Raw genomic sequence first — 133,937 nt, 5'->3', positions numbered from 1 at the left:
ATAATACCTAAACTATCACCATCTACTTCCTCGTTCTGTAACTCTTCCAACTCCTTCCTATACTCAAAAATCCTCTCAACATGCTCATATACCTTCTCCGCAGTATCTCTGGACAATGCTAAGGCGTTCAAATCCTGTAACCCTTGTGGGAAATCTACATCATTTAGTCTATTCCACATTATACTTAAATGAGTCCCTAATCCTTCGATAAAAACATTTTTCTCAGGAATATCTTTTAAATTTTTGAGTGTGGAAAAACATCAGCTTGTTCACCCTTCTCCATACAATCTTTAGCCCAAGCAGTCAATTCACTCCTCTTGTCTGGCGACACAGTATTACGAGTCACAACCCTTGGTCTTGCTCCCTGGTCTACTACAAGCGATGCAGGATCACTTGGAAGAGGAAGAGTAGGCACATTCTGAATAACAACAGGTGAAGGCAAGGGGGCAGGCAAAGGGGCGACGGCTGAAAAAACAACAGGGAGGACCGGAGGAACTATAGGAGGAGGATCTACAACAGGAAGAGGCAAAGCGCCAGGAGGAGGGACATAGGGAGGGGCGCGGAGGCATCGGGCCTTCGTTCATGCAAAAGTTTATTAATCAATTCATCTGACGTATGAAAATCTTTTGAAGGGTAGATTTTCTGAATGCCTAATTGAAATGCCCTGTCCGTGTTCCTAACTGACTCCAATTGTTTATTTTGATCATATAACCGTGCCTTTTAGACACTCGTCATATGTCGACGCATATGTTTCTCTCTACTCTTTTGTTGCTGCAAAGCTTCTGTTTTCCTTGTGTGCAACGCGTCAATTGCTGCAGGCCTGGCCTTTTTCTTTACTAATACAGACTCTAAATATTCTATACAAGGGATTTCAAAACTACCATTGGTTGGCCACTGAAGATTAGAATTATGTCTGGTTTGTCTGTGCCAAATGTCATTAAATGCTATACTACCAAAGCCTTTCTTACAGTACATAGTACATGCCGGCGACCCCTCCTGTGGTGCGGGGCAGCTATCTTCCAAAGATTGTCTGTCACTTTCCCAGGCATATCAAAGTTCTGGTGTTACCTGGTTAAATAATTGTGCTCGCGAGTACAATGCTCCAAATTCAAATTTGTCAGGGTTAGATTAAGAATCAGGACACGATTCACCTGACCAAAGGACTGGGAGGCCCGATCGGGTTACAAAGGCCAATGCAAAGGACCTATGTGTCTGGTGATTTTCGGCAAACTTACCCACCTCAAATATATGGACCCTCGTCAAAACGTCGTCTCGGGCTACAGCTCACCGTCCAGGGATCGGATTGTGCAGTTTCGTCGAGGAATTCACTTCTTGTCTTAGAGTGGCCGGTTCTGTTGGCACCGTCCGATCCCGGTCTGATAGCCCAGCCAACCTTCAACGAGACGAAGTCAATCTTGAGGGTCCCTATTCGGGCGCCATCTGTGGAATCAGAAAAAATACAATATTACGGCTGTTACACCGAGCAAAGGAAAAATACACCGACACAGGCTTATAAAGATTCCCAGAATCTTTATTACAAAAACTGAACAGTATTCAACAAAGTACGCAAATAGCTATTTGGCCGTCAATACATCACAGAGACCACGAGCAGGGTTCAATGTGAGCAGTGAGAGAATTTCCTAGCTGGACATCGACGCATTTATGCAATTTGTAAAATGATGTCCAGCCCTCTTACAGGTTAATCATCCACTGGGCTAGGGTCGCGCCAGGTTCACTTTCCTAATTTACATATCTCGTGCATGCGGTTTACTTTTCAATACTTTTACTAACACACTCCATTATTCTTTAATTTTACATTTACATTCTTTACATATTGCTTTAATACAGACCAAACAATGTTTCGCATATTATATTCGGATAGCATTACTGTTCTTGTATACTTTTAGTTTAACATTGCTAATTCAAGTAATCCCCTGCTCCCGAGGTCAACAAAGGACAAGGTCTACATGACCCTAACATGCAGCCTGAGGGCAGGTGGGACATTAACTCCCCTACAGAGGTTGAGAGGTTAAGGCAAGAACAAGGACACATGAGACGGCCATTTTAGATAATAGGGTGACTTTGTATAAAACCCCAAAATGGCGGTTTCTAACCTAAAATGGAGGCTTTATTCAAGATGGCGGCTTACATCAATTTCTAAGGTCAAGACCTTGCCGCAGAGAGTTATTCGCGTACAATTTTAAGCAACTTGGCATAGGCCAATATACATACAAATCGTTTGTAATAAGAGGCATAATTTAATATCCGGTTTGACACCATGAGTGCCAAGTTTTATTCATTTAATACTCTTAAATATGAGAGAAGGAGCTAAAGCACTGTCTTCTGTCACATAGGTAGATGGAAATAGAAATTGGGCACGGAGCACCGAGGCTTGAAGATAAGAACGTGCTAACACGCCCTTCTATTCTCAGGAGCAGTGATACTATGCAAGGCCAAGTTCAAAGACAATTCAAATGGCAGAAGGCATGAGTGACAATGGATGTAAAGCTAATTGGGTGGGAGACATGGTCAAGTCCACCCACTGACACCTGCGGTTCCAGCTTGCTTGCTGCTAGCGAGTCGAATATTCCAGGAGGGTACAAGCGTGCCAACCAATTATAGAGTGCCATGTAGTAACGAGCTCTATCGTTTGAGAGCCAATGAGACGTAGTGTATTTGATGACTGTGAGGATGACTTGCGCTAGGGGTGGGCATAGTTGTCCACCTGATTTTAGAGATCCGATCACAATCCAATCCCCTACAGAAAGTATACCTAGATGTTGCCCCTAGACCTATCACAATCCCAAGTAGGTGTTTGTAGTTTGCCGCGTAGTATGACTTCACAGATGACGACTTTTTGTTTAAAAGTGTATTTTTTAATGAAATATGGAGAGATTATGCTGTGAGAAGTCCATTGATGTCCATTGTACTCCCTGTTTTAGACAAATGAGAATAAAACAGATTACGTTTGCTAACGGTCCTATTATTTGGTGTTAGAGTTATTCTGCATCCCCATCCATCTAATAAAGCGCCACCTCATTTAAAAGGGCCATAACGGTTCACATCCATCCACCCTACCACCACTCACTCTACCCCACCCACCTATCCTACCCCCACTCTCTCTACCCCCACCCTCTCTACCCCCACCCACCCAATTCTCTCTACAACCCACCCCCACTCAATACCTTCTCAGCCTTCCTCTCGCACTAGCTTTATTTCTTACCCTCTCACTCTCAATCTTTCTCACTCATATTTCCTCTTGCTCCTTGTCAATGGCTCCTCTCTCAATAGTTTCCTCCCTTCATCTATTCTCCTTCCCTCTCATTCTCCTCCACACCTGTGCCCCTTATCCCATCCTCCTTTGAAACGTTGCACTCTCTTCTTTACACCCTGGTGCCAACAAATGCAAAATGCAAAGAACAGCAGTAAATGCCAACACTATTGTTTTTGCCAATGCTTGTTTGTTAAGTGTCCCAGACATTCTTGTTTTACCTGCTGGTTCTGTAGAACCCATTCCATTCATCTGCTTCTCATCCTGGTTACAGTGGAAGATCTTTACAGAGATCCTCCAGTGCCATGTACACCTGCAAATTAGTGTTGAATGGTCAGGCTGGAAAACCCACAGAGAGTCCACCAGGGAATGTCCAACCTAACCTCTTGACATTTGTATTGAACACCACCTCTAGATCTCAGGATATGGGCTGTGTTTTGCAAATGCCCGACGTCTTCTAACTCCTCAATGATTCCCAAACATCTTACTCTTAAAGGGGGCTAACTTTCTCTTCTTTGGTCTGCTTCTCCACATAACTGTCTTTCCTCCTGTACCTGCCAGGCTTTACCTCAATAGCTGGGTCTCAATTTTCTTTCATTCACTTCTGTTGTGCCTCTGGGTCCTAGTTCTCTCTTTAAAATTATTCTCTGGTCTTCCTCCTTAATTATTTACAAGTCTTTTTCCTAGGCTGCCTCCCTTTCTCCTCCTTGCACCTCCTCTCCTCTCTTTTGTCACTACAACTCTACATCACAGTTTCTCCCTTCAATGACTAGAGGAATATTCCACCTACACCTCTTCCTCCTTGCAACTCTGGGCATTCTCTTCTACAACATTGTCTTTACCACCAATACCTGGTAACTTCACACAACTTCCTCTTTACAATTTCTGCTCACCTCCTCTCCAATGCTTGCTTAACTACTCTCCTGGCATCCTCTCCCAACCTCCTCTTCAGAAACCCAGTCGTCCTCCTCTTCACTTACCTATTCATCACCTTATTCGTATCTACTTCCCACTTTCTTCTCACAACTCCTTCCATTTTTTTGTTGTTCCCCCAACTTCATCATGGTGTTCTCTCCCACCCCTCCTTCTACCTACCTCCAACCCTCTTTCTTCCTTCACAGTCCTCCCACCTCCTTCCTTGTCTCTAACAAGGCCTCCTTTGCACCACAATCTATGTGCTTCACTTCCTGACTCCTACACCCACATTGAACTCGCAGGCTTCTTGGACATGCTGACAATGAGTTCTTGGATGAGTCAGAACTTCATGGCTCTGAACGCGGATAAAACTGAGATCTTTATAGCAGCCTCCACTCAGAAGCTAAAGAATCTTCCAGAGGACTATTCATCATTCTTGATCGCCAATGTGTCCATCCAAGTCGCTCAAAGCGTAAAGATGCTCAGGGTTACAAATGACGCCAAACTGTCTATGCGCTCCCATGTGACTAAAACTTGCATCACATGTGGTTGGATTAATAAGCAATTCTGCTCACTTCGCCCTTTCTTATCTGTTAACAATATGTCTCTCCTTGCCTCCGCTCTTATAAACTCAAGACTCGACTATTGTAACAGTCTTCTTGCAGGTAAAGCCGCTGCCAATATCGCTGCCCTTCAAATCATCCAAAATGGCGTGGTTAGAGCTGTGATCGGCTTGTCTAGGAAGCACTCCATCACCGAAGCTCGGAAGAAATTGCATTGGCTTCCTATCAGGCATAGGGTCTCTTTCAAGATTCACGAATGTTTAAATATCTTAATGCCACTGCACCCAGCTATCTTGCATAACTTATTCAACAATACACCCCAGGGTGATTGCAACGTCAATCGAACAAGCCAAGCTATGTCAGCCCCGCTTTTGTCTGGCCAAATTTGGCAAAACCAATTTCAATGTCATCGCTCCAGCAGGGACGTCATTTGGGGGTTGCCAGAGGTCGCAACTGCGACCTTTGAGGTCTTCCTTGCGACCTCTGTGGACTCCCTTGCGACCTCTAAAAAAAAGTAGAAAAAAAAACGTTTTTATTTTTTCATGCAAGCTCCTGGGCTGTGGCCAGCACCATGTGGCTCTTTACTTCTGGAGTGGCTGACCTTCTTGTTCTGGCCCCTTAAAAAAAAGAAGAAACCTGGCATACCAAATAATGTGCCTTTCTGGAATTGTATACAATAATTGCTAGACTCATTAAAGGTTTATTTCTGGCACACTTCAGGGGGTGTGTCACTGATTTAGTCCGTTCTTAAACACCTCAACTCAGCCTTCATCCTTATGAGGTCGATAAATGAGTAACAACACAGGTTAGGTGATATTGGGTGTATATTTTTTCTATATAAAGCGCTTAAGCGTTAGTGCTATATAATAACACATCGTTATCATTTGGTCATGGATGCCTGCTTGCATTCGCAGTAATTTGGTAATATGGGCCTATACACACTGATCTTAATGATACATATGGCGATCCATTCTTGTATGAAATGTACATCACATTATAGTGATATCGTAACCATATTTTCCGTAGTGTAGAATGCTATGTGATGCCACTTTCTGTTTTGTCAACGGGTGAAAGGTCATGTTCCATCTCTTCACGCGATATCACTTCGGGGTGGGGTCAAATGACATCACTTCATGTGAGGTCATGGGGGGGGTCAAGGGTCGTGTGATGTCACTTCCGCTACACCTGGCATTTTGGTGAAGTGACGTCCCTGCGCTCCAGCCTTATGGAATCCTCTTCCTCTGTACTTTAAATCCTCCACCTCCCTGGCTGACTTTAAAAAGAATCTGAAGACATACTACTTCACTGCTCCATAGGTCCTGCTTTGCTCTCCTCTGATCCCGACTTCTTTACTTATCTCTAATTGTTTTGTTTTGTGCTGTCTTTTTTGTGTGCTGTGAGGCCTGCGGGCGATTTGGCGCTCTATCAAGAATTAAAACAAATAAAATAAACAAATAAAATAAATGAGTAAGAACACCTGCAGGAAGTAATGATTTTGCGACTATGGTTTATTTGACTTGTTTCCTTTATCACATCTTACTTTAATGCAGCACCACGGGCCTGCACAGGGTTGAAGCCCGACCTCTTACAGAGCTTGCCTGCCATTTGTATTTAACATGTGCAGTCATGCAGTTAGCTGGAGGCCAGCCCTCGTTTAGCAATTCAACTTGCTGCGGCTGGGGCATCTGTGCCAGGCTTAACATCACAAAGCCAGGCACCTCAAGCCTTTCAGCTACAGTAAATGTCATGCCTCGACATCCCAGGGCCTCATTCGAAGATGTAACACTAGCACAGGGGGCATTAGGACAAGAAGGTATATTGGGGAAATCCCACAAATGAACCAGCACAGCACATGCATGTCCTCCATTGCAGTGTTTTGCCACAGAGTTGGGGCATGGTGGGAGGGTCCAGGGGTTTGATCATATACCAGCACCAGGCCCAGCCTTAAATTGTGTGTGTTAGCATCCAGCAGATGAGACAACCCCATCCAGAATGCCCAGGGACAGGCAGACTAGATTATCACAGTGCCACATTGGTAGATGTATTTATGTATTGTTCACTGGTTAGGTGCTTATACAGCAAATAAATTCTGTTTCAAAGCGCCCACCGGGCGTCAGGAAGTGGACAAGGGGATGAGAAACATTCAAAAACATAAAACATATCAAATACAGTGGGGGGGGGACAAACATACTATGCCTTGTGAGTGTTCGGAACTCTCTCTAACCCCCTCCCACCATTCCTCCACTCCCTCTAATCCCACTCACTCTACCCCACCCACTAACCCTACCCCCACTCCCTCTAATCACACCTACCTACCCTACTCCCACACTCTCTCTAGCCCTATCCACACAACCCTCATTCTCTCTACCTCCAATCACCCACCCTACCTGATTCACTCTGCCCACACCCACCCACCCTACCTCCACTCTCTCTACCACCACCCATCCACCAAACTCCTACTCTCTACTTCCACCCACCCTATCCCCTTCTCTCTTCCCCAACCACCCAAACCCCATCCACCCACCCTACCCTCACTCTCTCTATCCAACCAACCCTACCCCCACTCCCTCTATCCAACCCGTCCTACCCCACTCTCTCCACCCCCCAACCGTACCCCACCCACCCTAGGCCCACTCTCTTTCCCAACAACCCACCCTACCTCTGCCTAATGTACCCACACTCGCTCTACCCTTGATCACCCACCCTACCCCCTCTCTCTCTACCCCAATCTCCAACCCTACCACCAATCTTTCTAACACAACCAACCCCATCCCCACTCTCTCTATCCCATCTATCCACCCTACCATCACTCTCTCTACCCCCACTCACCTACCCTACCCCCAATCTCATACATAATAAGCAAAGAGGACAAGAGCATTTCATTTTTACAATGATGTAGCAGGCCCTTCAGCTATCCTATTGGAACTTGAAAGACCCAGAGGCTTGGAATGGAGGGAAAGCCTGTGGAAAGGAATAAGGAAACGAATCAGGCTGTCTGTTGAGTTGGATGGTTCGGACGCTCCGATTTCCTTTGGACAAACTCCTTGCAATAGTTACACTGGTGTGTATATGGAACAGACAACTGCTGGTTTTAGGTGCCACCAGGACCTGGGTTGACAAACGTAACTGTTTCCTAGGCCGCCCCCGTCCCCTACCTGCCGGTCCTACTTTGTTCCCCTTTCTCTCTTGATGTGGGGGTTGCAGGTGTTTGTTCTGTAATGCCATTAATGAAGTCTCAATGGCTTACTTTTGTTGTTATGCTTCTTTCATTAACGTGTCGAGCTCGCAGCAGAACCTCAATTAGATTATTTCCTTCCCAACCTATGAGTACTCCTTCATGCCAGCAGAGACTTTGGGTGGCAGCCCCATTATGCATGTGGATAAGACCTCTTGCTGTGCTGTTTCAGCCGCACAAGTATTGCAGAATACTGGTGAAAGCAACATGTTCACTTATCTAGGTAATCCACTGGATCTCACCCTTGTTTGGCTTAGAGGCAGTGATCTTAGTTCAATCAGTTTCTTGGGGTAGATTTCTAAAATGGTGCAGAGAAGTCTATTACTGAAATATTTCCGGGGATATCTTGGGGGTTACTTTAGGGGCTGCTTACATTTCTGTTGGAGATGAGTAAAGGTTTCCAGAGGCATAGGGCTCCGAACAACTGGTTTAAATCAGATCAGGTTAAGCTTAACAGATGTATTATCACATGGAGTTCTTTTCGGAACTTAACTGGTTTATCTCATATGTTCTGGACATGTTGAACAATGTTAACTGGCTCATGGACAGCCCCTGGTGTATGCACAGTATTGTGCAGTTCTCATAACTGGAATGCAGTTCTACTAACAGGAATGCAGAAGAGCGAGCTTGATCAGCGTTTGCACAGTATTGTGCAGTTCCCATAACAGGAATGCAGAAGCGCGAGCTTGATTAGCGGGTGCACAGTATTGTGCAGTTCCCATAACATGAATGCAGAAGAGCGAGCTTGATATTGATTGTTTGGGAAACTTTTGAAAGTGGAAAACGCTCCTGCAGCGGGAGGGATACCAAAAAAGTTCAAAATTTGACATGTCCTTGCAATGAATCAAAGTCTGACAGTTAATGTGCGGCTGGGCGTTCTCCCAATTGTAATTTGTTAGATTGGCTGTAGGATGCAGGCTCGCTGACGGTAGCATCTGGACTGTGCAATTTAACCCATTCATCAGGTTGAACTGGGGGTGCAATTGATCACTGCAGTTGTGCCTGATCCAGCAGTGGGTCCAACATCGCTTAATTATAATTGTCAACTATATCTTCAAGCTGGAGGTTTCACTTGAAACACTGGAGAGAGCTGTAGCCTTTCCTATGTCTTGGGGCAGACCAATGTTCTCTACAGTTTTTTAGTACTTTGTGCTGGACCTGTCATTTCCTTTGGGCAATTTAAAGGGTTCTAGTATTAGATGTGGAGCATCTTTTAGTAACTTCACTATAGAAATAAAAAAGGTCAACCCAATGTTCTGCTGTTATTTGCAGCACTGGACTCGAAAGATCCCTGCTGGTGCGTGATTTTGTCTAGGCCAAATGTGTCTACCTCAAGTAAACTAGTGCCATTGATCCAGAAATGTACACGTCTTGGCGCATGTACTTTATGTATATAAAATGTGCAATGCTTCCTTTAAGAGGGAGTGGCACTTGCGTTGACTATTTGCCTTTTTCACAGAGGGGTAAAACAAGGAATGTTTCATAAAGGAGATTGTGACACTCCTCCACAATGGCCCACGGTCCTTGCACCAAGACAGTGTTTTAGACCCATCAACAGTTTATGGCTCAACAAATGAAGAGACATGAAGACTTCCTCAATTTAAATGAAGAGGCGCCAGAATAATGTAGTGCTTTATTTATTTATGTTTCTCACCAGTTACCATGAAAGAGATTCACCTCCGGGATGTACATAAGTGTCCATTGGAAAAAATAAGGGGGCAGCCTAAAATACCAGGGGAAGATAAGGACAGGGTACACCATTTTACAAGGGTGATAAATTAGTCACGGGCAAGAAAATGGTACTTCCCCAATACTAGCAGAGAATGAGCTTGTTTCCTTTTGCGCTACTTTCAGAAATTCTCAGGTCACGTTGGTGACCTGAGCATTTCTGGATGGGCTGGACACTGGCGCAAAGATGCCCTGTCCAGCTCCCTTGCACACATTAGTGTCGGGAGTGTCCTGTCACTATTGTATGACAGGCTCCTGCATTTCACTGAGAAGGACCAGAAATGACTGATTAAAATGCAGTTCCATCCCCGTTTGGGGGCTGGAAATGCTATTGTGACAGCTGTCACACTTCAAAAAGAAATCATGACAGTGTCAAAAATGACAATTGCCATGATTTGTTCTTCCCCCTGCAGCTGTTTCAAAAGAAGTAGGGGGGGGATTTTTCCTTCTGGGCATTTTAAAAGCGCATCCCATTTGTAAATTCGCGATCTGCTTTTAAATTCCCAGAAAAGCCCCCTTCTTTGCTTAAATGCACAAAGGGGTGAACAGGGCATCCGAATGAGCGCATCTGAGGTGCTCTCATACAGGTAACCCTAGGGAATTGGGCTGCTCTTTTTTTGGCACAAGTGAGTAGATGCGCCCGAGTATTTTCACGCTTGCGCCCCAAAGAGATGTGCGAATCCGGCCCGCGTGAGCACTTCATGCCCTCTTGCACTTGATGTGCTGTCGCAATCAGGATATGCAGCGCAATCAGGTCCCCAAATCAAGTGCGAGAAGGCATCCAATCCTGGATTTGTCTTTGTAGTCTGGGTTATGTGCCCATGCAGGCCTGAGGGGATATGCAAACCTGCATGCATCGGAATGCACAGAAACACCAGTGGTAGAAGTGTACTGAAAGAAGTAGTGGAACTGTGGTCCCGGGAAGGGGGAGGGCAGGCAGAAGCACAGTGCAACATGTGACAAGGCGTTGCAGCCGCCGCATTGCAATAGCCTAAGTGACTAGTAACCAAGGTTCCTATTACAACTTTACACTTGCACAGGGACATGAACGGACAGATCCTATAAATAGAATGGTGAATATGGTTGTAAAAAGTAGAGGAAGTAAATAGATAAAAATAAAAGTAGTGGAACACTGCGCCCGACCGTTCCGCTCACTTCGATCTCAGAGAAAAATACAAAGCTGTATGAACCGCTCAAGCACAGAGTGTGTCACCTGGTGGGCTGCAGAGCTATTTTGACAGATGGCTACCATGTTCTGCCCTGAGTAATTATACTTTTGAAAGGTACATTGAAAGATCAGTCGGCATTAACATCATTAACATACTGCTAGTGTTGTCTTATCTACCCTAAATTTGAGGTGATTAACTTCATATCTCGGGATAGATGAGTGTCTCATCTGTGTATTCCACAAGAATTTGAGAGCTCTCTGGTTGTCCTATTTCTGGCTTGACTAACACCGCCACAGTCCAAACGGTCTTTTTCTTGTGGTTTGGTTTTTCCAGTATGACTCGTGCACTACAAGTTCCAGAATACAAAGGAAAGAGAAATGGAGTAGCAGCGCACAATGAACACGGAAGAAATTGCGACCTCTCTAATGTAGATTTCAGACTTTTAACGCTCAGCTGCTACAGCGCAATTGTGCATACTGGCAGCATTAACAGAATGCACTTTTGATTGATTAGGCCATCGTATTATTATTAGCTGTTTCAGTCTCGAGCCATGGCATAGGGTTGTAATACACCTTGATCGTGTAATGATTGCAAATAGCACAAAGGAAAATTGCACGTTTTATTGTCAAACGTATGTTTTTTTGCTATTGAAGACACATTGGTGCACTTTGTTATTAAACACTGGAAACAGGAGAAAATAAAGCTGACAAACTATCAAAAAGAGCACTATTTTTTCGTTTTTCTGTTTTTCTTTTTAAATAAAAAATGGCCGAACGTGGAACTTTTTTTTAAAAAAAAACCTGTCCTAGATCCCTTTGTAAATTGTGCTATTGGAAGCGAACTCATGGAGGAAAGTTTGATTTGGGACAGGAAGCTATCAAGCCATGTGCTGCATTTTATGAACAATGATGGGTGTGATGATAGAGAGAGGAGAGAGAGAGAGAGAGTGAGAAAGAGCGATAGAGGAGAGAGAGAGGAGAGAGAGAAAGAGAGAGAGAGACCCCCTAACCTATCTTTGTTCATGACTGTATGCTGCGTGGCCATAAGGCTGATGGAAGAAGAACCTCTGCCCTAGCTGACGTGACATCCGCCTTCCTCAGGTACTGGGGCAACATTTGATGCTTTTCGCGCAATTCAGCACCTTCCCCCTCCCCCCCCCGGTGCTGGTCACCGACCTCTGTCTGCCACCCACTATTTTCTTGGCCATGAACTGGTAAAGGCTATCTTGGTGTATCAATCTATGAAGCCACATTGATGATTTGGGACCCTTCCTTCTTGGTAATGGGGCAAGATTTGCTGTGCGGCATGCCATTCTTACCACTACAGTATGCTAACAGGTGTTAGTAGAGCAATGGAACTCGAGGAGGGGGGGCATTACTAATCATGTAATGTCCCCCCTTTTGAGATTTCTGTTGCTAATAGTACCCTGGCATGTTGTACCGGGGTACTAATAGATTTTGACTTGAGTTGAGAAATGGCGTGACAACCTTCTCTCTTTCCATGGCGGCCATTAAAACGAAAGTAAAAAGAAGAAAAAAGAAAATGGTTGCCATGCAATTGGGTGAAGGGACTACACAGTGTCCCTTCTCCCTTTCCATGGTGGCCAGACAAAGAATGGATGCAGCGCTGGGTAACACTCTGGTGAGGGCCAATCATATCTATTGATGCAATCTGGTTGTGCCTTGCTGGGTAATAAAACAGAGTTAATCAATAGTGGTCTTTTTAACAACCTGCACTGAGGACATCTGCAGTTTGTGGGTTGAACTGACTTTGGCAGCTTTATTTGAGAAGCACAAACCACCAGCTAATAAGTATAACATATTGCTAACACCTGTTTTTTTTTTTAAATAATAGCAGTCACCAGTTTTACCGACATGTTTTATTAAAAGAGATTGAGGGCATGTATGAGAAGAAAAATAATATGCTTGGCTACTAAAAGGAAAAGTCCATATAAGCAAAAGAAGACATCTCTTCTCCAAGAATATTCCGTAGTGGAGACTGGAATGTACAAAGACATCACTTACGATAGTTCTATATTTAGCAACGGGTGCAGGAGTCTTAAGACAATTTACAATCGAGGTCAATCCAGGCTTTTCTTCATCCATATCCGGATAGCTGAGCTTGATCAGGCCTTGGATGTGGGATTAACTATTCAGGTTGAAAAGCAGTAGACTCCAGTCTGGAAAGCTCTTCATGCAATGACACAGCCTCCTTTCTCCTTGAAGGGGTTCTTGTCCTCAGGAATGCCCTTCACAAGAGGATCTTCTCCGGATTCACCTTCAATGTACGTCTTTATCTCTTCACACATTTTGGACACCTTAAAAATGTTAAAATGCAAATATATTTTTATACACCATCAAACTTATATTATGCCATTTAACATGCTAACATTATTGCACTAGTCCCCTTGACGTAGTTTAATATAGTGGGATTGAGACTGGTGTGCAAGCAATGATTCTTCATAAACTCAGACCATCTGATTCACTAAGCAGTATCTTCCAAAGTGACATATAGGGCCTCATTATGAGTGTGCCGGTGTGGTAATAACGTTTCGGTATTACTGAACACCAGCACGTTAACTCACTGGCACACTTCAAGTTTTCCGGTAGGGTGGTGGTTTTACCTCCAGATCTGAGCTGGAAGTATATCCGCCACCCTACCAGCAAAAACTGCCAGTATTACTGGCCTGGTAATACTAGTGCCAGTAATACGGCAAATCCCCACATGGAGATCTACTGGACTCCATGACATGGGGATTTACTGGCGTTTCCGCCGCTTGGAATCAGCAGGTAATACTGGCAGACCAAGCGGCAGAAATGGTATTATATTTTGCCGGTATCCTGATGATATTACCGGCAGGATACTGGCAAGCATGTAATGAGGCCCAGAGTATATATATATATATCTTCTTTTGAATGACAACATCCTTTTTGCAGACAAAGCTAGGGTGGACAGAATTGTCTCCAATGACAGCTTGATAACCAAAAACAATGATATGATAAGTACTGAATCTCCCTTCATCCACTCTGTGACCCCCTCCAGCTAATCCAGAATAGGGCAGCAAGACTTATCCTTGGCATCAAGCCCAGGGACCCCATCTCTCCTGCCCTACAAAGTCTGCACTGGCTCCCAGTTGCTTCACGGATTCAATTATAATTCCTCTGTATCATCCACAAGGATGTCTGGGGCCAGGGGCCGCACTATGTGGAACTCTTACTTATTAAATATTCCCCCTCTAGACCTCTGCGCTCCTCTGGCATCAATTCATTGTGTGTAAAGCCGTTTGCTAAGCAGAGGGCAGGTGGTCGATCGCTTTCCTCAGCTGGCTCCCTTCTTTGCAACAGCCTCCCCCTCCCTCTTCGTCTTGAGCAGAATCTTCTTAAATTCCAGAAGAGCCTCAAGACTTTCCTATTTACCTCTCCCTTCTCTCCCCCTCTCCCCTGCTAATTGCACAATAGCTTGATTGGTGTGCAGGGCCATAATGCATCCTCCAGGCCCTGACCTCCCACATTGTATCATCCCAGCTGTTGTTTATCCTCAGCACCTGCCTCGGCTCACCCTCCACACTTGGAGGCTTGCACTTACCTTTCATTGCACTTCACCTGCTGCTCACTCACAAGCCCCACAGCACCTATCCCATTCCATCCCCCTTCTGCACTTGCATGTTCTCAACACTCAGTGGGCATAGTAGGTTTGTCTTCCCCTCCCCATTGTTTTTTCTTATATTTATTATTTTTATGTATTGTAATTTTAATTGTCTACCATCCCCCGTCCCCTCCCTGTTGCCCTGTGGGCGCTTTGAAACAGTATTTGCTTCCTGTATTTGCGCCTATGAAGCTATTAAGCGCACAATAAATACATAAATAAATAAATATACATGAAGTGGGACAAAATAGATATTGTCAAGAGCAGTAGAAAAGATACATCACTTGTGGTAATTTACAAGCTACATAACCTGCTGAAACTCATAAATGAACATATCACTTGACCCTTTAATAAGGCGGACCTCTTTTAACCATCAGATAGTGAAACTGACAGGTTTTTAGACTAACCACAACAAGCACATATTGGAAAATGTTAAATAAAATAAACGTCAGTGGAGACAGTGGAATATGTGTATATGTTGCACCATTCAATGTCGCCTCTAAAATAGAATCAAAGTCATTAAATGTCGATACAAAATCTGGTAAGTCCCTTTGGTCAAACTGAGGTTTCATCTGAGGCAGTTTTCATTGTACGCTGAGCTGTCTGAGGGAAATATCCTAGTTGCTTGGTGAAACTGCTTCAGCAAGATGATCCTAACACAGCCCTAAGATTAGTAAAAGAAATATCTTCTGATAAATGTCCTACCTCAAAGGGACCACAGCCTTAGCTGTCCACGGGCCATTACTGTGCAGCACAGTGCCCACCTTTCTTCCAATCTAAGAGCAGTGCTTTAAAGGGGCTGGTCCTAGCCGGCACTCAGTACCTGCACTTCTTATTTCTGAGCATTTGAGTACCTGCACTTCTCAATGTCTGAATGAGAGTACCAGTACTCAACTATGTTATGAGGTGCAAATGAAAGCTTTTCATTTCAATTTATCGTAACTTATTTTACTTATTATTATTTATGTTTGCATTTAAAAATAATAATTTAGCATTTATATAGCGCTATGAACCCTCAGGTATCTGAGCGCTGCTTATTACACACGGTGTGTGGTTCTCATTTATCGACCTCGGAAGGATGAAAAGCTGAGTTTGGCTTGCCGGGATTTGAACCTGCATCATCTGTTCAGATGTCAAAGTGAGCATTATAGTAGCGCACAAAACCCTCAGGCATCTAGGCGCTAGTTACAGTAAGTGCAAGTGAACAGTCTACATAAGTGCAATACCACACATAGGGTTACAAAATGCGGGTGGAATCTTGAATACATACTCTGGCAAAGCCACGCCCCATGGTATGGGAGCACCTCAGGAGTACAGGTAAGCATTGCAGACATACTTAGTGAGAGTGCACAGTCTGGCAAAGCCACACCTCATAGTAGGGGGGCATTATCAGGAGTACTGGCATATATAACAGACAAAATTGGTGTGAGTGCAGAGTCTGGCAAAGCCACGCCTCCTGGCATGGGGGCCTACATCAGGTGTACAGGTAAGCATAATAGACAAAATTAGTGAGAGTGCACAGTCTGGCAAAACCATGTCTCATGGTACAGAGGGCTACATCAGGAGTACAGGTAAGAAAATCATGCAAAATTGGTGTGAGTGCACAGTCTGGCAAAGCCATGCCTCATGTTACAGTGGGCTACATCAGTAGTACAGGTAAGCAAAACAGGCACAATTGGTGTGGGTGTACAGTCTGGCAGAGCCATGCCTCGTGGTATGGGGTACTGTATTTGTACAGATACACACAAGAAAACAAATTACAGTAGGTAAATAGTCTGGCAACACTCCGACTCATCCAGTTACTTTGCTTGCTTGAGAGGTAACAAAGGTAGAAGTATAGAAGGTAAACAGGCATGTAATAGAGCGATGTAGAAATAACAATTTGGTTACAAGCTAAAGGCTACATAAGAAGGATAGCAAGCGGGTATAGCAAAGTAGCGCAGGCACATATAGGTGGGGAGCAGTAAGGTGGGAGCGGGCAAAGGCAAGGCAAATAGATCCTGCTGTGGTCGTCATCGTTGGAGCAGCCATTTTTAAATAGCTGGGGAATATGATGTTGGCAGTCCAGGTAGGGTTTTCTTTACACGCAGGTGTAAGCTGGTGTGTAAAGACACAGTGTTCATGGATGGCGTCGGCAGCCGTGAGCAATTGAACGACAGTTGTGCAGATGTAGGAGATTTAATAGGTGTTCATGGCGCAGTAGCTCTATTGTAGTGGAGGAGGTAGGGAGTTCACTATGGAAGGTATAAGGCATACATGGGACAGGTGGTGGGGGGAGAAGGAGTACTAATTTTAACTGAAGACATTAGCGACAATGAGCAATTGTCGGGCAGGTATGGGAATGCAAGAATTAAAGGTAAGTAATCACGGAACGGTAGCGTAGAGGACTTGGAGTTTAGCATGAAACAGTTCATTAGGGGGAACCGCTAGAAGATAGTTTGCTAAAACAAGGCAGTGAACGGGAAGAGGCAGGTCGGTGACTGCACTGATGTATGAATGGACCTGGTGGTCGGGGAGCCACAGGGAGAGCAGGGGTTTTGTATGCCTCTAAGGTGTGCATAGCAAACAGGAGCACAGCGCACTCAGTAACGGCCATCTGGGCTGGAGTACAGACCTCATAGACGGTTAACCATGGTTATGGAGGTGGGTTACTAGTGGGGATATGAGCGAAAGCCTTACCTAGTGCAGCAAAGTTAGAGGGGCTTGGCACCAGTTAAAGGTGGACATCATTAGTTAGGCAGCCTCGTGGGAAGTCTCATTGCAGCGAAATTAACGTGGTGCAGAAAGACAAAATCCTGTCATGGCCGGACAGGGCCAGGCAGGAGGGTGAGGCCTTTGAGGTAGGCCTTTGTGGGGGCTGGCTTTGCCTGCTGGCTCCCCTTGGCTGTGGAGTATTGGTGCAGCAAAGCAGCCAATCGATGCATAGCAGAGGCGGGCACAAGGTGGAACTCTTCTCGTGCTTACACCCCTCTGACACTGCAGCCGCCATTTTTGAAGATGGTAGCACCTTTATACTAGGCAATTCAAGCCCAGCAGGGCAAACCTTTGTCGGGGGCTTCTGCTGCATCACAGGTGTAGGATGAGGGGCACACTGGTCCTTCCGAGGTCGGCAGTTGTTCTGGCCAGACAGGAGGAGGAGGACTACATGAGCTATCTTCCAACAACCACACAATAAGCAACAAAAGCTTTCAGCATCTCTAGCCAATTGGCAGCACCCTGCGAAGTACAAAACAAACATTTCTTACAGGACTAAGCTTCTGCAGCCTTTGCTGGCGAAAGCAGCACCCCCTCTCCCTCTCTCCACCACCCGCAGTGGCTTCACATGTTACCATTGGTGTCCTTTGATGGAGCAGGTATTGATTTGGAAAGCCTGGGGTATTACTTTTTCAAGATGCTTTTTTGTTACTAGCAATGCCTAGTCTAATATGTAAATGTTTAAGTAATTGGAGTTGTGTTGTAAAGTTTTCGACTGAAAACTCGCAAACAGCTCCAGTTAACTACCGAATGTCCTGTTAGGCAATGAAAGCGAGCAATAATAAAACTCCTCTTCTAAAGCTTAGTTTACAGCTATGATAGCTGCTTGTTTGATACGCAAACAAGAAAGTCTCATTTAATATAGTCAAACTTTCTTAACACTATGCATGACAACAAACTGTGTGAAAGGATCTCAGATACACTGCTTTACCCAAGTGTGTGCACCTTGGCACATAATTTAATCTCACTGGGCATTGCCAGCAAAAAACAGGGTGTGCCTAAAAGGGACCTGTGCACAAGGTGCTGCGCCGAAGCGACAACAGCCGTAAGCTCTGCACCGGAATGTCTGGCTTCTTTTTTCCATTTAAAGCACTATCTGAGAGAATCGCTATGCTTTTCACTGCACCACAAAGATTGAACTCTTTCATAAAGCTGCTTCCAGGGCTTTAAGTGGGTCCTTGCTCACTGGTGCTGAGCCCCGGCAGCCTCCATAAATTGTTCTTGACCCGGGGCTGTGCCAGGGCTCCTCGTAGTTGCCATCTACTGATATGCACTTAAAATCATGCTTTACATACTCTTAATTTGCCACCAAGTTCACTTTGTTAAATCCCACTTTTGAAGTAAGGGTTTGAGTCTGGATATTGGTGAGCAGGATCCAATCAGAAGCTCAGCCTGGCGAGGTGGGAAGGGGAGGGGCGTCACATCACAATTAGGAGGTGGGATTACTGGTCTAGCTGCATCCATGGACTCCCATATTTGCTCTGGCCACAGCCAGTGGTGATTATTTGCCTCATGTATTCACAAAGAAGAGTCAATGGGCCTCATTACGAGTTGGGCGGTAGGGGATACTGGGCACCGGTAAGGAGACCGGTGCCGGTAATCCCCTACCACCCTATTCCGAGGTCCCTTGGCGGGGACCGTGAGGAAGGTGTGGTCGGACCACACGTCCCTTACGGGTCCGGCTAAGGGACCAGAGCGCAAATAACGGGCTTGCCATTCACGAGCCCGTTATTTGCGTCCGCCCCTTTCCCATTGAGCCCTATGGGGGTGCTAATGGGAATGGGGAATGGTTGGTGCAATGGGGATTTACCGGTCCCACTAGGTTCGGACTAGACCGGTAAGTCCCCATTGCACCAAACCGGACACGGTCACGGTATGGGAGGCAGCCATGGAGCTAATTGCTCCATGGCTACCACCACACTCGGAATGAGGGCCAATATGTTGCTTGGGGACCATTAGCAGTGTGTGGCCATCAATGGGGATTTCATCCCACCCAAGGAGCCTGCACTGTCTTCTGCGGGCGTCAATTAATCCTGCTTTCAATTTAAGAAAATAGTTGTACTTTGTACGTTTCTTTTTTTTTAAAGCTGGAATACATGTTATCAGTACAAACAGTGCAGCTGAGTTAGTAGTGTCTCTCAATATCCGAAATTACTTTCTGCATTGAAAATACATAATATGTGCGGTTCGTCATGATAACAAGGTGTTCTTAACTTTTGTAAAACAATACACTAAATAGAGCATTATGAAATCAAGCAATTCTCGTCAATTGCAACCCTCCAATTGGTTTCTGTTTCTTGCTGTCATTTTCTTTTTTGTGGAAATGACACCTGCATTCAATATCACGTAGTCCACCTTCCACAATGCTGTATTGTTTGAGCAGACAGCCCTTGCCTATGCCGCCTGCCTTCACTTTTGGCTATTTCCAGCACTTGTGCCACGCCCCCTTATGAGAGCTTTTCCCCTCGATTTTTCATCCCACTTAAAGCACTGGTTACTTCCAAAACACTCAAGTGGCAAGACCCTTGATGGCTGAATCCACTTGCCGCCTCCCTTCTTACACTCCCCAGGCCCCTCTCAGATTGTTTGCTATCTGCAATCATTGTCTGCCTCTGACCTACTCGCCAGAAAATCAAAGCGCCCTGAAACTGCCATTAGCATTTGTAGTGCTTTGCAAGAATACCCATAACGTATCTGCAAGGCTTAAGCCCTTAAATGCTGAGCTCTATGCAAGTCTATGCAAATAGGATGAGCACACTAGTCCTCAGCACTCGATGGTCTTAATCCACGTGCATAAAGCACAACATCACTCCCTTTGTGAAAGCTGCTTATCTTTCATGTTCTGAACACATTCTTCACTGCATCCATGGGGTGATATAATATATCCTGTTGTTTATGTTCTTAAATGAGCGAGCTTCCTTGATGCTGTAGTATTTTAAAAGTCCCTTGCTATTGGCTGCATTTGTTATTCTGGGCTTTCAATGGCATTGTTTGAATACATTTATTTTTACTTTACTTTTTATTGAATTGCTTGAAGCACGGACCTCGCTCAAGCACTGTACAGAGTGTGGGTAGCCAGCATTATTTATTTATTTATTTAGCATTTGTAGAGCGTGCCTAACCCGTGGGTATCTTGGCGCTGGAGATCAGGTAATACAATTTACAGGTGTTACCACAGGCAACAATGGTAGACATAGGCTTGACATGTAGCCAGATTAAGTATATTTATAGTCAATAGGTAGTTACAGCTACAGTGAGCCCATAGGTATTTACAGATACAGTATTATTGTATAGTGGTAATACTGAAGAGATAGAATACTCTCGCTGAAGGGGCACTACAGGTTGGATGTGACGAGGCAGGTATTAAGTTTTCTGCAGAATGAGGCGTGGGAGGGGTCAGCTCTAATGGCTAGAGGTAGAGCCTTCACACCTTTGGCTGCCCCACTGGGAATCTGCGTCCACCGGCCTTTGGGCTGCCATCTTTTAACAGTAGCGCAGTACTGTGAGTTGGGGTCTGTGCGTCAGTAGGTCTGTCCATTAGAGGTAGCCCTTGGTCAGGTGTGGTGGGAAAGGCCATGTTTTGCGAGATTTGCAAAATTGCAGAATCGGGGTGGCCATTCAGAGCCACCACCGGGATGGAGTTCCAAAGGGTGGGTGTGTGGCAGGAAAAGAAATGCTTGTGGTCCTCTCCTTGCGGGTGAGTGTGATTCAAACATTCACTCATGTGATACCACCACAGCTACGGTGGTGACCTGATCACTCTAAGTTACAGCAGCACCACTTTTCTATTCATGGGGGTCCATTTAATAAGCTATTTTATTTTACCAGGTGCAGTCTTGGTTAACTTCAAATTAACAAATTAGGCTTTACGCTTTGATACACATTCTTTTTTTAAAGAAAAGCCCAGGACTGGAAAATTGGTATCTCGTAACATAGTGTCACCTGATCACCACGGCAACAGCACATGCAGAAATAGGTGTGCCATGTCTTAAATAGAATAAACATCTTTAAATGAAGTGCCATTTTGTTTGAGTTTATTATACATGTGCATGCACGATTTATCAGCTGCACGGAATGTACTTAACGGTACATATTTCTGAAATGAATTGGTTAAAGATTAGCAAATTTACTGTATGAAGGCGTTACTGACCATGGAGGAGTGGATGAATGGAGTTCCAAGATTGTGAACATATCTATTGGTGCTCACGTGTGACAAAATATGTCAGCATGTTTAGAAACAATACTTTTCAGCTTAAAATGGTGCACCTGAAAGATGATCAATGACATGATGTCTTCCAAAAAATGACGGTCTCGGGACCAAGGGACTGTGGCACTTAGAAGAGATAGAAACGAGGCACGAGGCACTATATAAAATCTAATACTGTTATTATTATCATCATCATTCTTTGTATTTTTTAGCTGGAACATGGGCACTCAGGCAATTCCCTTTGAAGGTGTTCTCTCAACTAGTCAGAATAGAAGGAAGCAGCCAAAAACAAAAGCTACCTTTTTGAGTTTTGGCTTATACGTTTCGCTTTAGCGGAACCAATAAGCGACAACTATTGCGTTAGAGTACACCAAAGGGGAAATGCATAGGAGAGTGGACACACAGCTTGCAGGTGTTGTTTGGTTATTTACCCACCCATTGACTGCCCATGGCCAGGATCATCCCTATGCAGGCCAGGGTTGCTCAGTGAAGCTCTCACTGAGCTTGCAGACGAAAACTACTTTGAAATTCAAACATCAATAATTGATCATTTTTATCCTTTTATTGAACCTTATAAGGTTTCAATAATCTTCAATTTGTCCAAATTTACAAGTAATCAGATTAGCTTTATTCAAGGTTCATCGGCAGAAGCCCAGGCCGATCCATTTCGGATGCTAGGTCCTTCTTCAGGGCAAGCTCTGTAGATAATCATCGTAACTTGAATGTTGTGAAATCCACTTTCCTTAAAGCAATCTTAGCACTGCTTAATCAGAAATCCTTGGATGCGGACTTCATACTTGATCTTTATCCAGACATCATGTCAAGTGCTTAGATATGGGAGATCCAGGCAAGTTCAAAGTATGGCTGAGGAAATAATTGCCTTAACTCTGCCGCATGCCTTGTGTAAGCATGTGTCTGTGTCGGGTTAGGAGTTCATGGCAGCCATGGTGTGGTTGTAGAGGAAATCATCTTTCACCTGTAATCTTGCTTCATTCTGCATGTCAAAGTAATAGAGAACGGAGGTCGGGCGGCTTCTCTGCGTCAGCAGCAACGTGTGTTGCCAAGGACAAGCACAAGGCTGTGTGCATGTTTATTGGTGCTCACATGTGACAAAATACGTCCACATGTTTAGAAACAAGACTTTTCAGCTTAAAATGGTGCGCTGAAAAGATGATCAATGACATCATGTCTCCAAAAAATTATGATCTCATGACCGAGGGACTGTGGTGCTTCGAAGCGATCGAAATGAGGCACGGGGCACTATATACAATCTAATACTGTTATTATTATCATTATCATTCTTTGTATTTTGTACCTGGAACATGGGCACTCAGGCGATTCCCATTGAAGGTCTTCTCTCAACTATTCAGAATAGAAGGAAGCAGCCAAACACAAAATCTACCTTTCTGAGTTTTGGCTTATAGGTTTCGCTTTAGTGAACCTATAAGCCACAACTATTGCGTTAGAGTACACCAAAGGGGAAATGGCATAGGAGAGTGGACACACAGCTTGCAGGTGTTGTTTTGGTTATTTACCCACCCATTGACTGCCCATGGCCATGCTCATCCCTATGGCCATTCCCACCCACTCCATGCCCTTCCCCACTCTAAACACAAGTCTTACCATCAAATTTTGTGCTAGAAATGCCTGCCAGTGTTTTTTGCAAAGCAGTCTTCTGGGAATTCATAACTTAATTGGAGACGTAATGCGCTCCTAGTGTAATGCAACATGAACCAGGACTGTCTTCAGCCACTCAATATGTGTGCCCTTCACTGAAGTCCTGTTAAAAACAAGCATTGGCAAAACCAACCGTTTTTGCTTGTGTAAGCATGACGCATTTGCCAGGCATATTAAATGTCCAGGTACTTTGCACTATTTTGCAGCTGCGACCACCGATGGCCAGTTTATACCACAATGGCAGGGTCTGCCAAATGATTTTCCCCAATTCTGCACTAAAATGATCTTGTGTATAGCATTGCACAAGCCTGGTATTGCCAGGCACTGCTATTATAGGCCCAGATACTTGCACCATTTTGCAGCTGCTGCCACCGATGGCCACTCAACACCAGTATGTAAGTGCCTGTCAAATGCCTTTCCCATGCCTACACACAAGCCACAACTGTTGGCATTGCCAATGTTTTTTGAATTACGTTTCTATCTTTTCATTAGCACAAAGTTATTTTTGTCACCGCGGGACTCAACAAATATATACAAATTAATGTATTGTGATCAACCAAGATTAGTTCTGACACAAATCCGTGACAAAGATCTATTAAAACGCGTGGGGAATTATTCCATATAGATATATATATATATATATATATATATATATATATATATATATATATATATATATATATATATATTACAAGTTATCCTTTTCCTAACAACCCAACAAATAATGTCTGCTGCTTTCACCAGCTGTTGGCAGGGACTGCTTTGGGTAGCTTTTCGCTTATCCGGGTTATTGAATTACTTACAACGACGTGGAGACAAGGATGGGTGGTTCCGTAATCTGTTTCACTCAATAGCATCTGGGAAATGACGGCGCATTTCAGGTGTGTTGTAGATGGATTGACTGCTGTTATCGCTATTAGTCCTACGTGGCAAATGCAGTTGTCTTGGGTTTTGGTGGCCGCGTGGGAGTATTTGTTCTAGCAACGCTGAAGAAATGACTGGGTGTGCCGATTTATCTCCTGTTATTCCGATATGAAAATCATTCGGAGCTCTGCATAGCCTTCTCACTCCTGTGTCCAAGTAAATGTCCCTGTGAAAAGGGGGTGGGGGAGTTGAAAGGCCTAGACTTGATGTCACTCACCACTCATATATGCCTGCAGTACATATTTGGAATCAGAGGTCAGAGTGAGCCAGAACGAATGGCGTCCCTGATATCAGTCATCGTTCGTTCCCTTACGTTATTCGACCTGGCAGTGAAGGACACCTTTATTTATTCAACTTCTCCCCTCGACCTGGCAGTGAAGGACACCTTTATTTATTTAACTTTCTCCCCTACTGGGGATTTGAATCCGGGCCGTGCTGGTAGCACACCAGACAGTGTCACGCCATGCTACAATATATTGCAGGTGCTGGGTGGTTCTTCTTCATTTCGACTGCCTGGGACATACCTCTCATTGCAGCAGTCATCTGTCTTCTGTAATTAATCATGGATTGCTGCAGGCACAGTGTATGTACAGATAATGTTGGGTGGGCGTGGCCATAGCCCTAGCAGTGTCCCTTAAGAGGTGCGACTAGTGGGTGGTTGGAAGGGGGCTGCTTAAAGCTGCATTTTATTTTGTAGCGTTTTGTCGGTTTTGATAGGACTGATGTAAACACAGCAGAGTGGGTTGTGAGTGGAGAAAAGGTGTTTGAATTGTGTGGGTGGGGTTGAGAAGGGGGTCAGTGGCGAGCACGTGGTGGGGTGAGGCGGTTTGGGGTGGTGGTGAGGGAGTAGAAGGGGTCGGGGGCAGGGGGAAAATAGCTCCACGTCTTTTTTCCCCCACTTCGACCACTGGTCAAAATAGTGCTCCAATATAAGCAATATTTCTATGTTGGCTTGTGGAACAGGGAGATAATCCTATTTTTTACAACCATCTTCTATTTTCATATTGTTTTTCCCCTTAAATTCCCTATACATGGGACATGTAAATCTGAGGTGCAGGAGTGACCGTTTTGGAGCGCAGCTCATTTTCCCGCTTTTTTTCCTCCTGCCGGCCACTTACCAGCGCTCTCTCCAGTTTCACCTCTTTCTTCAGCTGCTCCACTTCCATTTTGAGTTTGTCCTTGTCCGTGAGCTCATCCACGTTGATCACCGGCATTCTCTGGTGGGGGAAAAAAGGGACACCATATGCCGATGAAGCTTTACGCATAGTGCTCACGCCTTATCACTGACAGCAGGAGTCCCTCCATGAAGGCCCTCGAGGAGGTGAACTTACTGTGGGTTCAGGGCTCCAGAGGCCCGAGTCCCTGAAGGGTTGACGTCCTCACGAGCGGCGGCCCCGGCTACCTGCCCGAAGTCCCTCTAACAATAGCTGCTCGCTCGTTTTAAAGTAAACCCCCCTCCCTAATCTGGCCTAATCCGATCAGATCCACCACTCACCCAGTTCATGTAACAGCAACTATTTCTTTTGGAGAATGAACAAACTAGCCCAAAAGGTGAACTCTGTGCCTTAAGTATACATGTTTGATCCTCCGATTTTATATATTTCACGGTTAGGGAATGGAGATTCTGTCAATTCATACAAACGCTATTGGGGTCACGCTGGTTTTAAAGGTTAATCTCATTAAAGGCAGACGTCGTTGATATGGGATTAGTGTGGAACGGATGCAAGTGAGCATTGCCCTTGGGAGTCTGAGCCTTTATGTCCCATCCACCATCAGGTGAATAAAGCTGCCAGTTTGCCCACTGCTTAACAGAGGAAGGGACTGCTAGAAAACTCCAGGGAGAGCCAGCATTTGCTGTCAAGATAACATTGCTGCCAACACCCTTGCCAAATCTTGCCATTGAGGTGCTCCTATGTTGCAGAAATAACCCAACTGAACTAAGGTCTTCAAACTTATCCTATAAAGGATTTTTTTTCGCATTCTCATTTTTACACAGTATTTGCAGGGATTCTGGGTAATTTTTTTAAACAAAGAGAAGTTGCAACACACATAAATTATGGTGACATGCTACAAGTAACAAAGTTTAGGAAATTATCGAATACCAGCCGAAACGGCAGAAAGATGATGTCTACGCTTGCAATGTTAGAAGCAGAGTCGGTCGCTTGTTGCTTTGAAATGTTTATAAATGTTTGCTTTGTATAGAATTGTACAGTACTATTTGACTGCTTATTTGGGTCAGCGATTGAGTAACCCTGTAGCCAGATGCGTAGACAGGGTAGGGCCTGAGCGGGCAAGGCCCACATACAATCTGTTTACAAATATTGGTGTACCCCAGCCTGAAACTCGAACAGAATCGAACTACAAGACTATCCAACATTTCTTTAAGGATATCTCATGTGATGCCCCATTGTCCAGACTCCTTATTTGTGCTAGTCTATGGGCAATTTGGCTGATGGAGGAAAACTCACTAAAAAAACTCACTATACTTGTACATGTACAACCTTAAAAAAGTACAAAATCAAATGCCCAATAAGGAATCATATAATCTTTAATCTACATGTGCTTCAAACGAAGTGTGTTTTGAAAAATAAGAAATACTAAGAGACACTGTTTCATCTGAATACAATCTCAAAAATAATAAGACAAAACAAATCATCAAAAATATAAAATGCACAACATAACACAATTGAATGTCTAATTTCTAACATCGATGAACATTCTTGGGTCAGCGATTGAGTAACCCTGTAGCCAGATGCGCAGACAGGGTAGGGCCTGAGCGGGCAAGGCCCACGCATAACCTGTACATGCCCACCCAGCAGTGGTGGGCCCAAGTACACAAGCTTCAGCCCCCACTTGTTTGACAATCCTGGCTATGCCTCTGCGGCTGTAGCACCATTGTCTAGCTTTAGATCCACCTAGTTAATACCCCTGTCGAGTGTTACTACAGGCGCGATTGATAACCCATGCTGTCCAATGCGTATGCAGGCATTAGCACGGGTATGGCCAGTTAAGTAACAATTTCAAAGTTCCATTATGCCAAAATAGCATAGAGGTACCATATTCCATTATTCCCAATCAGGACATCAGTGCCTGGCAGTATCATTTCCACTTTGCGCAGTAAGGCCAGATTATAATGCACCACATTGATGCGGAGGTGTCACATTCAATGTTCACAGTAACCACAGCAGTACAGCATTCCATTAAGCCCAGTTAGCAAATGAATGCCAATTCTCATAGGTTCGACGAGCACAGCAATGGCAAATCCCAAATTGGTCTAGTCCCAAAAGGGCTTTTGCAAATTTGGGGATACTCCATCCAGTACCTTTTTTTAAAAAAATGGGCAATATGTAGCACTCACTTCCTGCTTTGGCGATCGCGGATGGCCCTGTGCCAATTCGGATGATGCGTAATGTTCGCGGACATCGCACACAGCCACTGATTGGTCAATCGAGAAACGTGAGGTGTGCCAAAACATTTCAAACGGATGCCATGTTCGATCTGGGAACTTTCAATGCGAACTTAGTATACTGTCCACGGACCAAGCAGTATCAAGAACACATTTGTGTTGTGTTGAGGATCAAAGAGTGCCTGCAGAGGGTGATGGAGAGAAGAAACGTATGTGTTATTGGCTGTAAAAATTGTTGCATGTTTTTCGCTGTGTTCGCAGTCCATTTTCCTGTTTGCTTTTATCACAGATGATTTTTTATTTATTAATTCATTTTTATTTGTTCAGACCACGCAACGCACAAACCCGCAGGCATCAGGGCACTTTTACAGATAACATGGGGCCCAAGGTCGGGTTTAGGCATAGGTACATATACATACTTACAGCTGTAGAAGCACAGGTTCAAGTGTTGCAATAATAAACTTATAGGCATGGCGCATACGTGGGTATGAAGTTTTGAATAAGTCAACAGCCAGGTTTTGCGGGCTTTGCAGAAGACCCAGTAGGATTCTTCCGCACTAAGGGCAGGTGGGAGAGAGTTCCAGTACTTGACAGCAAGAACTGGGAAGCTGGACCCTCCTGCTTTCGCTCGTTTGAACTAAGGTTGGACCACCCTGTTGAAGTATGGGGCTCTGGTGGGCCTACTAGAACTTTATTGATGATTTGAACCAAGTAGGATGGGGCTGCTTTGGAGATGGAATTATGGATTATTGATAAAGTCTTGATTAGGATTCTTTCGTTAATGGGTAGCCAGTGAGCAGCCCTGCAGGAGTCCGAGATGTGCTTTGATCGTGGGATATTGAATGCAGTGCGTAAGACATTATTTTGGATGGTTTGTAGTTTTTTTAGGTTCCGTGTTGATGTACGATCGAATAGGACATTGCAATAGTCCAGCCTGGAGCCCACCACTGCCGGGGCGATTGTTAGATGGTTGTCTCTAGATAGGAAGGCCCTTGCGGTATTGAGCAGTTAGGCTGCTGCAGAGGAGATGGCACTTACTTGGCGTGTTAGGGAGAGAGTGCCATTGAGATAGACTCCTAGGGCCTCATTACGACTTTGGCGGTAGCCATGCCGCTATTGGCGGCATGGCTGCCACCGAATTCGGGTCTGGGTTCCCAGAATGGGGAAGTACCGGGCCATTCCGAGTTTGGGGGGCCCGGTAATTCCTCTCTCCAGGAACCCGGGCCCGGACCTTCCCCGTTCCCATCTGAGCCCCCATAGGGCTCAATGGGAATGGGAGAGGGTGCAAACAACGGGCCGATTACGAGCGGCCCATTGTTTGCTCCCTCTTCCCCTCGCGGGACCAGGTAAAGACACCTGGTTTGACCAGGCGTTACTTACCGTGTCCCGCGAGGAGAGCTTGTAATGAGGCGGAACGGGTTTAACGGGTCGGCCTCCTTTAGCAGAGCCGTTAACCCATTCTGCCTCACTCGTAATGAGGCCCCTAGTGTTTTTACAGAGGAGCAGACAAGGATGACAGATCCATCAATGTTGAAGGTGGAATATTGAAAGTTGAGGGTTTTTAATGCTGCTACCGGACCAATGATGAGAAGTTCAGTTTTCTCATCATTGAGGCAGAGGCCGTGGGGCTCCATCCATGATTGGATAGTGGTGTAAGTGAAACTGAGGGTGGTGAAATCTTTGTGGTAGGACCCTGAGAGCGGGAGGAGAAGCTTTGTGTCATCGGCATAGCTGTGTAAGCTATGCCGAGCGAGTCCAGGTGGTCAAAGAGGGGCTTTGTTAAAATGTTATGGAGCTTGGGTTAGATGCAAGATCCTTGGGAAACCCCACAACTACTGGGGCAGGGGGAGGCTCAGGCATTATCGGCAAAGACTTTCATCACTCTCCCTTCGAAGAAGGAGGCTATCCAGGTTTCCTGGGAGAAAGCAGCAGAGGATTTTGCGGTCCAGGAGATCAGATTTGGTACCGTGGCCAGGGCGGAAACCTGATTGGCGGATTCCTAGGATTTGGTTGGTTTGTAAATGGCGTTGAATTTGTTGGTAGGCAGCTCTGTCGAGAATTTTAAGGAGGAACTCTATGGTGGTAATAGGCCGATAGTTATTTGCAATAGCGGGGTTGAGTGTGGGTTTCTTTAATAAGTAAAGGACCCAGGCTTCCTTGAGGCATGAGGGGTACTACACCTGTATTGAAGGAGTTGTTAATAAAGGCAGAGATTAAAAATGTGTTTTTTCGAAGCCACAGTCTTTGATCAGTGGTGCTGGGCAAATATCCCCTTTGCATCTGGATGGCTGTAAGCTTTGTATGATGCGAGACGTTTCTTTTGTAGTGGCCTAATTGAAACTATATGATGGGGCATCAGCAATATTAGCACTGGGCATGTACGTGGGCAGAGGTTGTTGCATAATTCAAGCTTTTATACCCAGATTTTCTCTTTTAGTGTGTCAATTTTGATCAGAAGGGCGTTCTGAATGGAGTTACACCAGGCAGAGTCCTTAAGGATCGTAGAGACTTATATTAACTTATATTTAACTTACATTGCCCTTAAACAAGGTTGCAATTTAGCGGCAATTCTTTTTAATCTCTATCTTTGTGATTTGGGACAGGTGTGGAAAGAGTTGGGGATGTATCCAGTATGAATTGGCTCTATTAAATTGCATTGGCTAGTATTTGCAGATGATTTGCTTATAATGGACTCTACTCCAGCTGGTATTCAGGCTAAATTAATTACATTTGAAAAATATTCCTATAATTTAAACCTTATTCCTAATGTTAGCAAAACAAGCATACTTGTTTTCAATGCTGGCAGAAAAATAAAATCATATCGATGGAGAATTGGCGATCTTGTAGTTCAACTTCAATGCTTGTCCGTTAGGAAGCCAAATGAATTTAATTTTCATCAAATACTGCCAATTCTTAATAATCCCCAATGTGATTTTCTCACTATGAAAGTGCAAGCTGCCATTATTTACATCTTGGATATATGCCCCTTTGATTTAAGCTCCTACCTCGATTCTTTGCAAGGTCGTTTACTCAAAGGAGCGTTACGAATGGCATTGTCTATCCCTAACTGCGTGATAAGACACAAGTTAAGTCTGATATCGTTGTTATGCAGAGTGTCATGGCGCTTGCTGTCCATTTATGCAAAAATGTTGAATCCGCCTGAAAATTGTTTATTTAAAGATCTGCAAGTATTGATGTAAGAACAATCAGTAGGCTCTATTAATAAGTTTACGGTCTGCATACAAGTGATTTTAGATCGACTTGGGGTATCACATGATGATCTATGCTTTCAACCTGGTTTTGTTAAAAAGAAAATCTTTGAAAAAGATTGGATATGCACTTTAGATCAACTGAAACTTTATTCTTCATATTGTGAATATGCCAAATTCTTACGAAAACATGTACAAGGTATTCCCTATGTTGACATATTTCCTTGTCCTATTATAATAAGTTTATTCATGCGTTTTGGTATGAATCAATTTCACACTAAAGAACGTTGTCACTGATGGACTGCTCTGTCAATTCCTATGCAATCTATGGAATGTAGGTTTCCCAGTTGTATGGAACACTATGAAACCCTTAAACATCTGGTGCTCGAGTGTCCACATTTTAAAAATTCGTGCTCACTTTTTTTGATGAAATCTGTTACCGTTGAATTTGTTGATTGCACTGAATTTTTATGGGACAGACTTATGAATGGAACATATTATCCTCTAATTCTAGCATTAGGCAATTTTTTAAAGATTGTGGAAGAAGAGCTTGCTCGATTTGAAAGTTAAGATGGCAGTGATATATCTTTATAATGTCATTGAAAATAATGGGTGTTTTAAAACTAGAACTGCCAAAGGGTCTTGTATTAATGGGTTTATTTGTTTTATGTTTATTTTTAAAAGCTCTTGTGAATATATGGGGCTAATGCATAGCCCGTTAAGAATGCAAAGATGCTTAAGAATATTTTAAAGTTTTTTGTTGTATGAAATTAATTTGATGTTAAGTAAAGTTGTAATTTTGTAAAGGTTTATTATAACCAAACACAAATAAAAACAAAAAAAAGAGGGACTGGTGTTTCCAGTTCTCTGAGGATAGTAAACAATTCCTTTGAGTCAGAGTTGGCATTGGCAATACTTGATTCAATGATTCAGATGGACACTTTTTCCAACTTGACTCAGCAGGTCTCTTCTCAGCTCTAAGGGTTGAAAGCTCTTAGGTGTACCATGCATTAGTGTGGATAGCTGGTTTGGCTTTTTTTGGCAACTAGAGAGGCAATGGTGTCAATGACATTGGTAATGGTGGTGGAGTAGTGTTGCACTAGGAGCTCTGAGTCTATAATGGCGTGAGGTTTACCTCAGTGAGTTTGCGTGAACTGTGAGCAAAAGTGGATGAGGTTGAGCTAGTGGAGGGTTTGGCGGGCGGGCCTGCTGGGAGTGACAAGGTGATGACATGATGGTCTCACCATGGGCAAGGTGAATTGTTTTTGATGGAGATGCGACAATTTATGCCAGCCAGCCAGCCAGTCTGGCACACATCCTTTTATATAAGTGGTCTCATAAATGCGTTGGTCGATGCCAAGTGAAGTAAGGGCAGTGGCTAGTGAGGTGGCCTGAAAGTCAAGGGAGTCATTGAGGCCCAAGTTGATATCCCCTAGAAGGAGCACTTATGATGTGGGCTTGAGATTGTAACTTAGTAGGAGGAGTAAGTCCTCTTCAAATGTGAGGGTGGGACCTGGTGGGCGATACATGAGATGACTATTGATCATGTTGGTGGGGGAGGTGGTCCATTTGAGAGAGAGGATGTCTCAGTTGTTATTAAGTTATTAAGTTGTTATTTGATGTCTGTGGATATCTATTGACATTTGTGTTGTGTCATATGCTACAATAATGATTACTTTGGGTTTAATACTTACATAATGGGAGTGCTAAGTGTGGATTTAGCCATGGCCACAGTATGCTTACTTTGAATTTAATGATTATTAATACAAACAATCTGACCCCTGGCAATGGCTAAACCACAATGGGACTTTTGGAGTGTGAGTATGGTAGAAGTCACAGTAGGTGAGGCTACGCAGCCATGCCCCAAACAATGTGGTCACTGGCCATGGACGCAGACATGATTACTTTGGGTTTAATAATTATGTGTGTGTGGGTTTAGTAGTAGTAGTCAGATAGTGGGGTGAAAAGAGCCCTGGATGTCATAAAGAAAAGACCAGAGTCAGTGGGGGACATGCCCCTAAGTAAAAGGCCTGGACTGGAACACTGTAGAAAATGAGGCTATGAAATCAAAGCAAGAAGGAGTGAAATTGAGCCTCAAAGAATCACGTCGCTGCTCCGTCACTACCTGGGCCTTCCTCAAAAAACCTATTGATGTCTGGCTTGGCCCTCAGGAGCCTAATAACCTATATGGTTGCCTATGTATGTTATTCTACTGGCTCTTCCATGTCAGGTGGCTGGCCTGGTACATCCCCAAGTCACTATCTATAACAATGTTACAGTATGAGGGTCTTACCATTGGTTCTTGCCCGTTGCTACCCACCCCTACGATACCAAACTGTGATTAGCCATGATTTTGAGCTGTGCAGCTCCGAATTATGAGAAATTACTTGTATTTACTGCTGGTGCTTTTGTCGTTCTGGGAATGGAATGTCATCTGTATCTTGTGGCCTTAGCAGCAAGTCCTGTCCCACAGGTTTTTCTCTTGTCTTCCAGCCTGAATTCAGCTCAGCAACGCTCTTGCTGAGAGGCCTATGGCCTGCTGCAGTTTTCTTAAACCGTTATAATGCAGCTTCTACAGTGTTTGTGCTATTCTATATTCTCCAATGGTTAGTCACACTTGGTTCTGTCAGGTGCCATAGGTGCTCCTGCAGTTCCAAAAGGTTATTCGCATGTAAGCCTCTGCAAGCTCTACTCAAGATCTCTTGCTTCTTGGATTTTCTGTGTTGCTGCGTTTAGCTAATGACGAAAATAATAAAAGCAATGACAGCATGTATAGGTATCTGTCCTCTATCTATAGAACTGTACACTCATGCTCTTCATGTATTTGAGTGTGTGTTTGTGTCCCGAAGTGCGGAGGGCATGCATGCTTCATGTCTAGCGCTGCTAAGTCGTGGTGTCTCTACTGATTCCAGCAACAAGGCTTCTTGGCGCTTTAATCGATACTATCAATTGAGGTGTCTTTAGTTGCAGCCTGGGGCTCCTCATCCACTCTGGGGTAGATTTGTACCACACCTGGCCTGTAGGGCTGGCTGAGTGCGTACCTCTCAAAGTACTTGTCATCCATAGGTCTGTTGGGGATTATTCCATAGTAGAATTGGTGATTGCAGTGTTTCCTGGTCTTCTTCCGTGTCATGTATTTTATAGGAGGGGGAGGAGAGGGTAAGCTTCCCCATCACTCTTCACATAAAAAAAATAATTCATAACACACAGAGCAATCCACGGCCAAGGAGCAGAATTCTTACAAAACAAAATCAGCATTTACCAGCCAATCAGAACACGGACATCCGCCTGGAACCTAAACCATACACAAGGAAAAAACTTGCTGGATCAGCATTCTCTTGCCTAGCTGCTAAAATGTGGAACTCTCTCCAGAGAGAAATAGGAAACATAAAGGGCCATCTAAAGTTTAGAAAACTCTTAAAAACCTGGATATTCAACTCAGAACCAGACGAAAATGAATGAGCAACACCCACACCCCTCGGAATGAACACTTACATGGCAAGACAGAGAACTATACCCCACGACAAAGTGGAGGGAGGTGGAGAGACGTCAAGTGGGAGGAAGACCCGGGTGCACCCGTTCGCATGGAGGGCCTTCCTAAGGCTAGGGAGAGACATGGGAGCATCCTAGGTTAACCACAGACGGAGGGCATTAGAGCTGAAGGGGATAGAATGGAGATGGAACAGATAAACCACAGTGCCCAGGGAGCTCATGGGCACAAAGGAGAGGTCCTCCACCCTGCAAGGGACCCAAGGAGGCGATGCGGGCTGCACACCAGGCTATCCCAGGGGCCAAAGCAGTGTAGACATCCAGCAGTCTGAACACAAGGGTGTGGGGAGGAGGAGGCATCACTACTAAACAGCCCTGCTGGCAACCCACAAATCTGCACAACCCACAAATCTGCGCAGAATATAGGAGGGAGACCCCCCTAGCACAGCACAATGCACGACATGGGCAGGGACACATGAAACAGGTGGCCAAAGCGGAGGGTGTATGATGGAGAGCCAACACTAACCAACCCACTAAAAAACTCATCCCTCTGCTTACACCTCTCAAACTCTAAACACAGCCATACCTATACAGCACAACAAACCACACACACTTCACTGCACTGCAACAACAAAACAAACCACACATAGCGCCGCACAACAGCACATGACAACTACCAACTGAAAAATCCCACCTATGCACAGCAAACGGTGGAAACCGAATTGAAGCTGCCATCAGCACATAACAGCTCTTTTGCACTTTTTCGCTACTCAGTCCTATTAACCTACCCTACCCTCTTGCTTCTCAGATCCGCCAAAGCACCAGCGGACACTCCGGTGGTGATAGTGTGTGATATAAATATCCTTTAACATAACATAGATCTTGTCCTTGTGATGCTCTTGCGTGACATATGACACTATTTGAGACTTCACATCGGACCATATTCACAGATTTTAAAAAAGAAGTGACTTTACTCTAAGTTATGGTTGCAAGCAGATTAGAAATAATGACATGAGATGAAGCATGAGGGGAAGCAAATGCGAATCAGCAAATAGAGACAATGGAGCATGATCAGTGTTAGAGACACTCACTACGTCAGTAGCCTTAATGTTGCCCTTATCACCCGAATGATCTCACAGGCGCTATTGACAGATGCACAAAATCCAACGGGCAATAAATCAGACAACAAACTGCTCTCACGTTATTTTCTAAGACTGAGACCATCTTCATCTCATAGTAACACCTCGCCCACCCATCTGAAGAACCTTCTGCTCATCCAGGCGCACGCTGCTACTCTTACTTCTTAAACTATAGGCCATGGTGCCCAACTAATGATCAGTAGAAGTCAATCAATCCAAATCCTCTCGACTCACAAACCTGACTGTGCATACAACAGAAAGCACAGATGAAAGGGTCCAGAGCCACCTTGCTTCAGTCGTGCAGTCTTACTTTCATCATGGAAATGTGGAGAGGAACCCGCCCGCTCTTCACCGCTCCTTTCCATAACTTTGTTAAGCAGTAGACACTGCTGCTGTTTAATTATATCGCCACCCTTACAGCACTGTGCCGCGTCATCCCGGGCGGCCTGGGTAATGTAGAAGTGGAGTGGAATGAATATAGGGCAGTGGAAGCTGCCTTAAGCAACCCAAACTGCCAAAAGCGCCTGCAGCCATGCACTGACGCACTGTCCAGATGTTTCACATGCGCATGCTCCTGTGCAATCATAACAATGTAGATAGAATCCACAATCTGCAGTAGCAGCAGCCAAAGCTGCCTGCGCCTAGTGCCGCAGTAGACCATTATATGACCTTGACAATTTAAATAATATCTCTCCAGCCTTATCCTCTCTGCAATGGCTCCCTATTGAGAAGCACAAGTGGCCACACTCGGTTATCCCTGTCACACGTGTTAATGGAAAATGACCCTAAAGTACTTGTCAAAGCGCTTCAACCAGTACATTACATACAAATCCTTGAGTTCATCCTCTGCCAGAAACGTATCTCTATCGCAATAGGGAAAAGGAGTCTTGACCACACATCCTCAATTAGCCGGGGTCTAGAGATATAGGACACATTCAAGCCATAACTCAAACCATGTCTCAAAAAGATCTACTTTCAGAAGTAAAGCTAAGTTCGTGTTCAACCTTCCCCATGACGTACCAGCATGCACCTCACTGTGTATAGCATTTGTAACACCCCGGGGCCTATAGTTTCCATATGGACTGCTGAGATCCTGCAATGTTTCTCCCTTCTGTTTAGTCATGCTTATGTTTCCGATGTACTACATCCATCTTTGTAAATTGTTGCGTGTTAATACTGTGTCTATACATTGGGCCTCATTATCACTCTGGCGGTAGCCGTGCCAGTAAATACTGGCACGGCTGCCGCTGGAGTAATTTTTTTCCAGCACCCGCCAATGGGGACTTACAGCACCGGCGGTCCCGGTAATTCACTATTGCCGGGTGCCGGAACATATTACTCCCCATTCCCATTTTAGTCCCATTGGAGTCAATGGGAATGGGGAGGACGGATGCACCGGCACCATTCATGAATGGTGCCGGTGCATCCTTTGAGGTCTGCGAGTGGGTGCTGTTCCTCCTGCCAGGTCAGACCTGATGGGCTGAAAGGCACCCGCTCGCAGAGCTCGTAGTTTGCCGGTCCGGAAACAACGGTACTGGCAAGCTTACCGGTATCATTGTTTCTGGACCAGCAAACTTTTAATGACCCTGTGATAAAAATGGAGCAGATTTGGTAACAAAGACACCGGCTGGCTCAGGCTCTGTTAATACTAGGCAGAAAGACCATATGAAGGGTTAATTGATGATATCTAATGGAAGGGAGTAATTGACAGGTCACTGGGCCAATCACAGAGAAGATTGGAGGGAGATGAAGTTTGATGACAACAATTGTCCCTTCTTTGTTTTTGTTTTGGTTGCCTGGAGACCGAGGAGGAGCTTTTGAAGGAGGACGGTTGGAACTGGGCGTATTGAGACAGCTGAACAGAAGAGGGAAGTTGTGCCGTTGCACCGAGTTAATCAGAAGTTAAAGAAACTAATAATATATGCGATAGTTAGAAATCGCTATTGAGTTTGTCCCATGTGAGGCCGAGAGAAAAATCGGAAAAGGGGAGAGTCAGCGTACGAGAGAACAGCTGATCTGCCGAAGGGAGTAGCTGCGGCGGAGCTCGTAACAACGGAGACCGCGCCGAGCCGAGCAGCTGATGACTCGCTGAGCCTCCCGAGGATAGAAGTTTTTGGTCAGCGGGGAACGCCAAGACGAACAGCTGATCGTGTGTCACGGCTAAGAAGAGGACGCGACCGTGATTGATTCCCCGAAGTTGCCTGGAGGTGAGAGAGAGAAAGTCGTTACAGGCTGACAGAGTGGACAGAAGGCGACCCTCGGAAATGGTGTAAACCAACGTGGATGAATGCGAGGGAGCAAGCAGGGGAGTGATCCCGCAGGATCGATCGGAAGACCCATTGACGTGACCCAGCTGATTAGCGGTAAGCTATTACTATGAAAGAAAGAGCACCGCTCTGATACGAATTGAACGGCTGCCGGACCAAACATATGTAGACGATTTCTGATGTTGAAAGTGGGCACCGTTGCGCTACGTATTATTCAACGCTGACATGTTACGAGTTATTTAGGAAATGCTATTACGATATTAACTGGGTGCAAAGCGCCGAGACGCATGTTGAGAAATACGGAATTCAGACTATTAGAAGAGTGAAGAGAATAAAGAGGGAGACAAGTCCTAAAGCAAAGGAGAAAAGACCCAAACAATATTGTAGACGTCAAAGAAAGGAAGACACGAAGTCGAACAAAGACTTACCTGAAATATTCTGTCCCGCTTGGCCAAAAAGAACTCTGTCCTCTCCAGAAGATATCGGGAGACCACCTGTATCCTTTTATTTGGTTATCTGAAAGAAAACATAAAAAAAATATTAGAAGAGTTATATGTTGATAATAAAAGTTACCTTGGGAATAAGAATATACATTCTCCGTTTAACTGTGTTTATTTACCAATATTGTGTACAAACCTCACAGACCCCCATTGTGTGTTTTAGTGGTTTGAAATGACTACCTTTTCATGTGGCACATATCCAAATAACACCAAATAAATGAATACATTATTGGGGTACCGTACATTGTAGCACGTCGGTGTGCAAGTGTAGAATTGGTACAAACAGTTCTTTTGGGGCTGCCTGAGAAGCCCAATTATGTACTTTTGCATATATTTGGACATGGTCCAGCTATGTATATGTGTTGTTGATTGTGGTATACAGAATACAAACATTGGAGCTATATACTGTGTGGCAGTAGGTTTTCAGTACAGGCAGCTGTTATTTTTTTTATTTTTATTTAATTGCGTTGCAATTTTTACAAAAATAAATTTATAAAATCCTCCACACAGAAGAAATAAAAGTTCCTTTTCCTTTTAACCCTGTTCCAAATTAGATAGAGTTGTGTCAAAGTGGGTTTGTTCTAATTTTCACTTTTCATATTTTCTGAGTTATTACAGATCCAAAGACTTCAAAAATAGAGTCACTCTGACCACATCCCGTCTGTTATTACCACAGCAGTGCCCATAAATTGTCTAAAATGAGAGTTCCATAGTTTTTTAGCGGATCCGCAAGAAACCTACGTCTTTCTGTTACAAGACCTTCACAATCTAGCAGTAGATGCCTTGTGGTTTCCACGTGAGGGTTTTCTTTGCAGAAGCGGCATTTGTTCGATTTCACTTGATTTCGAATGGCTAAGATTTCGTTAGTTTTCAGCTGATTTAATTGAAGTCTTAAGAATGTTCGGCTTAGCCTTTTATCAGGAAATTGTTTTAGGTACCCTCTTACTTCTTTGAGCTTCATTGGAGTCAACGGCAAATTTGCCATCAAGGAATACTGGTTGGCCACTTCAAGAGTATTAATCCAATCAGCCTCGAAGAGTTTTTTTGAGACTTTGTCTGGGTTTTGCACCAACGTTTCTACAGTTAGATCTAGTTCTTTCAATATATCCAAGTTGAGCTGTTCCCAATTATGTAACATTTTATTTGTCCCACCTTCTGTCTCTCTTCTGATAAGGTCCAGCGCCTTAGATTCTGGGGCGTTTATTACTTTTCGATAAAGCATTAAAATTGCTCTCAATTTAATTGCCAACAAGTATGACAGGCACAGTTCTCTTCTAATGAGCGCCATTGGTGTCGGTTTAGACAGCCCCAAAACGCCTCTCCAAAAAAACCTTTTGAATTTCACCCAAATCGATTTCGGGGCTAACGGCATAGCGTCCATGCCATATGTAAGGGCGGGGGCTACCTTCATCTTGAAGATTTCTAAGATGGGAATAAGGGAGAATCTGCCGTGCTTCCTGTCTACGGCCTTCGCTTGTGCCGTTAGATTTTTTAATTTGATCCACAGAAAATCTCGCATGGCCGCTTCCTTCTTATCGTTGCTAATCATTATTCCCAAGTATTTGAAGGTGATTACTTTTTCTAAGAGGAGACATTCACAGTACCATGAGAGTCTGAGATTCCTTTTTAGGGTTCTACCCATTATCAGAATTTTGGTTTTCTCTTTATTCAATTGTAGGTTGTTCTTTATCAAATAAGTCACCAGGTTGTCGAGTTGCCGTTGCAGGCCAATCGGGGTAGGGTCCATCAATATTATGTCATCGGCATAGAGGAGTCTCAATATCTTAGATCCTCCTAACGATGGTGGAAAATGCCTGACTTCACAAGATGAATCTTCGTAGTCAGCTATATAGGAGTTGTATAGAGTAGGTGCAAGGGGACATCCCTGCTTTACTCCTCTAGCTGTCTGTAGTTCCTCTGACAGACGGCCTTCTGCACTAAGACGTACCCGTACAGATGTAACTTGGTGAAGGACTTGAATAGGTTCCAAAATTGAGGGTGGGCAGTTCTTTGTTTCCAGTTTTGTCCACAAGCGTTGCCTGTTGACCTGGTCAAACGCTTGGACCAGGTCAATGAAGGCAAATAAACTGGAGGACCTCCCTGCAAGACTTTAGCTTTCATGGCACTTAGCAAAAGGATATTTGTGGTAGTTCCTGAGTTTTTTACAAAACCATTCTGAAAGGGGTCTGCAAAATCAACGCAGCCAAGTTAGAAAGGCATCTAGGGCCAACGAGGCGAACACCTTCCCCATCACATCCAGGAGAGCAATTGGTCTGTATTGTTTAGGATCATCCGTTGCTCCTCTCTTGAAAATGGGGACAATGATTGCTTTTCTCCATGATGATGGAATGTCCTGGATGATGTTACAATTAGTGAAGATCTTACTCATTATGTTGGCCCACAACTCTGGATGTTTTTTTAGTTCCAAGTTGCAGATCCCATCCGGACCAGGAGCCCTTGAGTTGTTTAATTTGGAGATTTTATTTAAGATTGTTTATTTATCGGAATGACTTTATATTCCAAATGACTTTATCCCTTATTTTCACACCGTAGGAGTACTTATTCTGTGTCGTATTACCCAATATCGGGACGTAGAGGGAGGCAAAATGCGTTATCCAATGGTCCTCTCCCACATTGTTTTGTATATTATCATTCGTCTTATTCAACGTCCCCTTGATCGTATTCCAAAATTCCTTCGGTTTGTTACCACAAATTGCACAGAGCATTTGCTCGGCATCCAGCTGGTATAATTTGTGCCGGTAGTGCATTAGCCAACTCCTGTAGTTGCAAAGGGGCATTACCCACCTCGCCTTGTTTTCTGGTGACGGGACTTTCTGATAGATTTTCTTGAGTCTCCTGTGTAGTTGTCTTTTTTCAACTAAATCTGGATTGTAATGATGATGGTGACTTGCTGTTGCTTTAGTTGTTCTCTTAGCGTTCATTGCAAAAATCGTCAGTGGCGGCGTGTAATCCAAGTCAGCCATACTTATTTCTGTAGACTTTGACCCAATCAACAGACTTACACTTGTACTGAGTGTCTATTTGGAGGAGAGCTTTTTCTGAGATTTTAACATGGTTTCCTCTAGAGGCCACAACAATAGCTGGCAGGTTAGAAAAGAGTTGGACCCTAGGTGCAAGGCATTCTGTGATGAGTAGGTTATGATCACTAAACGTCGCAGTCTCGAACCTGAAGTTAGTAATCTCCAAGAGCAGGTCCTTGGAAAAATATACGTGATCAATTTTCCCGAATTGAACTCCTCTCTGCCATGGTGGAATATTTACGTTTATTTTAGATTGCAGCCAATGAAGATTGTGCATGTCCGGGGGCTGTCATAAGCTGTTCCAGCAGTTTTCCACATTTTCTCACTGGGAGGTTTCGGTTTTGATGTTTGGCCTGCTGTCCTATACCTTCACATGCCGCGTTAAAATCGCTGTTGATTATTGTGAAATGTTCTAGATTTTTAGAATCCACCACCTCCCAAATTTTCCCCATCTCATTAGTAAATTCCTCATTCGATGTTATTTCCGGGTTCCAATACACGTTAATTAGAAAAATGTTCTACGTTTTCTGGGTCTGAGAGTCACCAGTTATGTTTTTCCAATTTAATAAAATTGCCTGGATCCAATATGGCGAAGAGAGCACTTCAAAGACGTTGATACCTGATTCTGCTCTTATTGTAGTTATTATACCAGCTGTTGTCCGACCAATTGCCCCTTTCTTTGCTGTGGTGAATATTAGTTCAAAGCCATCTAGTTGAGGTTTATCAGTCAGCCATGTCTCTTGTAGACACAATATATCAAAATGGCCAAGATTGACATCAGTTGTCTTTGTGAGGTGCTCAAAGCCTCGCGTGTTCCAACAGCCAAACTTGATATTATTTCTTAATGCTGTTTTTCCGCTTTTCCACTCAGTCTCCTTTAAGGCTGGTTGCCTTCCTCCCTTAGCCAATGATGGCTAATTATTAAGTTGGAGTTCACTAGACGTCTTAGACCATGACCACGATTCTAATTTTTTATCAGCAGCTCCTTTAGGTCTCAGTGTTGACAAACCTTTTTTAGTTGGATTCTGCGATCTGGGTGCCAGGGCCTTATGACCGTTGGAGCTATCTTCCTTATGTATATGCCCAATCTGGATTTTTGGATCTCGTTGGTAAGATTTGACTCCTCTTATCCTTCCTGATCGTTGTTCTTTACGAGAAGTGCAGAGATGTTCCATCTTACTTATACAGTGTGTACGTGTGCGATCTGAGGTTCTCGGCATTATTTTTGACCCACCTATGTCGATGTCTTCTCGTCTCTTGATTTCAAAAGGGTCATTTATTGGGCAAAGGACTTCTGTTGGATCATATCCCAAAATCGATAGGCTTTCTATCTCTTTCATCAGTTGGAATTTGATGATTTCGGAATTCAGATGTAGATATGAGGAATCTCTTCTCCCTGATTGACATGGTTCCATTGTCCACAGATCCATATTCTGGATATGTCTTAGACTTGGTATTTCTGTAAGTACTTTTAAGATGGTGCTTCTGTTCAGAGTCAAACCGTCTCCTGGATGGTGTATGCATTTCATTTTCAGGATGCAGGTGCTTTCAATTCGCTTCTGCAAACTTTTCTGCTCTCTATCATCATCTCGCCTTACAGAATTTCTGTGTGTATTGCTTCTTATAATCTTCGGTGGTGAACGCCTGTTCCCATTTTCAATAGCACTTACATCAGTTGTTTTTTTTTTTTTAAGCTCACCTTTCAGATCGTTTCTCATATGGCGGCTATTTTCAGGGGATGAGTCGTACATATTCCTGATCTTTTCCTGGGAGTTAGTCACTACTTTATTCCTTATCCATTCCCTCGTTTTTACCACACTACTTATGCTCTTCTTTTTCTTGTTTTGTGGTGTATTAGTCATCGGTGAGGATGGATCATGTATTTGTAGTTTCCTCGGTGGTTCCAGGTTTAAGCTTCTGTCAACCATCGTTTCAGCTTTCCTTTTAGGGATTCTTATCATACTTGTTTCAGAACCCGAATCCTCAGTCGTACGTGTGCTCCAATTCAATTGTTCATCCAGGATCAAAACCGGATGGTTCAGTGCTTCTTTACCTGGAGTCTTTGTTGACTTTTCATGTTTTTCCAACCATTGAGTGTCATCTATTGGACACTCAGCTATTGCAGCTGTTGGTTGGCACGTATATTTGGAGAGTATCTTAAGGGTTTTTGAACTCCTAATCGGAGCTGCTTTATTGTGATTTCATTTAGAGGACATGGGTACGAGTGAATTCTGATGGTTAAATATGCCATAGGTAAATACATTTGTCTTTTGGCCAGGTGCAATGATTTTGTCTCTGTTACTCTCTGGGACCTTTGTAAACGAAAAGGGATTCAAAGATTGAACTTGTACTTCAGTGATTGAATCACTGTACAAATCGGCCTGATTTTTCTCCTCTTCTTCGTCAATTATAGCAATTATTTCTACCAAAGGGTCGATTGGTTGCCCCAGATCCATGGATAAATTTCTCTGGTTATGTTGATCTGTCCTCTTAAATGGTTCTTTGCTTTCAACATTAGTAACAACACAGTTCGTTTGTGTGTACTTCGCCACCATCTGAATGCATTCTCCTGAAACCTCCTTAGTGGCATTCGATTTACTTGAAGATCTTGCTTGATCCTGCCTGAGTGACTGTTCTATCCTGGATGCCAGAGTTCCCTCATTCCCTACCATGAAACCTTCCAGATAGTTCAGCTTTGTTTGCATCAGGGCTATGAGGGATGTCTGGTCATGCAAGGTGTCATTGATACTCTCATGAAGCTTGCTAAAATGCGCAAGCGCGATCGTAACCGTAGACTTGATATTCAGCAAGTCAGTTTTTTTGTGGTGAGTCTTGAGGAGGAGGCTGTTGGAGTTCGCTCAGTCTTCTCATTGGAATTGGGTATGCATCATTTCTATAGGATTGTTACATCCACTTTCATTAGCACAAAACGAATTTCTCGATGTCAGCCCATTTATTTTTTCATTCACCTCGACCTGCGTTTCTACTGAGATCGTTGGTTTTTCTTGTGTCCCATACGTCCTCATTTCGAGGGATCCATCTTTCCTAGGACCAATACCCACCAATGATCTTTTTGGAGACTTCAAGAGGGGACTCCAGCAAGGTATTCGGTTGCTCCTTTTTAACACCCTGACCTCGTCTTCAAGTTCAGACTTTTCCATGGGGCTAATCCTAGATGCCATGCTATCACCCTAAGAACACTCGGCTTGAGTGTCATCTGTCATTTTCTTTCCACAGTGTCATCTAAGCACCGGAGTGCTCCCGGTCCTCTTCAAGGGCTGTATCTTTTCTGATTCTTTTGTTGGCAGATTATTATTAAGGGCGTTGTTGGTTATTTGGGATGGCTAAATGAGAGTTTCTTGTTGGATGATACTGTCCAAGATTTCCCTGTCAGATATTTCTTCCAATGGGTTCACCAGCAGCTCATTTCTTTTCTTGAAGAATTCATTTAAGGACTCCAGATTTAAAACCTTATTCGGTTCTTTTCTAGGGCCAATTTGTTTGGTGCCTTAGATCTCACCATCAGTCTTCCTGTTATTTTGCTTATATTAAAGCGATGGGTTTTGAGATGCTGACTCAATCCCACACTGCGGTTGCCCGCCGTTGTGACTCCTCGTTTCAGTTCTTGCAGCTGCTCATTTTGGTCGTCATACCTCTCATCCTCTGGCTCACTAATGAGGGTTGACGATGCGACTTCGGGCGAATCCCGCCCTTTAGAACTTCCTGTTTCCTCCAAGCCCTTTGTCACAAGGCAATTCTCAGAAGGAATATTCTCAATTAGAGATGTCCTAGATGTTGTGAAGTGTACCATGTGATGTTCAAAGTTCGTTTCACTATTCTCATAGTCACTTTGAATTAGAGACGGAGGAGGAGCATCATCCTTTGGGCTCCTTAAATCCTGCCGTGCTGGTGTCATATGTATGTCAATTGCACAGACTGTTTTAACATTAGCGTTAGCTGTTTTGCCTCTTAGACCAATGTTTGTAACCAATCCCTCATCTAGATTTGCATGCTGTGGTTCATCTTGCTGTTGTCTGGTAATATCTGGATCAAGGGCAACAATATTGTACAGCAAGATGTTGCTCAAGCCCCCCTTGTTGATCTTATCCTCTTTATTGGGATCATCACTCTTGCCTGATGGAGCGGGCGTCCTTTCTACCACTGGGGGTAGAAGCGACATCTGGGTATCTGCCAGTGTGACACCCGCTTGAGCCAAGGAGACCGCACCAGGTTTCTATATCGCAGTCCACAAGGTCCTTTCCTCACATGCGAGAGGACACGGGGAGCGCAGTAAGCTGGCGAAAACTTCGGCGGGCGATGTTGTTCTCTGGGCCCGCTTACAAACAGCGAGCTTCTCCCCCCGCTTCTTCACATTTGCCCTAAAAATCACAGTTTCCTTTGGCGGGTGAAGAACACGTCTGTGGGACTCCGTCAGGTACTGCGAGGAGGGGCTGCCAGCAGGTAAGGCAGAGAGGTGGGTAGCTGGGGAGGGAAAGATCAGAAAAGAGTGGACAGGGGAGGAGGGTTGAGAGGACCGGTAGGGGATTGAAGAGGAAAGGATTTGTGGGATAAAGGTAGGAGCCATACCTGCACTGGCAATAGCCTCACCCTCCGGCTCCGGCTCCGACGTGTGGTCTAAAGAGCCCTCCATAGTTGCCCAGCGGATTTCTGTTACCAAACTTTTTTGGCAGCTGGCGAATACTGGCCGGAGAACACAGAAGAAAACACTGAAGAAAACACTGAGGCACAGTCACTGCCTCCACGGCCAAAGTCTGCTCACTCCGCTGCTCACTCCGCGGCCGCTCCGCGGCAGGGGCCAGCAGTTATAGGTGTGTCCAAAGAAGAAATTAATGAAAGCAGTAGAAAGACTCTGTGCTGCCACTGCCAAAGTCTGCTCACTCAGCTGCTCACTGCATGGCCGCTCAGCAGCAGAGGCCAGTAGTTATAGGTGTGTCCAAGAATAAATGAATGAAAGCAGTAGAAAGACTCTGGGCTGCCACTGCCAAAGTCTGCTCACTCAGCTGCTCACTCCGTGCTGTTATTTGGATTTGTTGGGGAAGACAGTGAACTGACACATACCTATGAGACGCCAGATATGTATTGCATAGTGGCTAGATTTGAATGGGGAGCTGTGGCTTCAATTGTGGCATTTAATGGGAGGAGGAACCCGCATAGGCAGTTCAACAACATTAGAGAAGCTTAGAGATGTGTGGTCCCTTCGCATTGCAGTATATCACCATGAACCTTGCAAATTATATTTCGTAATGTTGGCTGGCTGATGACATGGGCCAGTGTCTGGAAATAGCCTATGGTGCAAAAAGTTAGCACTGTCATGAACAACAGCCGTGGAGGAATATTGGTAGGTACTGGCCATTTGGGCTTCATGTCATCTAGCAAGACCCTGTGGTGGCCTGGGTGGTTGTCATGTTGAACCAGTATGAGATCAGCACCTGTGGGTCGGGCAATTCAGTGGAGAGCAGCCTGACCTTGGAGACCTTTAGGACCATCCTGCTCTGTTGGGCTTGTCTCCGTGGTTGCCTGTTCTACCTCTTCTGCAGCGTTGCCTGATCTATCTCTTCTGCCACCAGAATGTGTGCTGTGATGAGAACCGACAGTTGCCTGACAACAATGAAGTAGTCGCTGGCTAGAGAGATGGCAAAGTGTGGCTTGGGTTGGCATGCAATGGGTTATCTGTTTTAGCAGCTGTTTTTTTACCTGAATTAGGTGGTCTACTTATTTTAGTGCTTCTACGTGGTTTTAAGGTTTGCCTTGTGGCCAGAAATGGCACATTTCACTTTGCTGCGTGCCCTTGGTGAATAATATTGTACAGCAGACGTACTGTGATACTACTTACCAATGCCACGCATACACTCGTATGGACCACGTTCAATGGGAATAAAAAGAGCTGAAAAATCCCCAGGAAAGGCTGCTTACCCTCAAAGAGTTTTGTTTCCGCATCCTCTAGAACGGTGGTATTCAAACTTCTTTATGCTGAGCAACCTCCTGTTGTAACAACAGTGCTTTAAGTGGGCTGGAGCTAGCCGGGGCCGAGCGCCAGCAGTCTCCAGAAAAGGCTCCTGAGCTGGAGCCCTGTGGGTGCCAACCCCCCGACTACCCCAGCCATGCTAACTCCTGAGGCAGCCCGTGTAGCTGTGGCATGGTTACACGAGCTGCCTGCAGGTGTAAGCACTACGGTTTAGAAGAAAAGAAAAGCCATCATGTTTTCTTTTTTCTCAACCGAAGCGCGGACACCTGCAAGCAGCCGGTGTAACAGGTGCAGTGTGGGCTGCCTGATGGCTCTGTACTCTGAAACAAGAGGAGGGCTGGACTGGCCAGCTCTCCTTTTGTTTCTGAGTAAATAGCCATTGCCTAGTATGAAGCCCCCGAGTTCCTAACGCTGGCTGATGGCTATTTACTCGGAAACAAAAGGAGATCTGGGCAGTCCAGCCCTCCTCCTGTTTCAGAGTACAGAGCCATCAACAGCAGGCAGCACTTTCATTGGAGGAGCCTGTGGTAAAGCATTGCACTACGTGGTTCCTTGAATGAAAAGGCTGCCTGCTGGGTGTGAGCTGGGGCTGGGGTACACCTTTGCAACCCCCATCCCTTAGGCGAGCAGAGGCTCTCGATAGGGGAGGCGTGGCGTACGCACACCTGTACTTAGGCCACACACCCTAACGAAAGCCCCCCCCCCCCCTCAATGTCTAATCCCACTTAAAGCACTGAGTAACAATATTGTTGTCAAACCTTCTTGAGTGAAAATAGAGTTGCGGCCCCCTGAGATGTCAAATGTACTTATATTTTCCACTGAAGGCAGTCACCATGCTCCATTTTTTAAGAGACATGCACCCACCTGGCCATCCTTCAGGTCCCACAGTGTGATGATCACTGCTCTAAAAATGGGCAATTATGGTAGCACTGTTGAAGGTGCAGTAGAAAAGGACATGGCACTTGGCATCCATCCACCAGCTCTGACAGAGCCTCGTGCAGATAGCAGGGGTAGGAAAGAGGTAAGTAAGACACTCTTATTGAACTGGGGCTGAGGGCAATAAATGGAAGATTCCAATCCGACATCCCAGGCAAGCATACCTTCGTATACACAAGATACTGTTCAACTATCACCTGCTTCATAGTGGGTGTCACAACTTGGCCCTGGATTAAGTATTGGGAGGTGGTTTGTTGGGTCAAAAGTGACAATAACCCCCTCAACTTGACGGTATGGTCTGGGCTTGACTCACCCCCCATTGGGGAATAATGAGGTCGAAGTGGGCGCGTATAAATTGCTGTGCTGGGGGAACCTGGACTCAGACTGGTTGGTCATTAGGGTAACGTATTCAATCTTAGATAACTTGGAGACATGGCTACACCCTGGTGTCACTGACCAGGCCTAATGGCTGGTCTGGACTGACATAACAACAATCATCAGTCAGGCATTCAGGAAAATCCTGTCTGCATCAAAAATGGCATTAAGCAGTGCACAGTGGCTTAACGCAAATTGTAGGTTGGCAGGCAAAACAAACCCTCATATCTGCACTTAGGCAACAAATTAGAGACCAAGAGGAAATAGCCGAAGCCAGGGAATTTTATAAGAAGACCCTGAATTTTATAAGAAGACCCTGAAAAATAGGAAACAGGAACTGGTGGACCAAGCCTGGATAGAACTAGAGAGGGTTGCAACATCAGGTAACCTAAGGGAGTACTCGAGAACCATCTCTGAAGGATTGTGTTCTAATGAAAAGCCCCCGAACAGTCATACAAATCTGGTGGAGGAGGTCAAATGGATCCATTTTTTTTTTAACTTTTAATTGCTTGGCATTACAACAGAGAACAAGCCAAACATAAGCAATCAGTCGTTACAAGAGGATAAGCAGGCTGATACTATGGCCACGCATGGCGACGATGACGGAGCATATGAGTTTTACAGCAAGTGTGGTAAGAAAACAGGGAACCGACAAGTCAGTTAGAATCAGGTGCAGGGGGCGGGGGGTTATCGGCATCTTCTTCATCATCACTAAAGGAGGAGAGCAAGTATGAGCGGAAGGGAGTCCAAATATTTCTGGGTCTACATACCACCGGCTGTAGACAAGCCCATCACTGCTCGGTATCGGAAGCCCAGATGACAGCCTGGAGCTACTGGTTGAGAGTGGGGGCACCAGCATGCAGCCAGCGAAGCCGAATGCAGCGGGTCGCAAGTAGAATACACAATCCGGATAGTTTCTTGGAATCACGACTCATATGGGGAAACTAATGGAATAGGCAGGTCAGTGGAGATGGGGACATAGTGCATTTGTGTATCTGGGATAGGGTTGCACACTCCTCACTCCAGAAAGTGGAGGGACTCGGGCAAGACCAGAGCATGTGTATGTAATCTGCATTATTTGCTTTGCACCTGTGACATCCAGAAGAGTGATCCACTGACATGCGGTGTAACCTAGCTGGAGGGTAATGGTATCTGTGGAGTATTTTAAACTGGATTAGTTTAAATCTGGAGTTGAAGGATACTTCCCGGGTGCGGGCACATATATACTCCCAACGTTGATCTGTTATTTTAATGCTTAGATCTCTACTCCACACCTCCCTGAGTACCTCCCACGAGTGGAGCTTCCTGTCCTGAAGAAGGCTGTATAATGTGGATAACCTCCCCCGGGTGGAGCTGCCCATCATAATCTCCGCTAAGAAGGGATCATCATGGGGGAATCGAGGGGAATTCGGGCCATCTGCTCTTTTGGGCCCAGTGGAGACCCGCATAGTGGAGCCAACGGGAGGGCAATCCTTGTAGGGAATTGGGTAGGTCTGGCCAGTCTGTGGTGAACCATTGCGGTGTCCACATGAGGGGAGCCAGTGAAATAGTTCCACAGGGGAAAGTCGCCATGAAACTGGCGTGGGATGCCTGTCCTTTCCAGAGTTTATTCCATGCGACTATCGTGGATCCTTTGGCCTCGATGGGGTCTAGTTTGAGGTTCAGGGAGGGGAGAACCAAGGGGCGGACATCCAGCTTGCCAGCCGCCAGGCGTTCAAGTTTAACGTGGAGTGGGAGAAATCCATCGGAGTCAAACCAGAACGCTGTGAAGTGAGCTTGCGCAGCGATGCAGTATCCCTCAAAGTTGGGGGCCCCAAACCCACCCAGCCCAATTGGGGTAGCTAATGTTTTGCATTTCAGGCGGACAGCACCGGAGTGCCACAGAAAAGCGTTAACAGTCCGGGTCAGTGACTTCAAAAACTCATGACCTGGCCAAAGCGGTATGTTCTGAAATCTGTATAGGAGTTGTGGTAAGAGGATCATTTTGAGAATGGATACCCTCCTGGCTAGTGCAATCGGTAGTTTGGTCCAGTCGGCTGCCTTATGGGAAAGAGAAGTGAGATAATTGCCAAAATTGTGGTTGTATAAAGGAATCCGGTGACCTGTGACCGTTTCCCCAAGGTAAGTGATTTCTGACTGGGACCATGTAAACCCATGAAGGTCTACAGGGGCAGCAGTGGAATCGGTCAGCGGGAACAGCACCGATTTGGTACAGTTAACCATTAAACCGGACAGTTCACTCAAGAGAATAACGTCGTCCAATGTAAGGGCCAAGTTATCCTCAGGCGAGCGGATGTATAGTAAAGCGTCATCCGCGTAGAAGGAAATAATCTCGGGAATCCCAGAAAGTCTTATACCTCTGTGAGCGTGCAACTGACGGATCCGGTCTGCCAGGGGTTCAATAGCCAATGCAAATATTAAAGATCAGAAGGGGCAACCCTGTCTGATACCTCATGTATTCTAGAACTGGATGGAACATCGGTGTCATGATGCCTACCCTCGGGCATCCGGATCATGCCCATCAGCCCCGGGAGCAGGCATCCAGACATTTACAGAAACCCCAGCAGCCCCAGCTAGGGGCTGTCTGGGTTCAGTCCTGGCGCCGTAGGCACCAGGCTCATAATAAAAATCAGTCCTGGCGCCATAGGCGCCAGGCTCATAGACATTACTTACCTCATGCAGACCATGCTGCAAATAAATCCAAGCCAACGTGAGGCCTGGATGGGACTATTTTACTACAGGGACTATTTTTTACTCGGGTGTGGTCCTGGGGAACTTCTTTCCTGGGACTACTTTGGAGGCTATTTAAACCATGCCCGAACAGCAGCACATGCTTCGTGTTATTCTGCATCCAGCAGCGTGACTCTCACCGTGCCTGCAGCCAGCATCCAGTCTTCTGCCACGCCCGCGTGCCTGCAGCCAGCATCCAGTCTTCTGCCACGCCCGCTTCGAATCCGGAGCTCCTAGAATAAAGAGGAAGAAAAGGACAAGGTTAGAAAACAAACTTATTTCAATTCCTCACCTGATTCTGGATCCATTTCATCTCCCGACCTGGAAAGTACATCAGTCCTGCAAGCGTCGCTTCGCCAGCTCCAGCACGGCGCCATACTCACCAGTTCTCACAGCATCTTTCGATCCGGCACTGTCTCCATCATTTCTTCGCCATACTCCGGCACCTAGGGGCACAAGAATAACAAGGTGAGCCAAGGGAATCAACAAATACCTCTTACCACCATAGACTTACCTGATTTACCACTGGCGGTATTATTCTCCATATCTTCATATGCTGCATCTGTAAAGAGGGAGAAAAACAACACGTTAACGCATGCAATAGTTACCGGACAGCGTTGGGTAACACAGACTCTTACCTGAACGCCAGCAGCAGCTACGAGACCTTCTTCTCACGAACTCAGTTGCAACTTAAGGAAGGAAGGGGACAAGAGTGAACATCGGGCACATTGAACTCTTTGAACTTGATACTTACCAATCCCGCCCGGGATTTCAGAGTCAATGCTTACCAGAACTCTCCCAACGCCTTCAAACAAGTGAAGTAACTGGTATCTACGCGCCCCTGCAAGACACGCAGGATGGAGAGCTCATCTTTTACAAACATAAGGAAAATACTTCTTCGGGTCCAGCAGACAAGACTAGGCTGGCCAGTCCAGACAGTCATCTCTGCACTACGCATCACGTTGATGGAGACCGCAGCTGTCCGGGTCCGATCGACACCCCTGTGGGGTCCAGGTGAGCGTAACAGAACACAAAGCCTTTCTAAAAATACCCACCCGGGTGTTATGGAAACCTCGGAAACCGACCAACTGGCCGAATTATTGGGGGAATTTAGGGCGGAAGTACTTGCCGCTCGCCAAGAGACTAATGCCCTCAGGAGAGAACTGATTGTCTCAAAGGAGCGCACTGATGATCTGGCTAGGCAACTACTGCAAAACCAAGCTGGGAAAACGCCCCTACCTGGATATGGGGGAAACCCAACCCCCGTTTCATCAAGCAATCCTGTGCAAGTGGTTTTACCAGGAAATATTCCGTTAGCTCCACCCGAACGCTTTGCTGGGGACCCCAAAAGGTTTGCCGTGTTTATGAACCAATGACGCTTGCACTTTTTATGCAGACCGGGAGCCTTTCCAAATGACCAAGCCAAAGTAGCCTTTGTATTGTCATATCTTAGTGGCAGCACAGCGGATTGGTCCATTCCGTTAGTCAACCAGGATGATCCTCTTCTCCGGGATTTTCAGGGTTTTCAATGGAGCATGGAAAAACTATTCGCCAGACACTCACAGGGTCAAGCCCTGGACAACAAACTTTTATCCTTACGACAGGGTAACCAGGATCTGCTAACCTATATTGCAACCTTCAATAGGTTGGTGGTGGAAACCGGGTGGCCGGAGGTCTTCGGGGAGGACTTCGGGGAGAACTCAAAGACGTCTTGGCTCAAGTTATGAACCCACCTCAGGATTGCACAGAATTTATAGACTTAGTGGTCCAGCTAGACCACCGACTTCAGAACCGAAAGACTGATCAAGCTAAGTTCGAGAATTGGGTATTGGTTAAACCGAACGTTGCCCCCAAAGGAACAGATGCATCTGAACCTATGCAGATCGGGGGGGTTAAAGGACCCTTAACTCAAAAGGAAAGAGAAAGAAGACGACAGATGCAGTTGTGTCTGTACTGTGGAACCTCAGGACATTTTCTATGGGATTGCCCTACAAAACCACCCAAGAAGGTGGTAGGAGTTGCTGATAAAAGCCACATAGAGCCTGATTCGGGAAACGACCACGCCCGACAAGCGTAGAGGTCCGCTTGCCGAGCTTAAAGAAGGACACTCATACCTCGATCTGATCATCCCAATGGTCCTACTTGATCCCAGGCGGCCATCACGTATGCACGCAGTAAGGGTATACATAGATAGTGGGGCCGTAGGAAACTATATGGACCACGAATTGGTGTCAAGGATGAATCTACCTCTTTGCAAAAAGACCACTTCGGATGTCATCACCACAGTTGATGGAACTGAGATTGCCTTGGGGCCTGTAACTCATTCCACTACAGAGATGACACTGTTTAGTCAAGATGGGCATCGAGAGACTATTGTGTTTGATCTAATCAAGGCCCCACAGTTCCAGATAATACTGTGGATGCCATGGTTGGAAACACATAATCCTTGTATAGAATGGTGAGAGAAGAGAATAACCTTCCCGGATTGTGCACACACCTGTTACCCGGAGAAAACTTTGAACAAAGGCCTGGCTACAGTCGTTAACCCAATCGTGCAGTTACCTCAGAAATACCAAGAATTTCAGGATGTTTTTCAAAAAGAACAGGCCAATACATTACCTCCTCACAAATCATACGATTGTCAAATCGACCTCCTACCCGGTGCACAACCCCCATGCAGTAGAATCTACGCCCTCACAAAACCTGAAAATCTTCACCTACGGCAATACTTGGACCAATACCTTGCTAATGGCTTTCTTCGTCCTTCCAAGTCTCCTGCATCCTCAGCTTTATTCTTCATGCCAAAAAAGGAAGGTGACCTTAGAACATGCATAGATGACCGCGCATTAAATCAGATTACGGTAAAAAACCGATACCCATTGCCTCTGATCCCCGAATTACTAGCCCAAGTAAAGGATGCTTGTATCTACACTAAGTTAGATCTCCGAGGGGCATATCATCTGGTACGTGTCAAGAAAGGCGACAAATGGAAGACTGCCTTTCGCACCAAGTACGGATTATTCGAATATCAGGTGATGCCCTTCGGGTTGTGCAATGCACCAGCAGCCTTCCAGTATTTTATGAACGATGTCCTTCGTGAACTTATTGACGTCTGTGTCGTCGTATATATAGATGATATTGTAGTGTACTCCTCCTCAGAATCAGACCATGTTAAGCATGTGCGTGCAGTCCTTGAGAAACTACGCCAGCACAAGTTATATGCAAAATTGGAAAAATGTGTTTTTCGTGCTACGGAAGTTGAATTTCTTGGATTTATCCTGACTCTAAAGGGAGTCCGAATGGACTCTCGAAAGGTGGACGCAATTCTCAAGTGGCCATCACCCAGTTCAGTCAAAGGGGTACAAAGCATGCTCGGATTTGCTAATTTCTACTGCAGATTCATTCCGGACTTCTCCCATGTTGTACACCCCATCACAGCACTTTTGCGAAAAAACAAACGCTTCTTGTGGACCGAAGAGGCTGAAAAGGCCTTCCAAGAGCTGAAAGCGAAATTCACGTCAGCACCTGTCTTAAAGCATCCACGCCCTGAGCTTCCATACATAGTAGAAACTGATGCATCCATTTTAGCCATGGGAGCTGTCCTGTCCCAGAAGGATCCTGAAACCGGTCAACTTCATCCAATAGCGTTTTGGTCCAGAAAGTTCTCAGCACCTGAGTTAAACTATGCAATTACCAATAAAGAGCTATTAGCTATCAAAACCGCCTTTAAGGCTTGGCGGCACTACCTTCTTGGTGCCAGGCATACCATTACCGTAATCACTGATCACCGGAACCTGCAGTATTTAAAAACAGCCAAAGCCCAATTATTGCGACAACTTCGATGGGCATTGTTCTTTGCCGAATTCGATTTCGTGATCACTTATCGACCAGGCCGCAAAAATGGCAAAGCAGATGCCTTATCCCGAGTAGGGATGGGAGAAGCATATGCAAACCCGGAACCGGTGCCAATAACTCCCGAGCAAAGAATCCTTGGCATAACTACTCTACAGAAACTAGAACATATTCATTCAAAAATCCAACAATTCTTTGATCCAGCAACCCTGCAGGACTGGGTAAAGAAAGGCCCGGACTGCTCAGTCGTCAATGACCTACCTTACTATCAAGGACGACTATTTCTACCACACAAGGAAATACAGGAACTAGTCATCTCCAATTACCATAACACTCTGATGGAAGGGCACCCAGGCATCGCAAAAACTGAAGCGAAAATGAAGAGACAGTTCTGGTGGCCCACTTGGCGAAAAGACGTAAAGTCATTTGTGATGTCTTGTCGCATTTGCGCCCAAAACAAAAGCCAGAAGAAAAAACCTGCTGGCCTTTTACAACCTTTGGATATTCCACCTACACCATGGCACACCTTGTCTTTAGACTTTATTACAGATCTACCTCCATCTAATGGATTTAACACCATCCTAGTTATTGTGGATCTTTTTTCCAAGATGGCCCACTTTATTCCTTTAAAAGGATTACCTTCCGCTTTTTGGCCAAGGAGTTCCTCGAAAACATTGTTCGAATACACGGATTTCCTTCCGTATTGGTCTCTGACCGAGGCAGTCAATTCATTTCACAATTTTGGAAGAAATGTTGTCAATTGGCGCAAATCGACGTGAGGTTATCAACCAGTCACCATCCCCAGACCAATGGTCAGACGGAGAGGACCAACCAGACCCTTGAACAGTAGCTACGTTGCATGCTGCACCAGACCGAAAGCAATTGGAATGATATTTTATGGATTTCCGAATATGCATACAATAACTCAGTACATTCTGGAACCGGACAAAGCCCCTTCTATACCATATACGGACATCACCCTCGAACCTCAGAACTCGATTCGTCTCAGCACTTAGAAATGCCTGCAGTTAGTCATTTACACTCTACTATTACACAAGCCTTTAAGGAGGCAACAGAACATTTGAAACAAGAGAAAGAGAAATATGCGAAAAATGCTGATCAACATAGAAGCGATGCTCCACGATATCAGATTGGGGATCTAGTTTGGCTGGCTACAAAACACATACCTCTAAAAGGAACTCAGACTTTTAATCCTAGGTATTTGGGACCTTACACTGTTAAGGCCATTATCAACCCGGTGGCCGTCAAGTTGGAATTACCCTCCAATATGCGGATCCATCCTGTCTTTCATGTTTCACTTCTGAAACCAGTTCAACCCGGGACAAGACTTGCCAAACCACCTGACCCCATCCTAATAGATGGAGAACCTGAATTCGAGGTAAAGAATATCCTGGACTCTAAGTTGGTTAAATCAAGACTTTTTATTTAATCGCCTGGAAAGGTTACGGACCACAGGAAAGGTCATGGGAGCCTAGTGACCACGTTCATGCACCTCGGTTGGTGAAGAAATTCCATCGGAACTTCCCAGACAAACCAGGGCCAAGGGGAAGAACAACTTTAGGAGGGGCCTTGGGGGGGAGTGCTGTCATGATGCCTACCCCCGGGCATCCGGATCAAGCCCATCAGCCCCGGGAGCAGGCATGCAGACATTTACAAAAAACCCAGCAGCCCCAGCTACGGGCTGTCTGGGTTCAGTCCTGGCACAAGTAGGCACCAGGCTCATAATAAAAATCAGTCCTGGCGCCATAGGCGCCAGGCTCATAGACATTACTTACCTCATGCAGACCATGCTGCAAATAAATCCAAGCCAACGTGAGGCCTGGATGGGACTATTTTACTACAGGGACTATTTTTTACTCGGGTGTGGTCCTGGGGAACTTCTTTCCTGGGACTACTTTGGAGGCTATTTAAACCACGCCCGAACAGCAGCACATGCTTCGTGTTATTCTGCATCCAGCAGCATGACTCTCACCGTGCCTGCAGCCAGCATCCAGTCTTCTGCCACGTCCGCGTGCCTGAAGCCAGCATCCAGTCTTCTGCCACGCCCGCCTTGAATCCGGAGGTCCTAGAATAAAGAGGAAGAAAGGGACAAGGTTAGAAAAGGAACTTATTTCAATTCCTCACCTGATTCCGGATCCATTTCATCTCCCGACCTGGAAAGTACATCAGTCCTGCACGTGTCGCTTCGCCAGCTCCAGCACGGCGCCATACTCCCCAGTTCTCACAGCATCTTTCGATCCGGCACTGTCTCCATCATTTCTTTATCGTACTCCGGCACCTAGGGGCAAAGAATAACAAGGTGAGCCAAGGGAATCAACAAATACCTCTTACCAGCATAGACTTACCTGATTTACCACCGGCGGTATTATTCTCCATATCTTCATATGCCGCATCTGTAAAGAGGGAGAAAAACAACACGTTAACTCATGCAATTGTTACAGGACAGCGTTGGGTAACACAGACTCTTACCTGAACGCCAGCAGCAGCTACAAGACCTTCTTCTCACGAACTCAGTTGCAACTTAAGGAAGGAAGGGGACAAGAGTGAACATCGGGCACATTGAACTCTTTGAACTTGATACTTACCAATCCCGCCTGGGACTTCAGAGTCAATGCTTACCGGAACTCTCCCAACGCCTTCAAACAAGTGAAGTAACTGGTATCTACGCGCCCCTGCAAGACACGCAGGATGGAGAGCTCATCTTTTACAAACATAAGGAAAATACTTCTTCGGGTCCAGCAGACAAGACTAGGCAGGCCAGTCCAGACAGTCATCTCTGCACTACGCATCACGTTGATGGAGACCGCAGTTGTCCGGGTCCGATCGACACCCCTGTGGGGTCCAGGTGAGCTTAACAATCGGTCTTCGGTACGGACCCTGGCTGTAGAGGATTTATATAGTAGTTTCACCCAGGAGATGAAATGGGGGCCGAATATGCATTTCTCCAGGACCAACCACAGGAACCTCCAAGAGACCTATTTGAATGTCTTTTGCATATCCAAGGTAGCTGCCATGACCTGCGTATCCGCGTCGATTCGGGCAAGAATACTGAACAGACAGCATAGGTTAAGGGAGGTGGAGCACCTGGGTATGAAACCAGACTGATCTGGATGGACTATGAATGACATGCATGTGGCCAGCCGGACGTCCAGCACTTTAGTAAATATTTTTATGTCACAATTGATGAGGGAGAGGGGTCAGTAGGAACCACATTGTGTAGACGGCTTGCCAGGTTTAAGTAAAACAGAGATGATCACCTCTCTAAGAGAGGGGGGGAAGTTTGCCAACCTCACTGGCCTCCTGCTAGACATCAAGTAATCGGGGGACTATGCGGGCCTCATAGCATTTGTAAAATTCAGTGGTCAGCTCGTCCGTACCGAGCGCCTTACCGGACGATAAAGAGTGTCTTGCCTTAGACATCTCCTCCACCGTCACCGCGCAGGCCAGGGTATCTCTGGTCGTTGCAGATAGCAACAAGAGCGGCAGACTATCCAAGAAAGTTTCGATGTCCACCGTGGGGGCAGTATCATCATTGGTGTAAAGTGTTTCATAGAATGAACGAAACTCATAGTTGAGATGAAAGTGCCAGGGTGCCATCCGTTCTTTCGATGATGGGGATATGAGGGGCTCCCCTTTCTTGGCAGATTAATCTGGCTATGAGGCTGCCGGGGGGTTCCCCTTCCCCATAGTTCCGAGCGACCAGTCGTCAAGGAACTTTTGTTTGTGTTCGGCCTGTTCCCGGAAGGTATCCAGTGCTGCGCCTATCTCGCCTAGTGTGGCGGCAGAGGGGAACTCTGAGTAATAGCCCAGCGAGGAGCACCTCGCTCGCTTTGATGGTCCTACAGATCGTTTTAAGAATGCCCACCTCCTTAGATAGTTCAATACCTCTAATGTAGACTGATTGATTCCCAGAGGGTGGCCTGGGTCTTTACGGTCCCTGTGTTCAGTGTGAAGAAGTCATCGATGCTGGACACGAGTTCAGATTTGAATACTGTATCTAACAGGGCATGTGGTTTCAGTCGCCATGTATGCATCCCTCCAGTGCCCTCGCCCCATTGTAGTGAGACTGTGACCGGGGAGTGATCTGAGAAGGTTCTAAGAAGGATGGTAATCTGGACAATAGTTCTCATAAGGACATTAGAGACAAACCATCTGTCAATCCGTGAGTGTGAGTAATGAACAGAGGAGGAAAAGGAAAATGCACGAGAGCCGGGGTGCGCCAGCCTCCATGCGTCTACCAATCCCAGCTGTGACTGCACCTTGATGATGGCTTTCACTGCCCTGGTGAGCTGGCAAGGCCTAGTGCCAGACCGATGTAGGTCAACATCTACAATGGTATTAAAGTCTCCACCCTACAGAATGGAAATGAGGGGGAACCCCAGCAACAGGGAGGAAAGATGTGAAAAGAATTCTGAAACATCGACATTGGGAGCATAGACGTTAAGGAATACCACTTCTCTTCCCAGGAGCAAACCGAATACCAAACCGAAGCGTCCTAAGGGGTCAGCATGCGTTTCCCTATGTAAAAGAATTTGAGGGACTTATGGATAAGGATCATGACCCCTCGGTTTTGGGTGGATTTCTGGGATCTTCGCGGCACCAAGGACTCCAATCACCTGCGCAGCCTGATGGCAGGTGACTCTGTGTGAGGAGTTGGGTCGGATGGCGGCGGCACACATGCAGTGATGAGGGCCCCAGGCAAACAGACTGAATGTGTGATGAGTGGAGAGGTTGTTTGCAGAGCAGCGAGGTCTGGGCCACCGGCTCCACAGGAGATCTGCCGATATGCCGAATGGGTCACTGTGGAAGGTATTCTCGTCCTTTCAAGTTTGGGGACACAGCTACCCCGGCGCGCAATCTGTGCAGTATGTGGGCACTGCGTCTGGTGTCAGTATTCCACAGCAGAGGAACAGTGGAGGCTCCTCCCATGACAAGGCCACAGCCGCAGCGCCTCTCAGGTCGGTAAGAGCCCACTTGGCCTGGATGTTTGAAGTGGGTCGGGGTCTCAGTCCAAGTCAGCGAACAAGCTGAGGGAGTTATCTGCGCTTCATGTCCAACACGGAGAACGGCGTTTGATAAGCTGTCGCATGGTGCTGTTAGGCACCAATTCCAACGGTCTGTGGAAAAAATCATAGTACCAGCAAGGATGTTCAAAGCTTTAGGATGTTCCTCAAACAAGAGCAGCAAACTCAGGCAGCCATTTCTTGCTTGCACAACAGCACCCCCGCCGGATAAACATTTCTTGACACTATATGATAACTGACGTGATGAGAGTGCTGACTGAGACATTGTTTCTTGTAATACCTGCCAGACTTCAGGTCGAAGCCTGGTGGTGTTGATAAATGAAGCCGCCAAAGCCCTTGTCGGGATGGCTATAGGTAAATCAGCTGTACCGGATTCAATCCCAATCGAGTTTTTCAAAGATGAAATGGTGGTGTGTGTCCCAGTAGCTACTCTGATCTTTAATGTGATATTCCATCTGACGGCCATAATGGACTCTTGGAGGAAGGCGATCATACTACTGACCTTCAAGAAGGGTGACAGAAGTGACCGAGCATAGTGTGGTCCGATCTCCCTAATCGACACCTCAGCAAAATGGTTTGGATGGGTGGAGCATAGAAGAACCATGGACTGGGTCACAGAAAATCGAATCCTCTCAGAGTAACAGTACGGCTTTCATGAGTGAATCGGCACAGTCGATCAGATACTGAACTTGAGCCTGGTCATGGACAAGTATGTCTCTGGCTATAAAGGCACAATATATCTGGGCTTCACGTACCTTTCAACTGCATTTGATTGCATTAACCACGACAAGCTTTGGGAAGTACTGCATGCACTAGGCATGCCAGTGGACATCTTGCAAGTCTTAGCTCAAATGCACTTACATTTATCAGCAAGAGTGAGAGTGGGCAGCCAGGGTAAAACAAACCAGGCATACCGAGTAACTAGAGGAGTGAGGCAGGGGTGTGTAATAGCCCTGATCCCAAAACAGTCCTTCCACTGACTAATTATTACATAAATATACAGAAATATAATTAAAGAACACCCAAAAAAAAATTCCATTATAGCTGCGGCTAAAGAATTCATTGACTTTTTAAACCTGCGGTTACAGGAATTCGGTTTTAAAAAGTATGTTTTATAGAATTGCTTACATAGGTACATATTTATGTAATAGATATTCCTCAAAAGCACTGATTATATGGGACAGAAAGACTTGAAAATAAATGTGGGGAAATGAAAGGTCATGTATGTGGGTAATGCAAACCCCAGGGAAACAGACTATCCATAGAAGGTAAGAAACTGGAATGGGTCACTACATTTTGTTATTTAGGCATTACCGTTTCCTGTGAACTGAGATGGTCCCCACTCATCAAGGAATACATGCTGAAGGCCTCGCAAATCAATGATTCAATTTGGCACCATTGTTGACCTATGGTGCAGCTGTGTAGGGTCACCACCTGGCGAAGGCAGCCCGGGTCAATGAGAATCATTTGTAGATAAATGCTCCGCACTGTGTCTGGAGATTAATATGACATCTGGATCTGCTCATCCACCCGAAGTTCACTAAATATGCCAAAATGGGGCTGCTCCTCAAGAACACCTTGCTGTCGAAGTTCAAGAATATGACTACCTAAGTATTAGGTTTAATGACCAAGGGAATTGGCCCTCCAAGTGGGCAAATCAAGCCTGCAGCTAGAAAAATATGGAGGGGGTATAGTGAGATTGTTCTACTCCCATGGGCAGGGCTTGATAACGCCCGCAATCAAAATGTTTTCAACACATGCTAAATCTGCTGCCATCTCTGGGGCGGAGATTTGGGGCCATGCGGATTACAACAGAGGCTGTCAGAATGAGCCATCCTTAAGAAACTGTTGGGACTTCCAAAATCCTCCCCAACCATCCCAATATATTTGGAACTAGGACTTAGACCAATACAGAGCGAGGCCTGTTTGAGGCTGGCATCCTACTGGTTGAGGCTCTGGTCAGTCCCAGAGTTGCAAAGGTACCAAGAAGCTCTATTACACATCCTTGAGGTAGAAGGCAGTAGATCCCTGCCAGAGGTCCAGCCAGTTAAGAAATCACTGGGGCAGCTAGGACTGTCAGACCTACGGCAGAATCCTCCGGGAATTACCCAGGGAGATAGATCAAAAGCAAAGAATATGGGACGATCCCTTATGGAGGCTGAGCTGGTGAATGAGTGCAGGTACCTGGCAGGGGGCTCATCCTACCTGGCCAGTAACACACGTCTGGGGTTTGAAACCTACATAGATATGGTCAGGCCTCCAGCCTTTCACTATCTCTAGATTGGGTTTACCGTTTCCCACCTGGATCTGGCCTGTGTCATAAAGAAGTGGGATCTAAACGGCAATGGTCTTTGCTCAGTGTGCGACCTTGCAGAGGAGACGCTGTCACATGTTCTCTTCTTCTGCAGTGGCTATCATGCTGCAAGACACAAGCTTGTAATACCACTTTTGAAAAGAAATGCTATTACCAACTTAGATATAGCGCTCCAGTTTCTTAAAAAATGCAATGATATTAAAGTGGTAAACTGTGTGGCAACCTATATTGTTCAAGCCTGGCGCACCAGAGCAAAAATGATAAAAGAGGGTTTAATGGGACCCTGTTTAATTAAAGGGCCCAATAATGAACATTGAGGAGGCGCCCTTTTATTGTGTTATGAGGTATTTGATTTTTCTTGTATGATTTATAATGAACTCTAGCCACGGCCACTCTTATTATTAATATGAATTGTTTGTTGACTGCTGTGTGCATATGATATTTTATGGTATTTCTGTTTTACATGTAATTGTGGCAAGATGATACTCTGTTGAATAAAAGCCTATTGAATAAAAAGAATCAAATCAAATCCTGAGGATAATGATGGCCGTGCCTCAAGGTTTCCCGGGTAGCTGCGACGTGAAGAATTAGACCTGGTTCACGTTTATGGGGAAACTCTCACTGACTAACTAGAACCTTGGTGAGAGATGAAATGACCTTGAACGTCAGTGGCTCCTCTTCCTGGCTAAATCACATTGAGTCATCTCTCTGCAAGCTTAGCTGCATGCGCTTTTTGAGTGAGGAAACATCGGTTGGCAATGTTGGAGAAAGGGAGTCTGTGGACAGCTTTATTTCTTATCAAGCAAATGCCAGGAGGAGAACTGAATCGCAAAAGCAAAGTGTGCAATTTTATCATAAGAACATCACTTCCATTGCATCACGCCCAGTGGTTTAAAACCCTGAGGAAAAGGGCAATTATTATTCGCCTCAGAACAAACCTTCTCTTCACAAAAGGAACAGCACCGTTTCCACAGAATAATAACACTACTGGGGGCTGAAAAGTCGATGTTTCTTGGCACAATGCAAACGACTTGCAACACTTATTTCTCTGCCCTAACTTTGCGAATCATACGAAGAGATTCCTGCTCCCAATATTGAGGGCGTGGGGAGGGAGAGATGTTTAATCAGCCCTTAGGCTTCTTTTATCAATCTCAGACTTGTTTACTGCACAGTGCATTTACTCTTACATTGAAAGCGCTCTCTTGTTGGTTAGCCAATTACTGTGGGTGGAGTTTTTCATGTGCTGCTGATTTTAATGCATTATATCTGTATGCTGTTGTTACTCTATTTTATTTATTTTGTATAGTACTGTGGTGGCTGTATTATGTACCATATTGTATATTCTTTGATGGAAATGACTATTTTCCGAATGAAGAAAGATTAAAGCAAGGATCAATTCTCTGGTATACTGGCATCAGCAGGGTCTATGAGCAGGCAGGACAATGGACCTACTTCCTGCTCTAGGCCCATATCTGCAGACAGTGCCCTGTCTGTTCATATAATACAATCATAAACAGAAGACTGCTGCGGAGATTAAGACGAGTCCATAAACCGGAGGTAGATTGACGATTAAGAGAACGCATTGTGATTCTCGGGAGGATAGCTCAGGGCCAACGTGCTAGCCTTGGAAGCAAGATGACACAGGGTAACACAGGTTCGATCCCCGGGTCCGCGCTTCGAAATCTCTGGGTATTAAGCGCCTTAATAACCTATCACATCATTCAATATTCTTTAGTAAAGGGGCTGTACGTACTTTTGAAAGTTCGAATCTAGTTATGTTTTGGTTTTACATACAGTATTGAGTGTGTGGCCGCTCAAAAAAAAATTCTATGGACACGAATGTGTGAGCACCCAAACGCCTTGTGCACAGGCTGCATCTTGGGCGGAGACGATCCCACACTCAAGGGGACATGCTGATTCAGCAAACAATCGCGTTTTGGATTTTCCAGCAAGTTTCGAGGAGGTTTTTCCATCCCACCTCTGTGCAGGATCCCCGTGCCAGGCCGTCCCAGCACCAATTCCCCACCGGGTACTTCCCGGGTTGGCAAGGCTGTGTCAGAGCCCTGGCAATCGAGCGTCATGGGACGTCCACTGCCCTCCACGGTGGGTTTCAGCCCCAGCCAGTGCAGGCCATCTGTGTCGAAATTCCTCGGACTTGGAGGGAGCCTTCGGTGCCCAGAAGTGAGAGTGAGTCACGGACGTCCCTCCCACACATTGCGCACACTAAGAGGGGCGCGGCCGGGGCTCTCTGCGTCCCTTTCCCCCAGGATAAAAGAGGCGTGCTGCGGTTGGGGAGCGGCAGCGAGCGGAGCGTGTGCACCCCTGGAAGTCTGCGTTCAGCGCCCTCTGTGAACTCCCGCAGTCAGACGACAAGAAGACATGTGCTCAGCCTGGGCGCCCCTCCACGCAAGCCTCCTGCTGCTCTGGGCCGCCGTCTCCGGGACCCCCATTAAAGGTGAGCACGAGGACGGTTCTTATGAGCGTCTCCCTCACAGGCGCTTGGGCAGGGCGGGCGAGAGCTTCGGCTCGGAAGGCACTTTTCTGAAAAGCAACCAACGCTCTAACGCTTTTGACCTACCTTTAGAAGGTCAGATTCCCAGGTATTCATGTGCAATAGCGGTTGACAGCCGTGCCCCCGCCTGGCGACTGATATGCACCCTGCTCTAATACACATCGCCCTCACCTCTCCCCAGCTTAGGGCAGGTGGAAGGGCCGTCCGGGGAATGCTCCCTTGGGCGCCTTTACGCGCCACTTAAATTCAACCGGGTTCAGGGCGGGGCCATGTCCCTATCACAGCTCCCCAAAACTAACTCGGGTGCAAATCAAGTGCCTAAACACGCATCTGCGCACTTGAAAAAGAGGTAGCTCTTTCTCAGTGCTAAATAGCAGCCCGTCTCTAAGAACTGAGGGGGGATTTGGGGAAATTGGGTGAGGCGCGGAAAGCCCACAGTAAACTTCACACCACTACTGAAATCTGAACCTTCTTTCAAGAAACCTCAATGGAGTCATACAATACCCCCTCGCCCTATTTAACCTAATTCATGTCGACGCGGTCTGAATGGGCGCATCGGCTTTTTACGAGCTTTACAGTTTCCGTACATTGTGCTTAAGTGCACGAGCTTTACAGTTTCCGTACATTGTGCTTAAGTGCACGAGCTTTACATTTTTCGTACATTGTGCTTAAGTGATCGAGCTTTACAGTTTCCGTACATTGTGTTTAAGTGCACGCCTCACTTTTCAGGCTTGGAAGTAAATTGCAGAACGAGTGGGCCTTTGTTACCTTGCATTCAATTAATTTTATACTTTCTTCAGAATGGACGATTTCAATCTGCAATCATTCTTTTTTAAAGTTATATCTATGAGGATGTATATATTTATTAAGTTGGTTTATTATATATTTTTTTACCAACTGAAGTTGGGGAACATATCTGGACAGTCAAGGGCCTAACTTGTAGACCGGGCTCAAGTCCCAGCTTGTCCAGTTAAGTGAAGTGTGTGACCCTGTGCACATCGTTTTCTCTTTATTGTACCGTGTCTGTCAGAAGTGTGAGTCCATGGAAGTGACTAAGTTTACAGTATTCACTGCTCAGCCCTAGTTTAGCAGAATACAAGTGCTGGACATGTGTGTAACCGTTATATTAGCGAGCATACTGTACACATCACCATAGCTATCTCTTTCAATTACTTTCTTGTAATGGGAATCCGGTGATGAAGAAGCGACTCTGAGAATGGTGGGCCTTCTGGTGATGTCATTTCTGTTTGCGGCAATGTCAATACATATGCAAATAAAGGGTCCGCCGTCACGCGGACACATGGCTCCATCCCCACACTCCTTTCCAGCACTGCTGCACGCCCTCCGCTTCACTAGCAGTAATCCTTAAATATGTCCTGGTACCACAGTAATAACTGTAGAAAGCCACACCCCACGTAACTATCCAGTGTGTGTCTGTAACCCCTACCTTTGTACATCACTCTATTCAGTGCTTTAAGTGGGCCGGGGGCTGCCGGGGCTGGGCCCCGCCAATCTCCAAAAAGTGGGGCTGAGCCGGGGCCCTGCCGGGGCCCCCGGTCCCACCACGCCATGGCAGGACGCATTATCCCGCCACGGCCGCAGTCGCGACGGGAGATGCGCCCGCCAGTGTAGCCTTGCTGAGGCTGGCTGGCACTTCTATCAGTCACTGTAACTTCCCTGATGACCCCCCATCTGAGGGGTCATCAGGGAAGTTACAGTTCCTTTGTTTACCCTCGCCAGGTCACTGACCCTCAGCGAACCTGCGGGCTCCATGATCTAATATGTAGATTATATCACGGAGCCCGCGGGTTCCCAGAGGGTGAAAGACGCCTTGGGCTCTGTGATCTCTGCTCAGAGCAGCGATCACTGAGCCCGAGGTGCCTGTCTCCTTTGGCAAATCTTTATAAAAGATGCCTTGAAATGTGTACGTTTCAAGCCATCTTTTATAAACGTAGAAATATTTCTACGTTTATAACAGACGGCTTGAAACGTACTCAATTCAAGGCATCTTTTATAAAGCTTTGTCGACGGACAAAACCCACCTTGGGTTTTGTCCCTCCTCAACGCTTTATAAAAGCGGCTTGTACGTTTCAAGCCATCTTTTATGAACATAGAAATATGTAACATTGCTATGTTTATAAAAGAAGGCTTGAAAAATACACAAACCGTACTAGTACGCATACAAATAGCATACAAATATATAAATGCTCTACTACATTTATATATTTGTTTGCGCACCCTACTATGATTTGTGCACTTTTAGGCCACGCCCACAGCGGATGCCACGCCCCCAAACGAAGCCCCCCCCTCAATTTCTTACCCCACTTAAAGCACTGACTCTATTGCTTCCCAAAGATTGACTGAGGCACAATAAATACACTCTGCAAAATGCATAATGCCATTAAGTTTTCATTTGGAAGTCGGTGCGCTTTAAACTCTAAACTTTCGAGGACTTTATTTCACTCTAGAGATGCCTTTAGTCGCAGTTCTTGTTGAGTTAACCTTTCACTAGCCCTATACCGACTGTGCGCAGTTTTCAATATTGTAATTGGTTATTTATAACGTGCTCAATACCCAGAGGTTTCTAAGCGCGGACCCGGGAACGTGTGTTGCTCCGGGAACGTGTGTTGCTCCGCGTCATCTTGCTTCCAAGGCGAGCGCGTTGCACCTGAGCTATCCTCCCGTCCCCTCCACCCCGCGCTGTGAGTAACCCAAGGCACTGGCATATCATTCATCGTCGCCAATATTGGAGTAACGTGCTTTATATGGGCTGGGGGATATCCAGTGACAGATTTAAGGCAAAGGGCCCCGTGGGCAGCACCTGACACAGAGTCCTAGGTGGGTGGGTCATGGAGGCAGAGCTTTTGGTGGGCGGAGTTAATTGTGGTAACAAGTGCCCAATGGCAAACTTTAGGGACAAAAGCTATTTTTTATGAAGTTGTCTTTATTACAGTTACCTAGGGGTCAGTTACGCTCCAGTCGAGCTCTACCTTTCAGAACTTTGAATCTCTCTCGGACCCCTCATGAAACTCAAATTAATGACTTTCAACTTTGACCACAGACAGTAACATTTGAAAAAAGACAAAAACAGATTTCTCTTTAGTTTATCAGTGTCCCGATTATGCTTCATTGTGGGGGTGAGGGGTTGACAAGCAGCAACCCACGGTAGCAACTGCTGCACCATGCGCATGATGCCCTTGTACACCCATTGAATCTCAACAGCAAATTAGGGTGGCGAGTCACGTGTTTGATCCCTAAATAGTCACGTTTCACAGAGGCCCATCTATCCCCACAAGTCCACCCTTTCAGACAGGGGTGTTGCTAGATTTGGAAAAGATCTGGGCTATGCTAATATCGGGACTTTCTGGACTCGAGGCTAGCTAGCCTTTTGGTTGTAGCCTCTGAGCTTCTAGCTCTTTGCAACAGATATATACGTCAGATGTGTTCTAGTTATATCAGGCGTGGCATTGCTTGTCTTGTGCCAATCATTTCAAACCAGATTGGTGCAAGATCCATGGGGGAAGAAAGGGGAGGGGGCTGTGGAGTGAGGAGTGAAAGAGAGCAAGCTAGGTGGAAAGAAAAAGAAAAACAAAGGGGGACAAAGAGTGCTTTTGAGGCGGATGGGAGGGGGGACGAGGGGAATATGATGAAAGGTGAGAGAGGTAATGATGGGTGCTAGAGAAGGGCGATGAGAAAGAGGAACAAGAGGGGCAAGTGAGAAGTGGGATGGAGGGATGAGAACGAAGCAGAAAGGAATAAGGAAAAACAGGGAGTCTAGGAGAGGGAGTGAGAAAGATTATATAAAGTGAGTTAAGAGAAAGAAAGACAGAACATAGGATGGAAGAGGAGGTCGTGGGTAAAGGGGAAGGGCGATGGGGTGAGATAAGAATGCAGGTGAGAGGATTGTAGAGAAACAGATGAACGAGATGGAGGGGAAGGGAGAAGAAGGCGGACAGGACGAGAAAGAAAGACAAACGCAGATACAGAGACACAGAGGCAACGAGGTGGGCCCCTGGTGGCATCGCACTACTGCGGTCCATGAACTCCCCCTCTGAGCTGGGCCCAGAGCCTCTGACTCACTGAATCAGGGCCGCAATAACCATAAGACAACTCTATAGAGTACTCTTCCCCAGCCAAGGCCTGGCTACGCAGCATATCAAACGGGCAGCCGTCACTACATCCAGCCCAGGGCACGCATTACAAATTAGACAACGAATCACAAAACTGACTGCAGAGGCCTTCCAGAGTTCACCACACCAGGGGAGAGTCACTGAGAGGCCAAGCAGCAAATTGGTGGGAGGCCCTATGGCCGAGCACTGAGTGAGCAGAGAAGCTAGACTTCTCCCAGCGCCCCCAGAGAAGAAAGAACAATCACTGGATGGGCACTGACTGCAATGCTTTTAACACCTGGGCAAGCCCCATAGCTAAGCATCACCCACCAAAATCCGCTAATTCCGAAATTCCCCCACACAAAGAGGCCAAGTACGGAATGTGCGTGGTGGTTGCAGCTGCACACTTCCGTCAATAAAGAGGCCAACCACCTACGTGTCCCATTTGATCCCCACAGCAGTAGCTATGTCGATGCCCAGCAAAGACAAACAGTCAAGGAGGCGGGCAGTTCAGGACACATCAGCCTAAACTCTACAATGAATTTAAAATGAAACGAAAACACACAGTTACACACCCTTAGTTTCGGAAGAACTGGCGACATAAAAAATAGTAAATCTGCCATATCTCTCCTCCCTCTCAACCTGTATCCCCTTCCACTCCTCACCCCTCCCTCCAGCGCCATGAAGCGGCTTACAGTAGCATAGCACGGATTACACAACCCCTTTAAATAAATACATCCATTTCCACGCAAAGGCCTGCAGACAAATGCTTAGAAACACTGGAAACAAAAAAACACTGGAAATAAAAAAACACCATCCAGCCCCCAACCCCACAATAGCCAAGCTTACCTGTTTTAGTAAGCAGCAGCAGCAGACCGCAAAGACTGCTGGACGACAGCCTCCCTCGACTCGAGCAGCAGCACCTTCTCTTCTACAGCTAGGCCCGGGCAATGGCGATTGGCGACTCCTTTCTCATGGCACCACCACACCGGCACATAACACTGAGTCACCTAGCAGAGGTGGATCTAACGGTCTCCTTTCTTTCTCCCTTCCAATCCTGGGACAGTGTAGGGACGTCATGAGACGTGTCTACGTCACGGTCGTCTCTCAGGTACCACTACCTACACTGGCCCAGGATTGGAAGGGAGAAAGAAAGGAGACTGGACTCTGGAGTGACGTCCAAGACTTCCAACAGAAAGGGCCCTGTTCTGCAAAGGGCCCTGTGCTGCGTGAAAGGGGCGGGGCCTGGCACAGGGGCCCGGTCGCAATTGGTCTGTCTGGCGACCGTTAGATCCGCCTCTGGGGATATCCCAGGCGCAATGCTCTCGCTGGGGGAAACAAGCCACTGCTGTGCAACACGGGTTCTTTGCACCGTCTAGCGCTTAGAAGGCGGTAGCATGCTTTTGAAGGGCGCCACTGTGTGCCCTGCGCACATGTTCACGCCCCAGCAACGTTTACCCCACATTGCCAACATTCCATATGTTTTTAGGTTGTCTTCGATCACTTGTATCCATTTTGTAGAAATGCTATATAGTGCCGCCACCAGGGAACCCGGCCTCCATTCAGGGAGACTTGTTGAGCTTCTGGATGGCTCACTTCTTTATGAATGTGCAGTTTTGGGGGCCTGATTATTCTCGTCTTTTGCAGACAGCAGAGCCACCTGCCTCCTGCCGCCCGTCGAGGGTCCATGCAGGGCCCTGCTGTCTCGATACTACTACGACAGACACACGCAGAGCTGCGAAGAGTTCTCCTACGGAGGCTGCGATGGCAACGACAACAACTTCGACACGCCGGAGGACTGCGAGAAGGCCTGCTGGATGATCAAAAGTAAGTCCTGGATTGTAACGGGCAGCGTAGCCAGGATTGTCTAACAAGTGGTGCCGGAAGCGAATGTAATTGGGCCCACCCCAGTGACATTGACATCTGTAAATGCCCACACAGCGCTGCTGAGTGAGAATGTACAGATTGTGAGTGGGCCTTGCCCGCTCAGGCCCTACCCTGTCTACGCATCTTTCAAAACGCAGAGACTGAGACAAGTCTGCCAGGGGGCACTGGCCTACAGGGCACTCTGGAGCGTTCCTGGTTGGACTCTGCACATGGGCCTCTTGTGCAGGTGCCCTGGTTTTCTGCTTCTCTTACCCATTCACCCCAACCCCTTCTTCCTTTCCTATGCCCTTATCCCGTATCCAGGGCTTTAAGTGGGCCGTGGCCAGCTGGGCCCTGGGCCCTGGCAGTCCCCGGAAATCACTCCCGAGCCGGGGCCTTGTCAGGGCCCACCAGTGACTAATAACAGTCATCCGACACCTCAGGCAGCCCGCGTAGAGGTTACACGGTTATACGAGCTGCCTGCAGGTGTCAGTACTTCGGTTTACAAAAAAGAAAAGGCGCCTTTTCTTTTTTCTAAACTGAAGCAGGTGTCAGCACTTCGGTTTACAAACAAGAAAAGGCACCAACTTTTCTTTTTTCTAAACTGAAGTGCTAACACCTGCAAGCAGCAGGCATAACAGTGCAGTGCTGGCTGCCTGATGTTTATTTACTCGAAACAGGAGGAGGGCTGGACTACCCAGCTCTTCTTTGTTTCAAGTAACTAACTAGTCATCACCCAGCATGATGTTGGGTGATGACTAGTTACTCGAAAACAAAAGGAGACTCTGGGCCCTCCTGTTTCAAGTACAGACCTTTCATTCATGGAGTGCTTGGTTAAAGCGGGTTCCTTGAATGAAAGGGTTGCCTGCTGTGCGCAGCTTGGGCACACTGGTGTCACACCTTTTGGTGCACCAGCCCCTTCTTTTGTTTAAAAGGAGGGGCTGGGCACATTAAAGGTAATAATGTCAGTGTGCTCCAACTTTTACCAGCCGCCCCCCTTAATTGAGGGGGGACTCTTGCTAAGGGGCGTGTCCTTATGCCACACCCTCTAATTAGGGCCCCCCTCGATTTCCAATCCCACTTAAAGCACTGCTTGTATCCCTTTGAGGTGAACAATTTGTTATAAAGCTTCCAGTATGTTCTCCATCATGATTAACACATGTTAAATATCAGTAGTCACTATAGAGGGGCAAATGTGCTTTAAAATTCACTATGTGGTCCAATTGTTTCCACATTTTCTTGTGCGTAAGGGGCACCGACATATGGTTTTCCCTCGAGGTGACTGTGGCCCCCCACTCCCGAAAAGTCCCATTGAAAGTACATGGACACCTACACAAATGGTAGTGGTCGAAGTATGTGAAAAGAAGTAGTGGAACTATGTTCCGTACCAGCCTGCTCTGCCCCCACAAACCCCATCGCCACGCCGCCTACCACGTGCAACCCAAACCCACAAACACATGCGCCTGATGTTTGGTGGAACGTTGAAGTGCAAGTTTCAACTTCTTCCTATGCTTTTATTTTAAAACAAAACCATTCCGTAACGATTTCCTTCTAAAATAAAAGTATAGGAATTGTAAAACTTCATTAAAAAAAGTAGAGGAGCAATGCTCCCAACCGCCCCCCCCCCACTTCGACCACTGCGCAGATGGTCTTTGACGTGCTCAGGTGGCGTTTCCCAGGGAGGGGGGTAGGGCTCCAGAGCACCCACGTACTCGGCGACTCTGCTGTCAGGGGCGTTGCTAGGGGGGGGGCTAAAGGGGCTATAGCCCCTGATCTTTTGGTTGTAGCCCCGGATAGAATCTCAGGAGCTACAGCCAAAAGGCCAGCTAGCCCCCAGTCCCAACAGCTCCAACATCAGCTTAGCCCTGGGTCTTTTCCAGACCTACCAACTCCCCTGTCTGCTGTTCATAAGATTTGGGCTTGCTCGTATGGTGTAATCAGTGGTGGAAATGGAAAATAATTGGTGGGGGATCCTACAAGGGCCGGGGTGGGGGCAGAGTTTGGGGGGGCGCTGCCTGAGGAGACAGGGTGTAGGGGGGGGCCTGGCAGTTGACCTCCGATCAAAGGAAATGTCCAAAATTATAGTTTAAAACGGCGCTATTTCTTTCATGCTGCTTCTTTTCCAAACCATATATCAATTCCACTTTAAACCACTTCCATGGCACTGGTGATGAGTTACTTCACTATGCAGATCATAGTTTTGACCAGTGTTGCTGAGTAAATATTCTTTAAAATGCAGAATTTGCATCCCATTTTATTTTTAAAAAAACTCCCCCTTGGGTACTAATCAAGCACAGTGATTTCTGTTCGCCATAAGCAACTTTTTCTTTTACTTGAACTACACCCGGCACAGCTTCTGCAGCTCCCCTCTGAATGCAGTTCGGTGGCTGCATCATGTGTGATAGTTTCAATGCTAATAAGGGTATTTATTTATTCATGCAATATTTGACGGACACATGTGTATTTATTTATTTATGCAATGTTTGTCGGATACAGGTATCCGACAAACATTGCATGAATAAATAAATTAATTATCCGGGTCCATGTGTCCGACAAACTTTGCATAAATAAATAAACCGGGTCGTGGCTGAGGATTGTAACTTCCTCTGGTGACCCCTACAATGGGGTCACCAGAGGAAGTTAAGGGTTGCTCGCAGGCGCATTTTTTTCCTTGCTTTTTTTTCCAGCTGGCTCTGGCCAGATCCCAATATTCGGCTACACATCTGGTGCCAGATCTCGGATCCAGCGAGAGCCGGCCTATTCGCCAGCGCTGGGTGTTATGCTGGACCACTTTGAAAAACATTTCCAGGGCCGCTATTGGTTCCCAGTCGGCCGCTGAACGCTGCAGCAAGTGCCCTTGCAGAGGTCGCATTCTAGAAACTGTGCCATGATGGGTGGTCACAGATCTCCACCCAAACTGGGAAGACATCTGTTTAAGGAAGGCTAGCCCTCCATACATCTCAGAAGTGACTATGCCGACAATGGGTGCACTCCGTGGGATCCATTTGGCGCATCATGAATTTAAATTCATGATAACGCTTGCAGTTGCACCTCCATGGGATTGGCAGACAAGAGTGTTGAAACCCTAGTTTAAGATGCTCGGCAAACTCTCTGACAAAAAATGATTATCTGCACTTTAAAACCTGCATTTTCATGTAAAGCGTAAGGCACACCAAGGAGGAATCTAGGGCAGAAATACCATTACACATCATTACATTCAAAGACATTTTCACACATATTTGTGGCTCTGATATCATAGACCCTCAGACTCAGGGCAAAGTGGTATGACTTTCCAGATATAATACTCCAAAAGGGTATCAAAGAACAGTAGCTTGGGCCTCTCATCAAAGTTGGCACTGCCTTATTTGTCAATGCTCGGCTGCCTTCATTTTGCCTGTTGAGCAAAACTGTCCTAAGTAACTGTAAAATTCCTGAAAAAAAGGCATTTACATGCCACACCTTCCTCAAGGATTCCCTGTGTGACTGCTCAGGCATTCATGTATCCACCTGTAAGTCGTATATGAGATATTATTGGGCTATTTGAGGATGGTAATGGTATATGATGGCAGCAGCGACACGTAGGGTGATATCTTACAGGTGACAATGGCAGCCGTGTAATGGTATTACTGGGGCACTCGAGGCTGATGTAATAGAATGTATTGACTTTTCCACTACTGGTTATTTGCTACTTCAAAACCACGCTAAATGGCATGGATATGTTGTCAGACATGTGCCCAAGCTTGGTGTATATAGCATCCCATCTATGTCACCGATGATGGCCAACCATTTAAAACATTTATGGGGTTGTATGAGTTCCTGGGCCGGATCCACGTTACTTAGCAGAACCACCCAGTTTGTGTTGTGACCAAGGCTCCTTTGCCGTCCTTTGCATATCTCTATTCCCCACGGGCAGTTGGTTAGGTGCACTGACAACAATGCAATGGTTTGCTGCCAATGGGGGGTTTCAGTGAAATTGATTGATCTAAAGAAGCATACAAACCAGGGGCGTTGCTGGGGCGGGGGGCGGATTAGGGGGCTATAGCTCCGGGTCTTTTGGTGTAGCCCTGAATAGAAGCTCAGGGGATACAACAAAAAGGCTAGCTAGTCCTGAGTCCTGACACTCCCGACATTAGAGCAACCACAGATCTTTTCCAGACCTAGCAACACCCCTGGTACAAATCACCTCCCTTCTTAGTTTCTACAGCATCAGAGCAATGCTATACATGTGTTTTTACAGGCACTAAGTGCTGCTTCAAATGGGCAGATTCTTGACAGTTGTGCGTACATGTTTTTTTTGTTGTTTGAATGACATTGCAACGGCACTTCTCAGCAGGAAGTACTCTATACTCTGGGATAGTGGGAGTAACCACACGTCTGTGTTTCCATTTCAAATATTGAGCTCCCGGGCGCGAGCACTTTCACACGCACACATCCCCCGTGTTCAAAGAATGCTGAATTGACCCGTGCGCGTAGATTGACCCTAGTGCAGCACGGTACGTCGCGCAGCTACCTTGGCAGAGTGCTGCGCAATTACTCTGTGTCAAAGATGAGCCACTGCGATTCATCACCGAAAGTTCGCCAGAAAAGCTTGGGCTGGTTGTTTTTCTAGGGAGCCACCCAGCTGCTGCATTTAGCGAGCCTGCTTCTTTTCCGTTTCCCAAAAGGTTGTTGAGTAGGAATCTGGTTTTGTGCCTATATTTGTGCAGGAGAAAATACACAGAACCAAGAATGCCAGAGAGGCAAATGCTGTTGGAAACAGGAAGCAGGCTCTGCTGGGATTCAGTCTTTTCTGCTGTGTATTGGCGGGAACGTTGGCTGCTTCCCGCGAAGGATTAGTGAATGCAGTCCGAAGCCAGATTTTCTATAAAGGCGAAAAGCCAATAACTATTAAACTCTGCAAAGGAGATTTACTGAAAGTCTCTAAAGAAGCAAACAAAGTCCTGTTTCAAGGGGCTATATTTACTGCACTGATGTACCATGTACTGTAATGTCGTGAAATCCTGCTTCTTCACCTCTAGCCAAAAAGGCAGAAACATCCCAAAAGTGGAACCTCAGCATTAGGGTGCATTGTAGAGGATTTTCAAATACGTTACTTCGATGAAAGCACAGCTCTAACTCTACAGCACCCCGATGAACATCCGTACAGTGCCAGTACTCTTGCAGTTCAGGAATGAACGCAAGACCTTACTCTGCAGTCAATACCTACGTGTCGCCGATTCTCCTTGTGTTCCAACATCCCATCTAGGGCCGGCCTAATTGCAGGGCCGACCAGACGATCGCCCGAGATGGCCTGCCATTAGCCCCCTCCCACGCCAGCTCGGAGTAGTATTTTAAGGGCTTCCCCATGCTGGCGTGGTGGATGAAGGCAGAGCAGGCACTCTATTGAATTGAAATGTGCCCGCTCTCAGGAGTGGAACGCATTTAGGGCCCGATTCATGGAATTATTTGCTTGTAAAATTCCCTTTCAGGGGCCGATTTAGGGACCGATTCATGCAATCAACTGCGCAGGCCTTTTCCTGGACTTGCGTGACTTTTGTGCCTGCCTGGCACATCTCTGAGAGTGGTGGAGTGTCTTGCGTGAGGCACCACGCGGGGCGTGAGGGTGTCTTGCACAGAGGTCTGGGAAGGGGGTGAAGCTCAGGAAATGGGAAATAACTTGTGAAAATGTGGGAGTTACGAGGGAAGGCGTGGCAGGCAGTCCATTGTATGCCCAGATTTGCCCGGAATGACGCGTATTCATGGACCCAACCGCACAACCTCTCAGCAGGGAAAAGGCCACACAAAGCCATCATGATATCCGCCACTCGAACGCAGGCATACAGGCACTTGCGCATGGGATTCGCCTTGCAAGTTGGTAAGACTGAAAGTTGGATTTTGGGGTGCATGCATGCAATTGGGGTTCTGATTGGACTTAGGGGTGCGCGTAAGCAGCGTATCGGTGTGCAGGAGTGTTTTGGGGGTTCACATGCATATTTACCAGCCTATGTCGACTTTTACGTTGAGGGCTGCGCATGTTGATGGGGCGCTCCATGTGGTTCTGGGTTACACCACGTGAGCCCCGCCGGGGTGCTGGCTTGGTTGTGGGGGTTCACAGGCAGTCTTTTCGGGGTGCATTTATTTCACACCGGAAGTGTGCCCAAAGGCCCCTCTCCACGGCTGCTATGGCTTTGCGTGCGGGCGTGTTGTGGGCGGTCCTTTTGCAGTTTGCGCATAGTTGTGCACACATATTTCCATGAATACGCAGACCACGCAGATTTTTTTCTGCGTGATGGGCCACGCGTAGTCATTTTCGGTGTGCTGCATTTGCGGGAGCAAAGCATCCTTTTCCATGAATCGGGCCCATAATAACAATAGGGCGCTGCAGCACCTATGTGGCAACCACGCATCACTGCATGACCCTGGGGCGTGCAGGGAGAGGGTGCCACATTTTTGTTTTGCTACAGCTTCTAAGGCCGGCCCTGATCCCATCCCATGCCCGTGGCCAGAACATCCCATCCCACATATTGCAATCCCCACTTGCTTCAAAGGTTATCCTCAACAACATGCACAGTGCTCCATTGCTATCCATTCCATATTCATGCTATTTAAAGCACCACTGACAAAATCACCTTTTAAGTTGATCTTAATAAATGTTAATGACTACCAACGTAGAATTCTAGATTTTTCAAGATATGCAACTTAATTCCATACCATAATATTCAAAGATGTCAATTGTCGTTAAATCCTAAAGAAATTTGTAAATTTAAAAATCTTCCAAATATCTGCATGCTGGAGACATTCTTAATCCCTGTTTAGAAATCTCTCGTCTGTGATCTTGTACATTTTGTTTAATTATCAGTATTGCTTTTAAAGAATCTCGTTATTTCACAATTGAAATTCGGTAAAATATGATGGCAAATAAGATGACTAAATCATGCTTTACCAGGGAAAGCTTTAGACACTTAACAGCGCTGAAGAGGACGTGGAGGGACAGGTTGGGCGGAAGCATCACCCATGAACATGCATGTTTAGCATTTCTGGTTGTGAAGTGGGGAGGCACAGGAGTTGGGAGCTGAGGTAGAAGATGGCGAAGTTTCCTCGCATAAATGGAGTTTTTTTTTAACTTTCCTTCATAATTCTTAAGTGTCTTTTATTTCAATAAAAAGAAAACGGGAACCAGACACTATTTTTTAATATTGTATCTGTGTTATTAATGTTAAATATGGGCATTATGGATTTGCCGGATCTTTGAAAGAAGTCTATATTAGGCCAATCTATATACATATACATGTGGCCTCCATAGTAACAGTTAGAACTGGTTAAAAGAGAAGTGTTTTCTCATATAATCCAAATGTGTGCACTCTTCTCACCATAGAAGTTCCAAAAATCTGTAGGATGGAAGCTGACGAAGGACCCTGCCGAGGTTATTTCAAGCGATATTTCTACAATTTGCATTCACTGAAATGTGAGGAATTCGTATATGGGGGATGCTACGGAAATGACAACAAATTCGATGACGAGGCCTCCTGCATGCAGTACTGCGCGCCTAAAAGAAGTAAGCATTTCAATTAAATAATGTCTCCATTTTGTTTTACATACAAACTATTTGCATATAACGATTACAATACATCGTCCTTGCTAAGATAGTCTGTCGGTTCCATGGTGATTTAACTAGTTGCACTACAGCCGAGCTTCACAACCAAATATTTGCACATTAGTAAATGGGGGCGCGTTCTCTGGGTTCCGCTGAATGAACCACAGCAGGAAATGAGCACCCTAATGTCACAGTGCATCTTGTTGACGCCTAGAAAAGGGGAAGGAAGACTAGTGGCAAAGCCCCTTTCCTATTTGCGCGTGGTTGAAGTAAATACACACGAAGAGCATTCAAATACCACAGTCATAACCTCAAAAGGCTTCAACATGCACTAATGACTGTATGGTGCACTGTTGCTGCTTTTCTGGTTTCACTCCTACTTCAGCTAGAATTAACACATCGAATGTTTCCTTTGATATAATATTTAAGCAATATGCCCCGAGCGGCGGGGGCATTACCGACTCAGGTAATGCCCCGGGGCCCATAGTTACCAGTGTCGGTAATGCCCCCGCCGCGAGGGACACATAGCTATTAGTACCCCAGCCTGCAAAAACTGCGTGACCGGGGCACTAAAATCTCTTTTTTGTCCCAAAACGCTGCAGAGAAAGAAAATAGCCAAAGGGAAAGGGAAAACCGAGTCTGTTTTCCCATTCCATGACGGCCATCAGGAGCGGACGTGCTGGAAACAGAAGCGTTTCCAGCGCATCTGCTCCCGAAAAAAAAGGAAGGTAAGTGCGGTTGGGAGGAAAGGGAGAGGAAGGGGAAAAAAAACGAAAAAAAACATACCTGGGTCCCTGGCGGGGGATGATGGAAGCCTCCATCCATGTGGAGGCTCAGAGAGGGGATGGCCCCGCTCTGAGTCTCCACACGGCAGGAGGCTGTCATCGTCCTCCAGCGGGGACAAAGGGATAGAAGGTAAGTGGGGTGGGGAGGGCAGGAAGGTGGGAGGAGGGAGGAAAGGGGAGGAAAAAAAAAAGCCTTACCTCAGTCCCTGGCAGGGGGCGAAGGTAGCCTCTCAGCGGTGGGGACGCTTGGAGCGGGGATGTCCTTGCTTCGAGCATCCTCATTGGCTGAGGGGCTGCCCCGCCCCTTGCCGGGGACAAAGGCCGTGGAATCCCGACAGAGGGATTCCCGGCCTGGAATTACTCGGCGAAGGCCAATAATAATGGCTCTTTCATTCTGATTATGCCCTAGCCGGGTACTCATTTTTTAAAAAAATGAACTGTTAAAACATCTGTTTTTATTGTATCAGAAAGGATCACTCGGAAAGCCAACATCACCAAAAGTGTTAGTAGGATGCTGTCTTTATAAAAGGTCTTAACTATTTTACACTGACTGAGTTAAAAGCTATTGGGAACCAATCTAACATCTATCTATCTATCTATCTATCTATCTATCTATCTATCTATCTATCTATCTATCTATCTATCTATCTATCTATCTATCTATCTATCTATCTATCCTTTCCATTGCACTAAAACCATGTTAAATTTCACATAGTATTTCCTGCTTTTTGTTGCGTGGATAGGAGATGATAAAATATGAAGAATGTACTCTTTAGTGAGTCATCTTAAGTAATTGACTTGCTCTAGACAGGAGTGATAAGACCCACTCTCTGATTGCAGTGTAGCAATTCATAAACATGCTAGTGCACAGTGATCACACTGTGTGCCGCAAACATAACATTGACACCGTGAATGCTAAACGGTCAGCACAGAGTTGGTAAATACATGTCACTGTATAGAGATGTTCGAAACGGGATGCAGTAGAGCATAAATGGAGGACAAAGCGGATACATGCAACATGTGTTCAACATGTAACTGTATCTGTGTATCCCTGGTGATTTGGGGTTACCAGCAGTCACAGCATCAACCTGCTGCTGTCCTGATCATCTGGTGCAAACGATGTAAGACTGTAGACACTTGATTTACTCGCTGGGTTTCCGCATTAAGGCCAGCCCTGTTGCCCACTGCCCCATGAGAGATGAAAAGTAGGGCCCTGTTCCGTAATGGTGCACAGATAGTGTGTAGCAGCTTTGGGATGGAGAAGTTGATGGACACCCATCCAGTGGTGCACTCTGTGAGGGGTCCAACTGGAGCCCAACATGGGCAAGCTAACCTCCATTTCAGCTGACATTGCTGTCTTAAGATATCATAAAGGTGTTCAGCAAGTGAGTAGCTTGATTTGATTGGATATATTTATTTCAACGTGAGTGGAGTTAGAACAGATACATTTCAACCTTTATTATGAAATGCAAGTAGTCTTTGCTGTTGCAATATTGTGGCCCAGCAATGAAATAATTGGTGGAGTATTTCTTACCAAAATCTAGAGATTGGTTACCACCTCAGTAAATTCAAATAGCCCACATGAAGCACTTCCTCAAAATGGAAGATCCTTTACCATGCGTCAAAATCGACAAAGCCCCGAAAATCTATCAAAAAAAGTTGTTGTATTTTCTGGTAGGGTTCTCCTCAGCCCCGTTCTCACCAAAATATTGGTTTATGTTACTACAACAAACTCGTTTGGACCATCTGTTGTAACATTGTACATAATTTTAATTGACATACTCACAGCAAACTTAAAAAAGACAATATACCACCATAAGTTTTACCTGGTTTACTGATAGCCTGTATGGGGATTTCCAGGAAAGGCTATGAGGATCCATTTCTGGCAAATTGATTTGCATAGTCATGTTATATGCACATTGGATACAGATATTGGGAGCATATACACATGTGGTGGAGCAAAGGGAGACATGGATATTCAAGTTTTACATTTGGTTGGTTAGAAAAGATTGAATACATTTGGGCAGCTGGTCAGATATGACAGTGATTGCTTTTTGATGGTCCAGTAGCATAAAGAAGTTACTCTCAGGTAGACCTGTACTGGAATAGGCAGGACATTCTCAGACAGGATCATACCGGAATAGAAAGGGGATTCACAGGCATGATGATACTAAAGTAGACAGGGTCGTCTTAGGTAGGATTGTATTGAAAGAGAGAAGACAGTCTCAGTCAGGATCATGCTGAAGTAGGAAGGACAGCCTCTGGTGGGGTCATACTAAAATAGACAGGTCAGTCTCTGGGAAAATTAGACTCAATTAGAAAGCAATGTCACAGACAGGATTGTACTGAAGTAGGCAGGGCAGTCTCAGGCGGGATCACATTGAAGTGGGCAGGATAGGCTCAGATAGGATTGTACTGCAGGTGGGAAAGTCTCAGGCAGGCTCATACTGAAGTCGGCAGAAAAACCTCAGGTAGTATTGTACTAAGGTAGTCTGGCCAGTCTCAGGTAGGAGTGTACTGAATTAGGCAGGACAGTCATAGGTAGGATTGCCCTGATACAGGCAGTACAGTCAAAGGTAGGACTGTTCCAAAGTTTGGGTCTGAATAGGTATTCGGCAGAAGTTTAGATAATATGATATCTGGATTTAGACAAATACGTGTATAGTCGCCCATGTGCAGCCAAATACTTTACTTGATTTTTTTTTTAAACCAGTTGTTATGCTTTGTATCAAATTAAGGGAAGGAAAAAATGTATAGGACCACACATTTATGAGAGTTTGTTGTATTGCTCCCAGGAAGTATGTCTATTAAATATCTACCGTCAATTAAAAAAACAATTGCTTGAGTGCTTTTGAGGCTTTATTAAATAATTGGCCATGCACTTGATGTCCAACACAACGTCAACATTTCGTATTTTGGAATATGTGCACACAAAGAATTTTAGTGGGGTGTTTTTGTTATTTGTATTTAAAACATTTACAGAACCTTCCTTGACCCAATAATGCCCTTAACAGTGGGGGAGATCAAAACGTCACAAATTACAAATACATTAAGCACGAAATATAGTGCTACTGATAAAAAAATAAAGAGAAACAAATGGTGGAATAAAAAGATAACATTTCAAACTAACTAAAAATACAAGTCAATGAACAGGGGAAAAGGAATACTGAAGGTTTGGAGCAAGAGGGGCACTAATGCTTTTGATGCAAGGAAGTCGCTCAAAAGAGATGCGTGCTTCATTAAGTGGAATGTTTATGGCCCATCCAAATGTATGAAGGTCAGTTGTTGGACGGAAGTCTACCTGGGAGCCAGTTGAAGTCCTAAAGGCATTCACACAACAAACTCTGGCACAAGTTAAATTAAGAAGATCAGATGCCGGACAGAAGGCTACAAGGAAGCCATTCCAAGTCTGACTGAGCAGACCGTGGCACAGATTAAAGTAAAAACATCAGATGCTGGACGGGATGCTACAAGGAAGCTATTCCAAATCCTAAGGGTGCTTTCACAAGAGACCCTGGCACAAGTTAAAGTAAGAAGAGTACAGAAGTCTACAAGAAAGAAATTCCAAGTCTAGCAGAGCAGACCCTGGTACAGGTTAAAGTAGGAAGGTCAGGTGCCAGACAGAAGGCTATGTGGAAGCCATCCCAAGTCCTAAGGATTCTGTTACAGCAGACTCTGACACAGGTTAAAGTAAGAACACCAGAGGCTGGACGGGATGCTATGAGGAAGCCATTCCAAGTCCTAAGGGAGCTATCTCAAGAGACCCTGGCACAGGTTAAAGTAAGAAGGTTCAGTGCCGGACAGAAGGCTATGAAAACAAACTAAAATACAACCCCAACTCAACGCACACACTAAATTTGTTGGTGGTCTCCATGACCATCAATCTGGATTCCGAGCATCCAGAGGCATGGAAACTGCTCTTCTAAAAACCCTTGAAGAACTGCTCGCATCTCTGGACTCCAACTCCACAGCTGTCCTTATCCTTCTCGATCTCTCCTCTGTCTTTGTCACAGTCAACCATTCCATCCTCATACAAAGGCTCCACAATACCCTTGGTTTCTCGGAACTGGCACTGGCCTGGCTGACATCCTTCCTTACTAAAAGCTCTTCCCAAGTCATCCTGGTCACTTTCTTCTCTCCTACTTCCCTCTCCACCTGTGGTGTCCCCCAGGGTTCTCTCCTCTCCCCCTGACTCTTTAGCCTCTAGCGTGCTCTGCTTGCACACCTCATCTCCTCCTTCTCTTCCATCTTCCAGTGTTACGCAGATGACACACATCAGATGACACACAGACCTTTCAAACTCCTTGCCGACCCTATTGCACCCTCCCTCATCCCTAACTGCCTATCTTCCATCCAGTACTGGTGCACCGCCAAAGATCTTTGCCTCAACACCTGTAAAACTGAGATCCTTCCCATCAGGACCCCTGCTCCATCCATATTCCTCACTCTGGCCTTCCTCTTTGGGCCCTCCACATGCACCCTCTTCCAAAGCCAGTAACCTTCACGTCATCTTCAACTCCTCAATCTCCTTCCTCCCTCATACTCAGGACATTGCCAAGAAGTCCAACTTTCACCTCTTCCTTCTCAAAGGAATTGTACCTTTTCTCACTTTCCCCCAGTGGCTCAATGTGACCCAAGACCTGGTTCTCTCTAGGCTTGACTATTGCAATAGCCTCCTCCTGAATCTACCATCTTCCACTCTGTGACCCCTCCAGCTAATCCAAAATAGGGAAGCAAGATTTATCCTTGGCCTTAAGCCCAAGGACCGCATCTCTCCTGCACTGAAAAGTCTTCACTGGCTCCCAGTTGCTGCACAGATTAAATTCACATCCCTCTGCCTCCTCCACAAGGCAGTCTGGGCACAGGGACCACACTATCTTCAAATTTATCTTATTAAATACTCCCCCTCTAGACCACTATGCTCCTCTGGCTCTAACTCTTTGTGTAAAGCGTTGGTGGTCGTTTGATTTCCTCAGCTGGCTCCCCCCTATGAAACAGCCTCCCCCCTCCCACTGGGCCTTGAGCAGAATCTTCTTAAATTCCGGAAGCTCCTCAAGGATCTCCTCTTTACCTCCTCTTTCCCTTCTTCTCTCCCCTTGTAATCTCTCAGTTGCTGCAATTGCTGTCCTGGGCCCTATGCATCATCGGGGCCCTGACTTCCTGCACCCAATCGACCCAGCCCCTGTCTTATCTGCCCTTGCACTTACACCCTCCGCCCTGGTGGGTCCCACCTACACCCCTTGCGGCACCAGGCTGTGTAGCACTCAACATTCCTAGCACTTAATCTGTGGCTCACCCATGAGCTCAGACTCCACAGCTCTGACCCACTGCCTTCTTCCTTGCTGCACTTGCACGTTTTGAATACTCACAAGGCATAGTAGGTTTGCCCTGTTTTCCTCTCCCTCCACTGCTCTGATATATTGTGTGTTAATGTACTTTAATGTATTTTCCACTCCTGCTCCCTCCCTTGCCGTGTGGGTGCTTTGGAACAGTATTTTGTAATCGTATAAGCACCTAACAAGCAAACAATAAAATAAAAATGAGGAAGCCATTCCAAATCCTAAGGGCGCTGTCACAATACAACCTGGCACAAGTTGAAATTAAAAGGCCAGGTGCCGGACAGAAGGCTACAAGGAAGCATTTCCAAGTATGATCAAGCAGACCCTGGCACAGGTTAAAGTAGGATGATCGGGTGCTGGACGGAAGGCTACATGGAAGCCATCCCAAGTCATAAGGGTTCTGTTACAGCAGACTCTGGCACAGGTTAAAGTAAAAACATCAGTTGCTGGATGAGATGCTACCAGGAAGCCATTCCAAGTCCTAACAGAGCTATCACAAGAGTCCCTGGCACAGGATAAAGTAAGAAGTTTCAGGTGCCGGACAGAAGGCTACGTGGAAGCCATTCCAAGTCCTAAAGGTTCTGTTATAGCAGACTCTTACACAGGTTAAAGTAAGAACACCAGAGGCAGGACGGGGTGTCACGAGGAAGCCATTCCAAGTTCTAAGAGAACTATCACAGGAGACCCTGACCCAAGTTAAAGTTAGAAGGTCAGGTTTTTGACAGAAGGCTATGAGGAAGCTATCCCAAGACCTAAGGGTGCTTTCACAAGAGACCTTAACAGAGGTTAAAGTAAGAAGGCCAAGTGTGTACAGAAGACTATGAGAAAGCCATTTCAAATTCTAAGGCTCCTATCACAGCAGATCATGGCACAGGTTAAAGTAAGATGGTCTGTTGCCAGAGGGAAGAATACGAGGAAGCTATTCCAAGCCCTAAGGAAGCTATCACAAGAGATCCTGGCACAGGTCAAAGTAAAAGGTTCTGGTGCCGAAAAGAAGGCTATGAGGAAGCCAACCCAAGTCCTAAGGGTTCTGTTAGAGCAGACTGGCATAGGTTAAAATTAAAACATCATATGCTGGATGGGATGCTATGGGGAAGCTATTCCAAGACCTAAGGGAGCTATCACAATAGACCCTGGCACAGGTTAAAGTAAGAAGGCCGGGTGCTGTACAGAAGGCCATGAGGAAGCCATTTCAAATTCTAAGGATCCTATCACAGCAGATCATGGCACACGATGAAGTAAGAAGGTCTGTTGTCAGAGAGGAGAATACAAGGAAGGGATTTCACTTGTTGTAATGCCTGTGTATTTTGTGAGGGACAACCGAGTCTGGCAGTGTACAGTATATCTTTAGTAGACACTCCGGCAAGAGCAATTCACAATAAATGAAAATAGAAACTACAATGCAGTTAAGCCACAAAAGCAGGGTACAATATGATTAATCTGAACAAAACACATAATTATCTTCCAAACAACATAATCAAAATACCAGGGACAGTGAGACCATTCCTCAATCTGAGAACAAGGTTAAAAATGCAACCCGACAAAAGTAGAAATAGCAAACCAACTGAAAGAGAACTTCAAATCAAGGAACCAACGTAAGTGTAGAAAAGGCAGGGTGTTCACTAGGAAGATATTCCAAGTCCTTAGGGCGCTGTCACAAGAAACCCTGGCACAGGTGTTTGCCTATTTTATTTGGTAGTGCTTAATCAAAGATGGCTTGGTCTCCGAGGAACAGTAGACCTTCCAGAAATAGAGAGTGTCACAGCTTTCAATATTTAGTCTGATTTAGGAGTAGAGATTTAAATTTTATGCAAGCAAGTATAAAATATATGCACACCTCAAGCAGGAGCCCATAAGTGAACAGAATGATGTGCCAGTGCTTAAGCAAGCGGTAGAGTGACGTGCCACTTCCAGTGTGAGGCGATGGATAGAGGCAAACCAGAGAAAAGAGACCTGTCTTCCAACTTTGAAACAAGAACCAACCGGAAGACAACATGGATATCATATGGCAAAAGATGCATTTTTTCATTTTCCTTTGTATGGATTTGTGGAAAAACATGCTGGAACTGTCCAAGGTGTTCATGTGGGACTCAAGAGCCAGTGGAGCGCCCATGGAGAAGATAATAGATTTAACAGTGCAAAGTGACACATGGGGCTACTTAGGGCATGCACTGTTCAAGGATTTGATGGCCTAAGTAGTATTTGGAAAGTGATACATTTCTAGGACTCTAGATACATTTTATTACTTTACCTTTTCACAAATGATAAATAGAATCAAGTATTTTTCATAGCAGCAATTACTTGCTGTCCCCACAGATTATTTTGCTTTCTGCAATGCTGGGTTTTGCCAGGTAATCTGCAGTGAATGCCAAGCCGTTTCCTTGACAATACAGTAGCGCTGTAGTCTGTGGCAAGGGTGGGAGGTGCATCATGGTTTGGCAGACTTTAAGTCTGGGGACACTACACTGTCTCGGTCAGGCTCTGCAGACTCTCAGGCAGGCTCAGCACTGTCTCAGCCAGACTCAACGCCCCATCAATCATGATCCGAACCAGCTGAGTCATTGGCACACCTGCACAGGGAGCAGAAGAGAGTTGGGCCTCTAGGTGGAGGAAAACCACGGTCACACCATGGGGAGGAGAGAGAGGATGACATGCAGAGCCGGGGAATGGAGTTTTGGGAAAGCTGCTCAGGGAAACCACAAGTAGAAAGAAGCATTTGCGAAGCCAACAGTTTGGGGGTTTGTGTAGGCATTGGATAAACATTTGCCAGGCGCTGTGATAATGGCACTACCTAGACATAAAGCTGCAACAGCAGGAAAATGGTGTCAATACCCGAGCATATGGTGGCAGTGCCTGGCTAATGCCTAAAAACAGGCCAACTTGTCTGGCTTTGCCAATGCTTGTTAACAGAAATTCAGATGCTTCTTTTTATGAGGACTCCAGCTACAAGGACACACATACTGCTTATAAATCAAGTAGCCGAAGGCACACCAGGTTAAAACATCTTTAATACAGTAGTAGCACTTTTAGAGTTGGAATTAAACCATGAGGTAACAGAAGATGGCTTTGAAATAACACTCAAGATGAATGTTATGGAGAATTTGAAACAGCAATAAGCAACCCCTTCTACCTGCACTGTGATAGTAGAGTATGCTATTTCTACAAAAAGGCCACACATTCACAGAACCACCAAGAAGTCATCACTGGAAGTTCACCTCCAGATCAGAGGCATGCAGTAATGTACTATGGGTATGCAAATTACCCCCAAAACCAGCTTTTGGCTTCATATGAGCACATTGTGATTGTCTTATAAAAAAGTGCTATTTTTTATATAGCTTTGTCAACCCAAGACTGACAGCTCTCAAGGATAAAACAACCATCACATAACACTTGCGGCCTTCACCAAACAAAGTTTGATATTGCGTCTGGATAGAGCTAGGCATAGAGATCCAACAGGAATGTGTTTTGGGTGGGGAGGGTCAGCGAATTGGTGGGAATGGCCATAAAGACTAACATGGCCAGGGGCATTCAATGGATGGGTAAGTAACCACACAGCAACCACAGGCTGTCAGTCCCTCCTAACATTGCATCCCTCCCCTATCTTCACTTCCCATGACAATAGTTTCAGTTTATAGGAAGTAGTTCCGGCGCCACCCAGGAGCCAAAACTCAAAGAAAAGCAAGAGGACTCCCTTCTAAGCCTATTCAGCAGTGTAAGACTAGACACCCGTGAATCCTTTGTATATGTTAAGTGAATTGGAAAAACTCCACCACATGCATGGGATTAAAGGACACATCTGATATCAATGGAAGATAGCCACATAGGATCCTATTAATGGGCTGCACACCCCAAAACCAGAGCAAAACTCTAGTCAAAACGTGTTTGGATGAATAGGGGAAATTAAAGTGCCTTGATACAATGATATGGAGACAAGCGAAAGACAATATGAAACCATTTACAATTTTTTTAAAGATACCGTGCTCAGCGTGCATGTTACTTGAAACGTCCAAAATTAAAAAAGGGCACTTTTCAAGCAGTATATACATCACTTGATTAGAAATAAAACAGACATTGGTTACATCGAGAATGTAAACACATTCACTATTTAAGCAAATGCGGATCATAATAAAATGTAATATTTAGTTGTTAAAGAACTGTAATTTATGTTGTTTCATCAAAAACGGTTTCCGCAATTCATACTCAAAATATTGTACTACTCAAATAACACATTTAGTGAAGAAGCTAGCTAAGTTAGCTAAAGGGACCATCAAGCGGAAACAAATGCTTGCTGTGCCCTGCAGTGAGATGATTATGGAATGGCCCTTTGATTGACACCTGCAGCAGCCACTGGTGCCACACCCGGCAGGACTGAGCCAGCTCCAAGGTCAAGATAAAACAAGCATCAGTGTATTAGCATAATAACAAAATGTCTTCGCATGCCACTGAAGCCCCCGCAGCGGCGGGCGACATATGAACGTGGTTTCCAAAAAAGAGCAGAGTAAAGCTGGTTTTCTGATGGCGTGGGCTTAGCGTGTTCTGGCAAGATCAGTAGCTTGTAGGGCCTTGGAACTATTCGCAGTTGTCATTTTGCAAATCTTTTATGATATCGTTGGCCGTATTTCTCGGCTTTGATATCACAGTATTTCTCAGCGCTTATTTGTTTCTCCTAAACATCATATCCCAGTCTCTGTGATTATTCGACCGCATTTGATGGTTGTGTCGATTCAAAAAAGTGCTTCAAGACACACAGGCATTGGCACCAAATGCAACATGAAAATAAACAGTGGTATATACTGTCACTAAATGAGCCATTTTGTGGAATGCAGATTGAATGAGGCTATTTTTGCTGCCTGGTCTTGTTTTCAAATTAATACCAGCAACAAATAAACCTGTTTATGTATATGAGTTTTGCCGCTAACAGGAGTTCAGCTGCAAAGATAGACATGGTTTAGAAATCAAGCAGTAACCGTACTATTTCTAACTTATCATGCACTGTCTTAGCTCTGTGATACCTCCGGGTCTGGGCGCTACCAACAAATACAATAAATAAATAAATGGATAAGATGCACACCTGTTTAAGACATTTTTATTACTACAGTAGCTATTAATAGCTGCAATGAAATTATGCATGCATGCCCATCACAGAACTAAGTCTGATTTTACTGCTTGATAAACTTATCTCAAAGAAAGGCCAGTGGGATGTGTTTTGGGAGGGGAGGAGCAGGTAGTCTGTTGAAATGGCCATAGCGATCAGCATGGCCAAGAGCAGTCAATGGTTGGGTAAATAACCAAACAACCCCCGGACGCTACGCCTCCCTCCTGATATGTTATCGCGGTCCTATTTTAACTTCCCATGACAATAGTTTCAGCTTGTAGGCAGTGCTTTCAGCGTCACCTAATAGCCCAAATGAAAAACGACCTTCTCTCTGGCCTTTGCAGAAAACATCCCAGCCATCTCTTCGAGCTGACAGAAAATATATGGAGAGCCCTGTAATCTTTATGTTGAAGTGCACATGCAACATAGTCTGACCTGAATTGGCTTCAGCTTGTGCCAACCCTCTCAGTAGGAACATGCAAGAAACGTCTTGTTCTACCGGCGGAGAAACAGCAGGGGGTCCCACTTGTCAACAAGAAGCAAGCAGTGCAGGACCGCTGCCGTTTTCTGGACCCTCTAGCCTTGCAGTCATATTTAACAGCAGATCAATTGCATTTACTCTGTGTTTTATTATGCCGTGCCGTCGTTTGTCGTCGTGCTCTTGCACTGATAACATACGTCACATAAGATTCCAAGATTTTATAGCACTCCACGTCAGATCCTTGATCTGCTAAGCGCTTACATTAAAGATGTTATTATTGCGAGGGCTTTAAGCGGGCCGGGGCCAGCTGGGGCCGGGCCTCAGCAGTCTCCAGTAATTGTTCCCGAGCCGGGGCCCTGCCGTAACCCACCCCCGACTAGCCCCAGCCAGCCGACACCTCAGGCAACTCGTGTAGCGGCTGCACGGTTACACAAGCTGCCTGCAGGTGTCAGCACTTCAGTTTAGAAAAAAGAATAGGCCTTGCATGACCTGCACGCAACAGGCGTACCCATGCAGTGCGGGCTGCCTGATGACTATGTACTCGAAACAGGAGGAGGGCTGGACTGCCCAGCTCTCCTTTTGTTCCGAGCAACTAGTCATCACCCAGCATTTTGCTAGTTGCTAGCTCCGGCCCTCCTCCTGTTTCAAGTACAGACCTTTCATTCAAGGAGCCCATGGTTAAAGCTCCTTGAATGAAAGTGCTGCCTGCTTCGTGCAAGCTGTGGCAGACTGGTGTCACACCTTTTGGTGCACCAAGCCCCTTCTTTTGTTTAAAGGAGGGGCTGGGCGCCTCAAAGGTAATAATGCCAGTGTGGCCCAGCTCCAACTTTTACCAGCCACCACCGCCCCTCCTTAATCAAGGGGGGGGTTTGTTAGGGAGCGTGTCCTTAGGCCACACCCCTAACAAGCCCCCCCGCGATTTCTACTGCCACTTAAAGCACTGATTATTGCCCAATTTAAAACGGTACTCAATTTAGCAACCTATGAAGGGCTGAGTCTTGGACTTGCACAACTGCAAGCTGCCCCATATCGGGGGCATTTTACTCTGTGTTATCTTCGTGTTAATGAAAAGCGAATGAGCTGCCCATAAGAGAATATTGTGCATTTATATTTACTGTTTTTTTATGGACTGCAGAGAGAAATCTTCAAGGGACCGGATAGGCCAGATGAGACGCCCGTCTTATGGTGAAGTCGAGGTCAGCGTCGGTGGGGAGGGAGGGGAGTCGAGCGGAAGGGGAGGTGTTAGGAGTTCTTCACACATTTCGAGGCTTGGAGCGACCTATCAACCGTAATGTTTCAGTAAACCAGCCTAGCTGAGCCAATCGTTGGAAAAGTCCACCTCTTTAACGAGGCGCTTTTCGTATGATTGCTGTCCCTGCCTATGGATGAGGTTTTTCTAGAGCTGGAAAGCGAAACAGTTGCACAGACCAAGAATGCATGGAGGGGAGTGTTTCTAATAAGAAGGGGACCGCCTTACTTTAGAAAGTATGGCTGCCTGCTTAACGCTGCGTGCTTGCGCACGAGGAACGCATCACGCACTCACTGTGCCTGGGACTGAATGATCTCATGAAATTGTCTTTTTATGAAATTTGGATTTCAAGTTGGAGTAAGAAAATTCATACCAGGGTACAGCGTTTCATGAAACACGTAATACTGTGTTGGCATGGAATTATGCTAGTACTGGCACATTTAGTTTACAGAGATGCTATATTTTCTTTTCCCAGATGCTCCCTCCTTTTGCTACAGCCCAAAGGATGAGGGGTCTTGCTCTGCCTCTGTTACTCGGTATTACTACAGCCCAGAGAATAAAGCCTGTGAAGAGTTCGCCTACACGGGATGTGGCGGCAATTCCAATAACTTTGCATCTTTAAAAGACTGCAATAGTGTGTGTAAGAAAGGTAAGCTCATGCATTCACCACCCGTGCTATCGTGCCTATACCAACTGCCCGGAAGAGGTGCAGGGTGCTGCATATAACCATGGACGGTGTGCTCTTGAATACTGGTTATATGCAGTGCTTAATTTGTGTGTATGTGGAGGCGGGAGGGGGGGTGTGGTGGTACGGGCGGTTACCAGGGCTCAGCCTGGCACTTATTTCTAATCCTAGCTTATGTTGTGGTGTTTTGGAAACTATTATTTTATCCATCAGTCAATATAAAAGCAACTGCTACATGTCTTTATACCAAAGTATTGTAGAGACAATGAACATATATCGAATATTTTATATCGAATTTCATTTATAGAGAATGCACTTTTTTTGTTTTTTTGGGGGGTCCCTCCAAACCCCGTTTCCCACCCCTAAAAGCCCACCCCAACCCTTTCCCAATAATATTTAACCCGTTACCCCACCCCTAAATGCATTCTCTAAACAATTTTCCGTTATAAAGTATTCGATATAGGTTCATTCACTGTAAAATATTCAATATAAAGACTGCGTACCAAGACAACAGTGTGCATCGACCTGTAGCTCTCCATCCTGGGCTTGTTCCTTGTTATTCATAAACGTGTTAACCCAGGTTGGCAGGGCATGGCTATTTATCCATTTCCATGAAAAACAATGAGTTAGAAGGTGGCAATATTGGGCACTGATGGCTGCCCCAATGAACCTGCTGGACATTGCTGCACATTCTCTACTGTAATAATCAGCTGAGTGGGTGGGCAACAATATGACAGTCACCAGCCAGCAGCAACACCACAGGGGCAAGGCCAATGCAATGGCCAATATCCCAGAGGGGTGCCTAGCATGCGTGCCAAACCAAGGAAGAGGATCTTGCTGCAGTGTTTGACGGGCACATTCCTCAGTTCATTCATGATCTTGCCTGCAATTGTCCAGTAATTTACCATAGAAGGAAAGCATGCTGGCTCCTTTTAACTATTGATAGATTGTTAAAATGTTTCACTTGCCACTGGTAGTATCAGATCAAAATATTAGCACCATTGTAAGAAGCACTTTAATATTTGTATTATTTCAGGACACTATGGTACATTGATTAGTATCTGTAAATCCCATCATGCATCCATCACCCTGAATGAACCGGTGGTATTTGCAGCCTTACCACAAACTATGTTGGTACTGTATGGAGCAGGCATGGGCAGTGTCAGTGAGCTGGGAGCCGCCCGCCATGATGTGTCCGTGACGTGCAAGAAAATATTTGGGCCCTGGCACTTATCATTTTACAAAATTAAGCACTGGTTATATGCTTTTAGTTTTAGCTCATAGGTGTGGCATTAGCTTACTGCAGGACAAAATAATATTGGTTTACAACCATTGGCATTTATGTAGGGATACTTATATGCCAATACAATGCCCAGCAGCTAATTCTCTGAAATCTAAATTCTTTTCACATGGAGGTGTTTAGATGCTTTAAAACAGTCATTTCTGACTGACAGGTCCCTTTTCCTTTGCCCAGATTTGCTCATTAACTTCAGTGGAATCACCAGCCATACTGATTCGGATCCTGGCTGAATTTGGGTGTTAAATAAGGACTTGCAAGTCGCACTCACCTGCTCAACTCATATCATTTGAAGTGCACTGGTGAACTCTTATGATAACCGGTAGAGGGTGATCTTTTCCCATGTTCTCCCACCTTTCTTATTGAATAGCAGGACAAGCCACCCGGAGTGCTGTGCTCCAAGGAGACATTGTGTCCCCTTTTCTTTTCTGAAAGGTACATTTGTGTTATTCTTGATATGCATACCGACCCGGCTAGTGGCAGTGAACATACTTTTTTCATTCATCCACCAGTGTGCGTCATGCTTTTATTCCCATACAACAGAATTTTGAGTGACCATACACTGAACATAGGATGCTATCATGGTTGAATCCCTGGTCTTTGATGGATTGGGTTTTTTGGCTTTTTTCCTTCTCATGTCAAAAATGGTCATGTAGGGTCATGCAATTTTGTGAGGTTCCTGCAAAAGAAGCCCCGTCAATGCTTTGTGCGCGTGAACTGGTTGCAACTGAGGAGCGTGGAAGTCTAGTTCCACATTCCAGCCAGAGTGATGCTCTGTTGCTTGGCGGATGTGGGTATCGGGCTGTCCACAATGTGACGCCCACTACCACTTTAAATGTTGCTGGTCCCTTCGATTGGTGGACTGAGTCTCCCCAAACTCGAATTTAGGATTAAAGGAAAGGGTCTGGAGCAGTTCTTTGTTTTGAGTCTGGAAATGCGGCACACATCAGCTTTGCACTACTGGGGCCTTTTCGACTTGCTGCTGCTGTTCTTTGCCATCGAGAGGGGTCTGCCTGGATCCAATGTTCAAGCATTGTGCTGCTGACACTGCGGAGCGTGGAATCATCAACTGCTCCTGCGATCTGCACCTGTGAGGTCCTAGAGCATTTTGGGAATCAAAGTTGTGCTGTCTTAGCCCCATCCAGGGGTAACTACGGAACTGACCTTTGGTAGAAGACTTGCACCGTGACCAATGAGCTTCCTACTGCAAACAAGTACTATACTTCCCTTTAGTAGTGTGTTCTGCTTGATACAATATATTGTAAAAAAGAAAATAGAGTATGTTTGTACTTACCAGTGAGGACTTCTATTACTTAGATGTTGATAGTACTTGGCAGCAAGGCTACTCTTTGCCAGAGTCTGGGCCTTGTTGTTCAGACTTGCTACCAATGAGAGTTTAGTGGACATTTTGTGTAAACTTTGCCTGGTCCACTAAAGTTGTCTTACCAGAGCCCCACAACATAGATGGTTCTGGAACAACCTATCAATGACTGTAAAAACAATTGTTTGAAGCAAAATGGGTTAATTGGAACCGTTCAGCTTCTCCCTTTCTACAACAAAATAAATGAAATTGAGTTTTTATATCATGCTTCATCCTGGAGTGCAGCCTCTTAGGGGCCGATTCATGTAATTTCGTGCAGAAATCACGCAAGGGCTGCATGCCAAAAAGGATACTGAAAGAAAAATGCGTGCCACGCGTATTCATGGAATTGTTTGCACAAAGTAACTGCATTCGCAATTGACGACTGGAACGGCTGGACACGCCCACACGTAAAGCAGGAAACTGCCAGATCAGCTACATTTGTGCGCTCCTTGGGTGCAAATGTATGCACCTTTCAAACAGCGCGTGGGGTCCCCGGTAAGCAGGCCTACCACTCGGGGAACCTACGCGGGGCCCCCGTAACTGTATATGGTACCACGACAACATGTGTATGAACATTCATAACTGGCAATAACTCGGGAAATGTGCATGAAAACCCATATAAAATGATCCTGCATTCCGCTACACAGCTTATGTGCACCCCTATTTTACATCTGAACCACAATTGAGTACTCACACCCCAAAATCCGACATGCAATCCCACCTGCGCACTGAAAATCCTAGGCGCAAGTTTACCTATGCCAGGCTTCGGTTGGCGGATCCTATGAAGGTCTTGCGTCAGCATTTCCAGCCGAGACGTTGCGTGATCGATTCCCTGAATACGTCTCTTCCCACGCAACAGTGGGCGTGCAAGGGAACGCCCATTTCTTCGCAAGTTATTCCCCATTTCTGGTGTTCTGCCCCCATCCCAGCCCTCTCAGCAGGCCACGCTCACCCTCTGCTCGGAGTCTCATGCAAGGCCCTCGACGGCTCGCACAGGCGTGCCAGGCCAGCGCGAAATCCATACAAGTCCAGGAAAGGTGCTGCACATTAGATTCCATGAATTGACAAACAGAGTTGCGCGTGCAGATTGGGCGCAAGTAGCCTATTTTCTGTGCAATAAATTCCATGAATCGGCCCCTAAATGTGGCACTGGGTTCAAACCCATTCTGCTCTGTGATGTCTTGCTTCAAAGAACAGTATGCCGTATGCTCCCGGCCTGTCAAAATGAGGGACCTGGTCATTTTGAACAGACTTTTCTTCCCCAAAGGTAATGTTTAAATGACAGCTATCAAGGAGATTTTTACATAGTAAAACTGCTTGACCCACTGTGGCATTCAGCCAAGTGATTTGTGATCAAAACAGCATCCCAATCCACAGCCCTGATTTAAAGTACTTGGGAATGGGGGTAGGGATATTGCCAGTGTCAACTTTCAATGTTAAACCAGCTTTAATCAAATTCCCATTGCCGAAAGGGCAATATATCAGCTGCCAGTGAATTCCACTCTGCTTGGTTACTGGCAATGGTGAGTACCACCAGAGGAAATTTACTGCATGCAGTAAAAATACAGCCGGGAAATTCTTCATTGTGGAACCATATACAGCAAGCCCATGGCTGTATTTACTGCCCAAAAATGATCATCTTAAATCTGGTCTTAAAAAGGTACACAGACAGCTGATGCCATGCGGAGAATGTGTCTTGTGTGAACAGTACAGATACACATGCACACACAACTGATAATGGAGGAGTTGTTTGCGCTCAAGGAGCCACAAAACAGTCACTGAAATTTGAATGTGTCCTGGTAAACGTTTTTTTGATTGCTGGCACTAATTAAACCCAACAGTAGTTATCCCTGGTGGTATTTGTGTAGCTGCTGGAAAGGCAGAAAGAAATGTGTGTCTCATGGGTAGAATTTTTACAGCCAGCAATAAAAACTGTTGCTGTGTTTATAACCAGGCCCTTTCTCTCCTTTTAGGAATGTCGAATCTGGGTGGTTGTGCATTGCTGCTGTGTTTGTAACTACGCCTTTTACCACCTCTTCCTGTGTGCCCCTAATGTGTGACTCCCGCCCCCCTCTGCGCTTCCTTCATTGTGCAGTGTTGGGCTGTGTCTCTCCGTCTCTCTTTCACTCCCTACTCCCCCTACTTCCCTCCTCGCACCCTATATGGTGCTTTCCGTCTCTCCCATCTTCTCTAACTGCTACTCTATCTCCTATCCTATCTCTCTGACTAAGTCCATAAGGAAGAAGTTCAAGAGGGACATCCTGGTCTCCTACCAAGGCCTCCCTATCGCTGATACCAACATCAGTGCTTCCTCCAGACAGATGCTCACCAACATCCTCTTTGTTGTTCCCTCACCAGACCTATGGACCCCTCATATGGTCTTGGTTCTTGCTCTTATCTTCCCCTCTCCCATATATGGTGGAACTCAGTGGGAGGTCATCTTGGCCCCCTTCCACTCCTCCAAGACCATCATTAATATCTATCTGAATGGCATTGTCTTGGTCCAGGGCCGTCAACCCAATCTCTTCCTTTTCTATAGACGTCTCCATGTCTTATCAACTTCCTTCCTTCTCCTGCTACCCCTACTAGCAGCTCTCTGGTTACTATTACACCTCCTGCTACCACCTCTGCCCACTCTCGGGCCTCTCTACCACTTGGGCTGGGTGTACCTCAAGCCTGTACCTCACTCCGGAAGACTTTCAAATGTGTCAACCTGCTCCACGGGGCTACTCTCAACTCTCGCTCTGCTGTCAAACACTCCTGTGACATCTGATATCTCCTCAAAGAACTTGACCTGGATATCCTCGATTTCTCACCGAGACATGGCTCACGGCCAGCCCTGTCACAAATTTTGATACTCTCCTGCCTGATGGCTACAAGATCCTCTCTGAGCCCAGAACCAACTGACCCTGAGGTGTAGTAGCCCTGATCTTGCCCGAGTACGTCCCTGCTTCTTTCATTCCTACACAGGCTTACTCCTCTTTTGAATGCCTGGTCTGCAGACTCTCTATCTCTACTGGCCTCTTTCTCTGACTGTGGCCACCATCTACAGGCCTCCTGGCCAGGTTACCCTCTTCCTCTCAGAGTGGGTTGACCTCTCCCCCTCTGTCCTTGCCTCTACCTCAACTTCTACTCCTCGGAGACCTCAACATCCACCTGGATGCTTCTAATCCCTCCTCTGACCTCTTCTGCAACCTATGCGACCCTCTCTCTCTTTCCATTCCACCCTTTGGTCCGACACACTATGTCGGACACACCTTGGATAGTCCTATCTCCTCAGACATCCCCCTCTCTAACTCTCTCACCATTTCTTTCTCTTGGACTGACCATTTTCTGCTTTCCTCTCACCTGAAACTTTCTGTCCCTCAGACAAATCCCGCCCAGCACTGCCACCTACCTTCTTGGTCATTCAGCCCATGAAGCGTTTGTCAGTGGATGACTTTGCCTCTACTTTCTCTGCTCCTCCTACTCCCGTGGCTGACGCACACTCTGACACAGCCCTCTCCAACCTGCATCTTTCTATCTCAAACGCTCTGGACATCCTTACCCCTCTCATGATAATCATCTGAAGCATACCTCCAAATGCAACTCTTGTTATGACTCCAATATCGCCACCCTGAAACACAAGTGCAGGATGATTGAGAGGAAGTGGAGGGCTTCAGGCACATCCTCTGACAAACTGGCCTGCCTCATGCTCCAAAGGCAATTCAGACTCTCTGACCTGTCCAAGAAGAGAGCCCACATCCCCACATCCAAGCCTCTGTCTCTGCGGCCTCTAACAATATGACCAAACTATTTCAAATCTGCAAGGAGCTGGCCAATCCTTCTGCAGTCTGCACCTCTCCTGTTACCTCCCAGGCCCTCTGTACAGCTCTGGCTTCTCACTTCACCACTAAAACCCAGGACATCCTGTCTTTTATCTCCTCTTCCTCTCCATCTACCTCTCTCAGCCCCCATCTGGCAGCCTCTACCTCTCTTCCCCCTTTTTCCTCGTCCTCTGACAACACCTGACAATGTTTCTAGACAAGTCTGATCTATGAAAGTGTTGTCTAAACAGGTCCCCCCTGCTCTTACAGATCCATCAAGGACCACATTGACCCCCTCGCTCCAGCCTTGGCCGATTTCTGCAATCACTCTTTTACCACTGGTTCCTTCCCCTCTCTCCTCAAGTATTCCCTTGTGCACCCCCTCCTTAAAAAGCCTTCTGCCGATCCTACCTGTCTGGAAAACTATTGTTCGATCTCTATCACTACTTTCCTGGGCAAACTCCTGGAAAGGCAGGCCATCTCCTAGCTTACTCTCCAAACTGAATATGTTGGTTGTCTCCATGACCTTCAGTCTGGCTTCAGACAATCCAAAGACATGGAAACTGCTCTCCTCAACACACGTGAAGATCTGCTCTCTAATCTTGATTTTAGCCTTCCTTCCGTCCTAATCCTCCTTGACCTGTCCTCTGCTCTTGACCTGGTCAATCATGCCATCCTGTCTTCCTGGACCGAACCTCCCAGGTCCAACTTGGGTCCTTTCTCTCCACCCCTGTCTCTCCACATGTGGTGTTTCACAGGTCTCTATCCTCTCACCCTGGCGCTTCAATGTCTACCTGGCCCCTTTGGTCCACCAGACCTCTACCTTCTCATCTAACTTTCAGTGTTATGCAGATAACACTCTGCTCTCTTTCATGCTCCTCTGAGCCTGCTCTCCTCTCGTACTCATTCCAGACTGTCTAGCCACGATTCAGGATTGGTGCACCGCCAATGATCTCTGCCTTAATGCCAGTAAGATGGAGATCCTTCTCATTGGGACCCCTGCTCCTGCTTTCCCTCTCTCACTCTGGCCGCCCTTCTTGAGCCCTCTTCCTTCACCTTCCTGTGAGGCAAGAAACCTTGGTGTCATCTTCAATTCCACTCTCTCCTTCTCCTCACATCACTCACCTTGCCAAGAAGGCCTACTACAAGCTGCACCTCCTCAGAGGTATTCTTACTTTTCTTCCTTACCCCCAGAAACTCGCTGTCTCCAGAGCCCTGGTTCTCTTTAGGCTTGACTACTGCTACAGCCTCTTTCTCAATCTGCCTTCCGCTACTCTCCGGCTTCTGCAACTAATCCAGAACAGGACTGCAAGACTTATCCTTGGCCTCAAGCCCAGGGACTGTATATCTCCAGCCCTAAAACCTCTCCACTGGCGCCCGGTGGTTGCAAGGATCAAGTTCAAGACCATCTGAATTGTCCACAAAGCTTTCTGGGGCTGTGGCCCGCATTACATCCAACTCTCTCTTCCATAATACCTTCTTTCTCGAGCCCTTCGTTCAGCTACCTCCAACTCTCTGAGGGTCAGATGCTTCTCCAGGCAGAAATTGGGCTGTAGATCTCTCTCTTCTGCAGGGGCCTCCCTCTGGAATGGCCTCCCTGCCACTCTCATACTTGAGCCAGACCACCTGAAGTTTCAGAAGCTGCCCAATACCTTTTTCCCCTCTGCTTTCTCTCTCTCTCCTACCTTCAGACCTACCTGTCTGCAGCGCTGACTGGTTGCTTGGATACCCCAGAGTCTCACTGGGTACCAGTGTCGGGGGGAAATTCTCCCGGGGCCGGCTGGGCCGTCCGCGGACCTCCGGGCAGGGAGGCCCAAACTCCTCCCGCGTATCCCAAAAATGAGTATGAGGCACACGCAAGAAGCAAGGTGATTCTGCTGTTTATTAAACAAACGGCAGGGATGGGTCAAGGATCGTACGCGTCCGTCCTGACACACTCTCTCAAATCTTGGGGCTCGCAGGCCCTTTTTACTTTACTATGACGCGCTACTTGCGTCACCTGGGAAAGTTAGCAAAAAACCTATCGCCACTCTGGATTGGTTCCTCGAGTGGTAGGGTTAGTATAGCATACGTATAGAGAACACTGTTAGTGGTTGAGGGTCAGTCAGGTGGTATACTTGGGTTGTCCCTTCAAGTAGATACATGAAAATTGTTACATGAAGTCCCCTGAGGATTGGCTAATGTTAATGGCGTCAGTGATAAGAGCCCCATGTTCTGATTGGTCCACTCGCGAGCCCCCCAGTCTGGGACCATCGCTGTTCCCAGCTCGCGGTGCACCTGTCATTTGCAACAATGTATAACTATGGGTATGTGCAGACAATGCGAGGATTTGTTCATATGCTGGAGGGCAGACTACTCCCACTGCCGCAGATGTCCATTGAGTCGCTTAATTGTTGCTGCCTGTGTCTCAAAACGTGGGATCCAGGCGCCTCCCTCCTCCTGGGCCTGGCACCCTGTCAGGTTCGGCTTGGTCACGTGAGGAGAGATCGTGGTAGAAGCAGAATTCTGCACATTTAATATTGCATCTTCCACTGTGTGCCTGGCTTAGTTTGCAGGTGTGACCTTGGCTTCGGCTTGTGGCATGCGAGTTTGCAACATTGTGCCCTTGACTGTCTGCTCCTGCCGGGCACATTCTGCAGGGTCAGCAATTGTACTCTTGCTCGTTCAATGTTCATGGAGGCTCTTGCTTGCGGCCTACTTGGGCCTGGTGCATAGGTGGGGACGTTTGATGCACGGCGCTTTAGGTTATGGTATCATATTGCTTTATCCCCAGTATCATGTCTTCGTTATATTTCTCATTGCAATGCATGGGGTAGGAGAAGCGTCTGCAAGCATTTTAGATGAGTTTGTTGTGCGTCTTGCGTTTCTGCATTTTGAAAAACCTATGTGAAAAATAATAAAGATGCGCGTCAGTGGGTGTGTCCGTCACCTACGTCATAGCACTGAATGTGTTCTTCGTGTGGATTGCTGTGGGAGTGTCCAGTGTGCATGTTTGCACGGGTGTGCTGACCGTTGGCTAGGTCGTCATGGCATCTCTAACGATGTGTTCATTTACTGTTGAATGGTTCAGTCGAGTTCATCCATGCCGCAGGTACTGTTGAATGGTTCAGTCGAGTTCATCCATGCCGCAGGTGTCGGCATGGGCAGGGCAGGCTGGTGGGCAGGCTGGTGGGCACATCCGTATGTTCCTGTACCAGTGTATTTGGTCGTCTGGTAGATAGGCAAACTCCTCTCGTGGCGGGTGTCTGGGCCGCGATCCTCTAGGCCAGGGGCGTGAGGGGAGTGGTGGGAGCCTTTTGTTCCATTCTCCCACTTCACCAGACTCTTCCATGATCAGTCTCCCCTGCTCTGACTCTGGGCTTACTATGCACTTGGGTCTGTATCTGTAACCTCTACAGCCCCCTGCGTCCTTGCACTTACCCAGAGTCGCAGTGCCCTGGCTACACTCACTCAGAGCAATGTTGTCCTGATTGCATTTCTCCCATTTCCCTCTCTCTGGCACTTCCCCCTCTCCCTTCCCCTTTTGCGCTGTCACACTTGCACAATTTGAATGACACAAGGCCTAGTAAGATCATATGTCTTGTCCTCCCTCTGTCTCCTCCCCTTGTCGCGCCTAGAAACACATATATCAGGCTACTGGCAGTTTTTGCTACTAGAAATAATAGTATACTGGCAGCTGTAATATGTGTTTGCAATACCCCTGACGGTATTGCCTAGTGCAGAGGTAATTATGGTACAGTGGTAATTTACAGCTGGCAGTTTTTTTTCTGCATTTAAGCCGTACACCTCTTGCTATCCCACCAAAACTCTCCTTAGAGTTCTATTACTTGATATCTCTCCTGTCCCTGCTCTCCTGTCAATTCACCACTTAGACCACTGTTCCTTCCTCTACCTGTAGATCTCCCACTTCAGAGTCTTGTTCTCGCTTCCTTCGGGCCTTTCCTAAGTCTGTCTTCCCTTGCAGGCTTTCCTTAGTCTGCTCATGACACACTTTTTCCTGTTTAAGTTTCGAAGTACTCTGTGTTTGAGTGATACCTCCATGTCCACTCTTCCTCGTCCCAGTACTTACTTCATGAGGTCCCTGCCTCGTTTCCGTGCTGCCCTTTTTCATTCCTATTCATAGTGCACTCAGATACTTTTGTAGTTGCTTGTACTTTTCTAGAACTGTTGGGTCACATACAATTGGCCAATTTCTCGCAATAGCCGACATTATTTGGGACATTTTGGGTTTCTAGCGCAAGTGGATAGTTTTAAAACGAAAAGCGAAAAACGTTAAAGGGTAAGAGGCAGTGGCATTTGAAGTACGTTCGCAGGAAGAGCTGCCAGCCATTGCTTGATTTAATGCTGTGCGCGACTGGCAGATAAGGTGCATATTCTATTTTCTTTGCACAGAGTTTGGCTAGGGTAAACGCAGCTTTTAGGTAACTATTACTGCGCGAGAAATAACTATCTTAGTGCTGTGACATTTTGAAGAAAGTACCCTTCCTTTTTCTTGTCTGTTGAAATAAGTGGCTTTCTTCACAGGCCACCAGTCACAGTACATCATATGTTGTGTTCGTTCTGTGTCTGTGTGCTCGATGCAAACCAGTGACTTTTCCTTTCCATTATTTTGGCATGGGAAACAGGGTCCTGGAGGGACAAAAAGGTAATTGATAGTCGGTTGTGGGGCAAAGGGAAGTGAATGGATGACACAAATGAGTGCCCCGTTTTGTTATTTAGGCATCTGGAAGCTTCTTTTTTTTTAAAAAAAGAGACAACGTTAATCGCTGGCTCATCAGAGCATACTTGTATTTTCATATTTGTTATGTACATTTTGTGGCTGTAGTATTTTTACTTGCCCTTCTTTCTAATGTATCTCAGAAAATGGAAGTGTGGCGATAGTCTGCAATTATCCAATAGTTTGTAGGAAATGTTAGAAAGGAGATGGAAACAATATATATTTCTCCTTGCCGGGAGGAAATTGTGTCCTTTGTTTTGAAACCAAATACAAAATAAAGTTTTTCTTGGAAAAAAAAAAGAACAAGTTCATATTTTATTTAACTTTAACTTTTGATGTATTACTTTTTCTAATGTAATCTGGATTTTCATATTCCAGTCGAGTGTTTTACTTTCCTACATAACTCATTCAATATTTGATTTCTTGTTGATGCCCTTAGCATATCATCTCTGTTTGGGAGCCAGGGGGGATTGACTGATGTTCCTGCACTGCATCACTTTTGGTAATGACTTTAGTGGCAGCCATTCCCCCCTGAGCATGTACCATTTCTGCAGTCAGTCCATTGTGTCCTTAGTATAGAAATGCTTTACAAGAGCCAGAAGTATGTATATGCTTCCACTGCCTGTCCTTTTACTCTCTGGTAGCTGCACATTGGTCAGCCGGTTTGGCTATTTTTGAGTGGAAGTTATAGGAGCTAAACGACAGTATATCCCAATTAACCAAAAAAAGGTGTTTTGTTCCAACTGCTTGCACTCGGTATTTATTTTATTTAATTTATTTACATTTCTAAAGTGCTCACACAGCCCACAGGCATCGAGGCGCTGTTACAGGAATAGTTTTTTTTTTTTTTGCATAATTGTTTTTCTTTTTTGTCTTAATTGCGTATTTATAACACACTTAAACATCCAGAGGTTTCTAAGCGCGGACCCAGGGATTGAACCTGTGTTGCTTTGTGGTGTCTTGTTTCCAAGGCGTGCACGTTGCCACTGAGCTATCCTCCCGGGACATGGATTATATCGAATAGAAAACGAATGAAATGTTAACAAATGAAAACACAATGAAAACAAAAATAACACATTTTGGTAAAATATAAAAATGGGGTTGGGTGTGGGAGTAGTGGTTTGTGGGTTGAGGGGAAAGTATTATTAAAATAAGGGGGGTATTTGGGGAGGAACCCCCCCAAAACAACAAAAAAGAAATCGTTTTTTTTGGTTTTAGTTGTTTTTTATTAGTTAAAATTTAATTAGTTGTTTTTTCATTCGATGAAATGACATGTAACCCTTGCGCTCATTCATAATGTGTTCCGAGCTTTCCTCGCTGAGCAAAATAGTAGTGCTTGATGATGTATTTTATGGATAACTCCAATCAGCCGAATTACCTTCGCTTTGAAATATTTTGCGGGGATAGGTCTCGAAGTTTCTAGGGGTCAGTGTTAGGGGAGTTTTCCTAAAGTCCTCTTCAGGTAAGGCTTCATAGAAATTTCCCAATGGTATAAAGGTGCCCAACTCTTAGCATCAGTCTGTACTACTCATGGAACCTTGGTAGAGTGGCAGAGCAGTCTGACTTATCATAACTAGCCACTTACAATTACAATAAGAGGAAGATGTGAGCTGTAGGTAAGTACACTGAATCCATTTACTACAGTAGTTCAAAGAAACACAATAACGTTATATTAAAATATATATTTATTATATTTACACAATGATTGAATGTCTTCAAATACTTAGACCATTTAACCTGCACACATAGGATTACTCATAAATATTTCTCAAAGGCCACTGCTTAGTTTGTGATTGCTTGCGGTTACAGTTGTTACAGAGTTTGACACTAATAACAGTTCTACCGTATTATCGGTATTCTGCTGTATTATCAGTAATACTGCACTCTTGCACACCGTCAAAGATATACAGTAATTATGTTTAGTTAGCAAAACCACACAAGATAAAGTATTTTAGGAAGGAAAACAGTTGGTTAGACAAACTGTAGCAGAGCTTAAGCTTCTAGAGGCGTTTTCTTGGCAAACTAAAGCTTTAAAGGTCTGATCCCTAACTCTATGCAATAGTCAGTTCAGAGAGGGCTCAAAGTCTTATGAAGCAGCAGAACAGCAAATGTTCCTGTGGATACTTTCAGTCTCTAGTTAAGGATGGTAGAAGAATAACGCAATAGTGGAGACCCTGGTAAAGGACTTGCAAAAGGGATGCAAGCTGGCAGTTTGGGTCAGATGTAAGAGTGAACACCCTGAACACTTTTTTGTGCACTCCAACGCTCTGGAGCGACTTCTTGGTTTAAGGTAAGCAATACCTTTTCACCCCACAGTACCTTAGGTTAGAAGAAACATTTGTGGCTGGATTCTCCCCTATGCAGCAGTGATCGACCCGTTCTCCGGATTCCTTGGTCTAGTGACAAAAGGCAGGACACTGAACAGGATGTGTCAGCAGCAGTCTTGAGAGAAGACCTCTAGCACGGATTTCTTCAACTTCTCTGGTCAGTCTGTGGTTTTTTCACCTTTTCTGTAGCACCAACAAAGGACACAATTTGCCCGGTCAATCTTCTTTAATTCCTGGAGTCTTGCACTCTGGTGAGGGAACTTAGATGAATTGGATTGTGTCTCTGGAGGTTTCCATGGATTTCAAAGCAGAAACAAGGCAGTGATGGCTGGAAGGTTTAGAATGAATCTTAACCTCTGGCATTGCTCTGGGAAATGCTCCAGGCCATCGTTCTTCGCCTGCCAAACCATTACAGAAGGGGAAAGACTATATGCAAATCAGGCTTGGTCCCACCCCAAAAGAGCTCAGCAACGACTTGGATGGATTCAGCCTTTCAAAGGCGATGCACTTTAATTGGGTTAGAGGTCTCCTGGTATTTGCGGTCTGCAGCTCTGGAAAGCCACAGCACCTCGGGAGATTGCTCAGATTGTAGTTCGTCTTAGGACTGGTTGGTCCCACCAGCCAAAGGGAAGGAGTCGTCCTCTTCAAAGCTCCTCTGTCGCATAGAAAAGGGGGTCAGGACAGCAGTGGTGGGTTCACGGTGTTGCAAAGGGACTGCAGGCATCTCTGGTCATCTTCGGTTACTTCAGTTTCCAGTGGTCAACTTGCCTTTCTCCTCAGGAACCTCACCTTTTATTCAGTTTCAACGCACACTCCTCTGCAATCTCTCTGAACCATTTACAGAAATGGGCGGGTGGCTGTCCATTCGGGACAGCCAGCACCTCAGGGGCACTGGTTCCATTTAGGCACTCAGGCAGACAAAGGGCAGGGGAGTGAACAACTCATCCCCCACTTCCTGTCTGCCCTGACAAACCGGAGCATAGATGGGGACACTCAAGGGTTCCTGCCAAAGACAAAACACACACACACACACTTCCCCATCCCAGAATGGTAGAAGACAGGCTAACACAAATAACCACGCTAGAAATGTCGAAAAAAGAAAGGAGCCACCATGTTAGAACATAGGTGACCACCTTGTGCACAACTGAGACTGTAAATACAGTCTGCAGTAAAAAATAACACAACAGTTGGTAGAACACACCCACTGACACGAGCCATAACTAGAAGGTTGTCTATGTGATTGAAAAGTCACAGGAGCAGAGAAAAGGGGGCTACTAGATATCCCCTTAGCACTCCACATAAGGTGGGGTGTGCTAATCTCTCATGCTATAAAGTTTTAGGAGGGATTACAAAGTATCCCTCTATCCTTGAGAACTGTAGTTACTCGAGGATAAAGAAAGAATCTCAAAGGAGAACCCAAACGGTCCCCAGCATCACTGCCCATTAGGAGTGGTGTGCTGCAAAAGTAAAACACAGATAAGAGATATGGAGGAAAGTAGACTCCATAGTTAAGGTAAACCACAGAGAACAGAGATCCAAAAGTCAGAACAAATAAGAATGTTTGAGTGGAAAAAAACTCCATTCATTCAGGATAGAAAGAAAAAGGTGCAGAAGTCCAGCAATAAGTGCTGCGGGTCTCACTAGGGGAGTGGATGAAGCATAAAAATGATCAATCTCCCTAACAGTAACTAAGCATGACCCTGTGATGGCAGGCCCCGGCCATTCCCTGCAGAGACCGATAGGAGGAGCCAGTGCCCTGCTGGGGTTCAGCAGGCTCCCACAGGGCAGTGGGACATGGTACACGTTTATTTTTTAAATGTCTGTCATCCTTTGGCTGAAAGCGATGGTACAATTCCTGTGGTGTGTTGCAGGGGCAAAGACAATGGTAGCAGTAGTAGGAGGAGGAGGGCATAGCACTGCTTCATTTGAGTGTGTGTGGCTTTATCACCACCCCTCTCAAAGGTGACTGATCAATATTCAACAGGTAATAAAGGATTTGGGGATCTTCCTCCAATCTTACTGAGCAGTATGACACACTCACCACATGATTGATTGTCAGTAAACAGATTGGGCTTTATTATGAGTGTGCTGGGGATTCCCGCTTTATGGTTACCACCATAATAATACTGCATTGCAATACATCAAAATCCGGCAACATCCACCTGCGTACAAGTGGCAGGATGGCCATGTCAATCCCCACTTTTGGTTTTCAGATGACACCATGATGATATTAGAGGAATTAGGTGGCTGGTACTTCTGCTGTGGGAATTTCTTCAGGCGCTAGTGCAGAGGAAAAATGTCCAGCTAAGCGCTGGGTTTATCTTCATATTGCCACGAAACTCGCTGCGTGGTGATGCAGTAAAAGTGGCGGTAATTCCATTCCTGCTACTTTTTTACCACACCATTACACTCATAATGAGATTCATTGTGCATAAAACTTCTGTAGAACAAAAAATTGGTATTCTCGCTACCTTCTTGAGGTTCACCATTTATCAAAAATCACCCGGGCAAGGAAGTTTCCTTGCCCATCATGGATAAAAGAGTGGTATGTTAGGCCGTCTGTCGCCAGATCAGAGCATCTGTTTAAGGCCTGTAAAGTCTCTGAAGACTGTCTGGCTGATGTAAGTCTCCGGAGGCAATCAGAATGAGCAAACTCTCTGAGTTCTTGATCTGGCTCCCAGGTGTCACATATGATTTCAAACGTCATTCAGGTTCCAGGCAGGCAGGCGGCATGCTGCCAATTTCCACATTATTCACTTAGCCCATTAAAGGGATACGAAATTACAGGTTATTTATAACGCGCTTAATACCCAGAGGTTTCTGAGCGTGGAACCGGGGATCTAACCTGTGTTGCTCCATGTCGTCGTCTTTCCAAGGTGAGCACGTCGCCCCTGAGCTATCCTCCCATGCTCTTTTCTTACTGCCCTTTTGAAAAGGGAACTTTTAAAGAAGACAGTGCCAGAAGATATGTCAAAGAAGTGAGACAGACATAAGGACAACATTTTAGGATGTATTGAAATCATATGCACGCTTCTTTTGCCATGTTAGAATTGATTATGTTATTTGGAATTTTTCTATGGAAATGTGTTGCTGTTACACTTTCTTTATATGTTAGTCTAAGGGTTACAATTAAAACGCGGGAAGCCAGGTATTCAATGTATAATATTCACATTAAATGAATACTATTTTAGATCCATATCCATTTTGTTTAAAAAGTAATACAATGTTTTGGCTATAATGATGTACATCGTAAGGGAGAAGGGATGCATGCAAGGCGGGCTCTTCCTTTGTTGGAAGTAACAAGGATACCTTTTAAAATATTTGTCTCCCTGTCATGTCATGTATAGTAATGGCCAGCCTCCGCATGGTAAGAGTTATCCACTGAATTGTGCTGAATGTGTCATGGTCAAAGAGAGAAGAATCGGCCTGTGCAAAGCATGTTTTTATTGAAGAGATCTAGTTATCCACAACATGTTGTTGTGTAGGAGTTCCTGATAGCCTTCACCTCCTCAACAGCTCAAAATCCACTCCCTTCAACGACGTAATGTAAGATATGCTGGCCTAAGGGTCACTAGGACTTGAAGGGGGGGGGGGGTCATATAACTTTCCCCTGCTCACTCCCTCAAATTAGGATGTAGATACACACACGTCCTGATAGAAGTACACAGTTGGGTTGGATGCGCACATACACGTTGTAAGAACACTCAAGGGGTAATAGGTAATGCACGAGGCAGGAGTTCCCAAATGCCCTTTCTCTATCTGTGATGTCACTGAAGTGGGCGAGTCGAGAGGCCACTGCCTACTCTCGGCCTCACCGAGTACACAGGCTTGGAACGGAAACAAATGTTCTTGGGTGAGCATTGATCATCGAAGGAGCACAGGTGAGAGTAGGCATCCAGGGCGACACTGTTCTCCACACCAATAGGGCAGTGCCTGAAGGGCCAGCCCAACATGTTGGAGTGCGCCACATGTTTTGGTTAAAGTGGGGGCTGCTTCTTTGCCCAAAGAGGGCAGGGCTGTATTACTGCACTATGCGGCTGGTACTTTTGACTAATGTTACTGACCAAATATGCCCCTTTTGCAACACATGGCAATATAAGTTGCCCTTGGGTAGTCCTCAAACGTTCTGTCATGAAATGCAGCAACTTGCCATTTGCAGTGGCGGACTGACTTACGTCCCGATTCACAGAAGTGTTTTATAATGCTGCAATCCCATTGGACAACGCTCTGTGAATCAGGCCCTTAATCTCGCGGTCGACCCTGTTCCAGTGAAATCGGACGCCTCAGCCATGGGCCCTAAGGTCTTCTCTTTAGCACAATGGATAGCAGAGCGTGCACGTTGAAATTGCCCCCTTCTTCCCCATCCCTATGCAATCACTGGCAGGTGTGATACGAGCAGTGCTCTCATCTATGAACCTTTGGGCTCTTCACTATTCTACGCTGCCTGCCGCAGAGGTAATAGTACTGGTTTTCAGTCTTTCTCTTGAATTCCTTTGTACGTGACCCTTGTGACCTTTATGAAAGTGTTAATATCTACGTATGCAGGAGCAGCCCCCAACTGTGGGCCATGGCAAGATGAACATTTCTCAGCCTGTGAATTTCGGATCTAAGCGACTGGGAAACTGGATTGTTCAAGCGGCCTGCTTAAAAGATTCATACATTCTCTCCCCATCTTAGGACCATGAAGCCATTCCCTTAACATTTATAGATTTGAATTTGCAAGCACGCGGCATGATGCCATTTCACCCAGGGGGCAATTAGCCCAAAGCAGGACTGAGCGTTGCGCATTGTGGGCATATGAAATGAGGCGCTCAGAAGCACAACGTTAAAGGAGCACTCTGGCAGCCGGAAGCCCACCGGGTTGGCTTTAAAGTTCTAACTTTGATCCATGACAACACTTCGCGAAAAGGGTAATGAACTCTTGGTGGCGCAGCTTTTCTGCCTCGTCTACGTTTCCCGCGCAGCAGCACCGCTTCCCGCGTTTGTAAACGGGGTCATCGTGCCAGTACCTTTGGTTCTCTGTAAAAAGGCTAAAGGGCAACGGCAACCTATTTAATGGGCCGGTTACTTAGCAACGTTCTTTCACGTGGTTTGGTTTAATGAACAAATGCTGCATGCACTTTTTAAAAAATATATAAATCTGTTTATTGTTACATAACATAACAAACAATACACAACAAAGTACTTTGATGGCTTTTTTACGTTAAGAAACTGGTTTGAGTGTTCATAAACAGATGTAATTCAAAGGTTGTACACACATGCGTATTGATAGTATGGAACAACATACATGAAAATATTAAATTGACCCCCTGAACTACAAGGACACTATTCTTAGTGGAGCATTTGATTGTTGGTATTTCTTGCATTATTTCTACTTGAAAAGGAACCTGTGTCTTAACCTAATGCCATTCTACTGTAACTAACAATAGTACATTAATTCCACTGTATTATTTGTATGCAATGATAAACTGTGTAATTACGTAAATGCATATTCATGTATTGCGCCCATATACCTCAGGGTGTGGTGCGCACTATAAATAAATACATAAATAAACAAACCAGTGTCACACAGCTTAAGCGCTTTTGCAATTACACGCTGGGCTGGCTTTAGCTGCAGTACCCAGCAACAAAGACATTTCAAAAGCATGCCTTCTTTTCATTTTACTTCTTGTTTCTGAAGTGTTTCTTCCCAAAAACCCATTTCTTCTTGTTGGTCGATTTCTCTAACAAGCTGTTCAACTCCAGTGAGCTTACTATACCGTTGCCCCTAATATTGGAAACAAATGTGACGATGGATTTCTGAATATACACAGATGTATAATTAGTTCCTTCTGAAGCAGGAGCAGTCAGCACGTGACCTGCCAAGGCATTTTCAGTGGGGAAGGGATCATGGGAGTTGCAAGTCAAACGATTTAGAGAGTGACAGGCTGGCTACCCCAGCTCCAAAGCATTTACACATTTTGGTATGCAAGTGATTGCTTCTACTGGGCAGTGGCTGATCTTTGGTGCTGGCAAAGCGACCAACTGCTCATGCTGTGGTCATCCTTTTGGCCATGACAATTGGTGTTTTTAGTTTTTTTGGTACATAGTCTGACTGGGCCCTTCTTGCATGGTGAGTGGCAACAGGTTCTAGAAACTCAAACCTCCCGTTGAAAATGTTCATCCTCACATTAATGCCTCTGGCCTGCTTGGTATTTTACTGTGTGTTAGGATACACCCCGGAGATTTTAGAATGAAAGTAGTGTTTGATAAATGATGGAAGCAGTTTGGGGTCTGCACACAAAGCCATGTATTCTTTACTACTTGGTGGCTGTGGTTCGAGCTTGACCTTCGACTCCACATTGAGGCATTTTCCTTATTCAAAGGTCAGAATATCATCTGGGATTTTCTTACTGTGTCATTTTTACTCTTTACAGGTGACCGTTGTTTTTGGGCAGGTGCATGCATAGAATGTTGGACACATAGGACCTGATTCATGGAAGTGTTTTATAATGGCACACTCCCATAGGAAAACGTTCCATGAATCAGGCCCATAGTGGATGTAAACATTGAACTAGAATCAGTGTGAAGGACTGTGACATTACAGTTTTCTGAAGCAGACAAAAGTGTTTCAGAGCAGCAGAAAGCAATTATGTGTGCTTTCTCTAACCCAGATCTGAAATATTACACTTTTAAGTCAAGTGTAAACAGTATCAGAAAACCTTGGCCTAGAAGCAAGAAGGGAACTCGAGTTGTGACTATGTTGATGTATTTGGTACATCCCCAACCTTCCATATATTGTTTGAAGAGAAGTGGGGCATTGTGCAACAATTTACTATTGCATCTCTGCGCTGTTATTGAGCACTTATATTTTAAATATGATTGACTGTATTTATAACTAACCATTAGCCTCATATTTTTTTTAAAGACACACTAATGTATGAGAAACTGCCATACCAAGGAAGAAGAACATTTTAAGCCATTTTGTGAAAATTCCCTAGCAATGTTTTATGATTAAATAGAATTGGAAAAGTGATGTGAAATATGTTTTTTTCACGTCGTGTTGTATTATGATATGAGGTTACCTTAGTAATTGTTTTTTTACAACACAACATGCCCCCCAATAATCACTGATATGTGCCTACCACCTGTTGTTTTCTGTAGTGTACTTTGACTTACATACGTATTTTTCTTTTGATAGGATCCAAGAAGCCAAAGATCAAGAACAGCTTCTCGCGTATGATGATGACAACCGCAGAGAAAAGATCTCAATGAGCAAAAACAATGGCATGATATCCCAGAACAACTTTGTACATTTGAAAATGAAGTTTTTTATACAATATTTATTTTTGATAAATTAATAAGTGCATTGCCAATGTATGTTGTATAGAAAATGTATTTGAATAGTTTTTGTACCATTTTGTACATTTGCACATGGCATATCGTTTTTCATATCTGCTACTGTTACTTGTTAGACAATGTCACATTAAACAGATGAGAGACCACATAATCTTCACTCATTTTAAAATTGCTGTCGCATTCTCCTTTCTTGTGTACATATTTTATTTATGATATGTTGAAAATGAAATTGAGTTGCAATTCAAAGGAGTCTTTAAAAGGAAAAGCTAAAAAACAAAACGACACTGAGTGTGCTTCTTAGTACCCACTGCACACCGTCCACTGCTAGTGATACCAACCAACTATAGGGTGACTGCCTTAGGACTTCTTCTCACAATGACCCTACCTGAGGTGCACCACAACCATGACAACGGCTTGGCCACACTGCATGTGCCGTGGGGTCTCCTACAACTCTGGAACCAAGAATGAGGCTCCCCTCTGGGAACAAATACCTCACACACTCTCACCATGAACCTCCTGCAAACAAACATGTGCACGGCACCCAAGTATTTGTAAACTGCTTATATCAACACACGAACAAAGCTATCTTGCATTTTCCCTCTCTCTCCACTGACCAAGCAAAACCCAAGTCCGGTTTCAGATCCCCACAGTGTTAAGAGACCATGCAAATGGCAGACAGGTGCAGTAGGACACTAAGTAGCATTACATGGTATGTCTGTTAAAGCCCCAATAGAACAGGCCAAGTACACAGTAAGGCATGTCCACTTCATCTGTAAACAAGCATTGTCAAAGCCAATTGTTTTGTCTGATGTATAGGCATTTCTACTATGTCTCCTGGTACTCACACCATTCACCATCTATTGATATAATATGTGTGTATATGTGTGTGTGTGCACATTTTATTTTGTGTGTTTTTACATGTGTGGAAGTTGTAAATGCACTTTGAAATAACGTATTGATCTTGACAAAGAAAATGACTTTAGGTGTTAGATGTTTGACAGACCCATTGGGTGGGTTATTCTAGGAAAGTCTTCATTTCAACATGATCGCTCTATTTTCCAAAGCCAAACAATACCGGCAGACTGCCTACCACCCTCTTCCCCCGTCTCTACAATCTCATGCATTGTCTTTGCCACACTCGCTATCACACTAAGACACCTATAACCTAAAAAATAAATTATAACAAAACACACATTTTCATTTCATTCACTGTTGGCCGCTCCCACTTAGTGTATCTGCCCCTGCATACCAAACCCCTGCTAAAAGTTTGTTTATATGTTTGTAGTGGGTTGACTAAGGTCGAAGATCAGTCGTACTTAATCCTTCATTTCAGTAACGTATATAAGCGCAAAGAGCCGCCAAGTTCCTGCTGTAAGAGGATTCAATTCAACACTACAGCTAAGTCAATGCCTAGTCTGGGATACTGAATGGAAACCCTAATTGATATATCTTTATGTCCAGTTCATGCGTTCTGGATGACTACCCCTATATAACACCCCTCTCTTGGAATCCCCCTGACCCCACTGAGCCAAGAAGTAGTTCTGTTTTGCAAGTTAAAAGGTTTATTTGAGAATTTAAACAATATATATATCACACTTTATAATAAATTAATAATTGAATATCACACTTAATCTGAGCAGTAATCAATAATGGATAGTCCGGCACTAGCACACTTCTTTATAATCAATGATGAGTGGTTATAGGATGGATAAGATAGCAACAATACTTTGATGGTTTCAAATGGATGCAATGTGGAATGAAATGCAGTACAGAAAATAACTTGATAGGATTTCAGCAAAAGACAATGTAATCACTTTCTTGGACAATTCACCCCCCCTTTTATGCAATGCAATGCAAGGAAATGGAAGGAAAGCACCCAGTTCTCAGAAATGCAATCAAATGTAATTCAGTTCACCCCAGCAAGCTTAGACTACATAAGTTTGAAACACAGGCCCACAATGCTTTTATATGTGCTGGCAATGAAGTGAAAAATATGCTAAAATGCTTTTAATTCCCTCTAGAGGTTCAGGGTGAGTGGTGTCAAGTTAATATTAGTCCAGGCTCACTCTAGCAATGATTCAGGGATGGTTCTTAAGAGGCAAACAAATTTTTAGCAAGGAAAGCAAGGAAGCTGCTGTTTTCACACGTGGAGAAATTTGCAAATCGCGGCAAATTCGCGAGTGCGTTTTCCGCGATTGCGGCAAAAGTGTATGGAATAGGAATGCGGTTCTAGGTTCGTTGAAAAGCCAAGATTCCCAGCTTTCAGAGGAAAGTTACTGCAAGTCCCTAAGACAAACGGTTACGGAGTTATGAACGATTTTGTGAAGGTTGTTTTTCGGATTTGAAATTTTAAAAGTTCAAAGCGACAGGTTACAGCTTGCAGCTAAAAATGACAAGTGACAGCTTTGCAAATGACAGGTGACAACTTCTAGGAGGCAGTTCTGGTTAGATTAAAATAGATTGAATTATATTATTTTAACTAAGAGATTGGTTCTGCACAGTTCTGCTAGGTACTCACAATATATTTAGAAATAGAATGGGCCTCGCCACGGATCTGGTCAGGTTTTCTTCACTCGCCACAGACGGTCTCTGCGCACAGCGTCTGGGTCAGCTCTACTCTGCTGGTCTGGTCTGGGTCTCTGGTTCTGATCAGGTCTGTGGGTCCGGATACAGCGGTCTCCGGTTCAGCTGGTCTCTCTCTGGATACAACACTGCTCTCTGGCAAATGGCAAGAGTTCTTGCAAAGAATTCAAACAGCTCACCTGGCTGTGATAATGGCAATGATTTGAGGCCTGCTAAAGAGGGATTTAGCTTGTAGTTGACCTCTCTGCTACAAATTCTGAAGTAAAGTCTTGGTCTCTGAAGGTGGATAGTTTGAAGTCTCTATGTTGGCTCTCTGGAGGTTGATGGAGGTAAAGTATGGATTTTCCCGGCAGAGCGTCCCGCAGCAGATGGAATTGAATGTCCCTATCTGTCCTGACTGTCTGCTTTTATGTGTTTTGAAAATGGGTGGAAAGGCTAGCTTCCTAGGCCCTACCCCTCTCCACTTGTCATTGGCCACTTCATCCTCTTCCCCTTGATTGGGGGAATGAAATGAAGTGTCATCATGATGAGGTCTGTTTATGGTACAGAGAACCCACCCCTGTCAAATTACACACAATCAATATTTTGACCCAAAAGACATATTTGCACAGGTACACATTTGTTTAAAATTACATGCACCCATCACATATCACAGGAGTTATACCCTGTCCAAATCTGCTCTTCCTGAGAGCTTGCATTCAGAAATGGCAATATTTTGTGCTTTTTAACTGGTTTCGTAACATCGGACATTACCCCAAATTTATACACATGTGCGCAAGGAGTATGGACATTACTTGATGAAGTGTCAGATTTTTAACATGCATACATTTTAAGTAATACCCTCTTAACTGCTAGTTTGCCCCCAGATCATGCCACCGGTTCTAAAAACCTCTTAAAATGTGGGCAGAAAAATCACAAGAATTATGGTATCATTTAAATAATTATGACAAGTCCGTACTATGAGTTATTCATCTTTTTCTAAGACCATATTCTGGCTACAGGGGTGTGTCTTTTCAGGTCACATGGTACAGAAACCATTCTTTCCACTTTCTTCAAGCTCAGCCTCTGTCTCCAGTTTCTCCCCCTCCCAGTTTCTGCCAAGAGGAAGCCATTTTTATGACCCCTGCAATAAACCATCTGCCTGGGCCCTGGAAGGCCCATTGTTCAAGAGGAAGCCATTTATGGCCACTTCAATAAACCCTCTGCCTGGGTCCTATGTTTAGTCTCTAGCAGTCCCTGGGTAATTCAATCAGAGAAGTGTCATATCCCTTTTGGTGGGAACAGCAAAAGGCAGCTAGGCCTGGGAACTGCTGTGGATCCAGTTTCACTCCAATTGGGGGAAGTTGTCAAGCAGAATCCAGTTCCTTAAGCCAGGCCCCAGCTAATGTCACTTTTAGTTACCCAGTTTTCTGCATTCAAATAAAACTAACCATTTTTACATATGCAGCTAGAATGCTGATTCTAAGTTTAAAACTATGACATTTAAACAATTGCAACCTATGTGACACTCAAAAGTAGGTCACTCATTTCTTTTAAACATTTAGGTTTTTAGTGTCTTTCAGTCCAAATTTACTTAAACTGCTGAAATCCACAGCTCAGCCAGTCTTGTTATAAACCTTCAAGTCACTTCAGAATATAACTTTACATTGTATCCACCCCTCAGTAAGTCTTTCTTTGGCCTGTTTTGGGTTCATTTATTCAGTTTTACACAAAAAAAATCTGGTGTTGTTTTAAAACGCCGGCTTTCTGATAGTGGTGAGTACTGGTACTGCACCCATTTTTGGGATTTAAGAAAATGAATTCCCCACAATTCTAGGTTGCTTTTGGCAATCAGCATTGCCATTCCCAATGGTTTCAGGCTACTGTGTGGGTAGTCCAATGGTGGTTTTAGGCAGTTCCCTTCTGTGCCCATAACATCGGCAAAAATGGGTGGCAGCCTATTCTTCATGCCTTTCCCTGGGCATTTTCTGGGAAGCTCTGGCCATCATGATGTTTTCAATGCCAGTACTGCACAGTTTTTGAGGTAGGGCTCGGATGCATGGGTAAAAACATCCCACAAGCCCCCCTCTTGCGATGGCCATTCTGTTTCACTGATGGAACTCGCAAGACCTGGGATGTTTCCTCATCTTCTTCCAATAGATGGCACAGTTCAGCATCTTTTCCTCCATCCGGTACTGATCGATCGGTTCTCCTCGCCGGTCCTGATGGGAATATTGGGCGGTACACTGGGCCCCTTGCGTCTCTGCTCCCGGTCTCCGGATCGTCCTCCTTGGCCAGCCTGCAGGTTTTCCTTCTCCTAGGACGACAAAGGAAGAGCGGCAATACCTATTCATAGACATTTTTCCCCCACCATTGATATAGTCGGGTGGCATATGAATTTTAGAACTCAACAGATATGCACATGCACATTTTTTTAAATTAAGAGATAGGAACACATAAACTTGAGAAACACAGAATTTGATAGGCGATATGTAGGATATTTTAAGTTAGAACTGAATGAATCTGAGACAGTACCCTCTAGAATTCCAGAGGATTCCTCCAGTTGTTGCAGAGTGTGCCTGGGATAGCAACACTTCAACTGGTTAATGTGCACCCACTTGTCTTCCCCCTCTGCCAAACCGCCTTTGGGTATGCGGATCTTGTAGGCCACAGGGGAGATCTTGTCGATAATTTCAAAGGGTCGCTTCTATGTAGGCAAACATTTTCGCTGTTTGGCCGGGTTCCATTGGCAATTGTATAGATAGACCCGGTCCCCCACCTGATATTCCTTCCTGGAAGTTTTCAGGTCATAGTGGGTCTTCATGCTATCAGCTGATCTTTCTAGATTCCGCTGAGCATAAGCAAAAGCATGTTGAAGGTGTTTCCTTAAATTCTCCACATACTCATGAGTTGTGGAGGCATTTATCAGTGTCTGCTCTTGGGTTCTGTAGAGCAAATGCTGAGGAAGCACCATCTTGCGCCCAGTCATCAACTCAAATGGTGACATTTTGGTTGCAGATGAAGGGGTAGATCTGATGGCCATTAGGACCAGAGGTAATCGGATATCCCAACTTGGCCCAGAATCTGCCACAAACTTCTTTAATATGCTCACAATGGTTCGGTTATATCTCTCTACTGCCCCAGAAGAAGCTGGCCGGTAAGCAATATGCAACTTCCTTTTGACCCCCAGTATCTCCCACATCTTTGTCATTACTTCACTGGTGAAGTGGCTACCCCTGTCTGACTCAATCCTTTGAGGTAGACCGAAACGGGAAAAGATGTGGTTAATCATCAGGGCAGCTGCAGTTTCTGCCTTGCAATTTGGGGCTGGGAGACATTCCACCCACTTGGTAAACAAGCATGTCACAGTCAACATGTACTTATTCCCCCTAGCAGAGCGAATCACGGGGCCTACAAAGTCGATTTGTAAATCTGACCATGGCAGTGTCATCCCCCGCTTTTGGAGAGGAGCGCGGTGTGTGAGGGACGTCGGCTGAAATTGCGCACACACAAGACACCCCTTCAAGTATTGGTCAAGGTCCTGCCCCATGTGTGGCCAGTATGCAACCTCTCTTAAGATTTCCAATGTTGTGTGAAACCCCCTATGACCGGCGGTGGCCGCATCATGGGAGTGACTTAACATCAGGCTTCGGAATGAGGTAGGAACCACCCACTGATCGTGGCCAGCTTTGGATTTCCTTACCAGCAAACCGTCTTGGATTCGGAACATTTTTGGACATTTCATCAACACTCTAAGGTCCTCTTTCCCATTGTAATCGGTATCCGTCAGGGGAAAGTTCTCAGGGTCCTCAATGTGTTGGTAAAATTTACCAATAATTGGATCCCCCTTCTGAACGGTAATTAAATCAGTATCAGGGGTCTCCTTACTCCATTGTGCAATTGAAAGGTCATTGTGAGCATTGGTCTGGGACCTAGTGATAGCAGTGACCTGGATTTCCCCCAACAGGGACTCAATCTCAATTAGATCCCCTTGGATGGCCCCGGTTTTGGCCAGCTGATCAGCTAAGTCATTTCAAGTTTTGTCTGGTCCCTCTATTTTGGAATGACCCTTGATCTTTTTCCAATAGATGGTCATCTCATTCGAGGTGACCAGATCATCAATGTTTTGGATCAACTTCCCATGTTTCAAGGGTTTGTTGTTAGCACATAACATGCCTCTGGTTTTCCAATTAACCAGGTGCTCCACGAACCCGTTCCGTACATAATCCGAATCTGTGATTATGACCAGTTCGTGGAGTTGATGCTGGACAGCAGTGAGGATGGCCTGATGCACAGCCATCGATTCTGCCACCTTACTACTTCGGGGACCAATTTTGTATCCAGCGGAGGGTTCTGGGGACTCATTCACCCATGCATTCCCTACGCCGGCCACCAGTTCTTTCTCCCCGTCGTTGTCAACATGGTACGAGCATCCATCCACATAGACAGTGGGGATTCCCTCACACTTGTCCTCTTCAAAGACTTTGTGTGGGGAATTAAGGTATGCCTCCGTGTTGTCCTTGATTTTTAGACTTTCGTCCTCGAGACAGTTTTCTCTGGCACAATCATGCAAGTCAGCCAGACCTTGCGCGAGGGGACTCTTCTTGTTTTGGCCATATCTGACCTCCACAGGAAAGCCTTGCATTGATAGAATCCAGGAAGTAATTCGGGAATTACTCACATTTCCGGCCCGGATTCTGCCACTTTGGAGATATTGCAGAGGCTGGTGTGGAGTCTCCACTATGTGTTCCCCCTGGATAAACGGGCGGTAATTCTTCAATGCCCACACCGTTGCCAGGAGTGCCTTCTCACAATCGTTGAATTTTTCCTCCACAGAGGATAAAGTTTTGCTCGCATAGGAGATTACTTTATTGACCTTGTCATGCTTTTGGTATAATACTGCCGTCAAGCACGTATTAGAGAACCCCGTCTCCAAGAAGAACTCCTTGTTTCTGACAGGGTAAGCTAGGCAAGGCGCTTGTGAGAGGCTTCTCTTGAGTTGTTTTACTGCCTCGGCTTGTTCTGGACCCCATTCCCACTTGACCCCCCCCTTCAGGAGATGAATCAGGGGTCTGGTGATCTCTGGGTAGCCCTCAATGAACTTTCTGCTGTAATTAGTCAGTCCAAGGAGGCTCCTTAGTTCCCGCAGAGTTGTGGGGTCTTTCAGTTTCTGAAGTGCTTCCACTTTCTTTTCCTGGGGACAGAGACCCTGAGGAGTAATCTCATGCCCCAAGAAATTAACACGGGTTCTACACCACTGTGCTTTCTGAAAGGAAAGTTTTGCTCCGGCGGCCCTCAACTGGGTCAGAACATAACGGATCTCCGCTATGTGTTCCTCCACAGACGAACTTTTGATGAGGACATCATCTACATAAGCCAGGTTACCCCTCGCACCCAGGTCGGGCATGGCCTTATGTAGGAAAATGTTGAATTTATTGCCGGAGTTGAGGTATCCGAAGGGAGTCCGGGTCCATGTGTATTGCTGGCCCCCAAAGGTAAAAGCCAGCTTGTATTGGTCCTCCCTACTGACAGGCACAGTCCAGTATCCATTGGTCAGGTCTATTGCAGTGAATACCTGTGACCCCTGGATCTGGGCCAGCCCTTGGTCAATGTAGGGCAGAGGCCATCGGGAAGTATGGACCCGTTTGTTGAGCTCCCTGAGGTCGGCGCAGAGTCTCCACTGGCCGTTTGGCTTCAATATTCCCAGCACCGGATTTTTGAAGGTGCTGTGGACTGGACGGATTATTCCCCGGGACTCAAGGTTCTTAATTATTTCAGTAAGGGACTCCATTGATGCGAGAGGCAAGCGATATTGCTTCACAAACACAGGAGTCATGCCAGGGTCCGTGGGGATTGTTGTTGTGTGGATGTCACTGCGACCACAGTCATATGAGTCTACCGCAAAGAGATCTTGGAAATCCAACAAAACTTGTTTCAACTTTTGATTTTGTTCCAGAGTCACACAGGCATCAGCTAGGTTGACTCTCTCTTCCACCATCTGCCTGAAGCCTGGAAAGACTTCTGGTTTGGCTATTTCAGCGGCCTCCTCCAGCTAAGTGGAGGAGTCCCTGGTCAGAGTGCTGATTTGGACCGGAGGCTTCAGGTGGGAAAGGCAGCCCTTATGGACCTGGAAAATCACCTCATCCCTCCTGAAGTCACAAGTCACATCTTCCTTACCATAAGGGCAAGAAGTGTACACCAGGAAGTTCCCCCCATGTCGGGTAAAAATCCTGTCTGGTGTCGTATTGTCATCAGTGTCACTGTCAAAGCAGTCCTTGGGGATTGGCCCTAACAGTTCATTACCTAAATCAATGGAAAAATGTCGGTCATCAACCGCCATTCCAATAATGGTGCCTGCGGCTAGAGTAATACTCTTCAAGTCGCTGTTATCCACCTCTATTAGAATGGTGTCATGTTCTATGTTGACTAATGGAGTTGGGTTTACCCCTAACCCTTGCTGTTGGAGAGAAGTGTTTAGATGTATGTAAGCATCAGGGTTTTGCAATTATTGTCCTCTTTTAACTTTCACTTCCAGGGAGAATTGTCGGGTCCTTTCTGGGATGGTGACTTCCTCTTTGATCTGAATTTCAACTGCATAAGGTAGCAATTGAGCTGACCTAAATGCTTTTTCTGGATCATCAAAGCCCATGGGATTATCCGCTAATCGGGACAAGCTTTGAAGTTTATTAGGTCCAAACTAATGGCAAAGCGATTGAGAATGTCACTGCCTAAGTAAAAGGCGGCAGTGACGTCTCGCACGACCCAACAATTGTGGACTATGCACTTGTTGCCAATGGAGATTTTGAGCATACACCTGCTTGGCAGGAGATGTTTGGAATTGGGTGCTTCCAGGTCTATTTCCCATTTGTCTATCAGTTTGAATGTGGGAATGGCTGGATCTTTTGGGAGTTGGCGGAACATGGCTTCGCTGATGAAGCTCTTACCGTTGTTCACACACACTCGAGCGAGAACAGAGTCCTTCCCATCATTTAACTGGACAGGGATGAACAACTGCTCTTCAATTTGCTGAATATCAGCCAGGCTCTGAGCTGATTTCACATCTTTCTGGACTATAGGAGTGGGAGTTTCTGATTGTGGATTAGTATAGAATTTCAGGGTGTTTCCTTCCAGTGTGGAATACCACCTTAAACTGGAAGGAAGGTTGATTTTCAGAAATAGCGAGGACCCCCCATCACCAGTCTGTTGTCCTACTGCTATTACTGTCACGTCTGGAATTTGGCTATTCTGGAAGTGAAATTCTACTTGGTCAGATTTTTGTTCAACCATGTGGCAGGTGCCGTTTAAACTAACATGGTTGACACTCTGTTTTAATTTTATTGGTCGGCTATTCTGGGTCCAGAGGACCTTGTTTACGCAATCTATTAAGGGTGACAACCTCCTCAGGAGGTCATTCCCCAGTAAACAAGGGGTGCCCTCTGGAGTCACTACTATGACCGGGTGTTTCACCTTGTGTCGCCTGATCTTAATGTCCAAGTCTGCAGTCCCCTCAACGGGAATTTCCTTCCCGTCAAAGTTCTGCAGTTGTCCAGGAAGAGAGGTGAGAGGAATTTGGTAATTCTCTCCCCTTCCTGCATTCAGTTCGTCAAAGGCCCTTCTGGACAGAAGGGTAGCTTGAGATCCAGTGTCCACCAGTGCCAAAATTGTACCCTGCCCCTGTACTTGTACCGGGGCATAGTATCTTCCCTCCTTCTCCTCAAGGGGGCACAGATAATGCACATTTTTGGACAACTGGTGGGATAACTTTCTGGTTTTGGACATCGCTAGCGAAGAGATTTGGGCAGAATTCTGTGGAGAGCCTTGGGAATCTGAAAGAAAAAGTTGGCAACTGGAGATCAGAGCCATTGTGGGTTCCCCTGGCTCCGGTTCCGGGCCGCCCCCCCCTTTTTGGAGGCAGTCACCAGGATGGGTTTGAACCAGGGGATTTTTTTGCTGTTGGTTCTGGGATGAGATGGTGGGCGGCGGTAGCTCAGTCTCCACATCTCCCCAGTCTGGATTTGCATCCCTAGGGACCCATTTTTCTTTGGGAGGAGTTCCTCCCTCTCTGAAGGAGAAGATCCTTTTCCCAGGATCCTCTGAGGATCCCTCTCCCTCAAATTGGAAGATCTGTACCTCCTCCTCAAACTGAGTCTGTTTGGGTCTTTTGTTTCTCCTACCCCCCTCTACTCCTTAGGAGGCAGACTTTCAGGGGCAAGAGATTTTGTTTCCGGTTCCTGGGTTTCCAGGGGCTGTTTACAAGTGAGGAAGGAAGCTTCCTCCAAGGCTTTACACCCCCCTTCCCTTTGTGCCTCCTCCCTGGGAACCGGTGAGTTATCGGCGTGCTGCCCCCGTCATTGTTCTGGAGCACCAGGTCCAGAGTTGGGTGCGTTCTCCGCCGGCATGCCGATCTGAGGGTTCTGCTGAGCCCTCAGTATGTGACCCAGATCCCGCGCCATGTTTTGAACCTGGCGCTCTAACTGGGAAACCCGCTCAGGATGATACGGGGCCCTGTTTTCTCCCCTGGGCTGATCCCGGGAAGGGTAGCTATCCCTTCTTTGGTAGTACCCCTGGTTGGGAAGATTTGGATACCCCTCCACCCTTGGCCTCCCCTCTCCCGGATTCGGTCGTCTGGGCTCAGGGAATTGGGGAAAGAAGGGTGGAGGATTTTGGGGCTGGAAGTTGGGTGGATACCTGGGGAAGAAGTTCTGCCCAGGGTTTGGTGAGTTTCTGCCCTCCTGTGAGAAGTTGGGAGGGAAGTTCTCTGGGTTAGGTGCTTGGCTGGATCCCCCCCCCTTGGGCTGGAGGAGTCCACACATAACCCAGGATGGGTCTGTTTCCCTTGTAACGGGGGCTTACATAATCAGGAGAGCGAGGGACCCCATTTGTGGGGCTGCCTCCCTGGCTCCCTGTCTGTGACTGGCCCGAGGACCTTCTGGGCCTAGCATTATTAGGTGCAGGTAGGTTTTTAGGCCCCCCCATCTCCAAATCAAAAACGGGGGCAACCTTTACCTCTGCCACCTTGGCAGCAGCAGGGGTGCTGTTGGTTTTGGGGTTTTTGGGCGCATTATTTTTATTTTCTATTGGCTTCTGCACCTCATAGATCCGGGTCGCCTGTTCAATGACCCAGTCTAAAGATCTTTTCTCGTGAAAATCCCTCACGAGCTGGGTCATTATGTATTTGGGCAAGGCATGGAAAAACGTATTAATAAATTCTCTGCTATCCGTGCGCACCCTTCTTGTGGTCTGTGCAAAAGCACGCTTTAACTCCTGCACAAACTCTTGTGGGGCCTGATCCTCACCACATTGTAAATTGTAGGCTGCCTTGCGAGCCTCTTGAGGATTTCTATGAGTAGAAAAATGTTTCAAGATGGCCGCCTTATAGGTGGACCATCTTAAATGATTTTGGTCCTCCAGCCCCGCAAAGAAACTGGAGTATTCGGGGAGAAGGTCCACTTTACATATTGAATACAGCTTTGGCTGTCCTTCAAATGGAAAGTCTCCATCATTTGCTCAAACAACTCTAAGTGCTCCCAAACAGAATACTTGGCGTTCTTATGATAAGGCGTGATGACGCTCCTGATTGCCTTAATCTGCTTTAAGGGGTCCTTAAGCAAGGCCCTTTTTGTCTTATTGGCCGTTTTGGTCCGGGTAACCCTGGTCCATTCATCTTCTGACTCAGAGGCACTGCTCCCAGAGGTTCCCGTCTGTTCTTCCAGGTTTTCCCGGATTCTGCGAGCCTGGGAATGGCTGGCAGAATGTGGGGACCTGGTCTCCTGTGTCCTGTACCGCTCAGAGGAGTCTTCAGATCCCTCCTTGCTGCCAGGATTTGATGGGTACCCCCCCCACTGACCTAACTGGGCAGAGGTTTTCAGGATGCCCTTAATGGGCCTACTCTCCTGGGGTTCCCCATTAAATTGCACTGTGCTTGGGTGCCCATACCCGGATGCCTGCCCCTCCATTCCTGGGTGGTACTGGCCTATGAGCCCCATGCTTCTGGCTGGATAGTAATCTGCCATCCCTGTGGCCCTGTGCTCATGTGCGCCAGGGGACATGGGGGTGGCAGAGTCCAGGGACTGAGAGAAATAAAGGCCTCTGGTACTAGGGCTCCTGGGGTTATGCTCAGGAGTTTCCCTTTCCCAGCGAACCTCATCTCTATCCGCCACTGCTCCCTTTTGCAATGCAAGAGCCTGCGCATTCAGTTCCTCAGTTAAGGCCTTACTAGACTCTATCAGTCTCTCCTGCATCGCTACCTGTTGTTGGAGTCTATCATTGTGCTGGCAGAGAGCCTCATTCTCTCTCTGTGCCTCCTGATTGGTCCTGGAGCACTCGGCCAGTCTTTGCTGCAGGAGGGTTACCTCCTGAGCTGTGTCCCTATTGGCCTGCTCCTTTCTTGCCAGAGCATCCTCCACCCTCCTGGTGTGTTCTAACAAGTTCTGGCGTTCTTTTTGGAGGTCACCCAGCCCCTGGAGGGCCAAGTGATTTTCTTCTGTTTTTCGTTTTAAATGGCAGACTTCGTGGCCTAAGGCGTCTCTTTCCTGGCTATGAGCCTGCATTTGTGCCGCCAGGTCGTCCCTCTGCCTTTGAAAGGCACCAGCTTTCTGGCGTTCTTCATCAAACTCTGCCTGGGTATCCAGGTCTTTCAAAATCAGCTTGTTGCTCTCTGCCTTCACTTTATCTAGATGACTTTGCAGGGTGGCTACCTGCTCCGTGCATGCCCTGTTAAAGTCTAATTGTTGCTCCAGCTTTTTCTGGCTCTGCAGTAAGGAGTCCAAACTGTCTTGGTGCTCCTTCTGCAGGGCCAGAAGTCTAGTATCCTGGTCAGCCTTTTCCTGTTGCAGTATATCCATGTCCTCTTTTATTTTAATGATATACTGCCTACTATCATTTTCTGACTCCTGGCTCCTCTGCAGCCTCTGCTCAGAAGAGTCCAGATCAGATTGGGCCTTCTGTAATGCCAGCAGTTGCCTACTCGCCAGATCTTGGCCTTCAGCACATTTGTCCTGCATGGCTCCCATATGTAAATATAAATATGCTGCTACCCTGGCAATCTTGTTGTGCTCATCCTTGGCCTTAGAGGACATATATAGTTCACTCAGGGCCACATGTAAGGGACCCTGGTCTCTCCATATATCTGACCCTGTTTCCATGATCTGGGGTGCGATTGCTTGCAACCAGACCGTCTGGTCCTGATGAGTCCACTCACCTCTCACAAATAACTTATGTAAGAAGTGCTCTCTGGCTATTTTCATGTCTACTAAGGTCGTCATTCTAGAGATTTGAGTTCCTTCCTGATTTACAGAAGTTTGTATTTTATTTTTGCAAAACAGACCTTTTCCTTAGAGCGTTCCTTTGAGGAGTGCTTTACAGCGTAACACAGCGTGGTGATCCGACCGGATATGTGTATCTGGTCAGCTGGCACACTGTATTAATCTGCACAAGTGATAGATCTAATCCGGAATCCCGGACGAGCCCCCAATTTGTAAGAGGATTCAATTCAACACTACAGCTAAGTCAATGCCTAGTCTGGGATACTGAATGGAAACCCTTATTGATATATCTTTATGTCCAGTTCATGCGTTCTGGATGACTACCCCTATATAACACCCCTCTCTTGGAATCCCCCTGACCCAACTGAGCCAAGAAGTAGTTCTGTTTTGCAAGATAAAAGGTTTATTTGAGAATTTAAACAATATATATATCACACTTTTATAATAAATTAATAATTGAATATCACACTTAATCAGAGCAGTAATCAATAATGGATAGTCCGGCACTAGCACACTTCTTTATAATCAATGATGAGTGGTTATAGGATGGATAAGATAGCAACAATACTTTGATGGTTTCAAATGGATGCAATGTGGAATGAAATGCAGTACAGAAAATAACTTGATAGGATTTCAGCAAAAGACAATGTAATCACTTTCTTGGACAATTCACCCCACCTTTTATGCAATGCAAGGAAATGGAAGGAAAGCACCCAGTTCTCAGAAATGCAATCAAATGTAATTCAGTTCACCCCAGCAAGCTTAGACTACAGAAGTTTGAAACACAGGCCCAAAATGCTTTTATATGTGCTGGCAATGAAGTGAAAAATATGCTAAAATGCTTTTAATTCCCTCTAGAGGTTCAGGGTGAGTGGTGTCAAGTTAATATTAGTCTAGGCTCACTCTAGCAATGATTCAGGGATGGTTCTTAAGAGGCAAACAAATTTTTAGCAAGGAAAGCAAGGAAGCTGCTGTTTTCACACGTGGAGAAATTTGCAAATCGCGGCAAATTCGCGAGTGCGTTTTCCACGATTGCGGCTAAAGTGTATGGAATAGGAATGCGGTTCTAGGTTCGTTGAAAAGCCAAGATTCCCAGCTTTCGGAGGAAAGTTACTGCAAGTCTCTAAGACAAACAGTTACGGAGTTATGAACGATTTTGTGAAGGTTGTTTTTCGGATTTGAAATTTTAAAAGTTCAAAGCGACAGGTTACAGCTTGCAGCTAAAAATGACAAGTGACAGCTTTGCAAATGACAGGTGACAACTTCTAGGAGGCAGTTCTGGTTAGATTAAAATAGATTGAATTATATTATTTTAACTAAGAGATTGGTTCTGCACAGTTCTGCTAGGTACTCACAATATATTTAGAAATAGAATGGGCCTCGCCACGGATCTGGTCAGGTTTTCTTCACTCGCCACAGACGGTCTCTGCGCACAGCGTCTGGGTCAGCTCTACTCTGCTGGTCTGGTCTGGGTCTCTGGTTCTGATCAGGTCTGTGGGTCTGGATACAGCGGTCTCCGGTTCAGCTGGTCTCTCTCTGGATACAACACTGCTCTCTGGCAAATGGCAAGAGTTCTTGCAAAGAATTCAAACAGCTCGCCTGGCTGTGATAATGGCAATGATTTGAGGCCTGCTAAAGAGGGATTTAGCTTGTAGTTGACCTCTCTGCTACAAATTCTGAAGTAAAGTCTTGGTCTCTGAAGGTGGATAGATTGAAGTCTCTATGTTGGCTCTCTGGAGGTTGATGGAGGTAAAGTATGGATTTTCCCGGCAGAGCGTCCCGCAGCAGATGGAATTGAATGTCCCTATCTGTCCTGACTGTCTGCTTTTATGTGTTTTGAAAATGGGTGGAAAGGCTAGCTTCCTAGGCCCTACCCCTCTCCACTTGTCATTGGCCACTTCATCCTCTTCCCCTTGATTGGGGGAATGAAATGAAGTGTCATCATGATGAGGTCTGTTTATGGTACAGAGAACCCACCCCTGTCAAATTACACACAATCTATATTTTGACCCAAAAGACATATTTGCACAGGTACACATTTGTTTAAAATTACATGCACCCATCACATATCACAGGAGGTATACCCTGTCCAAATCTGCTCTTCCTGAGAGCTTGCATTCAGAAATGGCAATATTTTGTGCTTTTTAACTGGTTTCGTAATATCGGACATTACCCCAAATGTATACACATGTGCGCAAGGAGTATGGACATTACTTGATGAAGTGTCAGATTTTTAACATGCATACATTTTAAGTAATACCCTCTTAACTGTTAGTTTGCCCCCAGATCATGCCACCGGTTCTAAAAACCTCTTAAAATGTGGGCAGAAAAAATCACAAGAATTATGGTATCATTTAAATAATTATGACAAGTCCGTACTATGAGTTATTCATCTTTTTCTAAGACCATATTCTGGCTACAGGGGTGTGTCTTTTCAGGTCACATGGTACAGAAACCAGTCTTTCCACTTTCTTCAAGCTCAGCCTCTGTCTCCAGTTTCTCCCCCTCCCAGTTTCTGCCAAGAGGAAGCCATTTTTATGACCCCTGCAATAAACCATCTGCCTGGGCCCTGGAAGGCCCATTGTTCAAGAGGAAGCCATTCATGGCCACTTCAATAAACCCTCTTCCTGGGTCCTATGTTTAGTCTCTAGCAGTCCCTTGGTAATTCAATCAGAGAAGTGTCATATCCCCTTTGGTGGGAACAGCAAAAGGCAGCTAGGCCTGGGAACTGCTGTGGATCCAGTTTCACTCCAATTGGGGGAAGTTGTCAAGCAGAATCCAGTTCCTTAAGCCAGGCCCCAGCTAATGTCACTTTTAGTTACCCAGTTTTCTGCATTCAAATAAAACTAACCATTTTTACATATGCAGCTAGAATGCTGATTCTAAGTTTAAAACTATGACATTTAAACAATTGCAACCTATGTGACACTCAAAAGTAGGTCACTCATTTCTTTTAAACATTTAGGTTTTTAGTGTCTTTCAGTCCAAATTTACTTAAACTGCTGAAATCCACAGCTCAGCCAGTCTTGTTATAAACCTTCAAGTCACTTCAGAATATAACTTTACATTGTATCCACCCCTCAGTAAGTCTTTCTTTGGCCTGCTTTGGGTTCATTTATTCAGTTTTACACAAAAAAAATCTGGTGTTGTTTTAAAACGCCGGCTTTCTGATAGTGGTGAGTACTGGTACGGCACCCATTTTTGGGATTTAAGAAAATGAATTCCCCACAATTCTAGGTTGCTTTTGGCAATCAGCATTGCCATTCCCAATGGTTTCAGGCTACTGTGTGGGTAGTCCAATGGTGGTTTTAGGCAGTGCCCTTCTGTGCCCATAACATCGGCAAAAATGGGTGGCAGCCTATTCTTCATGCCTTTCCCTGGGCATTTTCTGGGAAGCTCTGGCCATCATGATGTTTTCAATGCCAGTACTGCACAGTTTTTGAGGTAGGGCTCGGATGCATGGGTAAAAACATCCCACACTGCGCAGTTCTGCCAGTCATCCATTTCTTCTCTACTTCTCTCAAAACTGCGTCTATGGCCAGCATTAGAAACATTCCCAGTGATGCTGGTTTTAATGTTTGCTATCTCCAGTAGACCTCGTTTAAATAATTGATTGTTTTTGTTTGCTGTAATCTTCAGTCTACTTTCACTTTCCCGTCTCTAAATCATTCAGTACAAAGAACCTACAAGTCCAGTTGAAAACCCCCATCATCTGCCCACAGATTTTACTTGAAAAATCAAGAGGAGGTGGCGGAACCCACATAGAGAGAGAGGGGACACGAGGTTAAGGAGGCAGACTAATTAGAGAAGAAGGAAGCAAAGGTGGAGAAAATGACCAGTAAAGAAGAGGGAAAGGAAAGGGCAAGGCATGATTGGGAAGGAGAGGAAGAGGGTGACAAGAAAGAGGAGGCAGAGGAGAAACGAGGAAAATAAGACAAGGCAGTAAAGCCTCCATGAAGAAAGGGAGAGGAATGAGTGGGAAAAGGTTGGAACAGGGAGGGGGATCCCAAACTAAAGTTTTTGAGGAGGATGGAAGACACCGTAAGCAGGAGAGAAGGGGATCAAATATTGCATTGAAAGCAAAATTACTCAAACACTTTAAAACCTGGGTCTATAGGTTCCTGAAGAAAATGCTGACCACCAAGATGTCCAGCTGTTTATGCTGAGGCCTGACCTCTATCGGACAACCTGTTAAGTGCATGGCAGCTGATTCCAACAGGACCAACATCAGAGCCAGGCACACCCAACACCAGCACAGAAAGACAAAAAAAAGAAAGTGAGTGGTTGTTTGAACAGACTGGTAGGCAGTGTTAAATTATGGGGAAGAAGGGAAGGAAGGCGTGAGGACCATGGTTCTAACAGAATTTAAGGGCCTAGTTGACTGCCATACTGTTTTATTTGTTATTTCAATTACCATCAGCAGTATTCCATTTAACACTGATCCGTTTTGTGATCACAAATAGTATATAAGTGGGTCTGTTTATCCCACGTCTGTTGCAAAGTGGAGAACTATTGCTCACAATGAACCAATTCTACTGTTGCAAGTGCAATACAGCCAGTAGACTGCTTGCATTTATACCCTGGACCCAAATGAAAAGGAATAATTGTAATCAAAGGAGCGATGCTCGAAATAAGGTGCCATATACAGAGGCAGACAAACGGGACAGTACAGGGACCACATATAAAGCACTTTGAAGCTTTGAAAAACTTGATAATTCTGCCTAACCATGATTTCTTGACTCCGCCAAGATCTAGATGGCGATACCACAGGAGAATTGGAAACATCATTACATCAGATGAAGCAGTACAAGAATTAACCCCCACCGAGCAAAGCCCCAAGCCCTGACAGTTTTACCTCTATTCTTTAAAAAAAAAAAACACAGATTTATATTAGTCTCTGTTATTATTATAGATGATCAGGGAGGGTCCGAGGTAAGGGGGTTGTATGTGTGTGGTTTATGTATATAGTTGAGACATTGTCAATCTCTTTGATTTTTTTTTGTAACTATGAATTGATTTGAGTTTATTAATAGTGTCAAGGGTTTTGACCCATGTTGAATCAATAGTCTGGGTAGATGTGGGGATGAGCTGTCGCCGCCCATTATTCTATCCCAGAACAAACTAAATCAATAGACTGTGGGATGAGCTATCGCCGCCCACATTCACGCCAGAATAGGAGAACCGCGCAGTTTGTGAACACACCAAAATGGTCGCTTAACCTTCCACCCACCAGTGCGAGCGTGATGGGCCAGGGGTGCCATGAGTGGAATGTGTGCCAAAGGAAAAACAGCAGTGCCTGTTAGCTTAAAAAGCCCTTTGAAATCACCTTGGTTTCTCTGAATGCAAGCTCAAAATGCCTATTTTCAAACATTGCAGGATATTCAAAAATCTCACTGAACACCAGCAGACATTTGGCAGAATGAAGTTTTGTGTACATACAAAATCTGGAAAGAAAAAGAGCCCAAAACCATGTTCATAACAAAACTGGCTGAGCTTTGGAGGTCAGCAGCTTAAGTTAAACTGAACTGAAAACCACTAAAATCGAAATGTTTAAATTAAATGAGGGACCTACTTTTGAGTGTCACATAGTTTGTAACTGTTGAAATGTCATAGTTTTGAACTTCGAATCAGCATTCTAGCTGCATGTGTAAAAATCGTCAGTTTGATTTGAATGTAGAAAACTGGGAACAAAAAGTGACATTGAGCTGAAACCTGGCTTAATGAAACTGTATTCTGCCTGACAACTACCCCCGACAGGAGTTGAAACTGGATCAACAGCTGTGTTCCCAGGCCTGGCTGCATTCTGCTGCCCCACAAAAAGGAGGTCACATGGCCCTGTTGATTGAAAGGGGAGTGGCAGCTGGGGACTGCAGGAAATTGAACAATGGGCCTTCTTTGGCTCAGGCAAATGTTATATTGGGGGGGCGTAAAGTGGCTTCCTCTTGGGAGAAACTGGGAGGGGCAGTGCCTCTCCTAGCAAGCTGAGCTTGGGGGAAGTGGATAAACCAGTTATTCCACCATGTGATGTGGGAAGCCACACCCCTTTTTGACCAGGGCATAATTTTAAAAAGATAGATAACTCATAGTGCGGACTGGTCAAAATTATATAAGTAATATCATTATTCTTGTGATTTTTCTGTGCACATTTTAAGAGGTGTTAGGACCCTGTGGTATGTTCCTGGGGATAGTAGCGGAAAAAAGGTTGTTACTCCAAATGTATGCATGTTAAAAATCTGACACTTTATCATCTGTAACCCATATCCCTGGTGCACATTTGTGTAAAATCTGGAAAGGTTTAGAGGTCGTTATCTGGATGAAAAGGGGAGAATTCTGTCATCAGTGGACACAACATCGTACAAAGACAGGGATCAGATGGTTTGGTGCTACAGAAAATATGTTAACTGGACCTATAATATTAGAAGAATGGTACATAGATAAATATGTATTTGGGTCAGAAATAGATTTGTGTGCAAATTGACCAGGGGAGGATCCTCTGACCCATAAACAGACCTCATCATGATGACGATCCATTTCCTTCCCCCAATCATGGGAGAGGGGAAAATTGGGCCAATGACAAGTAGAGAGGGGCAGGCTTAGCTAGGCCCAGGCACACACCCATTTTCAAAACACATAAAAAGGGCCACAGAAACCCAGGTAGAGGACATTCAATTCCATTTGCTGCGGAGCATGCTGACCGACGACTTCATATCCAGAGATCCAGACTTCAAATCCATCAATCTCCAGAACCTGTAGCATAAATTAACTCCAGAATTTGTAGCAGAGAGGCCTGAATCCGCCAGCTGAATCCTCTTCAGCAGGCCTCAAAACCAACCAAACTATTCAACAGCCGGGCGAGCTGTTTGAATTTTTGCCAAGAATTTTTGCAAGAACCTGTAGCAGTATCCAGAAAGCAGTGCTGTATCCGGAACCCGAGAGAACCACAAACCAGACCGTTGTGAGCAGATCCGGTGCTTGACAGACCCAGAGAGCAGAGCTGACCCAGATAGCCGGGACTTCAGAACCACCCGCCGGAAGTCCCGTCCAACCTGACCAGACCATGATGAGGCCTATTTCAAATTGATATTGTGAGTACCTAGCAGAACTGTGCAGAACCAATCTCTTAGTTAAAATAATCTAATCCAAACTATTTTAACCTAAGTAGAACAGCCTCCTAGAAATCGTGTCATCTGTC

At 45.6% G+C, this 133,937-nt stretch overlaps 2 protein-coding genes and 1 long non-coding RNA gene across 3 annotated transcripts; 1 reads left to right on the top strand and 2 right to left on the bottom strand.

Moving 5' to 3' along the window:
• Nucleotides 1–12,741: 12,741 nt before the first annotated feature.
• On the bottom strand, nt 12,742–25,577 carry LOC138569975 (guanine nucleotide-binding protein G(T) subunit gamma-T1-like). Its single transcript, XM_069648471.1, has 3 exons — nt 25,420–25,577; nt 25,207–25,305; nt 12,742–13,198 (listed from the first exon to the last, which is right to left on the bottom strand). The coding sequence occupies exons 2-3, from the start codon at nt 25,300–25,302 to the stop codon at nt 13,073–13,075; spliced, it is 222 nt and encodes a 73-aa protein (XP_069504572.1). The 5' UTR covers nt 25,303–25,305; nt 25,420–25,577; the 3' UTR covers nt 12,742–13,072.
• Nucleotides 25,578–27,455: 1,878 nt separating this feature from the next.
• On the bottom strand, nt 27,456–65,252 carry LOC138569974 (uncharacterized). The gene is made up of 3 exons (XR_011303359.1): nt 64,956–65,252; nt 38,027–38,114; nt 27,456–27,676 (listed from the first exon to the last, which is right to left on the bottom strand). It is a non-coding gene; the product is annotated as an uncharacterized lncRNA (long non-coding RNA).
• Nucleotides 64,623–113,088, top strand: TFPI2 (tissue factor pathway inhibitor 2). Its single transcript, XM_069648469.1, has 5 exons — nt 64,623–64,832; nt 70,646–70,825; nt 78,219–78,398; nt 91,862–92,035; nt 112,762–113,088. The coding sequence occupies exons 1-5, from the start codon at nt 64,757–64,759 to the stop codon at nt 112,833–112,835; spliced, it is 684 nt and encodes a 227-aa protein (XP_069504570.1). The 5' UTR covers nt 64,623–64,756; the 3' UTR covers nt 112,836–113,088.
• Nucleotides 113,089–133,937: the final 20,849 nt, after the last annotated feature.

This window comes from Ambystoma mexicanum, chromosome 2q, assembly GCF_040938575.1.
Source record: "Ambystoma mexicanum isolate Mex_15411 chromosome 2q, UKY_AmexF1_1, whole genome shotgun sequence".
Lineage (NCBI taxonomy): Eukaryota > Metazoa > Chordata > Amphibia > Caudata > Ambystomatidae > Ambystoma > Ambystoma mexicanum.
The sequence above is the reverse complement of the archived record's forward strand: the minus strand, read 5'-3'. Positions and strand labels throughout refer to the sequence as shown.

Coding starts and splice junctions, on each gene's coding strand:
- LOC138569975 (XM_069648471.1), bottom strand. CDS start 25,302: ATGCCGGTGATCAACGTGGATGAGCTCACGGACAAGGACAAACTCAAA. Junction 13,199..25,206: donor TGAAACTGGAGAGAGCGCTG/GTAAGTGGCCGG, acceptor AACATTTTTAAG/GTGTCCAAAATGTGTGAAGA.
- TFPI2 (XM_069648469.1), top strand. CDS start 64,757: ATGTGCTCAGCCTGGGCGCCCCTCCACGCAAGCCTCCTGCTGCTCTGG. Junction 64,833..70,645: donor CTCCGGGACCCCCATTAAAG/GTGAGCACGAGG, acceptor CGTCTTTTGCAG/ACAGCAGAGCCACCTGCCTC. Junction 78,399..91,861: donor GTACTGCGCGCCTAAAAGAA/GTAAGCATTTCA, acceptor TTCTTTTCCCAG/ATGCTCCCTCCTTTTGCTAC.